A 144,179-nucleotide genomic window follows, 5' to 3' on the forward strand; every position below is an offset into this window, starting at 1 on the left:
CCAACCAAGTTAAATAGAATCTCTGGGGTAAGGCTCTAACATGAGTAGATTTTAAATCTCCCCAGATAGGGACACCTGAGTGGCTCAGTCCGTTAAGCGTCTGCCTTCGGCTTAGGTCATGATCCCAGGGTCCTGAGAGAAAGTCCTGCATTGGGCTCCTTGCTCATCAGGGAGCCTGCTTCTCCATCTCCCTCTACTGCTCCCCCTGCTCATGCGCACTCTCTCTCTGACAAATAAATAAATAAAATCTTTAAAAAAAAAAAAAAGAAGCTTTAATCTTCCCAGATAATTCCAATATAAAACCAGCACTGTAGTCCAGTGGTTCTCAAATTTGAGCAGATGTCAGAATCATCTGGTGAGCTTCTTAAAACACATCCCTTGGCCACCCTGGGTTTCTCAGTAGGTCTCGCTGTAGACTGAGGATCTGTAGTTCTAGCAGATTCCCGGGTGATGCTGATATTGCTGATATCCCGAGATCACACTTTAAGAACTGTTGCCTTAGTCTTTTCCCCCCTTCTTTTCCACCTACGCCATTTCACTTTGTTTTCAAGGTCCAGGTGAAATCCCCTTGTGTATGAAAATGTTACAAAGTTATTCTAGTCACACTGATTTCTGTTACACCTTTTATGTAGTAATTAATTACCTACTGCCTATAGCATCTCCTGAACCGCCTTTATTTATTTATATTTTTTAATGTTCACGTGTTTGTCTTGTCACCCCCACTATACTGTGCATCCTGTGTGCTGGAGAGAGAGATCCACGTTTTCCTGTGTTGCTTCACATTCACTCTGCTCCCAGCTTGGTGCCGTAGACATGGCAGAGACTCACTAACTGGATGGATGGATGGATGGATGGATGGATGGATGGATGGATGGTTGCAGTAGATTAATTGTGGATTAATTTCCTGACAGTTTCCTTTTTTCTGTTTCATGTTTATCAGATCTGAAGTCCCTTTAGAAATCATTGAATCTCTATGTCCTCCTGGGGCTCACCATTTACTTATTTGTAATGTAAGGAGGCTGGGCTAATTCCTATGGTTACAGAAAAATAACATCTTGCAGGGAAAAGAGCATAGGATTTGGAGTCAGGCCTGCATAAAGCCCGCACATTTATACAGAATGGGTGATCAGAAACAAGTTACCCAAACAATTTGAGCTTTGCCGGCCTTATTTCTTTAATATGCATAAGAGTAAAAGTCATCAAAGAAAAGATTTTATAGAAAGCACCTGGCAAAGGTCTTGACATTTGCTAGGCACTCATAATTATGAACTCTCTTGCTTCCATCAAAATTCTAACATCTATTTCCCCAAACCATGCATTTGGTGTTGGCTTACTTCAAACCATCAGGTGGACTTTTAGGAAATACCTTTTAAACTTCAATTATATGATTCTTTATTTAACTCCTTAGTTTCCTACTAGGGATCGGAGCTGGTGTGTTACTGTCCTTTGGAGGCCACAGCTCCACCTGTCAGCCTCCCACCCAGCTACCTTCCAGTCCCAGCCCCTGCTATTCTGGTGTATCCTTCAAATAACTCTGACCTGTCAGTGCGGCCCACTGACAACTCCACCCTGGGCATGATACTTTGCTGTTTTAAGTCTCATGTTCCAGATCTGTGAAATCTGTGCTTGGTGTGGCCATGCTATAGAGGAAGCATGGGCTCTGGACTGGGAGGACCCGACTCTGAACCTGAGTTCTGCCATGAACAAGATGTTGGGCACTTAAGCTCTTTGGATCTCAGTCTTTAGCTATAAAAATGGTACTTGGACCAGAAAATCATAACCAACTGTCTTTAAGTCTTAAAATCCATGCCAAACACTGAGCTGAGTACATATTGATATCTCATTTCAGAACCTGTGAAGAAGAGACTGTGATTCTAGCATACAGATGAGGAAATTGGGCGCAGAGAGGTTAGGTAACTGAGGTCATGTAGCTACTGAGTGGCTAGGATTTGTACCTGAGAACTTAAACTCTTGCCTTCCTTATTATCAGCCATTGCATTATTTCCTAGAATTATGAGAGTGCTCCCAGATTTAAAATATTATCATATGAGAATTGTTTCTTCCAACTAATACATGATAGGCAAGATGTGTATCATTTACCACTAGCATAGAGATCAAGAAATTGAGGCTTCAGTGAGAAAATTGAGGCTAAAGATGACATGAACTATAAAGAATAGATGGTGCTTATTTTCATGGAGTTTATAATCAAGAGATTGCACAAGAACGACAAACTTGTAATCAATATCGTGGGTGTCTTTAACAAGGTTCTTTAACGAAGTTATTTTATGAACTTCTTTGCATCTATGTAAAATCGAACATAGTTCAGCTGTTAAATTTCAGAAGCTCACGTAGACTACTCCACTTTTATGCACTTTTCCAGGTGTGTTTGTAATTTCAGAGATAATAGGGACTGTCAACTGGCTGCATTCTGTGTTCTAATAGAGTGACTGAAACAACAAGCTTACTGCCAAGGAATGATGTAGGTGGTGGGTTGATCAGAAGCATTAAGCATGTGGCTAATAAATGTGCTACCTATCTAATCTCTGCACATTTTTTTTTCAACTGTAGAATAAAGAACTAAAAACCAAGGTGGCGCTTCGGTCTGAAACACCTAGGACAACAGTATCTAAGGCTGTCTCTACAAGGTAAGGTTTTCCTTCCCTCACCGCCATCTGCCTTCACAGCTTCTGTTGGACATTCATTCATGAATGTTGACATTTATCCCACTTGAGAAATATTCCAATCTATTAATACTTATGTAGTAATTATTGGTTTACTGTCTGTTTCCCAGTTCTTGAGAAGAAGACCTGTGTTACTTGTTCATCATTGAATCCTCAAAGCCTAACATAGAAATACTTACTGAATAAATGAGTGAATAAATTTAGATATCTTTTCTTGCTTTGTGCCATAAAATAAGTCTAGTCTTGGCTTCAACACTTTCTCCAAGCAGCACACATCATTTCTTCTCTGTTGTCCTTGTTTCTCTGTTTACTGCTGTGTTCTGTAGCATTGATGAGCGTATTAATTATAAATTGTTTGTATTTATTTAAATGTCCACGTCTGTATCTCAAACCAGGTAGATTGTCAATGTCAAGAAGGCAGGAATACTTCCTTGTATTTCACTTTATTTCCTAAATTGCTAAGGGCAAGTGTCTTCAGTAACTACCTAATAATGACTGAATCAAGCAATGATAATGGCCCATGACAGCAATCAAAATGATGGTTGAAACCATCAAAGTCACTTTCTAATGGTGACAGAATCTGAAATGCCAAGTTGTAAAAAAAAAAAAAACAAAAAACTTCTGGGCTCAAATCTTATTTCCATAATACTCTGTGAAATTATCACTTAAAAGAAAACATAGTCTGTAATTACATGAATCATTTAAAAAGTGATTAAAAACTTCCTGTTCTAGCAGCTTTTGAATTTCCCAGTCTAGTCCCTCTAGGGCAAAAGCCTGTTTTCTGAAACTCACCTCGGCGCAGTGCCTGAGGTAGAAAATCAGGTCTGCTGTGATCAGCCTCAGTCCAGGAAATCAGGTAGATCTATCTTCCTGTTCAGAATTCCCTGCAGCCTTGCTTCACTTTGCTAAGGATGCATGTAATTAGAGACGAGATGAAGCCATTCTGAATCGAGGCTTCTAGAATCCTTGGGCTCCCAGAGGCTAAGTTATCAACTTTTTGGCCACTGGCCCTGCAACTTCCAATAAAGAAAAGAAACCAAGCCCCAGAAAGAGTAAAGGAGGAAGTGAATACCCACGATTCAGAAGCAGTGAGAGAAGAAGTCACTTGAGTGGGGGAAGAAATGAAGAGTCCAGAATAGAAGGGCAAGCATGACTTCCCAAGGGAAAGGAAGGGGATTGCTTTGTTGTTCCCTTACCAGATACCAGTCCCCTTGGGGTGGTAGGGCATGGTGGCCCTCCTCAGCTGTTTTGATCCTGTAGGGAGTGCAGCCAGAGTGGAGTAGAGGAGAGAGAGTCAGGTTGTCTCTAGATTGTAACTACTTCAGTATGGAATGTGGAAACTCTAGCCCGTGCAGAGGGAAGGTGCTGGAGAGAAGGACTTCTACCGCCAATTCTTTAGCTGTAGTAAATTAATTGTTCAGGTCTTTTAGTTTTAAAGATATTTTTTTCTTCCTATCTCATCTTTGTAAGATAAAATATGGCCAATTGGCTGCTTTGAGGATGTAAGCAGTAGTATGGTTTGGGAAGTCTTGGGTTCGCCCATAGGCAATGGAATTATAACTCAAGGGAGAGACTGGAGTAGAAAAGTAGCTGGTAAGGGGGGAAATAATCATGTACACTTAAAGATTAATCCAGGCAAATCTCTTTAATCACCCATAAAATATAGCTCTATATCTCTCAGTAAGTACTACAAAGCAAGGTGTTTCCCTTGAGCATTAGAACAGAGAGATATTTCTTGAACACCAGAAGAAGTGTTTGCTGGAGATTCGGGGTCATGTTCTTAGACAACAACAGAACACACATAGAAGCCTGTGTGTGTGTGCGTGCGTGTGTGTGTACACCCACATATACATACATGTATATTTTAAATACTAGAATCACACACATTGAGGAGAGAAGTTCAGACAGAACTACAGTGTCTTGGCAGAAGGGTTGATTTGCTTCCTGTCTCCAAGTCACTCCAGTGCATGTCTTCACTCTGTGGAATGGCAGACACAGGCTCGCTCTCTCTCTCCCCTCCCCTCACTCTTCCTCACTCTTGTCCTACTACAACTAGCTGAATTGACATAAGGTTGATGCTTCCACATGTGATTCTAGTATGTCTCATGGGGAATTAGAGTCAGCCAATTAACCACCATAGCTCTTAGGTTAAAGCAATTAGTGCAAACTGGGTAGTAGAGCGGTGGTGGAGATGGTAATCATGGCGATACAGCACTTATATCACGAAAATTTAATGTGCTCGATTTCAATAATTGTATGGTCTTTTCTACAGTGAATTGAAGACTGTCAACACTACGCCCTATTTGATGTTGATTAGGCTCCGGAAATGAGCTGACTGGCTGAAGATCTGAATGAGAAAGATTGCTACGTGGGTCTTATTTATTCCTCAAAACACAGCCTAAACTTGCATGCTGAAATGGCTCAATGCCAGCATTCAATGGAATGTACTATACATCAACAGCTTTGCAGGAAGATGACATTCCAGAAAATCAAACAAAATATATATTCAGGGGAAGGAACTCTTTCTTCAAAACTTACGAAATGGGTGAAGAAACCAGGGGCTTTCGATGGAAAATGAATTTTGCTTTAAACTTAAAAAAAGATCTGAATCTTTCTTGCAGATTTTTGCTGAAGGGAGTGGTTTAAGGTTGTTGACAGTGACTTTTTGATAGTGGTTTTTGTGTATGTAAATGGAAGAGTGTATGTGTGTATGTGTAAATGATATATTTTAAAGTTCACTTTGGATAATAAAAAAATATCTTAACATGAATTTATAAATTCACCTCCTGACCCAGTGTTCATGGGAGAGTTACTGTATTATGGGCAGGAGGAGTAGGTTCCGTTTAGCTAATTCCCCAACCCACATAACCCTCCAAAGCTGAGAATCATGGCGTCTCACCACACCTGAGGAAGCCGTTATTCTTCAGTTGGGATTGAAAATTGGTTGCTAGAGACAACCCACAAATAAGCACAAAGAAATGGAGCTTGTGGCTCTCTCTGGCTTCGTGACTAATTTTCTTTTCAAGATTCATTATATTATCTGCGACGATCTTTGGAGGGAAGAATAGAAACACAATGCTATCAGCTCATACCTCCATAAACATGCCGTCTGCAGCCAGGAAGACTCTGAATTCATGAATTGGAATTAAATGTCCAGTGCTTTGGTGAGAGTGTATTTACATTTTGATATGGGCATTCATCACAGGTGGAGTCTGGGATTGCTGTGAGGAAAACCAGACTCTGATTTGCAGAAATGCAAACATGTTGACCCTCCAGAAGAGAACACACTTCAACTAAAGGAATAATGGGCAGCCTTAGCCCCACTGAAGGCTGAATTACTTGTAAGCCTTTTGATGGTCCTCTCGGGTGTAGGACTGTAAACATTTTCTCAGGAAAGATGCTGGAAGTCTTTCAATGTGGAATGTGAAATAGCAGTGTTATCTATGAAATATTTAAAAATACATACAAATGAGATAAAGTAATGTATTTATAAATTCATCAAAGTACTGTAATCCTTGGGGCACCTGGGTGGCTCAGTTAAGCATCTGCTTTTGGCTCGGGTCATGATCTCAGGGTCCTGGGATCAAGTCCTGCATCGGGCTCCCTGCTTAGCAGGGAGCCCGCTTCTTCCTCTGTCCTCTGCCTCCTCCCCACTGCTCATACTCTGTCTCTCCCTCTCTCTCAAATAAATAAAATATTTTTTAAAGTACTGTAATCCTTGAAATGTTGCATAATTGTATGTGTGCATTTCATGCTTCACGTTTTTATTGCTTGCTAGTTTTTCAACTGTAGTTATCGAATAACATTTATGGCACAGCTCCTATACCAAGAACAATTCTAAGTACTTTACCTGTATTAATTACTTTAATCTTCCCAATAGGCCTCAAAAGCAGGTCATATTATTACTCCATCTTCTAGGGGTGGGTACTGTGAGGTCCAGGACTTTTCCCTCCTGCTAATGATGGAGCAAGGATTGGGACCTCTGACTTGGCTATCAATAGTCCTTCTATCTGCTCACTTGGTGGTCTGAGATATTTCCACAATTTAGAAATACCTCTTTTTGCTCTTTTAAAAACACAGCTTCCTTGTTGGCTATGTGCATTATCCCACGAATGACACTCAGAAATAACCCTGACTCATAAAGTAAATATTTTGCTACAATTAAGTTGGTCTTTCACCTGTTGGATTACCCTCATGCAAACTTAATTCAGAAAAACTTCCCTGCTAAAAATCTTCTAATTCTATATTTATTACCATGACCTTATGCCGCATGGAAGATTCTTTGGTAGTATATTTTCAGGCACATTTGTAGGAGATTGGGATCATGAACTCTGTCAAGTATTTGCAGTGTGGTAGGCGAATTTGCCTTTCACCTGGAGACTACTTAGGTTTCGTTTTACACCCCAATCACCATGCAGGATGGTAATAAATGTGAGAGTTTGGAATGGATCCATCTAACTGAGCTAACAACTAGAATGATTCCCATTAGAATAATGTACTCTAGAGTCAAAAATGGGAAGACACTGTTGGATTTAATTTAGGTTTAACTCCGCTCATTTTTGAACATGGAAGTCTACTGGACGTGATACAGCTAGGACCTGGTCATGTGCTCTCCACGTTCACCCTGGAATGGCCTTTGGATTTCCTGAGAGTAAGAACAAGCAGTTTCAGAAGCTTAAAAAGGTCTGGACTCTTCAAATACGAAAGTATGTTTTTAGTAGCATCAGCAATATCATTTATTTGTCATATGTGGATTATGTCCTATATCTTTATTTCAGCTTTTATGATTTGGAATGTTTTTTGAATAAATATTTCTGAGCGATGAAACAAATGATCATAGTGGAGAATAAAAAGCATTAACCTAAAAGTAGTACCACAAGAGAAATACAGGAAAAGAAAAACCAGTTTAGTTGTAGTCTAAATAATTGTCCTTATAATTATACTAATCAATATATCAAATAAGAAGGTCTGAGGTGCATCTTGAAGTGAATACAGGAAGGTGGAAAATAAAAAGAAACTTTGTTTCACTTTGATTACATATTGTTACAAATTATCATTAAGAAACATTTAAGCAACAACAAAATGTTTAAACAATTGGTATAATACATATATCTTTTGAATAATTGCTTATGGTATGCCTTACAATAAAATTTATATCATATTTTGTTTATTTTTTGTTCTCATTTCTTTTTACATGAAAATTATTACACATAAGTGAATTAAGTCATTTTTATTTGATTGTTTATGACAGTATAACCCATAGTAAATGGATTGTTTTTGCCAGTGAACAGATATTTAGATAGCTCCCTGAGTTTTTCTGTTAATTTTCCCTGGATCCAAATTAATGGAAAAAGTAATCTATTAAGTTTTTATTCTGAACTTGAAAAAATAAGAGCATTATTATAAAATTAAGAACAAACACACTTCTCAAACATTTTTTTCTTTATTTTGAAAATATTTACCTCTCCTCTGAGCTGGGAATAATTAGAGAATCCTATCAATATTGAAGTAGGGACCCAATCCATCAGGAGCTGAAAATTCCTCACTAATGTTAGCATTATCATTCCCGCCCCCCACTTCCTCCCTTCTGTACTTCCTTCTTTCTTTTATTTTTTTAGTGGGAAATATTCAAGATGCAATAAAGATTTAAATAATCATATTTAATCGCTTTATTATTAAAGTGTATACTTATAAGTGTTAAAAATTGAACTAGAATTACAGAAAGTTGGGATTTATCCTAAGCATGCAAGGTTGTTTTATCATTTGAAAATCAATGTAATTAACCATATATACATAATAAAGAAAAACCATATAATTGTTTTAGTAAGTGAAGGAAAGTATTTGATAAAATTCAGCACTCATTCATAATAAAAACTCAGCTAAAATAAAGAGACTGGCCTTACTATGTGGAATGACCAAATCATATGCTAAAGGTGAGAATACAAATATGGTAGAAGCACTTCGGGAAACAGGTTGTTTCTTTAAAAGTTAAATATACACCTGCCATATGACCTAGCCACTCCATTCTTCAGTTTGTTGTTGCTATTGTTTTGTTTTTTTACCAAGAGAAACAACAGCTTCTGTCCACATAATAATGTGTATCTGAATTTTCATGGCAATTTTGTTTGTAATAGCCAAAAACTGAAAACAAAACAGATGTCCATTAACAGGTGAACAGGTAAACAAAATGCGGTACATCCATACTTTAGAATATAACTCAATAAAAAGAAACAAAAAGCACAAATATATACAACAATGGATAATCATTATCCGTAGTGAAAGAATCTAGAGGAAAAAGGACATAATGTGTGATTCCAGAGGGTCAGAGAGCAAATCAGTATTTGCCTGGGGACACGAGAGAAGAGTGCAGGGGAGTACAGAGAAACATAGGGAGGGAGTAGAAATGTCCGGTGTGTTGATATTGGTGATGTCATGGATGTGTTCCATGACAAAATCAATACCTTGTACAATTTAAATATTTCCCTCAATAAAGTAGTAAAAAAAAATTTTAAGTTGACACTATGTTATTCTATAGTCACCCAATCAGGTTCTCACATAAGATTCATTCATTTTTTTTCTTTCAACAAATATTTTATTGAGTGCCCTCTATTTGCCAGGCACTGTTCTAAATGCCAGGGGTATGACAGTGGAGAAAGAAAAGGGCATGCGTGTGTCAGGGAAGAAAGAAAAAGGAAAAATCTCTACCTTCACGTAAATATATTCTAGGGACAAAAAACAGATAATAAAGTCAGAGACGTCCCACGGACTGTGAAGAAAAATAAAGCCAAACACAGGGGTCAGGAGTTACCAGGGGGAAGGGTTGTGGTTGCAATTTTAAACTGGGTGATAATTTTAAACGTGGTAACTATGGTTTGGTAATTTAAAGAGGATAGTCACTTTATTTTTTTTAAGATTTTATTTATTTATTTGTCAGAGAGAGAGCACAAGCGGGGGGGGCAGCAGGCAGAGGGAGAAGCAGACTCCCTGCAGAGCAAGGAGCCCAATGTGGGACTCGATCCCAGGACCCCGGGATCATGACCTGAGCCGAAGGCAGATGCTTAACCGACTGAGCCACCCAGGCGTCCCAGGATAGTTATTTTAAATAAGACCTCTCTCTTTCGAGGTAACATTTAAGCACAAACAGAAAGAAGGCTAAGAAAGTGACCAAACGAAGGTGTTGTTATTTGGTGGAGGAGGGGCCCAGGAAGAGGCGGGCACAGGTGCGGAGGCTCCAGAGGACAGGCAGACCAGGTGTGTCCCCGAAGAGCCGGGACATCAGTGCAGCTGGACTGGCAGGTGAAGAATAAGTGCTAATATTGTCTAAATCATTTTCCATGCAACATATTCTTTCACGTTTCCTTTGTATAAATCATTCCTTTTATTTGAATAATAAATTATCCTTCCAGTTCTTTGAATTCTGAGCAGCGGTAAGCTAATGAGTTTTAGGAATCTGTATCTCGGTTCCTGTTTGTCTATGTTTTCCTAACATACTGACAAAGCCCATGTTTTCTGGAAGGTACGGTGAAGGGAAAACTCTTAAAAGGTTCAGCTGAGTGGTCTTATTTTGACTTTATCCTCTTTTTTTTTTTTAAAGATTTTTTTATTTTTATTTATTTGACAGACACAGCGAGAGAGAGGGAACACAAGCAGGGGGAGAGGGAGAGGGAGAAGCAGGCTTCCCGCTGAGCGGGGAGCCCGATGCCGGACTCGATCCCAGGACCCTGGGACCATGACCCTAGCCGAAGGCAGACGCTTAACGACTGAGCCACCCAGGCGCCCCTTGACTTTAAACTCCCTGCCTAGAGGACTTATGAGGAACTGCTCTTGGAAGTCAAGTGAGGAGAGGGTCCAGGAAGTTAGGTAATGTGTATTCATAATCCAATAATTAGCACGATTCCAAATCCTCCTTCTGCTTCATTTTTTTTCATCAGTGAATGAGTCATGATATAAATTTCTCTGGAGAATCAAGCAAACAGATTGAAGTTGTCTGCTATCAACCTCACTGCTGCTTTTTTTTTTTTTAATCTTTTTGGTAAGGAAGAGTCATTTTCTCAGAGACCTAGAAAAATGATTTAAAGCTTTGATAATTTCAACAATCTGATTATTATCACAAAACATTTCTAATACCTATACTATCACCTTAGTCAAATTATAATTTGTGTGTTGGCTTCGTAAAGCATAACGTAAGTCCCCTAAATGAGTTTCTAACAGAAGAGCAATGCTCACGGTCTTAGAATTTTATTTATTTTTTAAAAAGATTTATTTATTTGATAGCGAGAGATAGCATGAGCAGGGGAAGTGGCAGAGGGAAAGGGGAAGCAGACTCCCCACTGAGCACAGAACCTGATGTGGGGCTCCATCCCAGGATGCTGGTCATGACCAGAGCCAAAACCAAGTGTGGGACACTTAACCAAATGAGCCACCCAGGCGCCCCTAGAATTAGAATTTTATATTAGAAATGAAATTGTTCTTGGTATGAGAGAGTGAAAAATCCAAATACCTTAGTTTTTTAAAAGAGCTCTCTTTTCCTCATTAAAAACAATGAATGTCAAGATCGACTTTTTTCCGTCCCTCAGTATGGAGCATGCTAGGACTATTTAAAAATCCTATAAAACCATTAGGAAAAGCAAGTTCTTAACGACTTGTCACAATTTTTTTTAAAAGATTTGATTTAGGGGGGGCGGAGCAAGATGGCGGAGGAGTAGGAGACCTGGATTTCGTCTGGTCTCAGGAATTCAGCTGGATAGGGATCAAACCATTCTGAACACCTACAAACTCAACAGGAGATCGAAGAAAAGAATAGCAACAACTCTCTGAACAGAAAAGCGACCAGTTTCTGGAAGGTAGGACGTGCGGAGAAGTGAATCCGAGGCGATATTCGGGAGGATAGACGGCGGGGGAGGGGCCTCCGTCGGCCGCTTCTGGCAAGTGATAGAGCCGCGGAGCACAAAATCGGAACTTTTAAAAGTCTGCTCCGCTGAGGGACGTCACTCTGGTGGCTGAGCAGGGGGTGAAACCCTCGCAGGACAGTGTGGTCTCAGGACCCTCGGGGTCACAGAAAGACCGGGGGTGCCTGAGTGTGGCAGAGCTCCCAGGTAACGGAGCAGGGAAGCCGGCTGCAGAGGCGGAGCCCAGGCGCGGGCTCTCAGCTCGGGGTTGCCATAAACCGTGATCCGCGGCACAGTCGGGCCCCTGCTCCTCCAGCAGGGACCCAACAAGCGGCAGATCCGGGGAGACTCACCTTCCTCCCCCGGGAGGAGCCGCGCGGGAGTGCACCGCAGGGATCGGCTGGGTTTGGAGACTCCACCCGGGGTCGGGTGCCAGAGATAGAAACGCGCGGTCACAGGCCGGGTGAGCACGGAGTGCGGCTGGAGACCGGGGAGACGGGAGTGACTGACGGCTTTTCTCTGGGGGCTCACTGAGGAGCAGGGCCCCGAGTTCTCGGCTCCTCCGGGGCAGAGATTGGGAGGCCGCCATTTTCACTCTCCGCCTCCAGAGCTGTACGGAAAGCTCGCAGGGAACAAAAGCCCCGGAGAGCAAACCCGAGCAGATTACTTAGCTGGGAGGGGGCAAGGGCAGGGCAATTCTGCCTCCGGCAAAGACATTTGGAAACCACGGCAACAGGCCCCTCCCCAGAAGATCAGCGAGAACAGCCAGCCAAGACCAAGTTTACCCATCAATGAGAACGGCAGAACTCCAGCTCTAGGGGACTACTGCACATAGAATTCATGGCTTTTTTACCATGATTCTGTAGTCTTTCAAACTTAATTTTTTTTAACTGTCTTTTTTTCTTTTTTTTTTCTTTTTGAATTTTTCTTTTTCCCTTTTTCAACCAACATCTTATCAATCCCTTTTTTTTAAAAAAAAAAACATTTTTATTTTTCATTTTTAGAGTCATATTCTATCCCTTCATAGTAGTTACCCGTATTTTTGGCTTATATATATAAGTTGTTCTCTCTTTAAAATTTTGAGATAGTTTCTTCTAACAGATCAAAATATACCCTAAATCTCTAGTATATGGTGTTTTCTATTCCCCTGCCTGATCACATCCTCTCCCTTTTTTTTTTCTTTAAATCCTCTTCTTTCTTTTTTCAAACAACTTCTTATCAATTCCTTTTATAAAATTTTTTATAATTTCCATCTTTACAGTCATATTCCATCCCTTCATCATATCAACCCTTATTTTTGTACATAAATAAGTTTTTCTTTCTTTAAAATTTTGGGAGGCACTTTCTTCTAAAAGACCAAAATACACCCCAAATCTAGTGTGTGGCACTGATCTATATACCAGCCTGATCATATTTGATCACATTCTGGTTTTTTTGTTGTTGTTTTGTTTTGTTTGTTTTTGTTTTTATCTTTATCTTTTTTTTCTTTTTCCTTTTTCTCTCTTTCCCTTTCTTTTCCCACTGCTTCAGGTTTTTTCTGATTTGTTTAGAGTATATTTTCTGGGGACGTTGTTACTCTGCTAGCATTTTGTTCTCTCATTAATCTATTCTCCTCTGCACAAAATGACAAGACAGAAAAATCACCTCAACAAAAAGAACAAGAGGTAGTACCGACTGCCAGGGACCTACTCAATACGGACATTAGTACGATATCAGATCTAGAGTTCAGAATCATCACTTTAAAGATACTAGCTGGGTTTGAAAAAAATATGGAAGTTATCAGAGAAACCCTTTCTGGAGAAGTAAAGGAACTAAAATCCAACCAAGTAGAAATCAAAAAGGCTATTAATGAGGTGCAATCAAAAATGGGGGTGCTAACTGCTAGAATAAATGAGGCAGAAGAGAGAATCAGTAATATAGAAGATGAAATGATGGAAAATAAAGAAGCTGAGAAAAAGAGAGATAAAAAACTACTGGATCACGAGGGCAGAATTCGAGAGATAAGCGATACCATAAGACGAAACAACATTAGAATAATTGGGATCCCAGAAGAAGAAGAAAGAGAGAGAGGGGCAGAAGGTATAATGGAGCAAATTATAGCAGAGAACTTCCCTAATTTGGGGAAGGAAACAGGCATGAAAATCCAGGAAGCACAGAGAACCCCTCTCAAAATCAATAAAAATAGGTCAACACCCCGACATCTAATAGTGAAACTTACGAGTCTCATAGACAAAGAGAAAATCCTGAAAGCAGCTGGGGAGAAGAGATATGTAACCTACAAGGGTAGAAACATTAGATTGGCAACAGACCTATCCACAGAGACCTGGCAGGCCAGAAAGGACTGGCAGGATATATTCAGAGCACTAAATGAGAAAAATATGCAGCCAAGAATACTATATCCAGCTAGGCTGTCACTGAAAATAGAAGGAGAGATAAAAAGCTTCCAGGACAAACAAAAACTAAAGGAATTTGCAAACACAAAACCAGCCCTACAGGAAATCTTGAAAGGGGTCCTCTAAGCAAAGAGAGAGCCTAAAAGCAACATAGACCAGAAAGGAACACAGACAATATACGGTAACAGTCACCTTACAGGCAATACAATGGCACTAAATTCCTATCTTTCAATAGTTACCCTGAATGTAAATGGGCTCAATGCCCCAATCAAAAGACACAGGCTATCAGACTGGATTAAAAAACAAGACCCATCGATATGCTGTCTGCAAGAGACTCATTTTCGACCCAAAGACAGCCCCAGATTGAAAGTGAGGGGGTGGAAAACCATTTACCATGCTAATGGACACCAAAAGAAAGCTGGGGTGGCAATCCTTATATCAGACAAATTAGATTTTAAACCAAAGACTGTAATAAGAGATGAGGAAGGACACTATATCCTACTTAAAGGATCTATCCAACAAGAAGATCTAACAATTGTAAATATCTATGCCCCTAACATGGGAGCAGCCAATTATATAAGCCAATTAATAACAAAAGCAAAGAAACACATCGACAACAATACAATAATACTGGGGGACTTTAACACCCCCCTCACTGAAATGGACAGATCGTCTAAGCAAAAGATCAACAAGGAAATAAAGACTTTAAATGACACACTGGACCAAATGGACTTTACAGACATATTCAGAACATTCCACCCCAAAGCAACGGAATACACATTCTTCTCTAGTGCCCATGGAACACTCTCCAGAATAGATCACATCCTAGGTCATAAATCAGGTCTCAACCGGTACCAAAAGATTGGAATCATTCCCTGCCTATTTTCAGACCACAATGCTTTGAAACTAGAGCTCAATCACAAGACAAAAGTCAGAAAGAACTCAAATACATGGAGGCTAAAGAGCATCCTACTGAAGAACGAATGGGTCAACCAGGAAATTAAAGAAGAATTAAAAAAATACATGGAAACCAATGAAAATGAAAACACAACTATTCAAAATCTTTGGGATGCAGCAAAGGCAGTCCTAAGAGGAAAGTATATAGCAATACAAGCCTTTCTCAAGAAGCAAGAAAGGTCTCAAGTACACAACCTAACCCTACACCTAAAGGAGCTGGAGAAAGAACAGCAAATAAAGCCTAAACCCAGCAGGAGAAGAGAAATAATAAAGATCAGAGCAGAAATCAATGCAATAGAAACTAAAAGAACAGTAGAACAGATCAACGAAACTAGGAGCTGGTTCTTTGAAAGAATTAACAAGATTGATAAACCCCTGGCCAGACTTATCAAAAAGAGAAGAGAAATGACCCAAATCAACAAAATCATGAATGAAAGAGGAGAGATCATAACCAACACCAAAGAAATACAAACAATTATAAGAACATATTATGAGCAACTCTATGCCAGCAAATTAAATAACCTGGAAGAAATGGATGCATTCCTAGAGATGTACCAACTACCAAAACTGAACCAGGATGAAATAGAAAACCTGAACAGACCTATAACCACTAAGGAAATTGAAGCAGTCATCAAAAATCTCCCAAAAAACAAAAGCCCAGGGCCAGATGGCTTCCCAGGGGAATTCTACCAAACATTTCAAGAAGAATTAATACCTATTCTTCTGAAACTGTTCCAAAAAATAGAAATGGAAGGAAAACTTCCAAACTCATTTTATGAGGCCAGCATTACCTTGATCCCAAAACCAGACAAAGACCCCATCAAAAAGGAGAATTACAGACCAATATCCCTGATGAACATGGATGCAAAAATTCTCACCAAAATACTAGCCAATAGGATCCAACAGTACATTAAAAGGATTATTCACCATGACCAAGTGGGATTTATCCCTGGGCTGCAAGGTTGGTTCAACATCCGCAAATCAATCAATGTGATACAATACATTAACAAAAGAAAGAACAAGAATCATATGATCCTCTCAATAGATGCAGAAAAAGCATTTGACAAAGTACAGCATCCTTTCTTGATCAAAACTCTTCAGAGTATAGGGATAGAGGGTACATACCTCAATATCATAAAAGCCATCTATGAAAAACCTACAGCAAATATCATTCTCAATGGGGAAAAACTGAGAGCTTTCCCCCTAAGGTCAGGAATGCGGCAGGGATGTCCACTATCACCACTGCTATTCAACATAGTATTGGAAGTCCTAGCCACAGCAATCAGACAACAAAAAGAAATCAAAGGCATCCAAATTGGCAAGGAAGAAGTCAAACTCTCACTCTTTGCAGATGATATGATACTTTATGTGGAAAACCCAAAAAACTCCACCCCAAAACTGCTAGAACTCATACAGGAATTCAGTCAAGTGGCAGGATATAAAATCAATGCACAGAAGTCAGTGGCATTCCTATACACCAACAACAAGACAGAAGAAAGAGAAATTAAGGAGTCGATCCCATTTACAATTGCACCCAAAACCATAAGATACCTAGGAATAAATCTAACCAAAGAGACAAAGGATCTGTACTCAGAAAACTATAAAATACTCATGAAAGAAATTGAGGAAGACACAAAGAAATGGAAAAACGTTCCGTGCTCATGGATTGGAAGAACAAATATTGTGAAGATGTCAATGCTACCTAGAGCAATCTACACATTCAATGCAATCCCCATCAAAATACCATCCACTTTTTTCAAAGAAATGGAACAAATAATCCTAAAATTTGTATGGAACCAGAAAAGACCCCGACTAGCCAGAGGAATGTTGAAAAAGAAAAGCAGAGCCGGCGGCATCACAATTCCGGACTTCCAGCTCTATTACAAAGCTGTCATCATCAAGACAGCATGGTACTGGCACAAAAACAGACACATAGATCAATGGAACAGAATAGAGAGCCCAGAAATGGACCCTCAACTCTATGGTCAACTCATCTTTGACAAAGCAGGAAAGAATGTCCAATGGAACAAAGACAGTCTCTTCAACAAATGGTGTTGGGAAAATTGGATAGCCACATGCAGAAGAATGAAACTGGACCATTTCCTTACACCACACACAAAAATAGACTCCAAATGGTTGAAAGACCTCAATGTGAGACAGGAGTCCATCAAAATCCTAAAGGAGAACACAGGCAGCAACCTCTTTGACCTCAGCCGAAGCAACTTCTTCCTAGAGACATCGCCAAAGGCAAGGGAGGCAAGGGCAAAAATGAACTATTGGGACTTCATCAAGATAAAAAGCTTTTGCAAAGCAAAGGAAACAGTCAACAAAACCAAAAGACAACCGACAGAATGGGAGAAGATATTTGCAAATGACATATCAGATAAAGGGCTAGTATCCAAAATCTATAAAGAACTCATCAAACTCAACACCCAAAGAACAAAGAATCCAATCAAGAAATGGGCAGAAGACATGAACAGACATTTTTCCAAAGAAGACATCCAAATGGCCAACAGACACATGAAAAAGTGCTCAATATCGCTCGGCATCAGGGAAATCCAAATCAAAACCTCAATGAGATACCACCTCACACCAGTCAGAATGGCTAAAACTAACAAGTCAGGAAATGACAGATGTTGGCAGGGATGCGGAGAAAGGGGAACCCTCCTACACTGTTGGTGGGAATGCAAGCTGGTGCAGCCACTCTGGAAAACTGTATGGAGGTTCCTCAAAAAGTTGAAAATAGAGCTACCATATGATCCAGCAATTGCACTACTGGGTATTTACCCCAAAGATACAAAAGTAGGGATCCAAAGGGGTACGTGCACCCCGATGTTTATAGCAGCAATGTCCACAATAGCCAAACTGTGGAAAGAGCCAAGATGTCCATCAACAGATGAATGGACAAAGAAGATGTGGTATATATATACAATGGAATATTATGCAGCCATCAAAAGGAATGAGATCTTGCCATTTGCAACGACGTGGATGGAACTGGAGGGTATTATGTTGAGTGAAATAAGTCAAACAGAGAAAGACATGTATCATATGATCTCACTGATATGAGGAATTCTTAATCTCAGGAAACAAACTGAGGGTTGCTGGAGTGGGGGGTGGGGTGGGAAGGATGGGGTGACTGGGTGATAGACACTGGGGAGGGTATGTGCTCTGGTAAGCGCTGTGAATTGTGCAAGACTGTTGAATCTCAGATCTGTACCTCTGAAACAAATAATGCAATATATGTTAAGAAAAAAAAAAAGAAGAAGAAGAAGAAGGTAGCGGGAGGGGAAGAATGAAGCGGGGGAAATCGGAGGGGTAGACGAACCATGAGAGACGATGGACTCTGAAAAACAAACTGAGGGTTCTAGAGGGGAGGGGGGTGGGAGGATGGGTTAGCCTGGTGGTGGGTATTGAGGAGGGCACATTCTGCATGGAGCACTGGGTGTTATGCACAAACAATGAATCATGGAACACTTCATCTAAAACTAATGATGTAATGTATGGGGATTAACATAAGAATAAAAAAGTTTATGTATGCAAAAAAAAAAAAAGATTTGATTTATTTATTTGACAGAGAGCAAGACAGTGAGAGAGGTAACACAGCAGGGGGAGTGGGAGAGGGAGAAGCAGGCTTCCTGCAGAGAAGGGAGCCCAATGTGGGACTTGATCCCAAGACTCTGGGATCATGACCTGAGCCGAAGGCAGACGCCCAACAACTGAGCCACCCAGGTGACCCTCTTGTCATAAATTATTTAAGATGAACCCAGGGGGCAAAGGTTCTGCCTATGTAAAACAGCATTATTGCTACCAGGGAGTAAAGTTGAAAGCATGGTGTCAAAGATTTATTTGCTTGCAGTGGGAGGGTTATCTTTAAATTAAAAACTCATCATTATCTTGGCAAAGACTAAGTAACATATGGAATGAGAGCAACTCTGGGAAAAAGGAAGCCTTTGCAAAGGAATATTTAAAAGGAAGCTGTATGGTTGTGGTCTTGAATTGGCCTTGAACATCAGTCCTTTCACCAGTCTGGGACTAAGGAAGTTACCATCACTTGCCTCAGCATTTTATTATGGGGAAGAAAAAGGCTATAATATACCAAGGTGCTTATGTATCATAGAATACTTTAACATGTGAACTGCTAATTCTATACATGTATCCTTCAAAATTATTAGAATATTTTCCTTGCACAGTCCAGTCTTTAAGCCAATAATAAATGAAAAATTTTAGAGAGATGGATAAAAATCACTTGGCTAAATCCAAATCACTTCTTATTTCCTAGTTCCTAAGGGATACCATTTTAAATGTGAAACAAGTTCCGTGTTGAAACCAATTTAACATTCAACTTCAGCACAGAAATACGTTTGCTTTGAGCACACAAAATAATTGATAAAAATGCATTTTTATTCTTGAAAAATGTGCAGAAACAATCACTGAATACAGTTCACCACCATAGTATTCAAACCCAGACACCACAAAATCATTGGATGCTGTGATTTCTGAAGCCACTAGAACTTTGGTACAAAAAAATAATGATCCAACAGTGTTTGTCAGGCACCACAGTCCACTCAGGGGCACATAGAATAAAAACTCCATGTTTAAGGTTTTAATTTACATTCATAGCACTAGACAAAACAGATCTGTGGAGATGACAGACAAAACAATCAAAAGTGCTTAGCCTAAAAATGAGAATAATATCACTTAAAGGTAGACTGTTGGAATACAGTGAAGCACTTCAGTGTCACGTTAGAACATTGTCTATTTTTAACACATTAAGCAAGATAACTTATTTCTCTTAGGTAATTTCAGATGCAGTCAGTATCTTTTACAAGGCAATGGACACAAAAGCCCTATTTGTACAAGGAGGATTTGACCACGTTGTAATATACTATCTAGAATGCAATTGGACTCCTTAGAAGAAATACCAAATGACATACAAAATGAGATAGAACTCATATTTTTCAATAACTTCAGATATATTAAACATTTTCCATCAAATACAATGACCTCAAATTGCTAACCATCGATTGCTTCCAATACCCACTACTAAAATTAGTGTTTTGTCCCTGCTATGTCCTTTCTCCTCATAAGTGGTTTAAATTACTGTAATTTTTTATTATTCTTAGCTTGTGATAATAGTGCCTGTTTAGGAAATGGAACATAATTTACAAACCAATTTCTTAGATTCTCCTTTGAGCCTGACATGAACCCTATGGGGCACACAGGGTTTATATACTCCAAATGAGAAGAAGCCACTAAGATATTTAATAACATACTCGTGGTCCCCAAATTGTTCTTTTTGGCCACTTTCCTTTCTATAATACTAAGCTTCCTCTCAAAGAGCATTTGGAAAAATAACCTGGAGAATAAAAGAGTAACTATAAGAATATGTTAATACTTTACTAAGGACAGACACCATTTTGATGTTCCAGCAGACATATGGACAAGAGCCATTGATTAAATAAGGGATCCATTAGGTTAAAGACAGACATGCTTGCTTCTACAAAATTTGCTAATGATGCTTAAAGACTAAATCACCTGAGGGATATTAGCCATGATTTCCATGACCTGTTGGAAAGAAAAGGAACTGGGAAACAAATTCAAATGACTCAATCCAAAGATGATTCCTTTGTATATTTTTTTCTTCAAAAGCTGACACCCTTTTAAATAACCCCACTATTTTGTTGCTAATGTTTTTGCTTGTTTTTTTTTCTCTGTATATATGAAGCTAGAAAACATCTCAACCACACACTGTTGGTAAAAGGAGATCTGCAGAGAAGCATCTTTGTGACTCTACTCCTTAAAAAATTAGTCAAAGTGCAATTTATGAGAAAATTAAATTCAGATAGAGCAAACAAAATGTTTCAAAGTCTCCCACATTTTGATGACACTAATGAAATATTTGGTGTTTAAATGTTTTTATTAGCTTAGTTCTAAGAGTATAAACTTCCACTTAATAGATAAAAATGATGGATAAAAATTAGCCTTGGATCTAGTTACAAAAACTCTTCTTGATACTAATTCTTCTTCGTTTTCTACCTAAAAATCAACCTCAAAATACATGGTCTTCTCTGTGTTCTGCAATATTTAAGAACACTATTCAGACTACGTTGAACTCTAACCTCTCTTTATAGTTCTTCCTTAACAATGTCATCATGATTGGGTCTCCACCCAAGAATTCTAAGGCAATAAATTCCTAAAATTCCCTAGATTTCTAACAATAATTTTTATCAGTCCTACCTTATGAGACAAATATCTTCATGGATTTATAAAGCATTGAAACAATAGTCATCTCAGATAATACTCTATTTCTACTTGCCATGTTTAAGAGCTCAGCACTCTCCCCAGAAATAAGTTTATATTATATTGGTCAAAGAGCAAGAAGAAAATACAGTTTTTGGTGAATTTTCATATAGTTTTGCAAATATAGACAGCATCTTGGCATCTTTAAAGATCATAAAGCTTTCCTTAAAATATTCACATACACTAGCCTTTTTTTGATGCTTTAGAGCTTGGTGGTACAGGGTGAAAGACAACTTTTCCATCCCTTTGGCTAACATCAGCTCTCAGATCTCTCTTTTAGAGAGTTAAGTATCTTAGGAAACCAAAAACTTCAGTATTATCTCTTTACAGTTTAAGTTTGAGATTATAACTCCAACATTCTTTATGGATGAGAATTTTCCCTCAGTGTTTTAGTACATACTAAAAGCATATGTACCCTTTCTTAAAGTGAACTGAGATACAGAACAGTGAATAATTTTGTGTCATGGACACTGGTTCCAGGTTTCCACTATACCTAGTTATTCACTATTACACATATTGCTTCTCTTTCTAGCTGATGAGTGTATATATGAGCTTCATCAAATTTGTTGATTTCCAGTTGATTCAACTTATAGTTTATAGAATATTTTGGCTGTTATTAATTTATTATTTAATATAGTCACGTACTTCTCTATATTCAAGCTTCTCTTTCTTACAAAGGAGATAAGAAAGTTCTGATTAAAACCCTTGCCCAGGGGTGCCTGAGTGGCTCAGTCGTTTAAGCGTCTGCCTTCGGCTAGGGTCATGGTCCCAGGGGCCTGGGATCAAGCCCCGCATCGGGCTCCCTGCTCGGCGGGAAGCCTGCTTCTCCCTCTCCCTCTCCCCCTGCTTGTGTTCCCTATCTTGCTGTGTCTCTCTCTGTTAAATAAATAAAAAATCTTAAAAAATAAATAAATAAAATAAAACCCTTGCCCAGTTGATTTTACCTGTACAGGTTGGCAGAGAATAACATACGCAGGAAGCATAACAAAGACACCCACTAATACATAGAATGGCCCATCTGGTGAAAAACAACAGATGAAATATTTACTTTAGAAAATGCTGGTTTTGAATTTTTTGCAATGTATACCTGATACTATGGAAATGATAGCAAATCAACTCAAGTGGTGACTTGCAAGAATTCTAAAACTTACGTTGAGACTCACAAGCTCAATTCTTAGCATTTCGCATTTTCTCTGTCAATTCATGACTTGTGACCCTCCTTCATACCAAGACAAACATGTTTTCTCAGCTATTTTTTGATACATTTTCAAAGGACTTTTCTTTTTCTGTATCAAAGAGTAACCTTGTACCTACTCACAGTTGAGTCTCAAGCCATGCCCACTCCCACTCTGTGAGAAGCTTAGGAAACCAAGAGATGGTGGTAATCATCCAATAACATCCTGTCCCCTTGCTGAAGATACCAGAATGCCTTTAGCTCCATTAGTGTCTCTGCGAGGCCTTCCTCAAAGATGATATAATAGGAAATGAGCTATGTGGTTAGAGACAAATTTGGTCATAGAGGTACTTGAGGCACTGTGTTAGAGCAATGTAAACATCAAACTAGTGTAAGCACTCCAGAAATGATTTCTATATCGGAAAGGAATTTCATGCACATTTTAAATATTTCCCCAAAAGACAATATGGTTTACCAAAGCATTTGGGAGATAAGTAACAGGATACATCTTGGCTAAAAATACATGCTGTTTTGGGTTAAAGGAGGTATGCAATTCTTTAAAGCAGTCTGTATACTTCATGTTCCCAAATCAATTTGAAACTTTAAAATGAATTATGTAATAATTAATTCTGAAATAATAAGTGAAGGAATTTCCAGTAATGGTGACATAGAATTTGGGATCAGATGTCAAACTTGACAGAGAAAATATTTTCTTAGATCAAGTATTTATTTATAAGTAGAATACTGTTTTAAATTAGTTTTCTTGTCTTCTTTAAATTTCATTCCTCTTGAGATTGTTGCCCAATAATTGTTATTTTTATAGGCAGAGTTCTATAATTATAGGCATCATCACCCTCTGCTTCATGCTACAGCTATCAAATAATGATCTTAAAATAGACCCTGAAATAAATGCTCGTTGAATAACTTAGCAAGACAGAATCTTGGCAAAAGTCAGTCAAACATATAACTGGAAAGAGAGTAGAAACAAACAAACAAACAAAAATCCAAAACAGAAAACCTTTAGGATTTCATAAAGGCTAAACATTCCCTATCATGGGAATGCCAGAGACATCACAATTTGAATCCAAAGGAGAGTTGATAAAATAACCAGAGAAGTTTACCAAATTTTGCCACAGCAATGATTATATTGTTTCTGCTCACTTTTCTTTCAGTCAAAACATCTTAGGTGTTAGCTAATTTCTATCTTCATGGCTCAGGTACTGAAGTCGTGAAGCACATCATAGATAAAAACAGCATTGGAGGGAATACCCAAGTATGATGGATCCTAGAAGCTGGCATTATGTTTCCGAAGTCAGAGGAACCAAGCAGTTCACAGTGAGAATTTTGCAAGAACATTTTAGACAATCTCTTGGATCTGTGTTCCTAATATGGATTCTATACCAGACGTAGACTATAGAGAGACGTTGGGGGGGGCGGTGGATAGGGGGACTGGGATTTAGGGTTTCTAATGTTTGTAATTTAAAAATATGCCTAGAGTATGGAAGAATGAAGTTTAATTGGCAAAATTTTATAGGAAGAACCATCTTATCATGATAAAAAGAGAAAACTTGAAGCATGATGCCTTTGTTAATGATAAAACTGAAATATTTAAATAATAGTTTAATAGGAGTTGCTTATGCTTATCAAAAACTAAGATAAAAAAAACAATGTAATATCACTTTAGACACAATAATAAGAATAAGCGAATGGAAAATCCTTTTGTAATGATTTTTAAAAAGAAAAGGCAGTTTTATATGAAAAAATAAAGTGATTAACCAAATTTTTAGAGAGAAAAGACACAGCTCCACTCCTGTCCTATCCCCAAATATAGTTCAAATGTGGGTATTCTGCCTTAGGCAAATGAAAACAAATCTGAAATATACTGTAATATGGCATGAGGTATCATCAAATTTTATGTGATGAATGACGTGAAAACTCAAGAGTGACCATAAAATCAATCCATCATCCTGAAGTTGATCTATAAAGTGACACACCTGTATTTTTGCAATTGATGCAAAGTCAGGGGTGGGTGTGGAGAGTAGAAGTGTGATTTAGAGTTTCCAGTGTTTTTGTAAATTAAAAAGAAACCCACAATTATTTGTCACTTTTTGTTTTCATATCACTGACATATTTTATCTAAAAACAATTAACCTAAACAGTTTTTCTTGACTGCATTTTTAAAGACATAGTTAATAAATGACAATCTTTAATTTCCGCTTGTGACCATTTACTAAGAAAAATGAAATGTGAAACTGAACACTGAACCGATGTCCAAAATTTTGTTTGGAAAGGGAAACCTCTGGAGACTCTCTTAATCCCAACTGATAATGTCAACTTCTAATTGGCTTGAGTGAAATTTGGCTAAATGATTCTTCCAGACATCTGTAACAGACACATTTAATTTCATTTGTCCAAATGCCATGTTTTCATACTTTCATTTTTCTCCTAGGGCATTTCTCTTGTACTTTGTTGTTTACAGTCCTGTTCTTGTCTATCTGCCATTTATTAAGAATATAAAAATGACATTAATATACAATCTCCCACATTTTAACAGAAGTCTGATTCACAATCTCATAACCTTACCAGTATTTGAGTCACCCTAGGACAGCTTATTGGGTGTATATAGTAATGTCATTACTAATGATCCATTTAGAATTCTTGATTGTATCCTCAGTTTTAGCTAATATGTTCCCCCAATGCAAAACTAAAAGTACAAATCAAACTCTATATAAGAAGTAAATCCAATCTTAAAAAAAAAAAAATTGTCTTTCTATATTCTCCCTTTAGTGGCCTATTCCTTTTCCCCATGTGACATGGTCATTTTTGTTCTGATTTAAAACTCACTGATATCATCTTGAATACTTTCTTATATACTCATCTTCTTCATAAAAAAAAAAAAACAATAACAACAACAACAAATTGAGCATCCATGACCATGAGGACACATTAGGAAATCTCTGATCTTGTTTGGAGGGCGTCTCAGAGACAACTGGTCAATTCTTTTGAACACTGTTGATATTCTGGTTTCTCAAAATAGATTTTTCTGGAAGAAAAAGAAAAACATGCCATTATGCATGGTCTACTTACAACAATTTTGTGGTTTGTCGCTGTTTTTTGGAAGTAATATTTGGGTGGGGTTTTGGATGATCAGTTCCTACGTAGGGTCTAGCAACCGCATTTCTTCTCTGCTGGTTTTTCCCCATCTAGCTTTCCAGAGTCTCCACCATTGACAGTGTCGGGGACCTGTGTCTTCTCTACACACTGTTCCATTCGCTTCATGATTAAGTCCAGAAGGGTTTCCACAGCTTTCTCCACATTCTGGCCAGTCGCGGCACTCGTTTCAAAATATGGCATGCTTGCATCGAAGAGAGGACACATATTTTTGAGAGGAAGAAATCAGAAAAGACACAACAAGATGTACAAATGAGTAACACAGGCAAAAACACGGCTGGCTGAGAGATGGTGAAATAATCACGGTTTTGCCCACTGAGTTGGAAAGCATCTTGTTTTTTCTCAGTGAGTAAAAATTGATGGCCTGCTTTCTCGTATGGGTATAACCGATTTTATGGACAAGGAAACGGATACAGGAGGTACTTAGGCATTGGAAGCTAAGGCATTATCATCGTTTCACAAAAAAAATTAAGAGGGTAGAAATACCTAAACTAGTGATAAATCTTACCATTAAAATATCACTTCCCTTCTAATCAATTATCTGGAAATTCGACTTAGAAATTAAGCAGGCACTGAATAGGAGATACATGTAAATAAATAGTCTATGGAATCAAAAGTTACACATTTTTAAAGCTCTCAAGGAAAAGTCTTCCAGAAGAAATTGGCAGGTATGATGAAACTGCTTTAAATTTAAAGTCTGTGTTGGCAGTCAACTTATCATTGTAGGGGGGTCATTGTAGGTTTTTTTTTTTTAATCTGCCACTTAGGCTCAGCTAGGATGAGGATTGCAGTATCATGTCCTGGTCAGGTGTTAGTTCTTAGAGTTTTACAGCTCTTAGTGGAAAGGCAGTAAACTATCATGTTGGAGATCATGAGCTCTGATCTCAGACTGCCTGAGTTGAATTCAAGCTCTGCTACTTACTAGCTACATGGCCTCCCATCAGTTACTTAATCCTTCTATGCCTCAACTCTTCGTATATAAAATGGGATGACTCTAGCTCCCCTATGTATAATTATGAGGGGTTAAATGAGTTAAAGTCTGGGACAGTTGTTAGCACATAAGTATTCAGCAAATGTTAGCTGCTATTACTAGTAAGGACTTGATTTAAAAGATCACATACATTCCCCTGGAAGATCTTTTTCATTCATGCGCCATTACTGATTCAAGGGGATTCCTCCCAGTATCAACCTCATGTTCCTGCTCCATTACTAAGCAGCAGTGTGCAAGGTCAGATGACATCTCCGTGTCAATGACTTACCCATATTTGTCAGCCAGGTCCCGCGCTTGCCTTTCATTGACTTCCCTCTGGTCTGGCAGGTCTGCCTTGTTGCCAATTAATACTATATCTGGATTTTCACAATAAGCATTTGCTTGCAGTTGGCCTTAGGAAGAAAGCAGATGGACCGAGCACGTTAGTTATAAACAAGTAATGTCAAATGACTGCTCATACTTTGAGTTCCTTTTCTTTTTTTCATACTTCAAATTCCTAATTTAATTGTTCACCTCCAGCGTGGCTGCTTGCTAGTTATATCATATTGGTCAAGTTACTTCACTTTACTCAACTGCAGCTTCCTCATCTATAAAATGAATGAAGATGATGCCTCAAAAATTGCAGATTGTGAATATGAATAATGATTGATATGAAGCACCTAGATGATCACCTATCAGTACTCTTGAATACCTGGGGACATGTCCTCCAAGATGGACATACTGCTTCAGACTATTTGTTCTTCAAATATATGTAGAGATAATAGAACAGGAATTTTAAGTGTGTAAGTTTGCTCTTTCCTTTAAGAGGCTGCTACATTTTTTTTTTAAGTGGGCTCCACACCCAACATGGAGCCCAATGCAGGGCTTGAACTCATGAACCTGAGATCAAGACCTGAGCTGAGATCAAGGGTCAGATCTTAACTGACTGAGCCAACCAGGTGCCCCACGGCAGCTACATTTCTATCTCCTGAAGTCCAAAGTGAAGACCTATTAGAATAGAATGTTTCCGAACCACCACAAATTTATGCAGAAACAATTTTAAGACAGGTGATTGTTTTTCTTTTTCTTCAGGATACACTGTGCAAAAGAGAGAAGAAAGAGGGAGAGAAGGTGGGAGGGATGGAAGGAAAGAAGGAAGGATGAAGAAGGGTTGGGGGAGGGAGGGAACAAGGAAGGAAGGAAGGAAAGAAGGAAGGAAATGATAAAAAATCTGTCAACCCACATTTTTGAAGTTACGGGGATTACTTTAATTTCTATTTCAAGGCATGCTGTATGCAACTTTGCTGAGGAGGAAGACAAGGCTTACCCTTTAACACTGATTATTTGGGTGTTAAAAATTGAAGTGTTATGAGACATGCCAATTAATTATCTTAAATCCCAATAGTATTCTTCTGGATCTTTTTTTAAATAAGGAAGAATTTTATCTGCTTTGAAAAAGGATGAACAAATCATTCTCTGAAAGAATCTAATAATCTTATTATCTCTTTATCTCCTCAGAATCTAATAATACCACCAAAATTTAGAGAAAGAAATACAATAATAAAAGGAAATAGAGACAAATCCTAGGATAAACACTCAGTTGGAGAACCAACGAGGGAAGTCAGAATTTGTTGGTATTTGTCCCCATGGTAGCAACTGTATTATTGAACTAACTTTTAAAGCAGTTATATGTATTAATTATAAATATATAATAATAAGAAATACATGTTTTTTGAGTATCTATTCTGTGCCAGACACTAATCCCAGCTTTGGGTTATTGCGATGGAACAAAGCCAACAAAGTCTGTACTTTCATAGAGCTCACTTTCTAGTGGCAGAGAGTCAAAAGGACAAGTAAGCAAAGAAATACATATGTCAGGTGGTGGCAGTGATAAAAGGGAATATAAAGTGTACTGAGGAGATACAAAGTAGTGAAGCATACTAGTTTATTTTTTAAAGATTTTATTTATTTGAGAGAAAGTACACATGTGCGCGCGCGCACACTCAAGCGGGGGGGGGGGGGGGGCCAAGGGGGAAGCAGACTCCCCCCTGAGCCCGATGCGGGGCTCGATCCCAGGACCCTGGGATCATGACCTGAGCCGAAGGCAGACGCTTAACTGACACGGAGCCAGCCAGGCGCCCTGAAGCATACTAGTTTAGACAGGTGGTCAGGGAAGGCTTCTTCCAAGAGGTAAAGTTTGAACAAACCCTTGAAGGAAGTGAGAGAACTGTCACACTCCATAAATGGGAGAAGAGAGATCGAGGCAGAGAAAATCAGAATGTACAAAAGCCACAAAGTAGGGAATGTGCCTTTTGTCCTGGGAATAGCAGGAGAGATGTTTGGTGGGAGGCCAGTGAGCTGGGACAGATGAAGAGTAAATTACACAGGAATCTAAGGCCTTATCACCAAGGCCTTACAGGTAAGTGGAGGATTCTGGATTTTATTCCAAGTGAGTTGGGAGGTCCCAGAGGGACTCTGAGCAGGGGAATAACGTGATCCAGTGTTTTTTTTTTTTTAAAGATTTATTTATTTATTTATTTGAGGGAGAGAGAGAAAGAGTGGGGGGAGGGGCAGAAGGAGAGAGAATCTTAAGCAGACCCCCCACGGAGCGAGGAGCCTGACTCGGGGCTCAATCCCATGACCCCAAGATTATGACCTGAGCTGAAATCAAGAGTCGGATGTCCAACCGACTGAGCCACCCCGGTGCCCCAGTACAATCCAATTTTTAAAAAATATCCCCCTGGCCACAGACAGCCCCAACAAATCTAGAAATGGCAAGCCTATCACCAGTCCATAGGACTGCTCGTATATCCCATTAGGATAAAAATTCTTATGTGTAATAAAAATGCAAATCAAGTATTCCCTTTAGTGCTACATCAATTTTTAGAAAAGGAAAATCAACTACTACTTTCCTATCTGACATAGATCAATCTGTCTTCAATAACTGACTGGGCTACTTTTAACTTATGTCTAAATTGTAAGATTTTTCATTTTAAGTCTTCCTTACATTTGAACATTTTTTTCCAAAAAAAGTAAAATTTCAATGTGAGCTGATTGACACACTGACCTTATCTTCATGTGGCTGGTCTGCTCTGGAGCAGTTTCTCACCAAATTAACCATCCGTTAATTGATCCATTAGTTAACCGGTACGCAAGGGCATACATTTTTAGGTGCCCGTGTACCCTCTCAGAAAACACTGCTGCTTTTCTCTCTCTCCTTTCCAGATTAGATGTGGTAGCTCACATATTTGTAAGAAGTCCTTTAAGACTTACTGGATAAGTGGAATTAATAGCCTTTCAACTGTAATAATAAAGACCTTGAATATTATATATTATTATATATATAGGCTGTGAGAGCTATGCAGGCTTCTTCTAAGAGTGTCAAAGGAAGGTATGATCCCAAGCCACCTTCGGTGAGCCACCTATCGCCCATCACTTTGAAGGTGACACAGGAAATGCTAAACTCATGGATTCCCAAGGTTAATCTGGGGAACCCAATCCGGTTTCATGTTGGGAGGCGAAGAAGTAAATAGAGCTGTTGGGGCCCAAAGTGGCCAATGCAAGTGACTTGGTCCCACTTACTCATCCAGTTTCTGACATTTAAGAAGCTCTGTTGACTGGTGAGGTCAAACATTAATAAGAAACCCATGGCATCTCTGAAAAATGCAGTGGTGAGGCTCCGGAATCTGCCAAGAAAGCACAGTGGATAGTTCTGGAAGTTAGCCCATAAACATACGATGACAGTACACACAACACCATTTCCCTTTGAAATGTGAAATCCCCATGGCATCCCTTATGGATTCTCCTACAGAATAAGAGAGTTGGCAGAAAGATTGCTGGAGGATCATGGAAGGGCATCTGGTTGTAGACCTTTCTTAGGACCACATCCTGGCTTTATGGCCTATAGCACTTACGCACACAGAGTTTGTAACATTCAATCACATGATGGCTTACACAGCCCCTTGGACTCTTTCTCTTGTTGGGTCACAGATATCTTGTGGTCACAGTTATGATAGAAGCCACTTTCAAATGGGGACTTTAACTTATATTTTTCAATCTCCCTTGTCTGTGCCTAGAAGAAAGCTTGGCATTTAGTAGCCTAAAAATGAATGCCTGTGATTACGTACAGAAAACCACAACTTGTTAGCAACTGAAACTGGGGTTCTTTTGCAGGGAAAAAACAACGTTGATGAGAAGATTCTTTTATAAGCACTGTGGGGGTAAAGCTGAATTTTAGTCTGGCATCCATGTCTCATGAGGAAGAGGGAAAAACACTGAAGAAAGGAGGAAGAAGAAGATGCTTAGGGGAAGCAAGACAAAGTCAGAGAGATGTAGTAGTTGGAGACAGAAAGCAAGAACGCTCATCTCTACTGGAGGATTTTGAAGAATACACTCTGTCATTTGTTGTGTAAAGACTTCTCTCCTCTGCTCCAACCTCCTCCACCCCGAACTCTTCAGTAAAATTGAAGGTGTGCTGAGATCCACTTCAGTGGCAGGAATGGGCAAAACCAGGGACCACACAGAGGGACCAGAGAAGGTTTGGGTTATACTGATACAGAACTGAATTTGGAAAGGGGTTTTTAGAAAGGCACAGAACTTTGAAATACAGACTATCACTTCCTATCCTAAATGTCCTCCTAATTTTTGGTCTCCTATTTTAGCCTATTTGTGGATTCTTTGGTTTCCTTGGAGTTCTATTCTCAACCCCTTCCCACTATACATACATTCACTGAGTGAGTAATCTCATCTACTTCCCTGGGCTCAATCATCACCTATATGTTGAACCCCAAATGAACAGGCGTAGATTTGTCCTGTCATTCACACTGTGTGCCCAATTACATGTTGTGTGTTTCCGGTTGGAGGAAACTGAGGCACCTCTAACTTCACGAGTCTAAACCCAACCTGGCCCCTCCTCCTGATCTCTTCTCCTATCAATGCATCACCATCTTTGGGGTAAGCATGGCTTCTTTCTCCTTCACCTACTGTATACAATCACCAAGCATCTCCTGACCTTGTCATTTCTGTCCATCTACTCTAGTTTTGAGCCTATCCTCTTTCATCTGAATATTTTCAACCATCTTCTTAACAGGCTTCTTGTCTCCAGTTTTGTTTGGGACCCTCCCCTTCACCGATCCCTTCCTGCTGACAATATAAATCCTCTGCTACAAACATCTAAATGATGCTCTTAAGATAATGGCTGAACTCTCTAATATGCTGTCAGGCTCTGCATGAATTAACCCTTGCTCATCTATCCAGCTTCATCTCCTGACTACCCATAGGCATGCTGATCTTTTAGTTCTTAGAAAGTTCACTCTCCCCCTAAGCTCTCACACATGCTGTTCTTTCTGTGGGTAACCTGGCCTTAACACATCTGGGTTATAGGCTCCTTCTGGTGCACCTGCCCATCACCTGTTGTTTTCCTGGCACTGTCCTAAGGCTGTATTGCAATTGTTTGTTATCTGTTCAAATTCCACTCTAGACTTGTGAGCTCCAACAGGAAAGGAGTTATGTTTCTTTTTTTTTAAAGATTTTATTTATTTATTTGAGAGAGAGAATGAGACAGAGAGAGAGTACATGAGAGGGGGGAGGGTCAGAGGGAGAAGCAGACTCCCCGCTGAACAGGGAGCCCGATGCGGGACTCGATCCAGGGACTCCAGGATCATGACCTGAGCCGAAGGCAGTCGCTTAACCAACTGAGCCACCCAGGCGCCCAGGAGTTATGTTTCTAATTTGCTATCCACTATATCTTCATGGTCTTGAACATATTTGCTCACAAAATGTTTGTCAAATTAAGAGAAAGAAAAAAAGAGAAAGAGAATAGTAAAGGATATTCAAGTATTAAAGATGTCAATGACTTCAGTAGAGAACAATTCTTTTAATACCAAAGCAAAGAGAATAGATATTTTAATGACTATTTCCAAATTTGATTTTTTGGTAAGGCATTAATCATGATAATTATGAAATACCAAAAATTTTACTCAGTTTTTTCTTGTGGAATTGTTCCTACCAGTTGCTGGAAGCTCACAAAGATGCTTTTACTGAAGTTTTCTTTCTCTTTGGGGACTAGCTGCATTCACAAAATTGTCTCCTCCTCAACTACAATAGTGTGGCTAAGACAACTGCTCTCTGTTCTCTCCCAAAAAGAGAGAGAGAGGGAGAAAGAGAGAGAATGTGTCTGTGTATGTCTCATTTAAGGACAAGACTGTGCCATAGCCCCCTCTCATTGCCCATAGCACATGAGAAAGTCATTTTTTTTATGTTAATGGCCTTTTTATTGGGAAAAAAAGGCTAGCATTTACAACTTGAAGTGGATATAAATTCTAATTTCTCGAACAGCATTGCTGATGGTTGTGCTGAAGTCCACACTCACAGCCTACTCTGCTGGCTCCAAGTCATGGCTCAGAAGGTTTTAAAAACAGAGTCCAAAGACGCTCCGCTTGGTAAAGGTTTCATTTTTTTTTAAGATATTTTTTATTTATTTATTTGACAGAGAGATAGAGCACAAGTAGGCATAGCGGCAGGCAGAGGGAAAGGGAGAAGCAGGCTCTCTGCTGAGCAGGGAGTCCAATGCGGGGCTCCATCCCAGGACCCTGGGATCATGACCTGAGCTGAAGGCAGCCGCTTAACCGACTGAGCTACCCAGGGGCCCGGTAAAGGTTTCATTTTTAAAAATTTGTGTTAATGGTGATGGCCTGACACCCATTTCACTGCAGTACGCTGCAGACAATGCTAAATCAACACACGCAGCATGGGATGCGTGTCATTGTCACCATGGGGGGGGAGGGGCACACGGAAGTACAAGAGGGCCATTCTGCTTAGTGGGGCTACATTACTTTTAAAACATGCTTGTCATGTGGATTTCACTGGGGTAAACATTTTTGCATCTACAGCAACATGGATAGGACATTCTTGTTCTAGAACAGGTTATATCCTAGACCATTCTGCCCAGCACCCTTGTTATCCCCTTTCTTCCCAAGGTGACTCCAGGGGAAAGGTAATTGATTTCCAGCTTTATTCACCAATCTCATTCTGTCCAGTGAGTCAGTAGGGTGGGAAAAGCTAGGACCACATTAAAAAAAACAAAAACCAAAAACAGATCCCAGAGTCACATTATTACTTTCTCCCTCACTGGGAACTAAGGCTGTGTCCTGTATCCTTGAGGTTTACATAAGGGGTATGATTTTTTCCTCGTTCCATGATACCACTTTTATCAATAACCATAATCTTATATGGGTTATACTGCCAGATGTTTTTAAGCACAGGGCTGAGGTGTGAGACACTGTTTATCTTGTTGCATAGTTACACCTTAGTTTATACAGAATGCAAAATTCTCGAGGGATGAATCACCTCCGTGGTACTAAGACTGTCCCTAGTTTTCCTCACTTCCGTCAGAGAGCAGCCGTCTTAGGGGGGCAGAGGGGAGAAGCCTACCATCATGTGAGGCTGACATATCATGTGTGAGGACATATGGGAACCACATTTTCTCATATTACTTCTTCAAAAGTGAATTAAATTGGTCTATGAAACATACATCTTTGTGACAACAAAACTGACATATGGACAGAAATTCTTGTGAGGAATGACTTCAGAAGAACTAGCCGTGTTGAAGAATGTGTGTAAATGGAATTCACAGTCAAAAGAGCTAACGGAGAGGGCCCAGCACCTCTCCTGGCGTTTACACTCACTGAAAGCGAGAACACTTTGGACGCATTTCAAAAACTAAAGTGTTTACAAGCATAAACATTCTAAGACATGTGATGCAGAATTTGGAGGTATGTGCCTTCTAAACATCTTCTCTGACAATCTACTGCCAATTTTTATTTAATCTGATATTGAAAAGCTTCACTAGCTTGTGGTCTTTAGCCCTTTGAAACCTTGGATCTCAAAGAAACATCTTTTCCTCCAGCTCTAAGCAAACAACACTCCTGTCTTCTGAGCTTCTCTTGCCTTGGACATCGTACCAGAGAAGATGCTAGAAAACCAAGCATGGTCTCTGCCCCTGGTATGCTGACAATTTTGTTGGGGTAAGAAGGCCACAGGTGAATCGAAGTACCACAGTTACAGACAAAAACCAAAGATTTGCCTTCTTACAAGGTGGTATTTAATTAATCGAGTAGCTTAAGGGATGGTGGGATAGGCGCAGGAGTTCACAGAAAGAGGGAGTTTGTCTCAGACAGGCATTTAGAAAGGCTCCACAGAGGAGGTGGTCCATGAGCCAGGCCTGGTGAAAGGAGAGGATCAGGGAGGGTGGGGAGGGAGGAAAACATTCTAGCCAGAGAGCAATGGTGTGACCCAAATCTTAGAAAACTAAGCCAGTCAAGAGGCACAGGACAGACAGTCTGTGCAAAAGAATGGAAAAACTTGGGAAAGGTCTTACCACCCCTTCTTCAATTCCCTCTCCAGGTTGCACTTGTAATCATGTTAATTTCCCACTTTAATTAAATTCTAGAGAAGGTTGGTTTTTTTTTTTTTTCTATTAGAAAGTACAAAGACAACATATAACAAGGATCTCCAGAGACTGCTAAAGATCTGATTTTTGAAATCTGTACCAAATCCACAATGCTAGTTATCATTAATTAACTATAAATAATTTATTTTCATTTCTTGACATAAATGTCTATTTTAGAACCAGGAGAAGAGTTGTACAACATTTGCTTTTCAAGTCCACGTACAGCATTCACTTTAAAAGAAGTTTTTCTTGGCTGTTTGTGGCTAGAAACAAAGTAATTTACTATTACCTCTCTTGGCCGGCAGTGTCCCAAAGCTGAAGATGCACTTTAAAGGCTTTCCCTGATGATCCATTTGGTCCCTGGGTATTATAAACCTAAAAGATACAATTTTCATCAGTTGATATTACTTTGGATTTTGTAAACATTCAAATTCTCTGGGTTCACTCAGCATGTTTTTTCTCAATTACTATAATCAAAGTTCATAGTGCAGAATAAATATTTGCTCTGTTTTTTCCAGAAGTATCACATATACTCTCACTTTTAAATGTCAAGTACAAGTATGATTTTCAACACAATTTAGGCATACTGCAAACTTAAATTAGACACCTTCTGTCATTTCCTCACGGAGGCAGCAAACATTAGATTTAGGACCCAAGTTCTAGGTTCGAATATCAACCCTTCATTTCACTTCTTTGAATCTTATTTTCAAATAGCAAACTGAGACCCACAATCTCTTCCTACTTTACAGAGTTACTGCAAAAATAAATGACATAACAGATGTGAACGTACTTTTAAAATGCTAAAATGCTTTACTAATACCGGAATATCTTTTGCTATGACTTGGACTTCCAAAGTGACTTACCCATAAAATATACACAGAATTTCTCAATAAGTTTACACAAGATATTTCAAGTCTTCCTTTACTCGCCATTTTTTCCAAAGGCTCTTTTTCTTAATGTTTAAATTTTCAAAATTATGGCCTTTTGGCTTCTTATTTAAGCAAAGCCTAACAACTTTAATACTTCATCGGCTCCCCTAAGTATGGTTTAGTAGAGATGTTTAAAGTGTGGTTTAGCTTAAGCACGGTTTAGTAAAAAATGTTTAAAGGGAAAACTTTGCAAGGACTTATCTTCCTAGGTCAGTGGAGGCATTTGGGAGGGGTGAAGTCACAGGAAAACCCTGGAGGGGTTGGAAGCCAGGTTGCTAAGACCACACTAAAATGTATTGACCTTCAGATAAGGTACAGGATGTATACGGAACCATGATTTAACTTCTCAGCCACGATTTCCTTTTCTCCCCCCACCAAGTCTCAAGCAAAGAGTAGATTTGTGACATCAGCTGGAAGCGTCAGCCATGTTGGCAATCAAGAATACCTTGGGCGGCAGGAAATCTGGCTGAGCTTAAGTGTCTATGCTACACGTCTCACATGTCATAATATCCTTATTCCTGTCATTAGAGTCTAGCATAGGAGAAGAAAGCAGTTGTAATTCTCACTTAAACTCCCTTATCTTGGAAAATAGCATGGACTGGTCTCACATTCTGTTCATAATAAGCTAGTGATTGATAGCTGAGTCTACACATAAATACAAATGCAGCGAGGACTTACAAAGCTCACGTTCCAGCTATTTGCCAATCATTCTCTTAACTTCTCTCTGAAGAGTTGAGAAATGAACACTAGTTCTTATTGAGAAACTTAACTCAGACCAAGAGTTAAGGGCTTTGCAACCCGGATCATTCAAGTTTTGAAAGATTCCTAGAGAATTCATAGAAAACACACTATATAAACCCGTGAATTATTTCTTTGTCCTAAACGCTTTTGTGCCACTCCACATTTTTCTTAGCAAAATGTTATTTATCATTGAGAACATTAAGAATATTCTAAATTGAATCAAAGTGACAGGTTATGAATTTCCTGTGATAAAAGGCAGACACCTTGCAATGCAATAAACATAGCTTCTTAATTCTATTTTATATGGAGGGGGGTAGAAATAAGCAACAAGGTTAACATAACAGAATGGTTAAAAACTCACCACACGTTTTTCCCGAAAGTCTATTCCTACTGTTGTGATAAACTTGGGATTGAATTTATTGTCTGTGTATCGATAAAGAAATGTCGTCTTCCCCACCCCCGAATCTCCAAGGGCCAGGAGTTTGATCAGATAATCATAGTCCCCATCGGTCATAGTGATAGTCTTGGTGGGCCTGTGTAGGAGAGGAAAAACAGTAGGTTATAATAAAAATCAGTTTCCCTCTGCCTTCCTTCAAAACACACCATAAATGTACATTTCAAGGTTAAAATAGTTGAATACTTCTATTCTGTCAATTCTGAATTAACTTATTCAGAGCAGCTCCAGGAGTAAGGGCACCTCTATTATTTCACTCAGTACAAATCTTTTTACATCACATCAGTTAATATGGAACACAAAGCTATCTGGTTCCCACAATAGCCATTGCCACAGTGGTAGTAGAACTTAGCCACAGCTTTTAGTTTTAAAGCCAATGCCCTTTGCGGCCAGGAGGATGGTGCCAGGAAGAGAAGGAGGTCACAGGAAACAGAAAAGCCTGCCCAAGTTGATGCAGGTAGACTAGGGAGAGACTGAGATTACATATGGGTAGTGGAAGAGAAAAGCCCAAGGAAACATTTTGCATCTAATCATGCATAATGAGCCTCCTATTATGTGCATGCAAAATATTCCTTTTTAATTTAAAAAATTTAACAACTGAGATGACAACCTTTAAAAACATTGATTTGAAATCATTTCAAAAGCAGTGTCTAAAAATCTTCTGTTTTGAAATACCAAAGCCTCTGTTCTCCAATGGCAAATCTGCTGTATTTGGCAAACCTGCTGAATATTTTCCAGACCTTGAAAAAGGAGAAAAGCAAGTAAGAGGCATGACTATGGTAATTTTGCTAGTATTTCTCCTGCTTGAAAGAATGCCATTTGCCATTTTTCCCATTGTCCTGACCTCCTTTGCCTCAGTCTTAATTTCTTCTGTTGTTACAATGACTACGGATGAGGCCATGGGCTAATGCCAAGAACACCTGCACTGGTGATACCTTTGAATTACACTATCACCTACTGAATACATAATGAGGTTTCCACTCCAGAGGTCAGCGAAATGATTTGCCATTTGATAAAACTTTCTGATTCATGAGTTGGAGAAACAGGTTTATGATAGCCCCACGTAGAGGAAGGCCTATAAAGAAGTTCCTAGAGAAGTATCTCTCCTATTATATGAACGGGCAGAATATTTTCCCACCTTTACAGATCCAGAAAACATCGTACTCTTCAGTTCTGGGGCGATTAAAATTAAATTTCAACAAGTCATCCCATAGACATATCTAAAAATTGCTAGATAATTCTAATCATTTTCTATCTGTACGAAGATGATGCACATATTCATCACTTCAAATAAAACTTTATTTTATACGTAGTCACTTTAGTTAGTTATCAAAACTAAAAGGTTTCGTGTCTTTGGATAAATAATGATGAAGATGATAATTAGGTACTTAGCAAATCAGTATCATTACATCATTTGGAAGATTGGCAAATTTTTTACATTAGAATTTTCTAAAATTTAAACCATCCTCCTGCTAAATCCTGTTAAATATATTATGGATGTATGTTTCTTTAATTAATGACATGTTTTGCGTTAAAGCGTTCTGAGAGCTGCCAATATGCACTTCTATGCTAAAGCTCTCCTCCCTTATAATATGCTTTCTTCACTGAGTAGGACTCTCACGGTGAATGTTTTCTGACAATGAATGTTCTCTCTTTTATTGTTGTCGCTTTTGTTGAGTATCTATACAAAGTATAATCATTGCTCAGGAAGAAGTGCTTAGCTTCCATCAACAACCAGCCTTCCTCAATAAAAGGATGCAGGTATCTCAAGTATTGACCTGAAATTCTTCTTGGAAAATGTCTTCATTGACTGACTACCTAGCAGTGACTAGTTCTGAGTTCAGATGGTTCTAAATATCTTACCAGGACTTTATAGTTGAAGATGTTGCTGTTCCTAGTCTTTGAACCAAATGGATTGCTAGAGAAGACTGCTGTCAAAATAGTATCATTTCCCCCCCAATTTGGGTCTATCTGGGCCACCATTACTTGACTTTCTTCTCTCTTTGCCTCCCAAACTTGCTCCTGGGCAACTCCTCTGAAGGGTGATAAAGTCTGTCATTTCACTAGCAGAATTGGATGAAACTGCTAATTCTCTTGGGAAAGAAGGATTATATTTATTCTGAGATATAAGTGACCAAAGCTAAATTCTTCCTGTTGGTGGGGAGGAAATTAAAGGTACTGGCTGCCTAAATACAAGACAAAGTTGGAGGATACTGTGGCCCCCTGGTCTGGAAAAATGAAAATAATAGAGTCAAGAAGATAATATCAGCATACTTTCAATTTTTGCTTAAAGTTAACTATGTTTTTTGCAGTAGTTTTTTGTGACAGAGTTAAGAAAAGCTAAACCTTGAGCAAATCTAGTTAAATATCTTCAATATATAATATCAGGTCCAAAAAAATGAAAATTTTAAAAATGTAATTTATAATCTAGTATCTGATAAGGCATGCTTACACTTAAAGATGCAAAAAGAAAAAATACAACATAGTTTCACAAGATAGGGAACATGATTAATTGACAGATGAGTCAAATAGTTGTGCTTTTAGTTCAAACAAAACAGTAACCTTCATGGGCTGCAGTGGTCTGAGAAGATTTTGTAGAGGAAGATGAACTTGTATTTAATCTTATAACAAAGGGAGGAATTACCTATGTGGAAAGAAGATACAGGAGCACTACATGGGATATGACTTCCCACTTGTAGAATGAGATGATCACCACTTGCCAGCTACATGACCTACCAGGTATTCCTGATCTGCAATTTGTTTTCTGTTGTTGGTACATAAACTTGCCAGGGGCAATACTGACTTGCCTCCCAGTCAGGCTCTAATCCAGAGTGAACAACTGGCTAACCATGGATTGATTTCACTGTGACTCACACTGGCTCTTTTCTATAAGTGAATGGTTGTGGATACTTTGTGGCATTGAACAAAAAGCCCACCTGAAATGAATGCAAAGCTTGGCACCATAGAAAACCTTTATTTAGTGTCTCCAGTAGACTCGTTAAAGAAATTGACAAAGTAAACTCAACATGAGATCATTTGCCTTTTAAGTTTCTTTTGAAAATGCATTTTCTCATTTTTATATCACTACGCATGTATAGTTACTTAGTTTGGTTCCGCTTTTATTACCATGCGATTTTCTGAGTCCTAAAATCATATGACCTCAATATTCTATCCTTGGCCCGGCAAATATGACAGCGCAAAGAAAAATAAAAACCTTGGCAAAGTTCCCTTTTCCAAGAACTGAGCTAAAAAAATGATCTGGGAAGGATCAAAAAGCTGACAAGTTTAGCAGTATTTATTCCTGCACAATGATTGATGGTCTTGTCAGCTCTTCCTTCTATGGATCTAAAAGTAAAGAAAAAGCCAGAAGATTGCTGTACTTCAGGAAACATGTCTAACTTTCTCCCATTATCACTGTGTCACAAGCTAAACTACAAGAGCCAGGAGGTCTTTTAGATATAGAAACCGAGGGATCAGCCTCCGAGCCCCTCATGGGAAGGTAAGGGGCTGGGAAGAGTAGGAAAAAGAATCCAAAACACTTGTGAGGCTCTACTTAATGAAGAGTCTCAAAGGTAGAAGGAAATCTAAATAACCCTGTGGTCTAATCCTCAGTTTACAGATGAGAAGTCATGAGCACAGAAGTTATGTGATTTGTGGGTTGAGAGTTTCTAACAACAACAACAAAAAAAAACCCAAGACTATGGTTTGTTATAATTTGAAATGAAAAGTGGATTAGATAGGTAGAAAGTAGAAATATTTTCATTCTATAGGGGAAGGGAATTTTCTCTGATTATTGACAGGGACGTGATTTTCATAGTTAGACTATATCAAATGAGGCTGCCCACAGTTTCTTTCTCTCTTTTTCCCCACTGCTATGCCTCATTCTTGTTCAACATAAATCCCATTTGCTCAGAAATTTAATCTCCTTTGTCCACTGCTGGATCCAGAGTCCAATACAATGGTTGGCATGTATTAGGGGATCAGTACACATGTGTTGAGCGTTGGAGCCATGCAAATGTCACAATTAATGAAATTAATCTTTGACCAGTTGGTGGAAGTGGAGTCCCTCCAAGTTCAGGACTTACATTCTCCTTCCTTCCTCAATTGTGAAGGGACTATTTAGATTAAATGATCACTGTGGGACCTTCCGGGTCTGGCTTCCTGAGCTCATTTTTCTATTTCTATAAAAACCTTCTCAAAATAGAATACTTGTATCTTCAGAGAAGCAGTTTCAAATAACCTAGGAAAAGAGAAAGCACAGAGGGACTGTAATTTTTGGACATGAGATCTGTATTGGCAGAGAGCATATAAACTTGTCAGTTGAATAGGTCAGGGCTCAGAACTGGGCTTCTCCATGAAAGCACCCATTCGCCCATCTAACACATACTCACTGGCACCCCATAATTTGCATGATATTCTGTATGACTCTGAGGATATACTCTGTTTTCTCTAGAGGGAAGCTTAACAAACAAACACTACAGATATGTATGGATGACTACTATACAGGTGGACTTACCCACGCAAATTTAAGACGTTCTTTGCTAGTTCTCCAGCTAATAATCTTAAAAATGCCATGACAAGCTTTATGACCCTGTGGCTTGAACTTATTAAATTAATAAAAACCAAGTTAATATTCTTTTTTTTAAATATTTTATTTATGGGATGCCTGGGGGGCTCAGTCGGTTGGGCATCTGCCTTCGGCTCGGGTCATGATCCCAGGGTGCCGGGATCGAGCCCCGCATCGGGCTCCTTGCTCAGCAGGGAACCTGCTTCTCCCTCTGCCTGCCGCTCCCCCTGCTTGTGCTCTCTCTCTCTCTCCCTCTTTCTCTCTCTCTCTCAAATAAATAAATAAAATCTTTAAACAAAAAATCTTTCTAAAAAAAGAATTTATTTATTTATTTATTTATTTGAGAGAAAGAAAGAGGAGAGAGATGGAGAGAAAGAGCATGAGCGGGGAGAGGGGCAAAGAGACAAGCAGACTCCCTGCTGAGCACAGAGCCCAACACAGGGCTCGATCCCAGGACCTTGAGATCATGATCTGAGCTGAAGTCAGACGCTTAACTGACTGAGCCACCCAAGGGCCCCAAAACAAACTTAATATTCTTAAGGCACTTTGGAAAGCTTAAAATAATAGACAAAGTATCAGTGATATTACTTTGTAGGTACTTTACATAAAATAAAGCTGTCAAGCATAAAACGGACAGATGCTTAATATTTCCTCATTAATCTTTATTCGACTGGTTTGTATTGGGCTCCAGTAGGTATATCTTGAGATCTGGAATTCCCACAGCAAAATGTCATTGAGTGATAGCCTGAGGGTGGTTTTCATTGACTGACCTTAAAATTCTGCTTCCCATAACCACATTCATGTCCTAGAGGTTAGAATTAAATTATGGCTGGAACTGGGGTGCGTTGATGGCACAGTTGGTTAGGTTAAGTGTCCAACTCCTGATTTTGGCTCTGGTCATGATCTCAGAGTCATGAGATTGGGCCCTGCATTGGGCTCCACACTCAGCAGGGAGTCTGCCTGAGATTCTCTCTCCCTCTCATTCTGCCCCTCCCCCCACTCTCTCTCTCTAAAATAAGTAAATCTTTTAAAAAAATAAATTAATTATGGCTGGTACTCAAGGGACCTATAGTCTGTGCTTCAGTAGAACAGAAGACATCTTCTGAAAGGAGAGAAGTGGGGGGGTAATTAAAAAAAAACAAAAAACTTTGTATCCAGTAGCATTTTGTTCTGTTAGGAAGGTTTTAATTTTCATTTTGATTCTTCTTAAAGGCTATTTATAATTAATGGATGTGAGCCTATATAGAAAATTCAAACCCAATTATAAATATTAATCAATATCAACTTAAACAACCTTTACTTAAGCTGACAATGGTCGATGCATCTCTTGCAGCAATCAAATCTATTTTAAAAGATAAAAATATCCATTTTGTTTCATTCTATGATCAAGGGATCTAATGTAACAGAGATAAACCAAGAAGTTATTGAACTCTGAAGTTCAGCTTACTTGCCCTGAAAATAAGGGGTAAAAACTCTAACACAAGTCATCTTTAAATTGATTTATCTCCATTGATATATTATTCCCACATATTTTTTAAATTATTCTCACATATTAAACTCACTTCTAAGCCAATGAATAATTCTGTCTAAATATTTTTTTCTCAAAAGTAACATTTTTTCCATGGGCTTAATTTTGTGGCAACTTTTGAAACTACGTGAGGGTTTTTCCTTTTTTTTCTTTACTTTTTATTACAAGAAACTTCAAACATATACACAATTTGAGGGAATAGTAGTATACTCCCATATATCAATCAACCAGCTTCTAAATGATCAATAGTCCCAGGTCTATACCCAAAAGAAATGCAAACATATATCCACACAAAAACTTGTACACAAATGCTCATAACAGTCCCCAGAAGGAAACAATGCAAATGTCCATTAATGGATGAATGGATAAACAAAATGTGGCATGGCCACGCATCAGAATATTATTCAGCCATAAAAAGGAAAAGGTAGGGACACATGCTACAACGTGGATGAACCTTGACAACATGCTAAGTGGAAGAAGCCAGATGTAAAAGGCCACAGATTTTATGACATTACGGCATTACACATGTAATGTCCAGAATAGGCAAACTCGTGGAGACAGGATATAAGTTAGCATTTGTCAGGGGATGCAGAAAGGAGGAACTGCGGAGTGACTGCTAATGGGGAAGAGGCTTTTTGGGAGGGATGACGAAAATATTCTTGATTTAGATAATAATGGGGGCATATTTTTTTGTGAATGTACTATAAACCCCTGAATTGTATACTTTCAAAGGGTAGATTTTATGGTATATGAATTATACTCATGGAGTTATTTTAAAAGCCCAAGGAAGTAAGAATAACATATTTTATTTAAAAAAAAAATTTTTTTAGCTGAGCTCCACTAGCTGGTGTTAATTAATACTTGTTTACAATGAAGTCAATTAGTCAATTACATAGTTACAAATTAATACTTGTTTACAATGAAGTCAATTAGTAGTATGAATCATGTGTATTCACATACTACTAAAGGACCTGTAGAATATATTCGATTAGCCTTATTTGCACATTTACAGTAATTTTTTTTTATAAAAATATTTCATATGGAGCAACTGGGTGGCTCAGTCAGTTAAGCATCTGACTCTTGATTTTGGCTCAGGTCATGATCTCAGGGTCTGAGATTGAGCCCCACTTCAGCCTCCGTGCTCAGCGCATGGAGTCTGCTTGAGATTCTCTCTCTCTCTCTCCCTCTCCTTCTGGTGCACAACCCCCCCCCCCCAAATAAATAATCTTTAAAAAAAATTCCATATTTGACAGGGTTCTGATAGTCAATCTACTGAGCAAATGTGCTCACAAATCAGGAGTAATTGAAAATCATTAAACAGCAGGACAGATTGGTCATCAGGAGCCTATGAAACAGCACTGGAACAGAACTTGGGTGTACACATCATCCAGTGGGTCCCAACGCTGGCTGATCATCAGTATTCCCTGGGGAGTTTACAAGTACAAACTCTAAGACCTCTCCAGAAGGGCTGAATCAGAATCTCTGCAGGCAGGTCCTGGAACTTAGAGTTTACATATTTCACTAAAGTATGACAGTAGAGTGGCCAGATTCGGGAACTGTTTTTCTCCTTTTTTCACCTTGAGGCACGTCTACAGGAAACCCTTCAGAAGGTTGAGACTCTTAACCCCCTTCAGCAACTCGTTCTAGAGTAGAAAAAACTCAATGGTCAAGAAAAGAGTCAGTTTATCTGATTTGATCTTGTTAGAGTTGAGAGCAATTTCCTCTTGCTGATTGCCATCAGCCAAGCTTGGCACATAGCTACTGGATTCCTTCTTCTGCTGATATGTGCTATTACAATGCCCTGAACGTGCTTTCCCAGCTACATATCATTTTGTTCCCGCACATATTCTAAACTTTGTTTCCCTGAAAATTAGGAGTAATCCTCAAAACATTATTTACTCACTCAAAACACATATACTACATGCACTGAAGACATCGCATAAATGTTTGAATTAAGTAAATTAAGCATTAAGAATTTTTTGAAAGATTTAGTATTTGACTTGGAAAGGTTTTATGCTTGTCTTCATAAGTGAGCCACATGATTTACTTTTCATTAGACAGCCTACTTTAAAAAAATAAATGCTTTTGTAGGTCCTTTCACCCAGGACTTTAACAAGGGAGCAAGAAAAATAAATGTAAATTCCTTGCAATTCAGCAAAACCTTATATGGAAAACCTTTATCTTTTCCAGAATTGAAACAACCTTTGAGGCAATACAACACATTACGAAGCATACACAGAGGTTGACACCTTTCCTGAAGCCAGTCAGCAAGACCAGAAAATGGGTTTTCCTAACTTAGTGGTTCTCAAACTCAGCTGTTTTTTTAAAACGCCCTGATGCGCAGACCACACCCCAAATCACATAAATCTGGCTCCTGGTGGTGAGACAAAAGCATTAATACTACAACCTCCAGTCACGTTTGAGAATGCCACACTGCCCTTTAAAGATTTTATGAGAGAGAGAGAGAGAAAGTGTGTGCACATCGGAGCGCATGAGTAGGGGATGAGGGAAAGAGAGGGAGGGGCAGAGGGAGAAAGAGAAAATCTTAAGCAGACTCCCTGCTGAGTGCAAGCCCAAATGACTCCATCTCCCAACTCTGAGATCACAACCTGAGCGGAAACCAAGAGTGAGACACTTAATCGACTGAGCCACCCAGACGCCCCAAGAACCACCACACTACCTTTTAGCACAGGGACTTCTCACTGCCAGGGAATAACTTCTAATTTCAACAGTGCAAGCCACTCCTAGTTTCATACTACAGCTAACAGGACAGCAGAGAGGACCACATTCAGGAAGACATATCATTTCCTAAGACAGTGGCTGGTTGGGAAGACGGTTCATTTCCCACCATAGGTGCCTGCCTCGTGGGCCCACCGGCACCAGCCAGAGGAGCTGCTTTCCCTCATCGGGACAAGGGCATGCGTCCGCTATGATGGCAGTCAGTCTAGGTCTTTTTTCTGGAGAGTTGTGTGACATTGAGTGTATATATGTAAATTGAAGCTTCAACTCTTAATGTTTCCACGTAGAAGAACGATAGGAGTTTAAGCTAAAGAGATGAGCATTTAATAAGAGGTTTTCCGACATTGGCCTAATAATCCTGCAAAATTGTGATCATTTTCCAGTCAGCTGCTGCTTTGAGGAAGTCTTGCCAAACTTCTACTGCTTTGCTTTTTATCTGAGAAAGGGCATACTAATCAAAATATCTGCCCATAAATTCTGCATCTCTCACATGTGAGGAAACCAAGTTAGAGAGCATCTATGGGTTCACATGTCAATGAAAAAAAAAAAAAGATGAGTTCCATATTATTACAATTTTCTCACTGAAACCTAATTCTAGGTAACTCATAGAGCCGTATAATTCCAAAAATAAAAAAAATAAAAAATCCATGACCTCTTTAGGAAAAGAATGTTGGCTGGTTGTTGTCTTAGCTGATATTTAATAGGAAGCATTTTATGAGCTTAATAAATGCTGAAAAAGAGAGATTATATCTGCAAAGAATGGAATTAGTCCAGAGAAAGTGCTTATTTATCTCAAGGGTTCTTTCTATATTATGTAGATGCTTATGTTAATTGAAATTTCTAGATTAAAATCTTATTTCTGCGATATGTATAAGGCTGAGTGGAGAATACAGAATGCTATTATAAGTGGTTCTTAACCCTTATGTGATTGGAGAGAAAACAAATAAATGTTAAGTTTCTTCATCTGATAAGTTATTTGAGATGAGCTCTGTACCAGAAAATCTATGGCTCTGAATCTAAAAGATATTCAGAGGAGAGTGTAAAACTCATAAAGCCCCAAAAGCAAATAATCCAGTTAAAAAATGGGTAGAAGACATGAATAAACATTTTTCCAAAGAAGACATCCAGATGGCTAACAGACACATGAAAAGATGCTCAACATCACTCATCACCAGGGAAACACAAATCAAAACTACAATGAGATATCACCTCATACCTGTCAGAATGGCTAAAATCCACAACACAGAAAACAACAGGTGTTGGTGAGGATGTGGAGAAAGGGGAACCCTCTTGCACTGTTGGTGGGAATGCAAACTGGTGCAGCCACTCAGGAAAACAATATGCAGTTTCCTCAAAAACTTAAAAATAAAACTACCCTATGATCCAGTAACTGCACTACTAAGTATTTACCTAAAGGATACAAAAATACTGATTCAAAGGGACACAAGCACCTCCATGTTTATAGCAGCATTATCAACAATAGCCAAATTATAGAAAGAGCCCAAATGTCCATCAACTGATGAATGGATAAAGATGTGGTATTCATAAAGATTTTATATATATATAATGGAATATTATTCAGCCATAAAAAAGAATGAAGTCTTGACATTTGCAACAATGTGGATGGCGCTAGAGAGTATTATGCTAAGCGAAATAAGTGAGTCAAAGATAAATACCGTATGATTTCACTCATACGTGGAATTTAACAAGCAAAACAAGTGAACATAGGGGGGAAAAAAGAGAGGCAAGTCAAGAAACAGACTCTTAACTCTAGAGAACAAACTGATGATTACTGGAGGGGAGGTAGACAGGGGGACGGATGAAATAGGTAATGGGGATTAAGAAGGGCACTTGTTGGGATGAGCACTGGGTGTTGTAGGTAAGTGATGAATCACTGAATTCTACACCTGAAACTAATATTACACTGTCCATTAACTAACGAGAATTTAAATAAAAATTTGGAGGGGAAAAAAAAAAAGAAAAACTCATAAAGTGAATCAGGAGTAGGGACAAAAATAATCAGGAGGGCTTTATAGAGGAGGTGACATGAGAGCTGGAGTTTGATGTGGGAAGAGCAAAGGACTGGTGGTGAGCAGAGCACTCACGTCCTGGAGGCAGCATATATACCCTGTGCCATCGGCTACAGCAAATATGGCTTAGGTGGAAGCAGAAGCAGCATTCTGGGGGGCCTTGGTTGGTGAAGTTGGATCTGCAGGGCTGTGGTGTGACGTAAGAGGCAGCTGTTGGAGTCCACAGCCCTGGGTTTAGCAGTTCAATTTCAGCCCTTTAGCCAGCATCTGACCATGGGCAAATGACTTAACCCTAGATTCTAATGTCTTTACCTGCAGTTGTATGTAAAGTACCTGGCTCAATGCATTCAATCATCATGGATTCACCTTTCACACTTAACTCGCCAAGAAATAGGGAACCATAAAATTTTTTTTTGATCAGTGACACAATGTAACAAAACCACAAAATAACGAATCAATTCCTACAGGTTACTTTGTAACTTAAAGTGAAGTCAGCAAATTTCTCAGAAAGAAGGTGGTGTAGAAATGCCAAGAAACTGCATAGCTGCATTTTAGAAAGCTCGTTTTCCTTCCACTTGACAAAGCACTAGATGATTTCAGCTACTTTATCCCCTGCTGGAGCTCTGATTAAAAGTACAGTATGTCCACAATGCCTAATTACAGCTTTAATAAGCCTATTGTTTACTTCTTGGCAGTAACCTAATCAACTGACCGTGTCTTAAACTCACCTACCATTTTCCAATATAAAACATTTATAATTTTGTCTTCGACAACATCTACCCCCAGCCGTTACTGGTGAGAAAAGAAAAATCCTCATTAGCACAAAGATATTTACAGCTATACACTCCCATCCCTGCTGTTTGGTGCATTTCCAAGTCTAATCAGAGCAGAGCAGAAGGCAGCTAGGTGCCTCGCTCAGTGCCCTAACTGGCCAGGGTAGTGCTCCATTCTATAATACTCATTAACTTTAGATTTGGTGAACATTTTTTGGTTAATAACAATTTGGGGTGGAGAAAAATCATGAAATATTCAAAAATGTGAGTGGTTTACTAAAATTAAACTTCATAAAAAGGTTGCTACTCAGAATTTTGCATTATGCTTTTGTCCAATTTTTTTTTTAACTGAGAAAGGGACCTTCCTGTGGGAACATCCTCTCTTGACTGTTCATATCCGTAGTGACTGTTCTCACTGATAAAGAATCATGACCTCAGCAAAGAAATGCCAAAGAGTTGGAGCTTTTCTAAACTAGGATTTGTTATAAGACAGTTCTTATGAAATTAGCTTTGCCTCTATTTGCCAGATGGGTTCTAAGATGAGAGGAAACTCTGTAGCATGCTGCAGGAACACAGATTGGGTCATGTTCTATCTCATCTCTGCAAAATCACCACCCTCAAGTCCCCTCCTGCCCAAGGAAAAACATGATCACATTTTCCATTAAAGATTTACATTTTACTTTCTGGTATTTTTTTTTAACAAAAGGAGAAATATCATAATTTACTATATTAAATCAAAACATTGAAAGGAAAAGGTTAACATTTTAGTGGGAAAAATAATCACAGTAAGCTATCTGTCACAAATAATATATTTGTTATATCTGACACTTTCCAGTTCATGGAAAGTCTGTGTCTCAAAGAAATTTTGGGGAATCAATCTATTTCTCCAGCATCAAAGAATGCTCTTTCTATGTCATTTTCACTGCTTTTTAATTTTTTTAAATTTTTAAAAGATTTTATTTATTTATTTGAGAGAGAGAGTGAAGGAGAGAGCACAAGCAGGGGGAACTGCAGAGGAAGAGGGAGAAGCAGGCTCTCTGCTGAGCAGGGAGCCCAGTGCGGGGCTTGATCCCAGGACCCTGAGATCATGACCTGAGCCGAAGACAGATGCTTAACTGACTGAGCCACCTAGGCGCCCCTCTGCTGCTTTTTTAAAAAGGAAAATCCAAATATCTTCCTTTACTGTCTTGTTTCCTAAAGTTCCAGTAATAAGCAAAGGGTTTCTTTTAGCAAGCTATATTATTATATCTAAAGTAAAGGTTTTCCTGCTGAAATCGGAGCCTATTTGGTTAGGTATTATTACAATAAGAGGAAAAAATATGAAAGCTAAATGCTTGTGTACTAAATTTCAGAAGTAAAACTTCTAGTTATATTTAATAGCAAAATAGAGAAGTTTCAGATTTGTTCTATCTATATATTTCTGTTGAATACATTAAGGTGAATATACCATTGTATGTGACTGTGAGGGGGTTTATATTTCAGAATAAAGCTGGCTCTGCTCTTCCCTGATAATGTGACTCAGCAGCTAATCTTCTTGTTCATATTTACACAATGACAAATGCAGACTCATGTCCCCCCCCCCTCACCCCCCGTTGTCTTTCCCCTAATTAAGTTAAGGGTGGGACTATAATATTATTCACCTTAAAATCCTTCAACAGCATGTGAAAGAGTAGACTTTTCCTAGGATCTAAAACAGAAACTAGTTTTATAAACCCAGCTATAGGTGAGGTTTACTTACTGAATAATCACAAATGTTAGCAAATGATATACTATATCTCGTGGCAGATAGGTTTACTTTGTCTTAAGCAAAACAAGTGAGTAGGACAAAATACGAGGAAGAAGTATGAGAATGCAAGCTGGAACATTTTTCTCCAGCCCAACATTGACTGGGTTCCATTAGCTCTTGACTATAAGGGATCAGCAGGGTCATAATGAGCACGTATGCACACGTGCACACACTTGTACACACACAGGCTCAGGCTCATCAAGCATGAAAAGATCATGAGGCGTGGGGCGCCTGGGTGGCTCAGTCGTTAAGCGTCTGCCTTCGGCTCAGGTCATGATCCCAGGGTCCTGGAATCGAGTCCCACATCAGGCTCCCTGCTCGGCGGGAAGCCTGCTTCTCCCTCTGCCACTCCCCCTGCTTGTGTTCCCTCTCTCGCTGTGTCTCTCTCTTCAAATAAATAAATAAAATCTCAAAAAAAAAAAAAAAAAAAGAAAAGACCATGAGGCCTGTGCACACCACTCCCTAAAAGCCAGTCCTCTATTGAACCTGATCTTGTCAGAAGATAAGTCTGCTTTGAATGTTTATGGAGTAAGCCAGAAATATCTACAATTTACAATACAAATTATATAAAATATACAAATTTGAACTTTCTTCTAGGCCTATAATTCAAAGTAGGAGAGTGAGATCATCTTTTTCGTTGTTGTTGAGAATTCGGTGCCATCTATCCAACAGGCAGAAGCTACTCTGCCTAGAAAGAGTGTGCTGGGTCCTTTTGAAAGGATTCCTAGGTCTCCTCGCCTGGAAATAAGGTGATACCAATTTGCTGGATGAGCAGAAGAGGACAGAGGAGGGAGTTCTTTGTATAAGGGGCGAGTGGAACACTAAGGCATGCCCATCATCAGCCTGTTTAATCAACCCTGACATATTGCCCAGGTGGAGGCCTCAGGGCACTTCAAAGGAAAGATCAGAAAGTTGCCTGGGGACCTGACACTGTCAATGGCCAGTCCAATTCCTGCCTTTGATAAAAACTGGTATAGCAAACACATTTACAGAACCTCTGTATGTAGAACACTAACCCCAGGAGCGAGGAGGAAATGAAGGAGGAAAATGGAAATACGTGTGAGACGATATAGAAACACTTAAAAAGCAACAAGAATGAGGCCTTCGGTAAGAAATTGAGGAAAGAGGATGGGTTTTAGAGTCAAAATTAGGCTTACAATATACTTGTAACACAGCTCCATTTATAAAGCAAGGATACTAATCTCCCCCAGATTCGCTCATTCGCTCACCCAACAAACATTTATTGGGCACCTATCATGTGCCTGGCACACTGAGTTTATTGCAGGGATTAAATGAAACTGCATAAAGGCTCCACTACGTTACCAAGGCAACCGTGACAGCTCAAGCAACGGCGTGTTCCCCCCATAGACCCACCTGCCACTCCTACTCGGTTCACAGCGGCCCCTTTCACTCTCAGAAGGGTCTCATTTGAACAAAGGGCATGGTCCCTGCAGCTAGTAAGCCTCCTAACTTGTCTTCATGCCTCTGGCTTTGCCTTTTCCCCCATCTTTCCCCACATAACAAGCAGATTTTCCCTCAAAATTATACTCAGGCAACATCACTGTCCTGCTTCATATTTTCCAATGGCATTCATCAAACTGAAAATAAAACCCAGAGTCCCTTTTTCCTGCCTTACAAAGTGCTGTAGGACCTGGCTGATTGTTCTCTACTAATCCTCTACTCCTTCAAGGAGCCACGTTTCACCCTGTGTTAGACCCTTTGCAAGGGCGGTTTCCTCTGCCTATACCCTATCCCTCCCCTGTCTCACAAACGGCCTTCTTACTATCATTCACTTCTCAATCTAAATGTTTCTTCATCAGACGGATCTTGTAGGGCCCCCAAATCTAATGAAGGCTCCCATTCACTTTCTATGGCATCAGTCTAGTTTTTGTGTGGCCCTTCTTCCCAGCTGATAATCTGCCTTCTTGTTTATTATCACTTGCTTTCCCATCTAGATTGCAAGCTCTGAGTGGGTTGCATCCTCGCACACTTTGTTCACTTCGGAGCCTCGCTAAAAATAGGTGTTCAACAAATATTTGCTGGAGACACTAATATATGCTCTGTTAGATCCAATTTGTGTGGTTCTGTAATGCAGACAGCTGGTCTTGGAGAACTCCAGCCTGCGCACTAAAAACTCTGAACGTTCTGCGTAAGAAACAGTGTCTTTACCATCAAAGTTACCTTACATGTTGAATTGAAGAAGAAACTAATCTGAAACTCACAAGTTCAGGATAAAGCTATAAAATTAAAGAACCCCTGGTGGTTGAGTGTACAATTTCCAACTCTACTAATAGCTGATTTTAATACCTACCTCTACTTCTTTGGTGTTCAGAACCATGTCCAGTTAAAATACAGAAAATTTTGATGAGATGCTAGAAAGGGTTTTATTTAAGTGTGTGTGTGTAGGCTTCCCCACACCAACAAGCAATTCTCTGATAGAGTGTCTGAGATTTCAGCTCAATGCTGACCTAACACCCGGATTCCACAGGTAAAGAGCTCAGTTCCACAAGATGGCCCTCTACTCCAGACATCAACTGGAAGCCTAGGTTATCTGTGCTCCTACCCGACCAGCTGCAAATTGGAGATTCCAACAACCCCCTCCAATACAGATGCCAACTGTAAGTCAGAAGTTACCTGTAGTTCTGACCAACGGGCTGTAAACCAGAGGTTCCCACAACCCCCTCCTTTAAGTCCTATTAATTTGCTTGCAGAACTCAGGAAACCTGTTTACTCCCTAGATTATGGATATATTACAAAGACTTTTTTTTTAATTTTTTTTATTTATTTATTCATGAAAGAGAGAGAGGCAGAGGCAGAGGCAGAGGGAGAGAAGCAGGCTCCCCGCCTAGCAGGGAGCCGGATGCGGGACTCGATCCCAGGACCCTGGGATCATGACCTGAGCCGAAGGCAGACGCTTAACCATCTGAGCCACCCAGGCGCCCCTATTACAAAGACTATTAAAGGTTACAAATCAACAGTCAGATGAAGAGATACATAGGGCAAGACAGCAAACAAAGGAGCTTCTGTCCTCATGGAGTTTGGGGTCTGGCATGGTCACATGTAGAAATGTTCTGGTTCCCCAACCTGGAAACTCTCTGAACCCCCTCCTTTTTGGGTTTTTTATGGAAGCATCATTACTTAGGCATATTGATCAACTCATTGGCCATTGGTGATTGATTCAACCTCCAGCTCCTCTCCCCTATCCTGAAATCAGCAGGTGGGACTGCAAGTTCTAACCCTCTCTTCCTGGTTGGTTCCCTCATCCCTTGGCCTTTTCTCAAAAGTCATTTCATTAACATAAACCTGGTTGTAATGGAAAGGAATTTGTTATGAATACCAAGACACCCATGTCACCCTGATGTCTCTGAAGCTATGTCAGGAACTGAGAAGGGGAGACCAAATATTATGACAAAAGATGCTCCACTGTGCTTATCACTCAGGAAATTCCAAGGGTTTCCAGAGCTATGAGCCAAGAACTGCAGATAAAGACCAAATATATTTGAGAAATACGTTTTGGTCATCTGAATGTTCAAATATATATGTATATATATTTCTTATAAATCACAATATCACAGAATCTCACACAAGAAAATCATGGGCTCAAATCCTCATTTCTACAATCTCCTATGTAAAGTTCTTAATGAAGCAACACATTATCTTAGACCTGAAACTTTGAGGATACAAAATAAAAATAATCTGAACTTCAAGAGAAAGCAAGAATCCTGTTTTAAATGTATAAAAATGGCTAGTGTTGCAAGAAAATTGAAGAAAACAAGATCACTACAGAATGCAAATAACTCACATTATATGTAACCTGAAGGAATAAGTTTGCTATTGAGCTACTGTTTGTGACTATTTTACTCTGGACTGGATCCTTGGACAGGAGATACATTAACTGCTCAGTAAGGAACTGAACTCTTAAGGCAGGTCTGCCTGTGAACAAATTTCAGCTGTCTTGAATTTTCAGAACCTATATTATGAAGATTTTACAGAGGATTGCAAACTTTTTTACTTAATTCACTTGCTTTATTTCAGCCTCTACATCTTTTTTAAAATAAAGGTTATGGCTGATCTCCCCTTGTGTGGTACAAAGGCAAACTGGCAGAAAACCTCCTGTGTTTTCCCATATATACATTTTGGTAGCTGTTCTCTAACCATGGCCTCTGCAGCCTAGTGTTTTTGAGGTGTACTGAAAGGCCTCCCTGAACCAGCATCTGCCCAGCCACCGTGCCTAAAGCCCTCATGAAATTCTTATGAAACAGATACCCCTGGGGCACCTGGGTGGCTCAGTCGATAAGCATCTGCCTTCGGCTCGGGTCCTGAACCCAGAGTCCTGGGATTGAGCCCCGCATTGGGCTCCCTGCTTCATGGAAAGCCTGCTTCTCTCTCTCCCACTCTCCCTGCTTGTGTTCCCTCTCTCGCTGTCTCTCTCTCTCTCTCTCTGTCAAATAAATAAATAAATAATTTTTAAAAATCAAAAAAAAAAAAAAGAAGAAAGAAAGAAACAGATACTCCTAAGATCTAGTGGAAGGGTATTAACTGTATTAGAGCAAGAGGTCACCAAGGAGGTGATATATTAACTAGTTCACTCATTAGTCTTGATTAGGTTGACTCATTAAACTTACTACCTCCCATAGTCACCTAAACTATGTCTTCCAAGGCAAATTTTCATTAGCAGAGTACCTGGTAAAAAGGGACACAACATATTTTGTTGAATGAATAATGAAACCGAGGCAAAGGTAGACTAAGGCATATTTGTATCAGTGAAATTCCTGAATGGGAAAATAGGGAAGAAATTTAGTAAAATAAAGTCAATGGGCTGATGGAGGGACACTAAAAAAAAGATATGGGGGGCATATAGAATCATGCCCCTCTCTCCCCTCCCTCACAATTTTGTTCCTAGCTGGCCCCAAAATGTCAAACCCATTCTAAATATCTGTATTATAATTGGTTGAGGTCCTCAGACTCTAAAAGCTATTGTAAATAATTAACTTAAGAAAACCACTTTGCCCTTTACCAGCGGCATTTAATTGAATCTATAATAATCTGTACTTTTGCTAATACATTAAGTCTGCAGCTAGTGTTGAAAAAAGACACAATAAAATGGTGAGGAGGAAAGGGGAAATTCCAAATTGTTGAGCCATAATTTATAAAGACATATTTGCACTCCTGGATTCCAGATGTGAAAGAAGCCACAAGGCAAAAGGCTACCAAAAAATTCAAATGAGTGGTCTGAAGAACAAAGATGAACGGAGGTGAAAACATTAGAAGCAGGATAATAAAGGGCCTGGGCTGGACAAAGGGAAATTTTAGAAACTCCCAACAAGAGCTATACATCATTCTGAGCTTATAAAGGTTAGTCCTTCTACCTGGAGAAGGAGCACTAACAGTAATGCATAGTAAGGAGCCCACTATGTGGCAAGGCACACATGATCGTCATACTTCCAAAAAAGACAAAATCAAGAAACTTCAGACGAATTCATAAAATTAACAAAACACTAAGAGAATTAATAAGATATTAAGAAGTTGACCTGGTTTCCATTTTTCTCCCCCTTCTTCCATAGTCCTTAGAGAAAACTTTACTTACAATTTCTTTGCTGCTGTCACAGTATTATTCTTTGGATGCTGGGTCAAAACCCAATTCCAAACTACTGGAATCACTCAAATGCTGGTTTCATGGATTTCTTCTTCTTCTTCTTCCTTTTTTTTTTTTTTTTTTAGCATCCAAATTTGCTCTGCACTGTTAGGCATCACGCACTCTCCAAAATTCACTGGACCTTAAGGAATTCTTTCTCAACTACTTTTTGCTGAATGTTAAGATTTCAAGGTCAGTTGATCTTCTAAAGATGCTTCTAGGTGAGTTGAAATGATCAAAATTCAGAGAACTTAAGACCACAGTGCAAATCTGCAGTTTCTGAGTCCATGATAACGGTGCTTGGATTCAGCCCCACTCATGTCCCTGCATTGCCAAACTACCCAGAACACAGTCTATTCTCAGTTTTAAAAGAGAATGTCAAGAGAGCTCAACAAACATTTACTGAACATCAACTATATGCAAGAGACTTTCGGAAGTGCTGTAAATATAGAGACAGATGAAAGGAGCAAAGCCAGGAATAGGATTCGGTTTCATCTCTCCTCCCTGAATCTGTGCCTCAAAATCACCAGAAGATATCATTACCAGGAAATGACCTTGAAACAGATACTCACATTGTGTCCTCTGCTACAAAAACCAGAATGGTTTTGCGGTCTGTCTCTACATCATGCATCTCATAAAACATGTCCACAAAGGATGAGAAAGAACATATTTGGCATGTGCAGGAATAAGATATCCACCCCTCGTTTTAATCCAGTTCCTTCATTTAGTTACACATCAAGACATGGGTATGATATGCACACAATCTGAGCAGAACGATCAAGTTCCTGACTAAAAGACACGGCTTCCTTTCCCCCTAAGTCACAGCTCATCATTATGTCCGTCAACTCTTTTTTCATAAGCCCTTCATGCTCAGGTGACTCAAGGCAGGTGAACCAACAAACACAAAATCCAGAACTACCTCGCAAAAGATTGACAGAGATGAAAGAAACTTGAACCCCAAGGAATTTTACCTGTTTGGTTTCTCTCGGCTTGGTTCTCTCTAGAAGGCATTTTAACTGAGATAGTCGTCCGCTGAGAAAGAGAAACAGCTGTTCTGAATTGTTTTCCAAATTAAAAATTGGAGTTTCGGAATAGCGTTAATAAAAGTGGAATCTCAGAATTAGGTCAGATCGGGATGTGACCCCAACAAGACTTTGGGGCCAGACATGGCTCTAATTTCCTTTTCCTCGAATTACTAGCTGTGTGGCATGAACAATTAGTTAACCTGGCTCTGAAATCCCTCCTGTGTAGACAGGGTCATAACAGTATTCATAAAGCACCTGGTTTGCCACTTAGCCAATGGGGAGACCCTGAGTAGGTGAAAATGATCTCGGTACAAAGCACTATCGGCAACAATTTCTTTGTAATCTTTTCATTTCTTTGTAATTAGTGTTGCAATTGCAAACACTTATTAATAACATTTCTCATTTTGTGACTGCAATAAAGGACTCTTGCTCAAAGACCATCACTGGGAGAAAAAAAAAGGTACTGCTGCCCAAGTTCAACCCTGAATGATTCTGATGCAACTGGTCTGCTGTGTGTGATTCGGGGATAGAGAAGTCTGAAACCAGCTCAGATGATTCTAACGTGAAAAAAAATAACAAATCAAAAGCAGACAAATAAGATGCTAAACAGCATGACTAGTAATTTACAGATGCCAGAGTTAGCAAATAAAATTCAGGACACTCAGTTAAACTGGAAGTTTGAATAAAAAGACCAATTAATTTTTTAGGGTAATCGTGTCACAAATACTGCACATTTAACTGGATGTCATGTATTTCATCTGGCAATCCTAACCAGTATGATAACTATTGTGCAAAAAAGGGAGAAAAAAGAGTATGTGTATCCAACTGTTTAATTATACATGGATGAAATGGATTTTGAAGCTTTGCTTCTGGGAGGGGAACTAGATAGGAGGCACTCCTTGGGCCTTTTAAATTTTGAACCACATGAAAGTATTATAAAAATTAAAAATAAATAATTTATAATGGGAGGAAGGAATCAATATAGAGCGGACATAACTAATACATATGATACACTTAGAAAACAAAACTGAGAGGAATCTGTCAAAACATTCTATCACCCTCCTGTTTTTCAGTGTAGACATAAATCGAATTAATATTAACAATCACTTGTTGAGCTGCCAGATTATAATTGGAATTAATATCAACAGCCTCCTGTTGAGTTGTTATTACGCTAAGCACTTTACATCCTTTAGTTAATTTAATCCTCACAATAACCCTTCGGGGTTTTGCAAACGAAAAGACTGAAACTCGGAAAGGTTAATTAATTTGCCCAAATCACAAAACTAATGATTGGCAGGCCTGGGGTTTAAATCTAGGTCAGTCAGAATCCACAGCTTGTTGCTTTTAAACACAAGACAATACTGTACTGTCTTCTAGCATGTTGATCCCCAAAGTCAGGAAATTTGTATTTGAGCATGAAAAGCAATGCAAAAAGGAAGAACAATGAATGCACACTTTCATTTTATGCCAGCATCAGTCCCCAAGCTATGAAACATGACACCCCCCCTAAGTATTTTCTTGTTAAGTAAATATACAGCTACACCTCGCTTTATGCAATGCCTATGTTCCAGGACAGTTGTTTGTAAATGACACTTATGCAAATGTAATCATATTTAGAGTAAAACTGGGAGTCTGCTTTTTAAACAAGGTGTGTTAAATTTGGAAGATAAATATGACTGAGCTCAATTCCACTGTTTTGGGGCAGGGCATAAAATGAGATCATCTAGGAATTTGCTAATTGTCCTTCAGAGTTGGGGGTCTTAATATAAAACATGACTGATAGTTTATGTGTGGAGAGGATACTTTGCTAAACTGCAAAGGATTTAATCAGTTAAATTTCTAACTTGAGCCTACCTTTAGCTAATTTATTGTTTAAAAAGCACGAGTAAATATTTGTTATAGAGAAGCAGAATGTCACTTAACTTACCAAACCAATACTATTTTCATAGCTTATCAGAGACAGGAATATGTTAGAGGACTCCTTAGTTTTCTATTGTGAATGGTTTTTAAAAGATTTCTCCAAAATCTATTTTGGGCTACACATCTTACACATCCCCAGTGAGCTGCCTTCTTTAGATGGCAACATGTGGGGAATGGGAGGGAGGGGTTTATCTGTTGGAATTGATGATCAAAGGCTAATAATATTTCAAGAGTCTTTAAAATTAGTAATTTTATAAACAGTTGACCAAAACCTATCATCCCATTGAGAAGAGAGCCACAGACTCTCTTCTGCCAGGATTTCTGTCAGGGGTTGGGATAGGAGTGGCTGAAGGTAGGTAATTGTCCCCTGCAGCCCAAGGGCAACGAGAACAGCAGGCTGAGGTTAAGGCAAGACTTGACTTCCCCATGTTCAAACTGTGTGCTTTCTACGCTACATTAACTCTTCTGAGCAGCCAGTATTACCATGAATTTCCTGAATTCAGGAAAAATCAACTCAGGAATTTAAAACCATGCCCAGAGATGCTGTTGGCCAGGCAATGGCTCCATTTGTCAAAGGTGGCTGCCATCTTGGTAGAGCAGTTATTTGTACCATCAACTAAATATTCTATTTATTTTCCTCTTTATTCCTTATAAAAGGAAGCATTTTCTTTGAAAGTACCATATTAAAGAATATATATAAAATGCTAAATCAACGCTATCAAAGATTTTATCTAAATAGCCAAGAGTAACTGAGGATTTTATATTACTTTTAGCTCCCTGGAAACAGACAGCCCTCCACCTCCCCACCCCTTACCACCCCATACCACACCATGACATGTATTTATTTTTTATATTTACACATATTTGATTCAGTAGATATTTTCCAGAATGCACTACATTCTGGTAAGGTACTGCCAAAGGTAAATCTGCATAAAACTCATATTGCTTCCAATAAATCAAATTGTATCTCCATTTAATTGTATTTATCATATGTAATTGAATCAAGTTTTTTTGTTTACTCTTCTTCATTTTAAAAATAGGGAAATTGAATTGCTTATATCATTTATAAACTATGATGGTTAAAAAAAAAATGTTTTCCTTCAGTTTTCTGAAGCTCTTGTTTTTTTATCCCCTGTAGCTCAACAGCCTATTCTTACTTAAATGTCTTCTTATCTAGAGTCTGGGAAAATATATGTACATTTATTTATGAATAACTATTTTTATCTTAACATTTCTTTACTCACTATTTGAGCCTATATTTCATGACTCCAAATTATATCAGAAAATTCTTAGCACCAGTGGTAAGATGAATTCATAAAAAAAAAAATGAGCACAGATATTTAAAAGAGACAGGCTTGGTGGAGTCAGTTTCAGGTATATCTCATCTCACAATCAACACAATATTTCTAATTAACATAGTGTTCTTAACTGGAGTAGTTTGGTGTGGGTTGGAGGCCATAGCTTTCCTCATTTTTCTGGCATGTTCCATGTTGACTCTCCAATCCACAGGCAAATTCACATGTCCTCTCTCGACAGTGATTTTAGCCAAAAGAGTAGCCTGCTCAAATATATTCCCCCTCCCATTTACCAGAAAACTGGATAATTCCACCATTATAATAATTCCATCTGAAACTCTTTAAAAATGTAAATGTCAGCATAACATGTGTTAAATAGTACCACATTTCACTCCAGCATCCCGGAAACATACAGAAAACTTTAGATCCCCATGGAAATCCTTCACAGAACAATGAGATAGGATTGGTGTCTTAGGCTTTCTTATTGTCAATATAAAAGCAATCATATAAAGTCCATTTCTACATTATTTATAAAACTACAATTAAAAACATTATCCATAATGGGCTTTGTGCCATAAAGTTACTATTAAAAAGTAACAACAGAAAAAGAAAGTGTCTCTCCCAATAAATTGATATACTTTCTTTAATCTGATAAGAAAAGCTATGGTACTCATTATTTTTGTTTGTTTCTGTTGTCTGGAAGATCAGAATTCAGTTTTTTCCTTAATGTTTCCCTGGTTAAACTACTTTACCTTTGTCTACCTCTGGACTACATAACTCTGTTTTTGCTTGTTTGTTCTTGTTCCTTTAGCTACTTGACTGCATTTTCGTCTCTAAACTATCGTAAACGCTTCTGTGGGAGGAAGTAAACACAGTTGATTCTTGTTAATCACGGTAGTTTTGTTCTATAAAGTCACTGCAAATACTGAATTAGTGAATACTGAGCCATTGTTCCCAGGAGAAATACAGGATAAAGTTCCTGTGAGCCTCTGCTCACCAACCGATCAATATAAACCCCGTTTTATGTGTATTTCTGTTAAGGGCACCTTATTTAATATTATCGTTGATTCATAAACATTGAACTCCTGGCCAATGGTACCATAACTCATGCCTCAATGAAGCTTATCTGACACATGTATTTTTTTCATAAGGCACGTCACAGCCTTCCTGCACTTAAGAACACTAATCAGTTCAGCAATATGCTTGGGGGGCATTTTAAACAGAAAAACTACCACCTAAAAAGCACAAAAATGGGAAACATGTGGCATTAAATAAACCATGAAAAGGACACTTGTTTACAGCATGAGACACTGAAAGGTAAGAAACTGAAACAAGACAGCGTCAACTTGTTTGACCTCAGCTGGGAACAGGCCCATCAGGAGACTCAAAATTTTCCCCACGTCTATGCATGTTTGTGAATGACCACAAAGATAACAAGAGTATTGATCTTGGAGTTACAAATAAAGTTTAGCTAGTAGGCAAATGCATAAATCTACAACTGGCAAATTATGCAGATTGGTTGTATGACTTCCCCAAACTAACACTATTATATTGTGGCCAATTAGCCCGTTAGCCACAATTAGAACATCAGATTATGGGGTGGAAAGGGGGGGCCTGAGGGCAAGGGGCCAGGGACAGGTACGCTCTGATTCTCTGGTGGAAATGAGAGAAAGGTTAGAGCAAAGGCAAAAGGAGCAGGTCCCAGGGGAGTAGCCAGGGAGTCCGACGAGGGACTCAGGTGGAGAAGTAAGGTGAGCCTAAAATGGACAGCATTAACCGATTTCACAACTGTACTTTTTCCCTCTTGCAGTGACCCTTTTATTATACTCATTATTGCTTCACTACGGGAATTCGGGGGGGCTTTTTTTCTTCCCCAGTAGATTCCTACCCTAAACTTAAAAAAATATGTCAGGCTAGGGTGCCTGGGTGGCTCAGTTGGTTAAGCGACTGCCTTCGGCTCAGGTCATGATCCTGGAGTCCCTGGATCGAGTCCCACGTCGGGCTCCCTGCTCGGCAGGGAGTCTGCTTCTCCCTCTGACCCTCCTGACCCTCCCCCCTCTCATGTGCTCTCTCTCATTCTCTCTCTCTCAAATAAATAAATAAAATCTTTAAAAAAAAATATGTCGGGCTATATGACCGGGTATTGTCATGCTAATACGTCTCGGAAAAGAAGCCTGATACATAACGTGTTGATTTTGGCCAAACTGTTAGTAAAAGTTGTAACAACTGGTTCTCAAGGGAGACTCTTCTTTCTAGTTGATGATGAGAAATGTTATTAAACCTGGAAAAGCCACTCCCATTACCCCCACACCTCTATTTTCACAGTGACACCAACACAAAACACACACTAGGCAAAAACTGGTAGAAAGGCAGGTTGAGAAAGACACATGTGACATTTGTAGGACTAGTAACAAAGCAGATCAGTCTCTTCAGTTAGGATGCTGCACACAGTAGGTCCTCCAGGGATCAACTATGTTCGCAGTAGTTCGACATCAAAACTAATTAGCTCATGAAATAAGTCAAACAGAGAAAGACATGTATCATATGACCCCACTGATATGAGGAATTCTTAATCGCAGGAAACAAACTGAGGGTTGCTGGAGTGGGGGGTGGGGTGGGAGGGATGGGGTGGCTGGGTGATAGACATTGGGGAGGGTATGTGCTATGGTGAGCGCTGTGAATTGTGCAAGACTGTTGAATCTCAGATCTGTACCTCTGAAACAAATAAGGCAATATATGTTAAGAAAAAAAAGAAGAAGAAGAAGATAGCAGGAGGGGAAGAATGAAGGGGGGGAAATCGGAGGGGGAGACGAACCATGAGAGACTATGGACTCTGAAAAACAAACTGAGGGTTCTAGAGGGGAGGGGGGTGGGAGGATGGGTTAGCCTGGTGGTGGGTATTGAGGAGGGCACATTCTGCATGGAGCACTGGGTATTATGCACAAACGATGAATCATGGAACACTACATCTAAAACTAATGATGTAATGTATGGGGATTAACATAAGAATAAAAAAATTTAAAAAAAACTAATTAGCTCATGAAGTAAAAATTCGGTCTGTTTTCCCTCTCTATTTGGCTTATCACCAACACTAATAAACCCTCCTGGATCTTTCCCTCAGCAAAAATTACTGGGAATATTAGCACCAGCGAGCTCTGTAGATATTTCAACTCACGGCTATCTGTCATGGTTCATGGTTAATTCAATGTCTTTTTCCACAAGGTTATTTCTCATGGAAGATACTGATATATAGAAAAACCATAATTGTACCTGTGTTTTATGCATGAATTTGGCTGGTTCTTAAAGTCACACCCTTGTTATTTCCGACCCCACCCCGATTACTATGACACTGAAGCCATCTCATGGTTATGGAATGGCTTTCCCTCTAGTTCTGTGGTACTTGCACTCCCTGGGCTTTATTTGGACTGTGATCCTAAACCTATTTGAAGGAGCAATTGACATACAGATTCTAGCACATGAGGGATGGTTGCTCTAATATTCATGGCTTTAAAAATTATTTTAATCTTGATTACCTAAAATGGAAGAAAAATGTATAGCTCCAGTTTGGTCAAAGTTTATAAAATTGGAAGAAATTTTTCAAGGAAGTCTTCATCATTTCCATTTATACTTCAGAAGAAGAGAAATAATCCCCCTGTTACCATATGACATTCTAACATGTTGGAATCAAGTAGACTGAGCTGAAGGTTAGGATATGTCTGATTTCCAAACAAGCCAGTTTGCTCTGCTTTATTGTGTAATCGTTTAATACTGGTCCCCTGGCCCAGCTGATAATAAAGCAGGCAGACACCAGTGTGGCTTAAATGTTCCTTTATTCTTACTGGTCAGCAGGGGCCATGCTAATTGTTCAACATTTTCAATATTACCCCTAGTCCCTGGGGAACCAGGAGCGGAAACAGGAGAGATGAGTTTGAATACACCCCCGATGCTGTTTTGAAAACCACTTCAAGTGCAAGTTCTCCTGTCAGAAGCACCTTCTTAATATAGGGTAGCTTAGCACTACTAGAACAAAAAAATAAATTTTATTAAAAATCTAAAATTATAGGTATACTATTACCACAAAACTTTAATACATATTAAATATAAAATGTTTAAATATATTAAATAGAAGTATTAAATAAATGTATTAAATACTAAATAGGAAAATTAAATATTAAAATATAAAATATTTCAGAAATATTTAAACGTGGCACAAGGTGCTAATTTATTTTAATGCCCTTCTGAACCTCAATCATCGGAAAAAGTTGTAGCACAAACCCCAGTCAGATTATCTACTCTCTGACACAATATCCAGTGACAAATGGTATATGTAAATTTGAAGGGCAGTGATAGACTTTAAAGAGTTTTAGAGTCTCTGTTCATTAAAAAATAATACAAATGCAAAAAAACTACAAAGGCATGAATTGAAGATATTTACAACACATATTTTTGTCCGAAACTAGCAAATCTAAGGTAAAATGGTTGCAGCACCCCCAGACTAAGAATATTTTTTAAAAAGGCATTTGCTTTTTTAAAAGTAAAAGATAAAACCTAACAACAGCCATAAATATCTTAAACTACATTGTAACCAATGTTTTGATTTCTGCTTTGACCCATGCCATAGTAAAAAGGATTTCTTTTTTTTAAAGATTTTATTTATTCACTTGAGAGAGAGAATGAGATAGAGAGAGAGAGCATGAGAGGGGGGAGGGTCAGAGGGAGAAGCAGGCTCCCCGCTGAGCAGGGAGCCCGATGCAGGACTCGATCCCGGGACTCTGGGATCATGACCTGAGCCAAAGGCAGTGGCTTAACCAACTGAGCCACCCAGGCGCCCCAAAAGGATTTCTCCCTAAGCTCTTTATATGCTCCTAATGGTTATTTTATTTATTTATTTATTTTTTGTCTTTCTTGATATTATCATCTAAGCTTTGATGGACTTCAGATTGCCTGGATAAATCACATTATACTTAAAAATTAGTTGAAAATATCTGACTAAATTTCTGTTCAAACATAAAGCTTTATAGAAATCTTTTTCTGAAAAATAGTTCAAAACCTCATGTCTTTGAAAAGAGACTGGAAATGAATTCAGTGCATTTGATTAAGTATTCTAGTAGTTCTGCAAAAAAAAATTAAAATTAAAATAAAAAATCCCATAAAACCCTTCTAAAAATTCCTATAGTTATCTGACCTAGGTTTTTCTTATGGTGGAATAAATAGAAGACTGCTTACACAACCCTTCTTACAAATAAGTGGGTCAACTATTTCCATGTCAGTTTTCTAAATTTCACTGACTTGAAACTATTATTTGGAGATAAGCCAAGTACGGATAGAAAACCAGGTCCAAATTTTCCCATGATGAACTAATTAGTTTACTTTGGGCTATTTCTTACATAGCAGCCTTCGGCTATCAGACACTTGACCTACCTTGTTGCTTGACAACACTTCCAAATATGTTAATGTGGCAAATGCGGGACTCTGTTTTACTTACTATAATCAATAAGGTATATTTTTATCTCTAAGGAAAGTCAAACTGTTACCTTTGTGATTTCTGTGAATTAAGTCCTCAATTCTGAACCATTTTATTTTATGTAGTAAGTCGGTTTTTCTAGACCGACAGGTTAGAAATTGGACTGAATAGTATACTGGTGTCTATTTCTGAAGGTAACAACTCAGAGGGCAGTAATGGTTTTAAAGATTACTCTGAAGTTACCCAGATGCAATCAACCAAGAGATCTTTGGTGTCATGTATCTAAAAATTTGGCCATTTAGTTTGCAATTCTGGGCCTGGACCTGTTTAGAGATCATGCAGCCGTTTATAAGCCTATCTCTTATGCTAGCAATTGGCTGAGGTTGGCTCAGAAAAATGCTACCATTCCTGATGGAAAAAATGCTTCGGCTAGTTAATCAATTACAATTACTTCAGTCTGCAGACTAACCACAGTATCTGCCACCTTACCACCTGAGTCTACTTACATATATTTGTAATGTTTATCCATGAGACAGGAAACAGAGAACGTACTGTCAAGAATATATAGTCAAGTGTTACGGACAGTAATGGTGAGCAAGTCTCCAACTCTATCACAGGCCAAGTGCCTTCCTGAGGATTGACTTAAGAGACTCTACAGAAGGACACCAATGACCCTTTCTGCAAAGGGATGTGACTATATTTTCACAACTAGGGATTTGAACATTTATCTAACCCAGGATTTGCCCTTAATAATGGAAGATTTTATATGGTAGCTGCTCCAGAATTTTCAGGCCATAGTATTACCAACAACATGGACCACATTAGCTTCTATTTATAAAGTTCTTTCTTGTCCCAAATTGTTCCCCTACAATTCTATTCGTACGCCTACAACTTCTAATGTTATGCATGCCTTTGGATTTTTGCTACATAAAGTAAATATGCTCACTGAGAAGAGTAATTCATTAGCTGTTTTCAGTCATAGCTACTTTAGCAGAATTTAACTCATCAGAAAGACTGGTCAACAAGCCACTAATTTGCCGTCTTAGAAGCAACAAAATATCCAAAGAGAGAAAAATGGGCTCTGAGATAAAGTTCTGAAAAAGAACAATTTTCCCTTGCCAAGTACTAAAAAGGAAGTTCTTTGCTCCACTTTCAATGAATGTCAAAGAAAAAAAGACTCAAGGAGACAATTTTACCTCCGTGACAATATGGACTATGTAATAAAATTTTTTGTCCAGGCAGGAGTTTAGGGGCATAGGGAATGCTTGGCCTCATAAGAAGCTAACTTACTTCCAATTATGTAGGAGAAGCTAAGGATATATCATTTCTCTAAAATGTCTGCAAAAAAGAATCTTTTATTTCTTTCTTCATAAAGCTTCAGGACAAAAGCAACTACTCTTAAGAATGTTATGGATTTACTTATAGACACCATTGCTAGAGTGTAAATGTACTTCTGGAAACTCAACACTGGAATGATTATCATAAAAATATTTATTCTCCTCTTTAGTTCTAGTCTCAATTCATTTCAGATCCAGTTAAGTAGGGTAATTTCAAAGTAATGGGAATAAAGTGATATTTGCTGCTTAAAAAAAAAATATGGAAGCAACCTAGTGTTCATCATAGATGAATGGATAAAGAAGATGCAGTATATATACACAACAGAATATTATTCAGCCATTAAAAAGAATGAAATCTTGCCATTTGAGACAACATGGATGGACCTCGAGGTTATAGTGCTAACTGAAATCAGTCAGAGAAAGATAAATACCATATGACTTAACTCATGTGTGGAATTTAAGGGGAAAAAAAACCCCCACTAATGAACAAAGAAAAAAAGAGACAAACAACAACAACAACAACAAACCAGAGTCTGAAATTCAGAGACCAAACTGATGGTTGCCAGAGGGGAGGTCGGTGGGGGAATGGGTGAAATAAAGGGGATTAAGAGTACACTTATCTTGATGAGCACTAAGAAATGTGTAGAATTGAATCATTATATTGTACACCTGAAACTAATATAACACTGTATATTAAATATACTTAAATAAAAATAAAATTAAAAATTAAAAAAAAAGATATTCACGATCTAGTCTACTCCTTAGACTTTTCCTTTTTTTTTTTTTTTTTAAGATATTATTTATTTATTTGACAGAGAGAGACACAGCGAGAGAGGGAACACAAGCAGGGGGAGTGAGAGAGGGAGAGGCAGGCTCTCCCCTGAGCAGGGAGCCCGATGCGGGGCTCGATCCCAGGACCCTGGGATCATGACCTGAGCCGAAGGCAGACGCTTAATGACTGAGCCACCCAGGCGCCCCTAGGCTTTTCTTAATTAGTGCTGGATTTGGTATATGTTCTCAGTATCTGGGAGTACTAGAGAGCATATCAGGCCAAGAGAAAAACCTTAAATAGATGAAAATTTTTACTCCTGTCCTTATATGCCCTTTTCCTCAAGACCCTGTGGTTTGGAGAAGACCTTACTGTCACCCACATCATCCAGTTCAATTTTGCCTTTAAATCATTCCTTGGGCTGATTTTGGCAATTGTGTTAAAAGAAACTAGACTCATAAAGATCATGGCTAGAAGACACGTGAGATATGTTTGTTTACTTTAACCTTCTTTCATCTTTTTCATATCTTGACAAATAAACTGCATAAATGTCTGAAACCTCAACAAGATACATGTAAAAAAAATTATCCCAAACAGAAAGTGGTAGTAAGAAAAAGTAGAATTTGTAAAACTGTGCCCATTAAAATGAAAATGACCAAACTTTTGATGTTCTTACACAGTGATCGAGATTTGAAAACTGGTGCATTAAGTGAATGCATTCTTTCAGTGGTATATTTCAAAGCTGAAAATGATGGTGGTGGTTGTCAGTCTTTAATCAAGGACTTGTTATCAATGCAAATTTTCATCCTTGACAACGATATCAAAGAGTTATAACTGATAGTGATCTACAAAGGTTCATCATAAGTTACAGATTTTATGAAAAACACACTTGTGCAGAACGAGATGTTGTAAATGATGTATCCATAACAAAGAATGCTTCACACACCTGGAATCCAGAAGGGAAAGAGAGAACACCTCAATTGGACAAGTGGGCATGCAGAATATTCTAATACTAGTTACTTAATAATCAGAAATACTTGAAATGGAGGGTGAGAGGCAGTCATATGGTTGTATAAAGAATGTTTTTAAATGTAATAAACTATTCCCAGGAGTTTTTCAAACAGTGAACTAGAAAGCATATTATCATGGGGATAGAAATGGGATGGGAAAGAGGGGGTAGGAGAGAGAGAGAATGTCTCCCTAAACTTGTCAGCCACTTGACATATTTGACAATATTTTACATATTGTTGGAAATTGTAAAAGTAATCATTATTAGAGAATTATTCTTTAACTCCTAGAATGTCAAGATACTTATTACATTTTGGTAAGTAGATCTTGGGATTAAAAGTGACATAAAGTCAGTCATAGCAGAGCTAGAACAAAGCTCCTGAATAAAATGAAGAAAATAATTGGTTTTTCAAATGATACTGGCTGGGTGTGAGTTATTACAGCATGATATTAATAAGACCAAATCAACAGATTCAATCCCTCTGGGAATCTGTTAGGTTTTTCCATTCCATGGCACTAGAACACATTCCTAACTGAGATACTTGCCATTTTTCACAAGTGGGTGCTGAGAGAGAGTACAGACCAGAATTCTAGAGAAAGGAGGTGTTACTCGAAGTGACCACTCCACAGAAAGGGATAAATGATGTCATATTCATAAACTAAGAGCTAAAGGCATCTTTAATATACTCTTCCAATTTAACAATAATGATAATAAGAATGACAATAAATATATATAATTAGATATAACCTTACACTTCCCCTCTTCTCAGAACTTAAATGTCTTCATTAGCTAAAGCAGATCAGTGCTTACAGAAAAAGAAGAAAATCACAAGTCTGATGGTATGACTACTATTTCTCCCTGAGAGATGGCACTTGGTCTTATGGATTTAGTCAGCATATCTCAGTTGCTGTCACCAGCCTGACCTCTTCTGGGAGGTTCAGATTCCAGAAGCCATTTCCCTGCACATATCCAATTGAATGAGCACAGGTATTCATGTGCAATGTATCTTTCTCCCCCAACTAGCTTCACCTTTTTTATACCTAATTTCAATTTGGGGGACCACTTTTCGTTCATCAACTGCCTCCCTAAGACCAGCAATTGAGACTTTATAAAAATTTCTTCTTTCTCCCAGTAGATGGTCAGTGCCATTCTTGTTCATTATTTCTCTAATCTGACTTCTCTTCTCCAAGCTTACAATCACTGAGCTAACTTCAGATGTTACTTCCCACTCCTAACTTATCTCTCTATAGTCTTAACCCCCTTAAATTTATCTTCCTGTTTATTATCACAATACTGCATTGAAAGCACTAAGTTAAACCTTAGCTGGTGACACTAAAATTATCTGTTCACAGATCTCTCTAACATACCAGATTCTCAGTTCTCCAAGAGCAGGAATTGTCTTATTCAGCCTTTTACAACCAAAATACCAAATATGCTGCTGACATATCAGAAGCACTTCGTGACTTTTTTCAATGAAAAATTCAGATATACAAAAATTATGCCAGAGGTTAAATTGCTATTATCAGTTTTAATATAATGAGCAGAGGTTTTATTGCAATAAATACCACTGTCAACTTTGACATAACTAGTGCCATTTTCTCTAAAGTTTATGCTTTCCAGGTAGAATCTGTGCTCTCCAAAGGGTGTCAATAATTCTTTGAGTTCTTATTTTCATCTTCTGGATCAAGTTATCATGCACAATAACATGTTTACTGTAAAAAAGACTAATTCAAAAGCAGTTTTGAACTATTTCTTTAATCCTATTCCAATTTCTACACACTTTTAAAAAACATAGTTCCTGAAAAATAAGACAAATAAAACTGCTTCTACTGTTTACAAAATACCAAGATGCAAACACGGATTCTTTCTTTAAGTATAGAGTCACCATTTACGAATTTGAATTCTTTTCTCTTGAAATAATTCTCTGTTCTCAAGCTGCCAAGACTCTCCTTGCATGTGGATATTTACTATATTGATTTTAAGAATCCACATTACTGCTTTAGACCGATTGCACCAGACTTCAAGACTTTATTCACAAAAATCACCCTGATTCAACACTTTCCAGGAACTGATAGGAAGCTAACTTCTGGTTTCCTGGGCCTCACGCATGGGTTTATTTTGAACGTCAAAGTGTACTTTGAGAGAGTGACAAACTGTAAGGAGTCAGAACCATGCAGACCACACTTGATTAGAAACACTGCTGGGAATGAGAAAGAAGAACATTTGTGATTCAAGGGAAATCCATCTTCGCAATAACTCAGTTATTATCACACAGTCGTTTTACAGAGAAAACCACAGCACAGAATTCAAAGACTTCCTCCCAGTTTGTACCGGAAACAGATGCACACCAGACCTTCTCCAGGTCTGCAGAGGAGACCAAGTCCGGGGCTCGATGCAGCTTTCTCCATCAGACGACAGCACACACAGGTCCTTACTCTACACTTTTCATCTCGCCCTCACATTTCTCTAGAGATGCCCTTATCCCCAGATACCAGGGATTAGATGAAGGGTAAGATAGTAGGGATAATAAAGGTCCTTTGGTGCAACCTCCCGGCACAGGCCATCTCCACAACAAAGAATTCTTGGAGTGGTGCATTCCTTGGTCTTCTTTGGTTTTACCCAGTTCCTGCAATGACTTCCTGAGTGGTCTTTCCAGCCTCACCTGACGCCCCTCTCTCCACCCCCTACCTTCCACTTAAACCCCCTGTCAGCTCACTGAATGCACCAAGCTCTGTCCCAGGTGGAGATCTCGGCAGGGGCCTTGGCTCTGTCTGGATTGTTCTGTCCTAACTCCCCACCCACCTGGCACCCAGACATCTTTCAGTCTCAACTGAAACATAAGTTTCCTCAGACAGGTCTTCTTGACCAATCCCAGCATTATTCTTTCCCATTTAAAGAAGTTACTTGCGGTCACAATAACTTCTCAACTTCCTTTGACTTTAATTTTCTTTTAGTGTTATCAATTCCTTCCCATTTTGGAACACTATTTTCTTTTTTGTAGAAAGAAGAGGGAAGCACAATAGAAACTGAGTAATTCTACTTTCACTCACATCCATCAACTTCCTTATTCACCGCTTTGCTTTAAACAATGCTAGAAGAATGGCTCTCCTCAGCATTTTTTCCAGGCTTCAGCCCACTCTGGGTTTTACTCTTCTTCATACTATCTTGACAGCTCACAACACCTTTGTAAGTATTTCTAATTATGTGTCCCTTTGTTCATCTGTTCTACAAGCCAGTTTTTTTTAAATGGATTTTCCTAGAGCCTCTATGTAGCCTCATGAATTTCTCTAGTGGTCTCTCTTTGAGGATTTTGCAAAATGCTCTTTCCAGCATTTGTTAAAGTTAGTTTATCTGAATTCCTTATTTTAAGAACTCTGTCTTCTGTCAAAGTTGCCCGTGATTCCAAGATGCCACAGGCAATTATCACTTCCTGGTCCTCATTTCACTCTGCATCTTTGCAACATCTGACCCAAGTGACCATTCCCTTTTTTGGGAAACACTTCCTGGCTTGGGTTCCATGATGACACTCTTTCTGGGGGGAAAGGGGAGTTTTTTACTGGCTCCTCTGCAAGATCCCTCGATGTTAGAATAAGCCAGAGCGTGGTCCTTCAGTGACAGCCTCAAGACCAGGGGTCTAAATAGCATCCATAGACTCTTTATTCCCAAATTTCTATGTGCAGCTATGACTTCTTCCAAGTGCTCCAATTTCTATATCCAAAAATCTCCAGTGGATACCTAAACATACCTCAAAAGACTGAAAATGAATTCTGCATTTCCCTTCCAACTTTGTTTTTTCTCTTAGCTTTATCCACCTTAGGAAATAGCCTCACCATCTGTGTTGTATCTCCATACAAAACCTGGTGATCGTTTTGATTCTTGCTTTTCTTCAGCCCACCCCTTATCTGATTTGTCAGCAAGTCCTGTCAGCTCTGTCTTCGAACAGGTCCTGAATCTCTTTCTTTCTCTCTAGGACCACTGTTCCAACCTCGATTTATGCCACTGCCATCTGCTGGCATAGCCCCTACCTGGTCTCTCTTCCCCGCTCGCCCTGTGCTACATTCTCTTCAAGAAAGCCAGGGTGATCTTTTAGAAAGATGGCCTTCTCCGAGGCTATTCCTTTGAATCATACAGCATGCTCCTTCCCCTCCCAGGTCACTCTCATTATTTCATATTACATTTTTCTAAATAGCACTGAAACTTGTATAATTACTAATTTGTATATTGACTTAGGTGTCTATCTTTCTAAGCTAGAATGTAATTTCCATGATATTAACCTCTATTATCCACTGGCTTAGAAGAATACCAAGGCTCAGAGTATGCCTAGTCTCTTGAATGAGTTTTCAATAGACAATATCTAAATCATAGTGTCTTCTCACTTCATTCAGAATAAAAATCAAAAGTCAACATGTTTTTCGGGACTTTCAAAGCCCTCTGTGATGTGGCCCCATTATCACCCCTCCCCCATTTCTTGTTACCCCAGCCCCCCCTCCAGGTGTTGCAGGCTGCTTTGCTTCCTGGAAGATGCCAGGCAAACCCCTGCTTGTTACCCTTTCTGTCTGGAAAACTCTTCCCCCTCACAACCACGTGGCTCACTCTCTGACTTCCTTCAGACCAATATTCAAAGATCATCTTCACAGTAAGTCTTTCCCTGGGCACCTGATCTAAAATTTCAACACCCGTGGGGCCATGCCACTGACACATTCTGCATTCTTGTATAAGTATAGTATATACTTACATATATACTTATATATAGTATAGATTCAGCTTGCATGTGTCTTGTTTATTCTCTATCTCCCCAGTAAAAGGCAAGCTCTATGGGGCCAGGGATGTTAGTCTGTTGTCTGTTTTGCCCAGTTCTGTCCACAGAGCCCAGAATAGTGCTTGGTACTAATAAATATTTGTTGAATAAATAAACAAGAAACTTAAATTATTTTTCTTAATACAAGGAGCAGTTGTTTACTTAAAAAGACAACTTATTAAAGATATTTTTGATTATGTGTTAAACAGAGTTTTAGTCTCATTATTGGTAATCTAGATAAGTTTCCTTCATTCAAGGAGGACCTATGAGAGAAGGTTAATATTTTTAGAACATGAATAATGACTATGTGAAACTAATTAAGTAATACTCTCAACTCCATGTATGGGGTTTACAATAGGCTTTATTATGCTTAGTGATGTTGCTACATCCTACTACTATATCATAAACTTTAGCTCTAGGTAACCTAATAATGAGTAAAAAAATCATTCTCCTTTAGACAGCAACTCTAGAAAGTGACATACTCTTCATGGGAAATACCTGGTTTGTCCTATCTATTTTTACTGTAATTGTTTTCCTGCATCTCGACATTACAATTACTTGCTTAAGAGCTCAACTATTGGTTAAGCTACCTTGATGAATCAGCTTGAGAAACTAGATTAATTGTGAGCTGAGCTTTATGTGAATAGTTGGTCTATGTTTCATGCTCTACTGATCTAAAAGACCAAAAACCTAACCTGAAACTTCTCAGAGTGAGGGTGGGAAAAGAGCAGATTTCCCCACCTGGGGTTTTGGCTGACTTCCACTTTTCCAGAAAAAATAAATAAATTAATTAAACAGTTAACTAAATGAAAAGCAACTCAGAAACCAGTAAGTAATGTTAGAATAAGCCGGTGTGCCAAGGAGCTGGGAAGACCCATGTATTGGGGCTACCTTCGCTATCAGGTCAAATATCCCTATTCCAGAAATGGCCTGTGAGAGTTGTCATTTGCTTACATTTGACAGATTCCCTTTATTCTTTCTTGGCAACTATGAGAACAGGCTCATCCAGTTTCATCTGAAATGTTTTGTTTTCCTTTCGAAAGCAATGATGGTAACATTTTATGAGAGGCCCATAATCCTTAAGCAGAAAAGCCTCATTAATACGAAACTATCTGTCAAGATGACCCTTTTTTGGTCATCCATAAAAATTCCCTCTTGCCTTCAAGAAGGGCTGATCCCATATGGGTAGAGGCTCATGCTAGGAAACTATGAAAAATAACTCTTTAGGGAGAATGGCACAAGGGAAGTATGGCTCTCAATACTACAATGTGGACTTTATAGTAACTTGAAAAGTCAACAAACTTAAATGCCTAAGGCTATAAGGCCAAAGTCCATCTTTTCTATTAACTTCTCAAATTTAGAACTATACAATCATGCATATAAATATATATATTCATTTATAATATCACTGAATATGCGTGACTGTAACTAAATATTAAGAATAGTACACATTTTTGGGGCGCCTGGGTGGCTCAGTTGTTAAGCGGCTGCCTTCGGCTCAGGTCATGATCCCAGAGTCCTGGGATCGAGCCCCGCATCGGGCTCCCTGCTCAGCGGAGAGTCTGCTTCTCCCTCTCCCTCTGCTGCTCTGTGTCTCTCTCTCTCTCTCTGTCAAATAAATAAATAAAAATCTTAAAAAAAAAAAAAAAAGAATAGTACACATTTTAAAAAATAGAACCAAATTAAAATTCATAGCTCCTGTTATGTTAAATGATAATTTTGTTGCTAGTAACCCTGGAACCACATTTATTAATTTGGGCTTAATTTAATAATGTATCAGTTAATCAGCTGGAACCTTATACCCTTAATTTTAAATCTTGAAATAAAAAGCCAGTAAACATGTTACAGGGGTGGTGACTTTAACCAAACATGGCTTTTCCCTAGTAATACAGCCTCCAGCTTTCGCTAGTCACCTGCCTCAGCATTTTTCAAATAATTAAATTATGTTGCATTGGGTGGGAAACTCTTGGAAGCTAAGGCACTGTGGCCACTTGAACAAGCACACATGCATACACCCTAATAGCTGCCATGCGTGGATCAGAATTTGGAAACAACTGAGCGAAAAAAAACCTGGAAGACAGAAATTACTTTTGATTTGTCTGCTGCTACCACACCTGAGGAAGTGCAAAGAAATGTCTATCACTTAGCTGGCTAGGCTCACTAAAATACTTCCCCTTCTCTAAACATATTATTATTATTATTATTATTATTATTATTATTATTATTATTATTAATCATTTTGGCCGGCTGGGCATACAGATGGAAGGAAACTGGCATTGCTGTGACCGGTTTTTGGGCGGGAGGGGGTGGTGTTTGTTTAATCCTAACCAGCTGTTTGCTGCGGAAATAGCCGAACAGACACGGCCGGCTCGGGTTCCCGGGGGCTCCCGGGGCGGCTTCACGGCGCCCCGGGGGGCGGGGGGGGCTGCCGATCCGCGCGCTCACGCCCCGCACCTGCTCGCGCCGGGCACACGCTCCGCTCCGCTCGCCCTTCTCCCGGCCTGCAGCTCCCCATCCACGTCTCACTTCCTTCTGGCAGGCCGGCCGCTGAGAACCCCCGGAGTGGGTGGGAACGCATTCCAGCAATAACAGCCCGGCTTCCCCAACTCACCAGCCTGCGAAGTTTCCTCTGCGAGAGGGCTGGGTGTCAGGTTTCAGAGGTCTCCTTCCTCTCTCCCAAGCCCTTGAACTCCGGGGCTCCCACGCCAGCGACCACACGCGATCTGCTCTACAGGGCGACGCTCAGGGGGACAGCTCCTTATTTTCCAACCTGCGGCTCGGGATCGGTCCCCAGCCCCTGCCCGTCGGAACTGCCAATGGCAGGACGTGTAGCACCACCCCTGAGTTGGCCGAGCCGCCGGGATCTGGAAGGTTTGTGTGAGAAGGCGTGTCTCCCCGTCCTAACGCGACGTGCCGAGCTCACCTCGGACAAATCTTGCTGGTGACTCAAGGGCGCTGGGCTCCTGGTTGTATTCTCCACACTGTAAGCCCGAGCAGCGAGCTCATTTTTATTCCTCTATTTTCCCATGTCTTCTTTGATATCTCTTATTCAAAGAGCCCAGGGCACTGTGCGAACTTCTTCCAAGGCAGTGCATTCTCTCCTCCCAGGGGATGTCTCATTAACAACGGGGAGAGCAAGGAACTGCCAGTGGAGAACAGAGAAGTGCCCCGGGAAATAAAAGGGGACCTAACGAAATTAGTGCTTTAAAAGTTGGGACCTGTTAATGTGAATACATTAATCAGTATACACCATCCTAATTGTTTGCCTCCTACCGTCACTCGAGACCGGTAGGATAGTAAATAGAGGTCATGTCTATGAGATCAAAGGAAATCAAGAGCGTCCACATTCACTGAATAAATAATTATGAAGTCCCTACTATGTGGCACGTTGTTCTAGACACGTTGGCTCCTTCTGTCCACAAGAAAGATCCTGGCTGGCTCTCTTGAGGTCACAGTTTAGACTGAATCTGGCATCCCTAGTTTATGGACTGACAGTAAAGGGGAGAATCCAAGGTTGCATACATATAATAACACTTGAATTATTCCTCCGTGAAGAAAATTTAAATGTTCCAAACCATTGTTGGGAAACAATGAGATGCTATTTAAATTTTAATTGTTTGACCCAGTTCCGACAGGGGGCTTTCGGGACCATCTGGGAGGTACTGCCGTTTCCAGCTAGGGAGCATCTCCCTGAGAAGTGCTGTGGGTGGAGGAGGTGAAGGAAGAGCCCCAAACCAAAACCCAATGTGAACACCCAGTACCAAAATAGAGAAGAGGGCAATGGGCGAAAGTATTTGGTCCCACAAGACTCTATTCTATTAGAAAATATGGAAGTTCTGTTTCCTCTGCCTCAATCTTCTTGTCTTGAAAATGGGGATGATAAAATGCCTTCATAGGGTTATTGCAAGCAAATGAGTTCACATCAGCAAAGTGCATAGAATAGTGCCCGGGCACAGTGAATTTTATATACATATGTGTTGTCTATACATGTTATTTTAGTAGCTCTTATCTACTTCATTATCCTAAAGTAAGGTCCAATTAATAAAAATTATTCTGAACTACCAGGAGAAAGCATAGGAGGTTTGGGCTGTAGATTTTCAAAATATATATACTGGGAATCTATATTTATGGGAATCTATACATACTGGGAATCGATATTTATAAATCTATATTTATGCAAATCTGTTTTGCATCCCTCAACAATATCTGGGTATATAACAAGCATATGTCCGTGGGTCTAGAGAGAGATAAAAGAAAGAACATAACTCTGAATTTATTCTATTGTATGCAGCAAATTAATTTAAAATGAGTCTCAAAAAATTTTTTTAAAAATTATTTTCTGTGCTAATCAGTGATAATCTGTATTCTTCACCTAGTTTATGTGTTCACTTACATTAATCCAAATAGCTATTATTCAAGCCATCATCTCATTTGATGTTCACCACACTGCTTTGAAATAGGCAAGGAATCTATTATTTTTACTGTCCCCACTTTAAGAAAGAAGAAATGGAGACTGAGAAAGTCCCAACAAGGTGCCCAGAATTATGAAGATCATAAAGGGAGAACTCAGGTTTGCTGATCCCAGAGGCAGGGCTCAGGGTGGTCACTACACTGTGCTGCCACCTTTTTCTAGAAAAAGTCCCTGCCGTGAGAAAGTCTAACACAGACATTTCTCATCTGCTCTCCTCATCACCCTTCCCCAGATAAGCGGCCAACTGCCTCATAGGGCCCACTTCTGCTGGGACGGCCCTTCTGGTGTCACCTGCCATGTAAGTCCCATCTTTGGGTTCTGAGGCTCAGAGTCACTAACGTTACACAGTAATGCTATTCAGCTACTTGAAAGTGGTGGAACTTTTCCTTCCCTGTGGGAAGAGGGATTCCAAGGAGAATGGTGGGAGAACAGGAGAGAAGTGATTCTGGGCCACCTCATGAAGGCCACATTGACCAGAGGTAGAGCAGAATAAAAGATGCTGCAAAACCAGTGAAAACAGGGGGGCAGCATCATGAGTCATAATCAAAAATAAATGCCTTCCTGTACCTGGAGTTTCTTTGACAAAAATTAAATAGACACAATTTGTCAATGGGTTTATCAATCAATAAATAAGGAACTGAAGTAAACAGATACATGTACATACATGGGAGCCTTCTAGTTAAAAATGACAAATTGATCACATGTGTTTCATCCTCCCCTTCCCCAAACTCCTCTAACGTGAGAATAAGTGGATTTTTAAATGTTATTAAATAATAGAGACAAATAGAAAGGAAAAGAGACCTCAAAAGATAAAATAAACAGCAAGAGATGGTTGGAAGAATGTAAATCAGATGGAGGCTTGTAACTGACTTGGAAGAGAAGAGTTTACACTCTGCGTGCTATAGAGGGGTTATGGATAAGAAGCAAGATGATTCTCTGTGCATTTGCCTGGGAGGCAGAAATACCAGCAGAGAAGGAGGCCAGGTGGTAGGGTGAACACAGGGGCTTGGTTAGACGTCTGTATACAGAATGCTTGGACCCAAAGCTTCCTTCCCCACTGCCGTGCAATCAACCAACCATAAGTACCTCCATCTGCTCAACCCAGCCTCCAGGAGACTAGACGTTTATTTTCTGGAGAAAGTAAACTAGAGTAATTTGTGGTTTAACAAGATGAACACATATTTTTACCCTGCTCCTATAGAAAATGAATTAAAAAGAAATTTATATGCAAGACAGGAAAAAAACTCTCAAAGTTGAAAATTTACTCAAAATTTTTAAAATTTGACAGATGGGTTGTTAAGATTATGATGAAAAAAATCTTCAGGAAAATAGAACAAAAAGCTAGGGAAATAAAAAAAATTAGAAAACGGGGAAAATTTTCTGACTAAAGGGAATCCCAGAAAGTTCCAGAAGAAGAGTTCTTTTTACCCAGAAAGGGATGAAAAAATTTAATAAAGAAGTAGTGTAACAACGATTCCAGAAATGAAGGCTTTGAAACTTTGGGATCAAAACTTCGACTAAAAGTCCAAAAGAAGAATTTTTAAAATCAATTAATTAATTAAATACACCAAAATACATCATTCTGAAATATTATAAGCCCAGGAATAAAAAGAAGAACATAAAACATCTTCCAGAAACATAAGGCAGATCACATAAAAGGAAAAGAATAAGAACTGCATTGGATCTCTCAAGAGCAATAATGGATCCAGAAGATTCTTTAAATGTCTTCACATTTAAAAATGAAATTATTTTGAACCTAGAATTGTATACCCCAACAAAATGTCAGTGAAGTGTGATTAAGGATATTTTCAGATCTGCCAGGATTAAAAAATGGACTTCTTGTACTGTTTTTAAAGAAGGATCTCCAAAACAAGCTCATAAATCAAGAAAGAGAAAGAGATGGAACCCAAGAAATGCAGGTCCAACATAGGAGACATAAAAGTGAATTCTGCAGAACAATTGTGAAGCAGGCCTAGAGAGAAAGCAGAAGGATGAATTATAGTAGGAAAGTCTCCAAGAAGAAAGAAAGAAAAGAAAGAAAAAAATTAGAATTATTTGATGTACATATACATTTGACAAATTATTGATAAATGTGTGTGTGGTGAGACTGGAAATGCTTATCTGAGTCCATGTCCTCTTTTTCCTGAGCACCCCATTAGATTTCATTTCTTAGCCCTCTGCAGGTAGAGAGACATGTAATTGAGTTCTAGCCAATGGTATGTGGGCACTACTTCCAGGGCATTCCCATAAAGTAACTTAGGAGATCCTCCATGCTTTCCCTTTTCCTTATTAGTAGGCAGACGCAATGCTCAGTAAAGAGTTCTGAGGCTTTAGAAGACATGAGAGCCCCAACATGAAAGAAACGTGTGGCTCTGAATGATCATTTGGCACAGAACGCCTAGCTGCCACACACTGGGCCATGACATAAGCAAGAAATAAATGTATACCATATAAAGCCACTGAGATTTGGGGGCCTATTTATTATAGCGGTTAGACTATTCTGACTGTCACTGTTTGAAAGATCATTTGGGGGGCGCCTGGGTGGCTCAGATGGTTAAGCGTCTGCCTTCGGCTCAGGTCATGATCCCGGGTTCCTGGGATCGAGTCCCGCATCGGGCTCCCTGCTAGGCGGGGAGCCTGCTTCTCCCACTGCCTCTGCCTCTCTCTCTCTCTCTCTGACTCTCATGAATAAATAAATAAATAAATAAATAAAAAGAAAGAAAGATCATTTGGGGGCATTTGTGAGTAACTTACAGTAGATACAAAGTTTACTAAACAAATTTGAAAAAGGATATGACTAACTCCAGGGGGTGAAAAGGCTATGAGAGAAAAGAAACATAATGATAATATACCACTCTGTTAGATGTGGATATAATCAGAATAATGGGAACACTGACAAGAGAGTAACCATAAACTATGATGCGAGCAATAATTAAATAATTATTAATAATTAAATCTATTAAATCTAATAATTAAATAATTATTCACAATTAAATCTGTTAATAATTAACAAATCTTTCTTACGAATAAAATTAATATTGAACATTTATTGCCTTTTAATCAATTATCAGGTAATTTTCCAAGCATCCAAACTAACACTGATTGATGTAATTTCAGGAAAATATGTCTTTCCTCCCAAAATATATATAGAGGGTGGAGGTAAGGAAAGACAGTCTATGTACATGTATAAGACAACTAAGTCTTCAACCATTATAACAGACAGTCAATAAACAATGTGTAAAATTGCTAAGTCAAGAAATAGCAGAATAAGCAAACCATTTAGAAATATGCAAGTACAATGAAAAACATGACTCAAATGTTTTACTGTGGGGATTGAGATTGGGGTTAGGAGGAGATCTGTGCTAGTTTATAAAGAGTTATCACCATTTTTTAAAAACTATGAGATGTATTACCTCAATCAAAATAAAATTAATATTGAAGTAGTCTTAAACAGAGAAACAAAATATTTTAATAAACAGAACATTACAATTTATTAAGGTATGTGTATATATTTTTGCATAATAACCTGTTAGCAGTGGAGAAAGTGAATTTGGGGTGCAGCCTGATGATAGAGTTAAGAGGGTTGCACAGTCATTTATTCACTCAACAAACATTTATTAAGGTGTGCCTGATACTCTGCTAGGCATGGGGGATAAAGTGAAGAACACGAAAGAAAACTATAAGGTGCTCTAAGAGAAAATGAAAATTTTAAAGCTTTAAACAACAAATATCTTTGGTTTCTTCTCTCTTATCCTTGGTGACATGAGCCACTGATTTAACTTTTTGGGCAAGATACTGCCTTTCATTCCTTCCCAATATTCTTAAAAATTGCCATCTTGTCTAGCCACTTGAACCTCACACTGATGAGATCAGAGGTTACCCAACTCACCCTTCTCCTGGGGTGGCAGGGAAGGCTTTGCCAAGTAGTCATGCACGGGTTTGCCTCCACCCTCTGCTGATTTTCAGTTCATATATAGTCTGTCTAATCACAAATGAAAATCAACCCCTCCCCAGTTTGAGGAAATCCTGCAGCATGACTAAAAGTCACAAGACTGGACACCCAGGTCGTGCTAGTTTTGCTAACTACTTTTAAAGATGCAAGTTCAAGAAATATATATGCTTAAGTGAATTTCTACTATCAAATTACTCTACATACACAACACACAAAGACCTATTTTAGACATCAAAGTACACTTGTTCACATAATTATAGGTAGAGTATCTACTCTCTATGGTGTGTTCTTAACCTCCCACTTCTAACTTCATTTTGCTTCAGTTTCTTAGGATGTGAAATGAACATACACTGGGACCTTATGTGGAAATTACTGTAACTCAGTCTAATTCTTTCTATGTTAAAGGACTATTGAATGGGAAAAGACCAAATGGTTTCATGAGTAATGTTTTCATATAGCCTTTATGCAAGTCTTAACTTGCAAAGAAGCCACAGTAGAGTGGGTAAGCCATATTCCAGTGGACCCCTTTATTAACAAAAAATGCTGTAAGTATAATTATGAACATAATTATAATTACAAAATTATTTAATTTATGTATCAAATTGATTAAGGACAAATAAATCCATTTTAATAAAACTAAGCAGATAGGAAAGAAACACATATGTCACATAAATATAGTCATATAGCAACATATGTAATTATATGTATAAACATAAGTATAGTCTTATACATGCACATGTATAGACATATATTTGCTTAATGCTAGCTTTATAGTGAGCTACAAAATAAAAGGTTTTATGTGCCTACTATGTAAGTATAAGCAAATATATGGTGATTTCTTCATTTTCCCCAAACATGTGACCAAAATAGTGTTTTTGTTCCCAACTTTTGCCATTTTTTTATCAGCAAACAGTTCAAATTATGATGTCATATGCTCAGGAATAACTGAATCTTTCTTAAATTTTTTTGCCAGCCTCTTAACCAATTATCAGGTAATTTTTCCAAGCATCCAGACTAACATTGATTGATGTAATTTCAGGCAAAAATTTTCTTCCTCCCAAAATACTTTTTTGATCAAATTAAAGTCCTTTCATGAATGTTCCATTATAAGAGATTTATAATGACACCAGTCGAAGATAAACATCTCTTTTTTAAGGTATAATTTGAGAAATGATGTTGCCTTATACTTGATCATATATGATATTAAAAGATAATTTGCAAAAATAACAACTAGTACATGAAGATTCAGTCACAGCAAAGAATCCCATGCTAAGTGATTACTTTTTAAAACTATATTTTCAAGAAATAGTAAGACTGTCTTAATAAATAATTTTACATTATAACTAAATGAAATATGATTTCTTTTTATCATCAGTATGGTAAAACTTTCTAAGACCATAATAAATTTTTATTATATTTCTAAGATATATTGGAATGTTCTATTTCCAAACTGACTTGAAAATTCTCAGTACCATAGCCCTCAGTATCTCCCAAAATACACATCGCTGCCATAACCACTAAGTTGTTCCTGTTCCGTGAAATTGTTAGCTACAGATTTCATTACTACTACAGATTGTGAGAATGGAGGAAAATCCCTGCATACTTCATATAAAATACAGGCTTTTGTTAGAACTACTCAGCCCATCTTAAATAAATTAGACCAATTTATTTTTATAGTCATATATTAGGTGAGAGTCTTGAGAGAGAAGACATTTTAAAGGAACTGATAAAAGCACAAATGATCAGAATGAAGATACAAAGTTATTAAGAACTTCTCATTTTCTTGCATTTCTCCACCTATAAAATGTGGTAAATATTAGTCATCTTCTTGGTATAAGGCATTCGATCTAATGCACGTCTGGGTGGGAGTCTCCTATATTATGTCAAAGGGGTCAGATACTCATGACAACGGTGGCAGTATATAGGGTCTGGATGCAGTAGTAATGAGTGGTTCCAAGGGTAGTGTTCTAATCACGTAACGGAAGGCAGTTAGGTCTGTAGCTCTGGACCTAAGCCAGCTTGCCCTAGAGTGGGGGCAACACAATTTCAAACCTGGGAAAAGCAATCTTACAACTAAAAGAAATATGGAACTTGCTAACGATATAAGCGAAAAAGAGAGAGAGAGAAACATGTATGGGAATGGATTCTAAGGAAGAAGGACAACAATTTTAGAACAGGATGAACTGATTAATATGGATGCCCAGGATAAAATGTAGTAATTTGATTGAGAGTGCTAATAATTGTTCTCTCAGTTTGATGAAATTCAAACCTAGAGTAAGCCCTATCTTTTTTTTTTTTTTTAAAGATTTTATTTATTTATTTGAGAGAGAGAGAATGAGAGAGAGCACATGAGAGGGGTTAGGGTGGAGGGAGAAGCAGACTCCCTGCCGAGCAGGGAGCCCAATGCGGGGCTCGATCCAGGGACTCGAGGATCATGACCTGAGCCGAAGGCAGTCGCTTAACCAACTGAGCCAACCAGGCACCCCGAGTAAGCCCTATCTTAATTCAAAGAACCACCCTTGATCTCTAGGAAGGACACTGCAACATTACAAATACATTGAGAATATTTTCTTTCTACATTTTCACAAAGAGCATGCAAATATTTTCCAAGATAATTGGCACTGGGGAACAGGAACCTTTCCAGAATAGAACATTGATCCTGAGGTGTCACTAATGATTGAATAAGAGGAAAGTCACTGCAATTCAAAGATTAGAGTCAGAACTTAGGGCTTAATCAAATTTTACTTCACAGGAGGCTCAGCAGGAGTCTCAAATCCATTCCATGTCTGCCATTTTCCCCCTTAACCTATAGGTTAAGGGTCATTGTGATCAAAAGGTCAATTTCTGAGTCTCTGATACTGAAACTATGCAACACAAACCTAGAGAATATATCCAAAGGGACAGTTATTCTTGGAACTAATTGCAGATATCAGTGTCACTTCGCTGTTAAGAACTTGAATGATGTAAAGAAAGTAATTCCTATCACATTTCCACCTGTTTTTCTACATTGACCTGTGTAGAAGGTGAATGGGTCTTTAAGAATGACAATGAATACCTAAAAGCCTAATTAGATGATGACTTCAACTGCCACTAATGTAACTAATCAAATGGATACAGATTCTAATATCCTTGGTAAATTTGGCAGGTGGCGCTAAGTCATTTATATACTGAATTACCTGCATTTGATCCAGGTTTCAGACAAAGCACTTTTGCTTCTTGTACTCTATGGCCAGGGGATTTATGATACAAGGTTTATCTGTAGTAGAATAGGGTGCTCCATAGAGACTTTGGCATTTCCAAGTAGCAGGATCATTTTGGAAGCCTCTATGTATAAAATTATAGAAGCAGGGGTTTTCCCAGGTTCTGGATAGAGTAAGATGAGCAAGAATTCTAAATCAAAGGCTTAGGTTTTACTTCAAGCTCTGCCAGAAGCTATTTGTAATGATTTCATCTTTGATCTTACATGTTAAATGCACAGGGTTTTTAAATAATTTGCTTATAAAAATTTCACGTGTCTGACATGACTATAGGTGTCCAAAGAGTGAATGTTTGCTGAATGAGTCAATAAATAGAGGAATCTGTTCACTGTCTTGACATCCTTAGCAAGGAAGTTTTCAAGGAAATGGACAGGAGTCTCTTGTCCATTCTGTGCTTTATATTTCAGCAGATCTCTTTTTTTCATAATTGAAATATTAAAAGTTGGAAGAAATAATTGTGAAAATGATTCAAAGCAGAAATACTGCACTCTTAAAGTAAATGTGATTTACAATAGAATTGCCAGTAACGAATTAAGGAAACTCCTTGAGGCATAATGGTACAAATGTGTATGTTTTTTCTCAATGAAAATTGCAATGAGAAACTTTGACTCCCTCACCATAGTTACTATAATCTTACGTCGCAATTAAAGGTAAATATATTGGCAACTCTCTCTCCTACTAGTTAAGGAGATAAATAAGTCACAGAAATGCCTTGTCTATTGCTGGGCACCTTCAGCCTTGTCTCAACTCATTAGTGGCAAAACCGGATTTGTAACAACCAGAAAATACACGGCCCAAACTTGCACTTAAGGACCTAAGATCCTTTAATAAGAAGCAGACGGAATATAGACAGGAGCACAGCAAACCCTTTTAAGGACATTCTCGCCACAGCGACAGACAAGGACCACAGAGCCCTAGAGGAAGGAGCCACAACTGACAGCAAAATAAGAACAAGGTATTAGCATTTTCTAAGCCATGACATCGTGTTTCTTCTCTGAATTATGCCAATTAAGGCCATAATTGCAGAGAATGACAGAGGACCTAGTCTTTATTCATTCTATTCCCCACACTGAGACTTAAAATTCTCATTTGCATCAAGAAGATGGTAAGTATGTCATAAGTGATTAGTTTTATGTGCCATTATTCCATATGTGTTTATTGTATGTACATATACATATGTGTGTGTATATTTTGTATGTATGTATATATACATATATGTATATGTACTTTTTTCCTTACACCAAAGGTTAAATTCTTCTTCATTTTATCTTTAAACCACTAGAAATAAGAAAGTTATTAACAAAGTAATTCCTAAAATGTCTTTGTTACTTACTTTGGAATCACAGAAACTCAGATTTTAAAAGCCATCATTTAGGTCAAGTTCTCTTCTAAGGAACAGTACATCTAGAGATATTAATAATTGTGTGTGCATAAGAAGGGTTCTGTAGTCAGACTACTTTAATACTGCTTCTGCTACCACCTCTTAAAATTCATAATGAGTAGGGTGCCTGGCTAGCTCAGTCGGTAAAGCGTGTGACTCTTGATTTCAGGGTCACAAGTGTGGAGCCTACTTAAAAAAAAAATCCATGGGGCAGCTGGGTGGCTCAGTCAGTTGGGTATTTAGTGAGCACCTACACACTTTATGAAGTCCTATGTTTAAAATTCAGAACCAGTTCCATCACTTCTCTCCAATCCCTTATTTCCTCTTTTATATAAAAAGGCTAATAATAACGATAATCGTGTCATAGAGTTGCACGCCTGAAAAACACTTTGATAGATATTTCTGGTGAATATATATGTAAGAAAGCACAGTATTCCCTAGAATTAAGTGTTGTTCAACCAAATTTATTGGGAGCCTGCTAAGTGAGAGACCTGATAATTTACAATGGAACTTGAAAGTTTCATTTTACCAAGAGAATGGGGTATGTGGAAGGGATTACATATGAGCAGGAGGAAGCCTTAGATATGACAGATGTGGTCATTGTCTTGACTATGGGGATGGTTTCATCGGTATATCCACATGTCAAAATGTATCATATTATGGACTATAATTAGTGCAGTTTATATGTCAATTAAAGTTCAATAAAGCCATCTAAAAAAAGGAACATAAACTTAACACTAGGCTTATTTTTCAACCATTTAAAGAAATGCAGTCAATTAAAGTTCAATAAAGCCATCTAAAAAAAAGGAACATAAACAACACTAGGCTTACTTTTCAACCATTTAAAAAATGCAGTCAGTGCCTTATTTAACTCCTCCCCTTTCAGCTTAAACCCCTCAATGTGGGGTACACTGTGAGCATGTGATCTTCTACTGTATATTTTGAAGATGTTTACTTGTTTTCAACAATATTTTCAGATCAATATTCTCAATACTTCAATTTATACAAATGCTGAAAAACTGGAGTTAGAAGAATAAAATTATGATTATTTAGATTCTTAACTAACAGTAAAACCTGGGGCACCTGGGTGGCTCAGTCACTTGGGTGTCTGACTTTTGATTTAGGCTCAGGTCATGATCTCAGGGTCCTGAGATCAAGCCCTGTGTCAGGCCTCCACACTGGGCATGGAGCCTGCTTGGGATTCTTTCTCTCCTTCTCTGCTTGTCCCTCCCCCTCTCTCCCTCTCCAAAAAAAAAAAAAAATTAAAATCTAACTTTTTAAGCTTTCTAAAAACCAGTTAAATAGGTGATGGGGATTAAGGAGTGCACTTGTGATGAGCACCAGGTGATGTATGGAAGTGTTGAATCACTATATTGTACACCTGAAACTAATATCACACTGTACATTAACTAGAATTTCAAAAAAAAACTTTTTAAAAATCAGTATAATACAAAATATTATTATCTGCACATGAATGGGCATGAATGTACTTTTACAAAGCATTAAAGAAAAATAGCCCAATTTTTTAAGAAATTAATGTAGGATCTGTTTAATAATGTTCATACTTAATTTTTGAATAGTGAATAGTATCTTACATGGCATGTAGGTAGATGGTCAATAGATGTATTGAGGTAAGTAATTATTTTATAATCAACTATTATCTACTTAACTAAAGCATGTTTAGCATGTTTGCTCTGAACAATTGGCTTTGACTCTCCTACTAGTTAAGCTTTTATGCAATAATGTACTACAATAAATTACTCCAAACTTCAGTGGCTTCAATGAATGTTATTTTCTAATTGGGAAAACTTCACTCAAAAGATTTTATCATGTACTAATTGCTCTAATAACTATCTTTCCTTAGGAAAAGTTCCCAGTGGGCCCTGGGTTGTATCTTTTCATTGAGGCCTCATTTTGACATCATTGCTTCCCTTTCACTTTCTCTTGGCAATTTTTCAGAGTTCCTGGTCCAGTAAGGACTTCTCATTGTTGAGTACAGCTAGATATTTAATGACTACTTTTTTTTTTTGCTATTCTAATTATTTTATCATATTAATTCTGTTATTTTAGTAAGGTGGGGGTATTTAGCTCTGTATTCCAGTTGAAAATTGGAAACTTTTCGGGGCGCCTGGGTGGCTCAGTCGGTTAAGCATCTGCCTTTGGCTCAGGTCATGATCCCAGGGTCCTGAGATCGAGCCCCACATTGGGCTCCCTGCTCATCAGGGAGCCTGCTTCTCCCTCTCCCCCTCCCCCTGCTTGTGTTCCTGTTCTTGCTGTGTCTCTCTCTGTCAAATAAATAAATAAAATCTTTAAAAAAAAAACAAAGAAAGTTGGAAGCTTTTCAAGGTATGCATATGTGTTTGGATGTGTACAACATGATGACTGTTTTACATTTTTTACTACAGATTGGAAAGAATAAGTTGATTCAGTGTGGGTAGTCAAGAACTGCATGATCAATCATAAATTAATATATCGAAAAAACATAATCCACTAGTATATTGGCTTTGTTTGAACAGGGTGACATGTGGCATTACTTGTGGATGACCGGTGGAGATTCCTAATGTTCCCAAGTTTCCAGTTCTTCTCTACTTCTGTGTCAATGAATGTTTGCACTCTCTTGTCCTCTGAAGTTTGCTTTGGTTATGTGACTGGCTTTGGCAAATGAAATATGAACAGAAGTGATATGTGTCACTTCCAGAAGGAAACGTTTCTTTTTTTTTCATTTTTTCATTTTTTAAATTTATTTAAATTACATTAGCCAACATATAGTACATCATTAGTTTCAGATGTAGTATTCAATCGTTTATCAATTTGCGTATAACGTTATACCAGTGCTAATTGGGCAGAAAAGAAACATTTCTGAGCTGGTGCATTGCTCACCTCAGTGATTACGGAATCACAGGTCAAAATGGAGATGTCTGAGAACTTCAGGAGCCTCGAATGCTGGGCCACTGTGCAGACAAAAACTGCTCTGATGGGTCACCTAGACTATATGTGACCAAGACATAAGCTACTTAGGTGTGTAGCTTGTCACCACAGCATTATTGAGTTCATCCAGATGAATACAGAAGACGAACAGTATCTTATGTAGTAAACAATGAACAAAATGTAAACACTTATAATGGCATAATATGTAACCAATTTTGTTTGTTCTTACAGGATACAATTTTAATTATGACAGAAACTTCTCTGGCTTCTGGCTAGTGCTTTTTTAAATCAATGCTTAGCATGTAACTAATGCAAAATTAACTCTATTTTGAAAGATACAAAAGACTGGGGCAAGAAAAAGATCTGAAAGACCAAGACCCAGTACCATGTATATTCCTGTATTCAGAGATAGATGATACCCCCTGAGGTGAGAAAGTAATAAGGTGAATTTAAAGGTCTCATTTATTTTCTGAACTTTTTTCCGCCTGGGTGAGACATGGGTGGTTTTTCACAGTGTATCCTTTGCCAACATGGAGGTTTCCCATTTTCAGAACTCACCTGTGAGTTCAGGTGTAGATGCACTTGGTCAGTTCTCCACTGAGTGTTCAAGAACAAAACTATTAAAACATCACTAACAAACATTGTGGGTGGTGCCTAAACCATATAAAGGTATCATAAGTGATACACACTCACCATTAATAAGACAGGCTTTTTTCCATAGTGCTGTCAAACAATATGGGTATTGATGGAGTTAGCTTATCTTGTCAAAGGTGAGGGGCTTGGCGGGGGGGTGAGTCAAGTTGTTGCAGCCACCCCTATAAAGCTCCAAGTTCCTGATGGGGTTATGTTCTTAGGGCAAAAGTGGCACACAAAACCTGGCCAACAACCCTGCCTCTTGCTGACCTCTACAAGAAAACTCTAACCCTCAGGAAAGACTTATCCTCAAATTCAGGACCCATCAAAACATTCAGAGACTTTTTTTCTGCATACTGACATTGCACATGATGGGTGATTTCTCAAAGCAGGAAAAGAAAAGTTAAATTAAACTAAATGCCAGTTAATTTTATTAAACCTCATAAAGTGCTTCAACATTTCAGAATGAGCTCAATATCTTCTAATCAATGCAATTGGCTCAAACCTACCCATGTTTGCTTTTAAGAGATTTAGAATACTTCTGATATTGAGCAGGTTGGTTTTGATGTAATTCTTTACTTTTTTGAGTGTTATTTTTGCTAGTTGTTAGTAGTTTAAACATGGTGTTAATGACTCGTGTTTCCAATCTACCTAACCATCCCAGCTTGATAGTAACTAACAAAACATCCTGAAAGCTAATCTAACTAGGCCATTGTACTTCTCAAAGACATTGTAAAGTTACACATATATATCCTCAGACATGTATTTATATTCCACATATTATCTCCTTTGATAGGTCTGAAAATTTCAAACTTTTTTATTAATATATTGGAGCAATAAATTTTAACAATTCTTCCTTCTATTTGTTCCTGTCAACATTCATCCCCATTTTAACCCATATTTGTCCTTAAATAAGATTTTTTTTTCTATATTTGAAGAGCATATTGTAGAGACAGCAAAATTCATATTTTTAGTGTGTGATTTTGCAAGTTTGGTAAATGTATAAAGTCATTTAGTCTGCATGACAATCAAGATAGAGAATAGTTCCATCATTTCAAAAAATTCCTCCATGCCCCTGGAGCCCAACCTCCCAGCAATTACTGATCTGTTTTCTCTCCCTATAGCTTTGCCTTTTCAAGAATGTCAAATAAATGGAATCATACAGTATATGACATTTTCAGTATTGTTTCTTTCAGTTAGTTTAGTATAGAAGTATGGGTTTTTTAACATGTCTTGCCATTTCTCAAAATTTGGTTTATTAATTCCTATAGCACCAAATATGTATTTCTCCCTCACTTCCATAATCTGACATTTCATATTTAGTAATTTCTAATGTAAGTCCTTCACACCAATCAGATCAATTTCCTCCAAGTCTGTTAGAGCAAATTCCTTTCCACTTCACTATCTTTGTTCAGGTTGCTTTCCCCTCCTGGAGTACTGAAACCCATCACTTTGACTAATTTAAATCCTTCACATATTCCTATAGCCTCAAATCAGTCCTGCCTTCTCAAATAGTTTTCTCTGGAAAAAAAAAAAAAAAAAAGCTAATAACATACCTGAATTGATCTCATTGAATTGATTGATTATGTAACACTTGAATTGTTTCAGGTTTATTTTTGTTTTCTCATCTACCATATTGTAAGGATGCTGACAGCAAGATAAGGTCCTAGCATGATAAGGGTTACATACAGATGCTCAAAGAGGTAACTTGAGAATTCCTACAAAGAGGTGTTGAGAGGAGAGTAGTAGATTTGTATGCCTTTGTAAACTTGATTACTGGTGTGCAGGTAGAGTGAGATATTAAACCAACTCCTTGATGAGTTGCAAAATAAGGATGCTAGGTGGTTTTGTTGTTTTTTTAATAGATAGTATGTTTAATTGGCATGGCTTTGGGGAATTGATAGAGATTGGTATTACCAGTGTTCGTGGATTCATTGATTGCATGAACAATCTTGGTGACTTCTTGTTTTCCCTAGATTTAGCAAGTAGAGGGAGTGCCTAAGTTCCCAACTGAGGAGCAGGTGACTGCAAAAAAGTTGTTAAATGAATACTATTTCTTGATGTAAAGACTGCAAAATGGAAGGTGAAATTTCCTTTGAGACTCATGAGATGCCAGAGCCCGATCTAGCTAACCCAAGAAAAAGTCCCAGGTCAGTATTGGTTGTCAATGGCTCCCTCAGATTCCAGGGAAATTCATATTTGCTTCATAGTGGCTAAGAACCAAGGGTATCCAAAATGAAGTACATTGGCACAGCTATTTGAGAGTCAAGCATTTCTTATTTTAAGAATTTTCAATTTGCCGACACTTTGCATTAGTATTAGCAGTCATATGAATCCATCATTAAAGAGCCACAGAGTCTTAAAATAAATATTTTAATGCCTTTATTTCAGTTGAAAATAGTAACAACCAGTGGTTCTTTATACTATTTTATTAAGTAAGCAGTTTTAGAAACATTTAGTTTGAACAGACTTTGAATATTTTTCAAAATACATTGAATAAGCAGAGACTGTCAGGGAGTAATAAATGTACCCCATCAGCCACTGCTTTGGTCCCTCATAACTTCTCCCCTGTTCAACAGAAGTCTTAGAGACGTGTTTGTTTTCCCCCAGGTCCCCACAGGTGAATGCAACCTACTCCCTAACACATTCTCCATGCCTAGGTCATGTTGGAAGTGAGAAACAGTTCAAGTGACTGAGGAAAAGAAAGTTTGCTTTCTTAACACCTGAGTTACTTAAACCTAACACAAAAGAAAGAGCTTAAAGTAAAGAATCATTATTATGATAATTTTCATCATGATAATTCCTGTAATAATAACTTCTGAATTAGGCATACATTCAACCTCTTAAAAATATGCACGGGGACAGAAAACAGTGTTTGAGAGTGTTGCGAATGCTGTATTTTTTCATTTTTCCTTTGGATACTTATGCTTGTATACACTTGATATCAAAGTGAATAGCAAAGCAAGGAGATAAAAAGAGATACTGCTCCTCTAATCAAAGATTTGCCCCCCACCATGTAACACACAATAGCTTCCATGCTACACCCAGCTCCATCTCCCTAAGAGGTGGGTTCTGAGTGAAGCAGGTGATTCAGATACCAGTACATTTTCCAGTCCTTGATCTAAGGCTCAGGACATTGCTTATGCATGAGGGCTGTCAACATATTTCAAAAACGGACTCTCCACAGAGCACAGAGTGTGGGCGTCAGAAACAAAAAAGGAAGCTGTAGTAAAGTGTCTCATATCTCTCAAGGAAATCCCATAGCTTGGGAACAAATCAAGTGGACTCAGTGCATCATTCACTTTTACCACAATGGGTCACGATTAAGCGGCTAAATCAGGTGTTCTACAGTAGAACAATTTTGGGGAAATGAGCACATGATTTCCTATGACATGGGTTTGTACCAACTTACAAGTAATAAATGCATGATTTTGATGGAGCTGTATTTACTTATTCAATCTGTGCATCTGAGGACCTATTTTCCAATGGAGAAAAAAATAAACACTTTTCTAAAGCATTCTTCCTACTCAACATGAAATCCAGTCTCTTGAAACCTGATCTTTGATGTAGGAACTGAAGTTTCAAACAACAATTAAAGATACCTGCTTGGTGAATGCTGAGTTAACCTTGAGATTCGTTCAACTCTATTAATATTTTCTGAGAATTCTCTGCCCTTCATTTTCAGGGCATGATAGCACCTCATCTCTAAACCTATAAATTACCTGTGCTATACAATCCTCAAGTCAACACTACTGGATTAAGGTCTTTTCAGTGAGGGAAGTCTTCAACCACATTGGGATAAAGACAAACCTGCTCATGGATTCTCCAACACATAGAGCATATCATTACCATTTATGGTCGTGAAAATTGTATTTGTGCTTCGAAGATACAACTAGCATAGTACCTTGACAGTTTTAAAGAAAAAGACAAATTTCTACAAGAACAGGAGGAGACAAGTTACAGTTTTTAACATTATACCATCATCGATGGAAAAAATCAACCAGAAGGAAAAGGGATCCAGAGTTACAAATGTTTCTAGGGTGTTTTCTTTTCTTTTTTTTTTTTTTAGATTTTATTTATTTATTTGCAAGAGAGCACGAGAGGGAGGAGGGTCAGAGGGAGAAGCAGACTCCCCGCTGAGCAGGGAGCCCGATGCGGGACTTGATCCCAGGACTCCAGGATCATGACCTGAGCCGAAGGCAGTCGCTTAACCAACTGAGCCACCCAGGCGCCCTCTATGGTGTTTTCTTATAGTCTTTTCAGGACTGAATGCCATGGTGATCTCCATGTTTACCCAAGTTTTTTCTCTGGGTACCTTTCAGAGACTTGATGAGACTTCCCTTTCTCAGCCTGTGATACCACTCAGAGTAAAACATGTGCAAGGCCTGCAGAGCACCTTATGCACCTGGTGAGATTTCGCCCCCTCCCCCCACTAGCTGAGATTTCAAGGAAGGCATTGTTGGATTGAAGTGAGGCTGCCAGAAACCAGCCCCCACCACCACCAACAGCAAGCTCCATCACATTCTATCTGCAGCAAATGGCCCGTACCAGTCAAAATTACAAACAAAGCAGAACAAAACAAAAAACCAAAACCTTCAAACATACACAAAAAAGGTAGCCACCATTTTAAGTAAGAAACTCCTATATACCCTTCACCCAGAAGCCCCATTCAAACTTGGTCAGCTATCCTAAGAATATCTTTTAAAGCAAAAGAATCCAACTCCAATCCAGGATCACGTGTTCCACTTAATTATCACATCTATTTTTCTTTAATCTTGAACAGCTCCAGCTCTTTGACATTCATGACCTTGATTTTTTAAGGATTACGGACAAGTTGTTTTGTAAAATGTCCCTCAGTTTGGATTTGTCTGATGTTTTCTCATGATTAGATTCAGTTACTTCTTCCTAACACACGTGAATGTGCATAGGAATCTCATGGAGATCTTGTTAAAATGCAGATTCTGATTAATAGGACTATAGGGAGATCCATGTACATTTCCTATAAGGCTGAGGCCATTGATGGTACTGACCACACTTTGATTTAAAAAGACACCGGTCAAGAAGAGGAAGATATAATTAGTCCTACATCAGGACTAATCCCTCCATCCTTCATGGCTCTTTAACGTAGTCCCATCCAGAAGTCTAACAAAATTATTGATTTCGCCACCAGAAATTCCAAACTTGTGGAACTACTGATTTCCCCCATCCCTAAATGAACCCAAACCTGACCGCCATCTTAGTAAATAGCTCTATCATCCACACAGTTGAACTCCAAACCCCAGGAGACACCGTTGATTCTTCTCTCTTGCTCAGCTTCCACAGCTAGCCTGGCAACACAGTCTAATTCCAGCATGGCCCAAATCTATTCACTTCTACTTCTCTCTTCTCCTCCCCACATATCACCTCTTCCTTGCACCACTAACGTTGTTTCCTAACTGGTCTCACTGCTGCCATTCTTCTCCTCTTACACACAGCCTCCAGGGACATTTTTTCAAAATAATGTAAGCAGATTCCTCAGCTTGAAAACCTCTAATGGCTACTTATTACAGTAGAGGAATAAAATCCAAACTCCTTTCTATGTTTACAAGGACTTCCCACTCTTGCTTGCAAGCTTGTTTTTTCTCTCACCAGCCAAGCTCCATGGTCCTTCTCTCTGGATATGCTTCTTTCTGAACTTTGCATAGCTTGCTACTTCATATCATTTAGACCTCTGCTCAAAAGCCATCCATCCTGAGGACCTCCAATTGCCCTATCTGAAAGCCCCCATCCCCAGTTTCTGTACTTCTCTACCCTCTTTCTTTATTTTTCGTGATAAGCATCATCACTATGTAAAATTGTTATCTAATTATTTTCTTGCTAGCTTTGTGTTTCTTTCCCCTTCTAGATATAAGTTCATAGAAGGAACATTGTATTTTTTATTGATATATTTCAGCTACAGTGTCAGGCATAACATAAACACTCAATAAATATGAATTGAATAAATGAAAAGGTGAATAAATGAGTCCTACCCTACCTAAATCAAAATGTTTACATAAGCTAAGAACTGCCAATGAAGAATTATTTAAGCTACCACTTCTCACATGATTGCTCACCACCAACATCTCCTTTCCAAATCTTCAAATGCTCAATCAACATAGGCTTTAGACTGGAATGACATTGAATGATGTGTAGCCCTTGGACTATTCCTCTTCCTACATTTAGGATCTTAATAAAAGTTTTGTAGAATGATACTAGTCCAGCTAGACTTTATAATCTTCAGAGAAGACATCTCAATGTCCCCCATTCCAGTCAGGGAATTTCTCCTGGCAAATTGAGCCTACACATTGAAACTTCTTTTGCCCCATATTCCATTGAAATGACTAAAGAATTTAAAAATAAGTATCTGTAGCCATTTAGAAAAATAGAAAAGGGTAAAATCCCTCAGCAAGAAACTTGAAAAATGTTAAGAGGATATTAAAATAATGGACTTGGCCCAAAAGAAAATCTGATCCATGCCAACCAGTTTATACATCCAGTCAAGAAAAGAAAGGACACACCTTGAACATACATGAAGAGGTTTCCTTGAATCACCACATACCAGATGTAAGAGTGCGTACTGAGACCGTGGAGGAAGGCCAAACAAAAGACTAAAGGAACAATGACAGCGCCCCCAGCACCCGCTCACTTCAGTCTGCCAAAGCAAAGAAACAAAGGGAGAAATTCAGCTCAGTCCAGGGGTCAAACCTGAGTCTTCTCCCTCTCTGGGAAATTCTTCCTTACCTCCTACTGGTAAGTATTGCTGAAGGGAAAGCATACACCCCAGTGATACTGCTGGAAAAGGCCTGAGCAACAGTAAGGCTGCTGTGAACTGGGGTAGGACCTGGCTTCCCTGCACCTTCAGTAACTGACCCCTGGCTTTACTCTTTCTGGTCATCCCACTGACAGAAATGGCAGCTTTGCTGTTTGGGAAATCCCGTGGTCAGTATCTTACTCAATGGGAAGGGAAAGGGGCTGGGAGACCCAATTGTGGACTGCTCTTGGCCTCTGTATTCTGAAGGACAGTCCAACACGTTCCATCTCCTTGTACTCACAGGTCCCAGATTCAAGCTTACTCTCCATTCTCTGCAGTCATCCTCCACACTCAACAAATAGGGGGACAGTTTCTACAGGGAAAGTGACCTGCACACTTGCTGACCAAGCCCGTATCTTCTACACATTTTTTGAAGATTTTATTTATTTATTTGACAGAGAGAGACACAGCGAGAGAGGGAACACAAGCAGGGGGAGTGGGAGAGGGAGAAGCAGGCTTCCCGAGGAGCAGGGAGCCTGACGCGGGGCTCAATCCCAGGACCCTGGGATCATGACCTGAGCCGAAGGCAGATGCTTAATGACTGAGCCACCCAGGTACCCCCTCTTCTACACATTTTAAACAATCTAGATCTTCTAAACTCAGGCGGTGGTTCTCACAGAGAGGCTATGTTTGATCTTTCTTTATGCAAGTGATCCCGGAGTGACTGAATGAAACTGAAAAACTGTGCAATTTGATCTTTGCCTTCATCCCCATTCCTCTGGATGAGGGTAATTTTTTTTTTAAATTTACAAGACTTGGAGGTACATTACACTAATACTGAATACCATGAGTGAAAACAATAGTCATAAATAATACTATTTAGTATTCAAACAACTAGTAACTCTTGGATATTAAGTTTGGATCATGAAATATGATCTAACATATAACTGAATGTTAGCAACTTAGAAGTTTCAAAACTTACAAGGCCTATCCTTTTCAAAGTAGTACTTTGAAATGTTGGGCAACATTTGTCCTATTTTCTTTGAAGGCCTAACACATAGAGAAACTTCACACCTGGTAGGTTTGACTTAGGATGTGACTTTCCTCTGCCTTGATGCTTATCTGGAGGGACTCATTACTCTCCTATAACAGGGATGACATCAGGATGGAGCAGAGACTGAGCGAGCCTAGATGCCCCATCATATCTGGTTCTCATCTGAGCTCTGCTGTCACTAGTTCTTTGATTCCTACATCTTCACACTTCTGTTTCATCATCTGCAAAATGGAACTTTCTGTAACACAGTAGCTAAGGTCCCTTCAAACCTTAACCCTCCATGATTCTTTTTTTTTTTAAAGATTTTATTTATTTATTTGAGAGAGAGAGTGAGAGAGAGAAAGAGCACAAGAGGGGGGAGCGGGAGAGGGAGAAGCAGACTCCCCGCCGAGCAGGGAGCCCGATGCGGGACTCGATCCCGGGACTCCAGGATCATGACCTGAGCCGAAGGCAGTCGCTTAACCAACTGAGCCACCCAGGCGCCCAACCCTCCATGATTCTATGAGCAGATCCAGGAATATGCTTTAATCCTGGATTCCTGAGGGTTTTTTCTCAGCATCTGTCAGCCTTTGAGGAGGGGTATCCATAGGTTCAACCTGCTCAGAGGTTCCCAGGTGACCGATTGCTAAACAATAGGGAGGGGAAATGAGCTCTCAGTATGAAACATTAAAGGGAAAGAGAAGTCATTTAGGTGACAGAATAAACCAGTGGTTTTCACATTAGAGCCACCTACAGAGTTTTGAACAAAATACTCAGCTTCATTGTAATCAATTAAATCAGAATCTTTAGAGTAGGGCTAATACCGATATTTAAACAAGATCTAAAATAATAAAACTCCTGGTACTTCTCTTGCACGGTCAGAATTGAGAATCACAAGACAAGATGGTGGTGAGAGTATCATTTGAAAAAGAGAGGGAATAAATCAGAAATATCCTTATGCAAATGGAAATTATTTTTTTAATCTACAAACCTAAAAATGTTAACTGTTCTTGGTTTATAAAGATACCACAAATCACTCCTTTTCATGAGTCTGTTGGGCAGCCAGAGTGGAAAGCCCCAGAGCATATTTTAATATTTGCTCCTTATTAGATCATTGGAAAGTTAGGTCATTGGGAAACAGAGATGGAGAGTTGTTATTTAATCTGTCACCATAAATGAGAAAGGCTATAATTTAGATTCAACTATTCTGAATAAAGAAGGAATGAACAGTTTTGCATTTTTAAAAAAGCCATGGGTCCCTATAACTAATTACAAATTATTAAAGGCCTTCACATTTGCACACTCAAATGCCCGCTTGCCTTTTTTGTATACGTAATTCATCCGCACATACTTGGATAGGGTTGAAAATAATATTTTCTTGATGTCAACAGAGTTAGAAATCAGCCACATCAGAAATGAACAGGAGAGGTAAAACTCTGCCTCCCTATTTCCGACATGGAGCAAAGACTGCAATGATTCCTCTTAAACTCTGATGTTTTAGAATAGTATCTGTCTCTATGTGTGCTCAGAACTAACCGCCTTGTGACACAGCTCTTAACACAACTATCCCACGGTCAACTCTGTCTTTCAGATCTACTAAAATGAGTGGTTCCTTCCTGAGTACAATTGGTCTAAACTGTAGGTCTAAACTGGAAGAGTCGATGAAGAGAAAGTATCCTCACAGAGCTCTAATCTCCGATTATTTAAAACAACTGGGAAAAAAGATTAGACCTCAAACTTACTATATTTCATCTATCAATTGATCCATCAATTTCCATATGTTCCTCTTTGAAGTTGGGATGGCCAGATTTGGATGCTGACGATGATATAAACAGTAATAAAGGCAACAATTTAATTAATAATTTTGAACTGAGGACCAGATTTTGAAGCATTAGTCTCAGAGCTAGGGATCTTGAAGCTGTACTTCAATATTACTGACTCAGGCATGTTACCAGCAAATGACAGCATGACAGCACCACACATTCTGTAACATTAACTTGAAGTGGAAAATCAAAATTCTTTTAAAAATCACTCTAGGGGCGCCTGGGTGGCTCAGTCGGTTAAGCGTCTGCCTTCGGCTCAGGTCATGATCCCAGGGTCCTGGGATCAAGTCCCACATCGGGCTCCCTGCTCGGCGGGAAGCCTGCTTCTCCCTCTCCCTCTCCCACTCCCCCTGCTTGTGTTCCCTCTCTCGCTGTGTCTCTCTCTGTCAAATAAAATCTTTTAAAAAAAAAAATCACTCTAAAGCTTAACTTCCACTCTGATGGATGGATGTAAGGATGAGAAATTTGGGAAGCTCATGACACGATCAGCCTGCCATGCTGCCACTAGGGAAGCAAGGGCCTCATTTTGAAATATTAATGCCTATAGTCTCTGCAGTAGATAGAACAGCCAAAAAAAGCAACAAACATATATAATAACTAGCCATATCATTCAGAGGAAATCACCATTTATGTATCACGTAACAGGATTGCTCCTCACTTGTTTTTATTTGCACTGTTCATGATTTCCTACTAAAAGAAGGAACCATGAACACAAACATATTTGGGGGAAACACTAGTCCAAACGCTAGATGTAAAGTGATAGGGAACGCTAAGGACTGTGGCATTCTGGCCATTGCTTCTCCACTCTCAAGGAGGGTACCTCTGCTCCACACGAGCTGATCGCTGTACATAGGACATATTGTCAGGTCTTCCCTTTTTTCAAAAGAAGTAGGAATTTAAGATATTTATGTGAACTCCCATTTAAAAAATAGTAACCATTAGTCCAGTAATTTTTCAACAGTGTATGGATCAACATTTGTATGTATGTGACTTCTGTCATAAAACTATTTAAATATTCCCAGCCAGAGAATTATCCTACATGGAAGGCTCAAATCTCATTTTTTGGAAAAAATGTAAAGATTTTTTTACTCAATCAGAGCTCATGCCAGAGTTGGATGGCATTTCCCTAGTCCTGCTTAACTAAGTGCAAAAGCCATCCCTCTAGATGAGATAGTGGAGCCCATTTTGATTATTTTCAACTCTTTATTTAATGAAAACAAAATCTTATTTAAATGTCAGTGATAAAAGCACTCAGAAAAATATGCCTAGAGTATGCAATGATGATGAACACTTAGAGCATGTTTTCTGGGTCCCAGGTTCTAAGTACTTTACATCTATATGTATAAATTCATTTTATTCTCACAACCACCACCCGATACAGGTAGTACTTGGTTTTCTCAACCAAGTGGAGTTTGGACCAGATGACTTCTATGATCTGTCCCTTCTAATTTTCCTTCCTTAGCATATTATAAAATATTTGAAATGCCAAGTGAGCAAATCAAATGGAAAACCAAGTAAGAATTAGACATCTCTCTTTCCACTGATCACCAAAACTGAATCAGGATACATGGGAATCCTTTTCCTTCATCACTAATCTATGCTCTTTTCTCTATTTCTACTGCAAACCACATGAAAGAGGACGCCCTTTCCTGAGAGAGGAGAATTCTCAGGGAAGGAAAATGAGGAGGAGTCAGATCAAATGACTTTTTCCAAAGTAGGTTAAGTAGTGAAGTTGAATATTTTAAATCCAAAGGATTCTCCTTCTATTTTAATTCTGAGTTTTTATTCAAAGACCCAGGATATTTCAACTGTCCATTAATTTACCAAACACACCCACTGCATTTACATCAGGAACTGTGATAGTCTCGATTTTTACATAATAATATCAAAAGTTGGTTGTTATGTTGCTGTCAATAAAAAAGACAACCATTATACTATTGACCCTGGTGATGGTTTTACAAACCCTTTATGTCAAAATATTTTTCCTTTTATGACTACTGCTTTAGAATACCTCCTGTTTGTTAGAAATTTGTAAAGCAAATTTTCTCCTGGCAATAATCTAGTGGAGGACTTCATGAGTTCCTTATTACAGAGAGTGTGTTGTGTATTGGAGCACTGAAGAAAAGTTATTTTTTTGCTTTGAATGTAAATTAATATAGTAGTGTCAATTACAGTAATAACTAGCAGAAACAAATGAAAGGATTATTTAGAAAACCAGGGTCTATCCCATTTATCCATTGTCTTATGTGTGTAAATATATTTATTTTTGCTCATTAACACAAGTGTTCTTCTAACATCCTACCTCTTACCTTTAGTCCTCTGTGCAATGCAATAAAGGGGTTTAGACGGTTATTTATTTGGCCTCACTTTTGCATCTGTGATGACATAAATAGCCATGTAGAGAAACGAATTAGTAGGGAGCATGACCAAAACTAGTTTGTGAGTCTGATGTTCTTTGTCCAAATGAAGTTAAGGTTTCTTTTTTTGTTTTGATGATTTATATCTCCCTTTATTATGTTGTAAGGCTATAAAGTAATGAGAGGGATTTAAACACTTACATCAAATTCTAATATCTAAATGACAAATGATTAGTCACCTAAGGCCACATTCTTATGACAATGTTCCTGTTCAAGATGTTTCTCAAAATTCTACTTGTAAAATTGCTTTCAGTGTCTTTGAAATACATCTTAGCAGTAAAAAGCTTGGTACTTTAGTGCTGAATTTGATATTTGGAAAGAGCTAAAACTCATTCTGAATCAGGTGTGGTAACAGAGGAGCTGGAGTTGAGTCATGCCATTCTCTGTGTGGGTCAACAGTAAGGTTTGAAAATATTCTACAAGTGTTAGAATGTTTTACAGAAATTTGGCATTATTAAAAAGTGGCATAACTTTCCAGGACAACTCTTTAGGGACAACACTTATATGCCTCCTTAAAAAATTTAAAAATTGCTACAAATAGCTATTCTGCAATAATAAATGTTACAGTCATCTCTAGATAGTGTTTCAAGACTCCGGGCACATTACACAAAACATCTCCAAGAAAAGTTGAATTTTTTTCTTTGTTGAAAAATATGCCTATAAGAATATATGCTAATTACCTGACTCTTTGATAATCTAGCTGTTCAGTGAATTTTTCATTTTTCCCCTGTATGTGTTAACATGAAAGACAATCTTAATGTGTTTGTCTTCTAGCATCCTGCAAGATTAAATCACTGATGGTCTTGGGGTGCCTGGGTGGCTCAGTCAATTAAGTGTCTGCCTTCGGCTCAGGTCATGATCCCAGGTCCTGGGATTGAGCCCCGCATTGGGCTCCCTGCTCCGCGGGAAGCCTGCTTCTCCCTCTCCCACTCCCCCTGCTTGTGTTCCCTCTCTCGCTGTGTCTCTCTCTGTCAAATGAATAAATAAAATCTTTAAAAAATAATCAATCAATCAATCACTGATGGCCTTTACATAGTCAATATCCAAAATAAATTCAGGTATGGTGATGGCAGTGGCCAGTCAAGATCATTCAGAGTAATTGGGAAGGAATAATTTGTCACAAATGTACTCACTTTTTTAGAAAAATGTTTCACATGTTTCTTGGATACTGTCTTTAAACACTGTAACTAAGTTTCACTCTGGTTTATATACCTACCTGTCTTTTAATTTTTTTTTCTTTGAAATAAGCCATACTTCATACTTAGTTTCATACAGTTCTTCTATGGAGATGAGCTTACATAATATCAACAAACAGTGTGTGTATTTCTTTAATAAAGTGACGATGTCTTTAAATACTATCTTTCCTTTCCTGACAAACACAAGTGACCAGATGTCAATGGTTCATTTCTCTACTTCATTAATTTTCCTTCCATAAGTTGATTTTGTGGTAAGCTATGTCTAAAAAGAGCTATGAAATCCATCACTTTGAATGAATTGATGGATCAAATAAAACAACTAGACAATTTAGTCAAAAAAACAACTTACAGCAATAGATCTCAAATTTAATCAAAATAGTCCACGGCTCAAAGGTAAAAGCAAGTCTTAGTAAATGTAGAATAGACTGGGGTGGGATTGGAATGTCAACATGAAAAAAAATTCTAGTAACAGATTGTTTCCTTGTATTTAATTTCAATTCTGCTAATGAAATAGGAAGCAAGCAGAAGGTAATTTGAATTTAAACATGGCCAGTCCTTCTGATATGCTAATTACATTACAGAAAGTATTTGATCAAAAAATCCATGTGAAAGATATGAAAAACCACTTGTAGTGTGTTTTTTCTAACAGAAGACATCTGCAACATCATGTTAAGTTCAAATGTAAAACTTTACTATAGCATCCTACTAAATTCAAATCTAAAACATAATTCCCTAGTGGAAAACAGAAAAAAAAGAGTTTTGAGACAGGATATCTGAAAACTATACCTGGGCAATAATATAATCAGAGGAATATGTATATATAGCACAATGGAATTTTTATGACTTTTCAAATATCCATCATTTATAAATTATTGGGACAATAATATCTAAACAACTTTCTGCATTCTATTGACTTAATAATTTAAAAAGAAATAATTGTTGGGGCGCCTGGGTGGCTCAGTTGGTTAAGCGACTGCCTTCAGCTCAGGTCACGATCCTGGAGTCCCGGGATGGAGTCCCGCATCGGGCTCCCTGCTCAGCAGGGAGTCTGCTTCTCCCTCTGGCCCTCCCCCCTCTCATGCTCTCTCTATCTCATTCTCTCTCTCAAATAAATAAATAAAATCTTTAAAAAAAAAAATAAAAAGAAATAATTGTTATTTAAACAGTATTTATATACCAATTTAGAAAAATATTGATCCGTTTGACTGAAAGCATACCATAAAATGCCCAAATTAATGATATTGATATGTTAACACAACATAAATTAAAGTCATTGGTATGAATATAAACACAAAATGTTTCATGGTTGATGTGCTTTTAGTCCATAATAGTATTTGAAAGATGCTATGGATAGCACCATAGACAGGAACTGAACGTTTTCTTATAGTTCTAGTCCAGATGGTCTATATTTCTTCAACCTCAAAGTTGGAATTAAAGTTAACCTTTTTTTGCCAAGTGGCTAAAATCTCTCTATCGGCAAGATAATCAGGTCCAATATCTAGAATAAAAATTGTTAGGACAAATGTCACAATTACTTAAACCATGAATTAAACAGCAGTTGTAGATTTCATAGTCTGCAGTTTCAATGACTTCTTGTATGTACTGTGAAAAACCAGCACACACTCTTCAGGGGACCTTTCCTGTGCTACTAAGTTCCTTGGGATGTAGGCCTCAAGCAAAGGGCAAGATGCTGACCAACTTTATGTTTTATTCCTTGATACACAGTTAGGGGATAAAACAGAGGTCCCTACTGAAAAATGGCTCCTTTCCATATGATACCACTGGGAGATATCTTTGAGTTACTGAACTCTTAAATGCAAATTCCCTTGTGAAGTTTATTCCTTTTGCTTAGTTCCCATTTGCTGTTAATTTTAAGGGGGGGGGGGGACACTAGTTGGGATAGGGTTTTGCTTTGAATAATGAAGATACTAAAGGGTAGAGCTGGAAAAAGAAGAAACTGTGGACAGCCCCTTGAGTAGGAAGAAACACCTAAGAGTCAGGGTAGGAAACCAGAAGAAAAAAATATGTTGTGTTTTCTTTTGTGTGTTTTTTTTTTCTTCCTAATTTTGTCTTAAGGTTGAGAAAGATAGCCTGAGGTAAAATTATCAGATTTCCAAGGGTCATGGTTGTAATCTCAGCGCTCTTAAAAATCAGCTGAACCACCATATTTTAGCACCATGAGCAATCAGCAGTGATGCATGCAAATATTGAAATATTTGGAGAGATTAGGGGGTCTCTCTAAATCTGCATTTCTTCCAATTAACCCAGGAAGAGATATACTGAAAATACAGATGTGCACAACTAAGATGAGATACTCAAAGTTGGTCTCTTCATGAATTCCAGAAAAGTGACTTCTGGGTGATAATTGGGGACCATCTAGATTTAGATCTTTTTGGTTTAACATTGCTTGAATGGAATCTTTTACTGAAATTTTAGACCAATTAAATTGATTTTTAAAGAATCAGTGTGAGTAGATTATATGGCACAAGTTAAAAAGACTTAACTGAGGTATGTACTTATAGGGGTAAAGCCATTACTTAGCTATGAACCTGGTTTTCATCAACTAGTGAGGGAGTGGCAAGTTTTTACTGGTTTTATAGCCAGTTAATATTTTCTTCTGGAATCTTACAGTGATCCTTATTGATTTTCTCTACATTTTATGGTATTTCCTGAAATTTGACTCAGCTACTACTATTCTTAAATTTTACCTTCTTTTATCTTATCTCTGCCTCAGGGTGTGTGTGTGTGTGTGTGTGTGTGTGTGTGTGCGCACTGAGACGTCAACATTTCTGTCTGCTAAGCAAGAGCTAATGCTTTCTTCCTGAGCAGGAGGCAATGTGATCCCCTCCATCTCTTCCCATCAAAGAGTTGCTTAGAAGCCCCCATATGGTGGTAAGGTGAATGTTATTTTTGTTTATTCAGAGCTCCCTCTCCTTTTGAAAATAACAACCCTGCAGTTACACTTGGAGAATCACTCTTAGACCACGTACTTCTTGTGGGAAGAGAACCTTCCCCAGAATCAGGAATGGGCACGTGACCCAGTGCCAAAGGCTCAAAGGTAATGAGACACAATTCCAGAATAATTTTGTGTTAGTAGGTGAAAAATCTGAAACAGCTGGTAACCACCTTGCCCCCACAAGCCAGGAAACTGCCCATCAACAGAGCAACCTAGAAGAACCAAGCCGAGATACGGAGAGAGATTGAGTGGGCCCTAATGACAATATCCGTTGGTGAATCCATCCCTCTTTGCAATTCACTCTGCTCCTAAACCTTTCAGGGCTCTTGCTTTTGTGAGAAACGCTAGACTATTAAGGCAATATTTTGATGCTATCTAATGAAGGCAACTCTTGTTTTCACTTACAGAGTGTAAAATTAAAGGGAAGATTTTTTCTGAGGTGTTCCAACACAGGGCTAGAGATAAACTTTTAACTCTTTTCTGCTCACCCTTCTTCTATTAGGTATTTATTTTACATACCTCCTACCTCATTTTCAATATTGGGACCAAGTTCTTGGGCTTCTCTACTCAACATATGCACTGTATCTTGAAATATTAAATTGCCTTGGACATGATAAATTAAGCTAAGTAAATAAATTTGAATCAATTTCTAATTAATCAATGCATATGAGCACAACAGAACTTTATTAGTCTCTGTTGATGCAGAGAGATGTGTTTAAATATTGTTATTCAGCATTTATTCCTTGCAATAAATCATACCACTTTGTCATGGCTGAATAACCTTATTTAATTTAATTTACTTATGAACACACATCCTCCAGTTGTAGTTGTCAAACTTCAACTACTTCATTTCTAGATAAATATATTTCAGGAATGTTAAAAATGTTAATTGAAAAATTCAGTTTCATAATGACTTTGAATCTCTCAAGCTTTTACTATATTAACATTTCAAATGGCATTGGTCTGTAAAATAATTTAAAAACTATTCTCACACATTCATTGCATATGTTACAGATGTACTATGTGTGTCTAGATGTTTTTTAATCAAGTATTGAAAGATATTATCTAATATAACCTGGTATCTCAATGGTGTTTCAGATGAGATATTCTTCAGACAGATATATCCTATTGCTGATTTGTATATGAAATGGAGCAATGTGTTAGAGCATCACCAGGGATTCATGCAGAAATGAAGGTTGGGTCCTGGCTGCTCTCAGTGGACCTCCATCCTCACTAGACTGAGCACACAGAAAGACAAGTGAGAACAAGTCTGGGAGGCAGAAGTGTTGTCAAAGGCATGTTGCTGTTGATATTATTTTTTTTCAAGAACTTTGAATTGGTTAGAGTAATCCTGAAAAGACTCAAGGAAAGGAATTTTGTCTTTTTTGTAAAGTTGAGAGAAAAGATCATGTTATCCAAGGAAGGGGGAACTATTTTGCAGAAGACAAAAATGATGAAAAAGTGAAGGAAGAAGAGAAGTAGAAAATTTTTAAAGGAGAAGAGAAAGTAAAAAAAGAAAAGAAGGAAGAGGCAGATGAGCCACAGAAAAAATGTGGAAAGAGAATGTGTTTTGGAAAATGTCAGTCCAATTGGCATAGGTTTACACCAGTACCCTGGTTTCTAGGAACTGGTTCCCCCACTCCTTTCTTTCTCATATTTTCTTATCTTTTTTTTTTTAATTTATTTGACAGAGAGAGACACAGCGAGAGAGGGAACACAAGCAGGGGGAGTGGGAGAGGGAGAAGCAGGCTTCCCTCTGAGCAGGGAGCCCGATGCGGGGCTCGATCCCAGGACCCTGGGATCATGACCTGAGCCGAAGGCAGACGCTTAACGGCTGAGCCACTCAGGCACCCCTCTTGCTCATATTTTCATAAGCAAGCATATTTGGATAATGTGACCTGCCTTTGGTCACAACTGATTGGTTCAGTGCTGGACACAAGATCAAGCTGGACCAATAAGCTGCTACCTAAGGGTATGTATAATTCGGAGAGTTTAAACAGAGTCTGGCTGTTCTTTTGAGGAGTTGAGGTGTAAGCTTGGAATGTGTTGTTGGCATCCATTTTCCACCATGGAGACTGAAGTGGAAGAATTTGGTTTCAAGAAAAAAGGAAGAAGAAAGCCCATGCCCAGAGGGAAGCAAAGAGATGAGAGACAGAGAGAGCAGTCATATTGCTTCCAGGACATTTCTGTGGTCCAGCTTTCTGTGGTTTCCATGAGACACCATCCTATCCTCACAATAAATTGCCTTCTACTTACTGTGAGCTAGAGTTAGTTATAACTATATGTAATCAACAATTTTTAATCTAAGAACGTGGGGTAACAACTAGAGATCTAAATAAAAGTACAATAATCACTGTGTGTATATGCATATATAAATATGTAAATATATATTTATATATCTCCACAGGCTCCACAATTAACATTTTAAAACTTAAAGCAAAATATTTACTAATTCAGCCACTACATTCAAAATACTTTTTAAAAATGGGTACCAGAGTTGCAAAATCACAGTAGGGGAGGTGATAAAACACATTTTTCAAACTCGGAAAGAACTGCGATAATGATAATTATCAGCTTGGTGTGTTCCCAAAAGCAGTTTAAAATGTTATCATAAGAATCTTGTCAATGTTATCCTAAGAAATCCAACAATGACCCTGTCATTGTGTCAGCTGCACATTTAGTTCTGGTTTTCTTTTTTTTTTTTTTTTTAAAGATTTTATTTATTTATTTGAGAGAGGGAGAATGAGAGAGAGAGAACACATGAGAGAGGATAGGGTCAGAGGACGAAGCAGACCCCCCGCCGAGCAGGGAGCCCGATGCGGGACTCGATCCCGGGACTCCAGGATCATGACCTGAGCCGAAGGCAGTCGCTTAACCAACTGAGCCACCCAGGCGCCCCAGTTCTGGTTTTCATACAGGATTCTGATACTTTATCTCATCACTGGAACCACGTTAAGTACTGCATGGCATATTTCCAGTTTTGTTTTGTTTTTTAAGATTTTATTTATTTGACAGAGAGAGAGACACAGTGAGAGAGGGAACACAAGCAGGGGGAGTGGGAGAGGGAGAAGCAGGCTCCGCACTGAGCAGGGAGCCCAATGCAGGGCTCGATCCCAGGACCCTGGATCATGACCTGAGCCGAAGGCAGATGCTTAAGGACTGAGCCACCCAGACACCCCCATATTTCCAGTTTTAAAAAATATGTTGCCCTAGCTATTATTTACTGATTTGTTTCTATGGTTTTCTGAAGTAGCACAAGGGTCAACATCACTACTGTTCAGAAAATGGGGCGTGTCTGACCAGTCTATGCTTTACAATCAAATTTGAAGAATCATTAGAGATTTAATAATAATTTTGAAAATTACAGTAGAGGTTTCCTTGGAATTTATATGACCATCAATGACAAATACATGTCAGAACAGCCATAAAGTTATGCCTTAGAGTTGTTTTATACAAGAGAAATAGGAAGGGATAAGGATAAGAAGAGAAGTTTATTAGAGTATTTAAAACACACTAAAGTGTTGCAAAAAAGCATCTTCTTGTATCTCTTAGATGGAGGACGAAGAAAGGCTGTACACTGTGGCTCATGAGTCAGCACACTTAGACTAAATTTATATTTGCATTGTCGGTATGGCAAATGAGTGAAAAAAATGTTAATATACAAGTGGATTTTTTCTTTCTTTCAAGTTAGTGTGTATCAGGGCTGAAAACCTCCATCTATGTTCATTACAGCGAAGATTTTTTTAATGTCTACAATCCTAAAGAAGATGTTGAAGAAAGATGTTGAAAGACTTTCAAAAAAATAAGAGAAATGCAGTGAGCGTTCAGTTGTGATGCAGCAGGAAATGGGAAAACTGAGGATCCTAAGCAGTGGCAACTGGGGTTCAGGCTAAGTAGCCATTTTGGAGAAAGGTGATAAATATGGCTTTGAGAGTGTTCGCGGTGATAGGTGGTGGCAGGACACCCAAGCGCAAACTCGAGAAGCCCCTAGGGAAAGCAATGGGAGTAATGGCATTGTGAGGGATTTAGCAAGAGAGCATATGACTTACTGGCCAGAGGGAAGCTGCCAGGCCTTTCAACATTGCACAGAAAGTTTTTGAGAGAAAATCTACACATAAGTTTATGATTCTGAAAAGTTGTAAATTGTTACAGCAAATGAGCAGGGGAGGGACTTACTCATTTGTACATTGACTTCTGTCGTAAGTTGACTTCTTAAAAGTTTTCCTTGTCTGACACAGTCTTGTTATTTTATATTTTTACCAGACTTGATAAGTGAAAGTGAGAGCTAGTCTGGGAGCAAAAGAGAAAGGGGGGAGAGGGGGAGTAGGAGGGAACAAATGTCCCCCTATTATATCCAAAGAAGTACATAAAAACCAAATAGTCAATGCTTAATTAAATTTGTGAGGACTCTTGTTTTTTTATTATATCATGAAGGAAATCAGGAAATAGAGTTTGCAATTTAAATCTATCTTTAAGAAGGTAAAAGGGAAAATTAAGACAAATAACAAACGAAAGGTAATACTTCATGTTAAATATAGTCACCCTAAAGAACTATAGCTAAGAGCACAAAGGATATACTTCTTGAGTACACAAACTACATCTGTATTTCTTTTCTCTCATTACTGAAACAAAAGGTAAGTTGTCTCCATGTTGCTTCCTACATTTCTCCTATATCCTTCCAGAGTTTATCTGAGGACTTTTCACTGAATTGAAGTGCAGCTGAAGGATGAGCAGCCTGTGCAGGCATGCTGGGCTGCAGAAATACTGCCCTCATTTCTAACTTTGTAGAAATCGGTCTTCACATCAGTGCAATTCTAGAACATTTTTCTCATTCACTGCCAGCTCCCAGCCCCACACCCAACTGATCTGTGAGTATTTTGAACGTGATCTCTCTTCTTTCTCATGATTCACCGTCTACCGTTCTTGACTCCTTTACCTTTGCTGGCCCAAGCTCAAATTCTTCCACGCTGGAGCAGTACTTCATCATATAAAAGTTAGTGCAAGTTGAAGTATTTCTCTCACTTCTCCAAAAATGTATGGATAAAGATCTCCCCAAAACACTTCTCCCCCCAAAATGAGTAAGGAAGGCTTCTAAGCACCCTACTTTTATATATAAATCTATGTGATTGTGATCAGTTTCATTCATTCACCAAACAGTCCATGTGTGACTGATTGGGAGCTGGGGTTATTCTAGGCACTGTGGACACAACGATGAATAGGACTCCAGAGGCTTTCACAGTCCACAAGACAGGCACATAAACCAACAATTGCAGCCCGATGCTGAAGAGGCCTACATAGAAATCAGCTCAGGGCGTCATGGCAACACCCACAGAATCTATCCTCCGGGACGGTAAGGAAGTCATCTGTTTTGCTCACTGCTGGTCTTACAGTCTCCAAAAGGAATGATGACACCTCTCTTCTGGGTTGTCCTTGCTGTGATTCATTCAACCACAGGAGATGGAAGCTTCAGGAAGCAAAGGGACAGAGAGCAGCCACTTGAGTTTTATCAAACCCTACTGCCTAAAAATTACAGGGCCCAGTAATACTCATAGAGGACCCCAGCTGCCCCTGCTCTCTGAAGGTGGGGGGCCTGATCTTTTTTTCTTTCAGCAGGGGGCCTGATTTTATGAATGGTTGAAGCCATGGAGAAAGGCCAGTTCACTTGTTCTTTGGAGTGAAATACAAAGGTGTGTGGGGAGTGGGGGGTGATAGTTGTCTGAGCAGGCAACTATTCCGAGATGGAAAGGTGTCCTAACCCCCTTCTTCCCTCAAAGCTGAGATTATGAGCAACTTTCTTTCCTCACTGGAAACACTGAAGGGCCAGCTTCTGTCTGTTTTCTAAAAACACTGCAGTCAGGTAATTTCAACATGCAAACAAAGAGGATTTCTACCAAGAGGTTTTTTTTTTTTTTTTTTTAAAGATTTTATTTATTTATTTGAGACAGAGAGAATGAGAGACAGAGAGCATGAGAGGGAGGAGGGTCAGAGGGAGAAGCAGACTCCCTGCCGAGCAGGGAGCCCGATGCGGGACTCGATCCCGGGACTCCAGGATCATGACCTGAGCCAAAGGCAGTCGCTTAACCAACTGAGCCACCCAGGCGCCCTTAAGAGGTTTGCAAATACTACACGTTCTGTCTTTGTGTCACATACAGCCTATTTTCTGATTCAGCGGCACATAAATCTTGGAGTAATTTGCTTAAAGGCTATGATCACAGTATATTAACTCTAGTACTGTTTCCATGAGAAATCATTTGGGGAGATGCCAGAGGGTCATACCATTTTCTGACAGTTACCTCAGAGCATCACCGCACTCCTTAGTATCTGGCACTCTGCAAGGGTGTGATGGTGAGTGACAGCCCTGCTCATACCGGGGCGGGGGAGGGGGGGGGGTGTTGGGGAGGAAGCGGGGAGAGCGTGAGCAAACACGGAGTGGTAGCAGCATGGCTGACATGAAGCAGCTTCATCAGGAGGTAGTAGGACATGAAGCTGAAGAAATAGACAAGGGCTAGATTTCAGGAGACACTATGTCTGATTCAATTCACCGGAACAATTATTCCGGGGTCAGACTCCATGCGTTCCACATATATTCGTGGCATCCCGAAGGCCAGGATGCAAAAGCTGGCAGTTGAAAGAGATGGGGAGTTTCTGGATGTTGAAAGGACCACATCATTGCTTGGGGCTGTTGGAGACAAATCCCTAGACACTTTTTCCTTGACAATACGATGCCAGGACGACAAACATTAGGCCAAGAAATTCAGCCTGTTCTCTGGAAGAGTTATGGATGGAATACTGTTAATTTGGCATCAATGCCAGACTCAAGGAGAAGGTCTAAAGTGCATCTGCTACGTCCCATCATTTAGCTAATGGGAACTTGAGGATTTGCCAGACGTCATTTCTGGACTTTACATGATTTCAGAGCTGCTTTTTGTTGATACTGTGGTCATTGCCTCCTCTGGGTCAGGGCCATGTAAAAGGGGAATGGTAGACACACTCCCAAGTCAGGGCTGGGTGAAAAGCTCAACTGCCTGCTCCAAGGTCAGGCCCTTGGAAGAAGCAGTGGGAAGGACAGAGACCAAGTTCCTCCCAGGATGCAAGAACAGCAACTGACAGCCCCCAAAGCACACAGGCCCCTTTTGTGTTGTATTCTTCAACCACTGGGCAGATACTTGTCATGTGGCTAGTATCTCTAAGGCACGGTTCTGGGCTCTGGGGACGCAGCAGTGAACAAAACATAAGGAGCCGCTGACGGAGAGAGGAGAGACTGACAATATACAAATCAATATAAAACTGTCAGATGGAAGTAGGTTCCATTAAAAAAAAAATTGTGGGGCGCCTGGGTGGCTCAGTCGTTAAGCGTCTGCCTTCGGCTCAGGTCATGGTCCCAGGGTCCTGGGATCGAGCCCTGCGTCAGGCTCCCTGCTCCGCGGGAAGCCTGCTTCTCCCTCTCCCACTCCCCCTGCTTGTGTTCCCTCTCTCGCTGTGTCTCTCTCTGTCAAATAAATAAAATCTTCAAAAAAAAAATAGTAAAGCAGGATAGGGAGATAAAGAATGACAGGAAAAGATGCTAATTTCAGGTCTTGAGCAATTATTGAAAAGAGTTTCTTCGTTGTAAATTAGAATTGAATAGTCTCAGCCTCTCCGGGTTGTAACAAGAATGAAATGCAATGTGGTTATGAAAAACTTTGTCGTCTCTCTGGAATATAGCAAGTAGCCAGCAATCAGTACCTTCTATTAAGACTGAGGGTAAGACCACTATAATAATTAAGTTCTCTTAGAACTTAGAATGTCATCGACCTTCCTGTGTTCAATTTTCATTTCATTCTTCAAAATCCACATAGGCTTTGCCAGTTACTTTCTCTCTCTAGGTCTCTGTTTTCTTGTCTGTAAAATAGGATAGTAATATATAATAATATATTCTTCTTGTTAGGTTGTTGGAAGGGTTAATGAGATAATACATGCCAAGTGTTTAGCTCTGAGACAGTCACATAAAATAGATGTTCAATATAAGTTATCTATTACTATGGTAACCTCTTCAGGAAAGTTTTTTCCAGCTTGAAAATTAGCCTTCCAAGGTTACAATTATTTCTGAATGGTAATACATGATTGTTTTTTTCTTATAGCATTCACCTTTTTGAGGGGGGGTAGTAAAGTGCTGGTTGAAAGCACAAATAAGTGGAAATACCATATGTGTTTTAGCGATTTACATACAGTTTCTTAAAGACATTTCTGGTTAGCATTTGAAGGCAATGATATATTAGGGAAAAATAGAAGATTTCCTACCATTCAAAAGTTAAATTAATTGATGCTTTCTGGCCTTAGGAAGTGGCATCTATCCTGCTTCATGTGTCTGTATCCCCTACTAGAATGTACATTCTCATGTAAGGAAATCGTCCTTATTGATTCTTCCTTATTCACCTAAGCCAGTACTTGGCAGAGTTAAGTGCTTGGAAGATAAGGTTAAATTGACCTGAGCAGCACAATGGAGAGGAATACGTAAACAATAATCACAGTGACAGCAGTGGCCATCAAACTAGGCCACACTTGTATGGAATGGAACTGGGGCTCACTGTCATGGCAATACCCCCTTCCCTTTCCTCTACCGAGCCTGCATGGTCTGTTTCCTTTGAGGAAAATCAGGCCAAAGTCATCTCTACCCTGGGTGTGCTCACCTCCTCTGCCTCTTCAGCCACTGCCCCAGGGCAGCATGCCATGGGAGCTGCGCTTCAATTTAGAAGGTCCATCCAGGAGCATCAAAGAGGATGGACATTGCTACATTAACTCATGGCCTTAGGAACAGGAAAGTATTGATCCCTCTGTTTGCTTGACTCATAAAAACATTCCTTTTCTTTTGTGGTTTAGAGAATGAAATTTCAAAGCCAATGTCTACTCAATCCAATTAAATTCAGGACAAAATATGACATGATCTTTGCCAAATGAACCAAATATGATTGGTGAAGATAAAGAAGGAAATACTGGCATGACTATCAGTCTACGGCTTTTTTTTTTTTATTCTGAAAATACATTGGATTACAAAATGCATGAAAAGAGCATGGAATTAAATTATGAAGAAAACTAGTATTATTCTGCCAGACAGCGAAGGGGAAGTTTTATGAAGAAATGAGCAAACAAATGAAAGCAGTAAGAAGCAAATATAAGAAAGTGTATACAGTGGGACAGCATCTAGCCCGGTGATTGTATATAGAATATCTATAATATGAGTTTGGTTAATAGGTTAATGAGTGAGAAGCATGATTCATTAAATATGAAATAAAATGATTATAAAATATGTCATGAGTATTACTTTGCAATAACTAATAAAGGGACTGGGTTTCAAGTAAGAATTTTAACTGTCCTAATTCAGTGTAATTAGCTCAAAGCAAAACATCTCCTGTTCTCATACTGAAGGTCTATTTCAAATTTGGATGCATACAACTTTTAAAATGAAAGATCTCACATTTTGATTCAAATGGCTGCATGGAAAATGTGGGAACAATCAATATGGATAAGCCTAGAGGCCAATGCAGAATTAAGGATGAGCCACAAAAACATTCTCTTTTCTCCAGCAGAGGAAGAAGAGCTCTGATTCCCAGGCTTCATTTGCACATGCTGTTATTCACAGATGAATAAAGCGTGCCACTTTGTTAGGCACCCCCTGGGTCCATAGCACGTAAGCACAGAGAGGAAATAGTCCAAGAACCATTGGCATCCAACCCATGATACATTATGCTACTAAATATCTGGCATGGCAATTGGCTAAACCTCATCAGCCACCTGCCAAATGTCATTTAACAAAGCAGTCCCCATCCAGGACCTCTATGTGACTATACTGATAATATTATCATTGGAGGTGAAGAGACACATTCCCTAAAGAAATTCATCATTAGAAATAAACATGGTAGCTTATCAAAAGCAAAAGCAACATGAAGAAATTGAAGAGGAGCTTTTACATAAACCAGTGGGTTTATGTGGGTTTCCATGTGTGTTAAGTGAATGTGTGCAAATGCAAGCCTTTATTTCACCGAGTAATATAGATGATATATTTTTCTCTTAATTGCCTAAATTCGTGACTAGACTTCCCCAACACCATAAATAAAACAAATATTTATTCCTGCCAGCAGTCTTCAGATCGCAGTGTCCAAAACTGCTTGGGTTTTCATGCTTCCTTCTAACTATTTTGGGAAAACTGAGTGAAGATTTCTCCTCAGTCTGGCTTCTTTACAAGTAGAAATATCCTTTGTAACTTTGCCAAGCATGAAGTCAAATGTGATGTTTCAAATTGAGAGTGGAAGAGTTCCTTTAGTGAACTTTTATCTTCTTATTTTGCATGGTCTTTTGGGGCAATATCACCCCTAAACACACACACATGCACGTGCGCACATGCGACCACATGCGTACGCACACACACATGTACACATACTCTCAACTATCAGTTATGATACTCCTCTTATACTTCTAACCCAGATTTCTCACTTCAGTTCCAAATTCATATCTATTATTAAGCACTTCTAAATGAAATGTGTCCAAGATTGAGCTCATTGTCTCTCCACTCTTAGAAATGTTTCCCTGACTCTGACTTCTCTTTATGAATGGCGCACGCATGAATCCAGGCACAATCCAGTCAAGGTCCTGAGCCATTAAATACTCCTTTGTCTCCTTCAATTTCTGAATCAGTTCCATTAAAATTTAATGTTGAGTTTTACCTGCTGAATAACTTTTTTCAATACCCTCTTGACCCACCTGTCACTGCCTTAGCCTGGACTCAGCATTTTCTGGATGGTGGCAACCACCACACATTGGTCTCCCTATCCAGTCTTACTGCAGTCTGATCTGTCCTCCATTCTGCACTGAACCTTTAAACTATCTATCTGATCATGTCCAGCCACAGCTGAAGAGCCTTCCGTTTAACAGAAAAGGGACAGAACCTAAGTGAGGAAAACTCTGCTCCCAAAATTAACATATAAATTATAATGCAACTCTAATTAGAACCCCAATAAGATTTTTTCAATTGGATCAAATAATGCTAATATTTATATGGAATAATAAGTGCTGGGAAAAATTTGGGAAAGAGTGTTAAAGAAAGGATAAGCCTCACCAAATAACAGAAAGTACTGTGTGGCTACTATGAAAACGAAAACCCAGGTACTATGTGGCTACTATGAAAACTGTACTATTGATACAGGATAGAAAAGTGTATCAAGGAAACAGAATTGAAAATCCAGAAATAGATCCCAGAATATAGAAGAACTTAGTGTATGGTAAAGGTATTATATTTCAGTGCAGTGAGGGAAAAGGTAGTTTATTTAATACACAGTGTTGGCCCAATGGGCTATTAACTGAGAGGAAATGAAAATTGGACCACTGACATACGTTGTATACAAAAATAAATACCACATGGGTTAGACACTTAACTGTAATACATAAAACCACAAAATTGTCAAAGAATATCCCAGTAAATGCGTGTGCAATGTTGGAGAAAGGAAGACCCTCTTAACCACAACTAGAAATCCAATGCTGTAAATTAAAGATACCATACAAAAGTTAAATCTTTTGCTGGCAAAATAGACTACTCACAAAGGCGCTAGACAAGCAATAGATTTTCAATAAATATTGCTACTGCAGAGGATAGACAAAGACCTCTCAAAAATTAACCAAAAAAAAATTAGAAAAAGAGTGGAAAGAAGGTAAGTTCAAAAAAGCAAATCCAAATGGTAAAGAAATATAACAAAAGGTGCTCTCTTGTAATAATGTGATGGAGTTTGACATACAATAGACTGTCAAAGCAAAAAAGAACTCTACGGCGCAGTGCTGGAAAAGTTGTGGAATAAAGTACTCTCATATGCTGCTGGCAGAAATGTGTATTGTTACAGTCTTTAGGGAAATAATCTGGTAACTTAATTAAAATTAGGTCTTTACCCTAGAAAAATAAACACCAGTTTGTAAGGATATATATGTATATGTATGGGAGTATATATACTGGAAACAAAGAAAAACATACAAATAGATGGATAGGTGAATAATTATATAACATGGAGATTTAAAAATGGAGGCTTATTTGAAGGAATTTCAAAGAGGCATTAAGTAAGAAAGGCAAGATGCAGAAAAATATATACAATATGAGCAAACTTTTATAAAAGAGTGGCAGCCCCATTTATGTATGTCTGTGTGTTTTTACATATTTGAATATGATTGTATGAACCATGAGAAAAACCATGAAGGTTATATTAGATTGTCGACACTGATTGCCCCAAGTGGACAATGTGGTAATGAGACTATAAGAGGAAAAGGCAAAATCAAATATAGAAAGACTGTATGTGTTCACTTTTAGTATATATGATAATTATGTATATTTTGAGTATAGGAAAGAGAATTTAAAAGTTCTCAATGGCTCTTTATTGGCTTCAGGCAATTTTTTAAAAAAACATTTATTGGGGCTCCTGGGTGGCTCAGTCATGAAGTGTCTGCTTTTGGCTCAGGTCATGATCCTGGGATCGAGCCCCACATCGGGCTCCCTGCTCAGTGGGAAGCCTGTTTCTCCCTCTCCCACTCCCCTTGCTTGTGTTCCCTCTCTCACTGTGTCTCTCATTGTCAAATAAATAAATAAATAATCTAAAAAATAAAAAATAAATTTAAAAAATCTTTTTTTTTTTAAGATTTTATTTGTTTATTTGAGAGAGAGAGAGAGCACAGGAGGGAGAGGGAGAGAGAATCTGAAGCAGACTGTGCTGAATACAGAGCCCAACGCAGGGCTCATCCCACAACCAGGAGATCATGACCTGAGTTGAAACCAAGAGTCAGACGCCTAACTGACTGAGCCACCCAGGTGCCCCTTTTTTAAAAACATTTAAAAAACTGTTTGCTACTCAAGCCTCTTCACTATTTCACCATTGTCTATTATTCCAGCCCCACATCTCTACATTTTCACAAACACCTTCATGCTTTCTCCATAGGGGAACATTTTTCCGTTCCCATACATGCTCCATTCTCTAATTTTATCAGGATTTTTTTTGGGGGGGGGGGTGTTATTAAAAGGATTTCCTCTTTAATTCCCCCAGTGAATTTCTACTTTCAGTATGAGCTCATTTCACCTCCTCTGGGTCCATCCACTCCCTCTATACCTTCCTTGTCTTTACTCTGCCATGACTCCTACTCAATAGTATTGTGGGGGCACTTGGGTGGCTCAGTCATTAAGCATCTGCCTTCGGCTCAGGTCATGATCCCGGGGTCCTGGGATGGAGCCCCACATTGGGCTCCCTGCTCTGTGGGAAGCCTGCTTCTCCCTCTCCCACTCCCCCTGCTTGTGTTCCCTCTCTCGCTGTGTCTCTCTCTGTCAAATAAATAAATAAAATCTTTAAAAAAAAAGTTTTCTGCTGATAAATCAAATTATCTGCTTCTCAATGTGCCCTTTATGAACTTTGATTAAACTAGAATTTGCAGCAATAAAACTTTCAACAATCTGTAGTTACTTAGGATGACAAAAAAATAGATCTTTTCAAACTCCCAAAATATCTTAAAATGAAGTATGACTGATACTTAAAATATATTTTAAAAATCTTGTAGGGATGCCTCGGTGGCTCAGTCAGTTAAGCTCTGCCTTCGGCTAGGTCATGATCCCAGGGTCCTGGGATCGAGCCCCGCATCGGACTCCCTGCTCTGTGGGAAGCCTGCTTCTCCCTCTCCCACTCCCCCTGCTTGTGTTCCCTCTCTCGCTGTGTCTCTCTCTGTCAAATAAATAAATAAAATCTTTTTTAAAAAAATATGATTGTAATTACTATTTACCTGTCTTCTCCACGTCTCTATTAGCCTGGGGATTCTCAGAAGAAAGAATGATCTCTTATTTATCATTATATTCCTGATCATCATTTAATCTTCCCATTAGGTCCTTCAACACAGGCATTCCCTGAAATGATTCTAGGTTACTTTTATGGAGCAAAACATTTCTTTACAATCTAATTACTTTATTGGAGATAAAACTTGCTGTGTCCACACAATGGGTAAAGTTCAATCATATAATAATAACAACATTCCACGTGCAGAGGGTGGTATTTGTTGTTATTTTGTGTGTTATTACGTTAATTGTGGGAAACAGGCAAAAGAGCCAAGAAAGGTCTGACGTCAGCTGGTTGAGGACTGGCCACATGAAATAAAAAGAAATGTATATTAAATAAGATAAAAATGGAAGATAAACCATATTCATGGACTTTGTCGTATTTGGGGTCATTATCTAAAATACACAAGCAAAGTGATTGCCTCATTGTGTTTGTGAACTCCTTGAGACAAAGAGTTCCTATCTATATTACTTTTAATTGTATCTTGCTTTGAAGAAAGACCATTAATCAGTCACCATCTTCTGGTGGTTCTTTCAGAAATACAGAGAGCTAAATACCTATCGCAATTAAATGCCCTACAGCCATTATCTTTCCAGGGCACCTTGCTATGAATGCTAACCATGTAGCTGTTAGAACAGCTGGGCAACTCCTGAAAAATCAATACAGCGTACTGCACATCAAGGTGAGCCACGGACTAAACCCTTGTTCTATGCAGAGTTATTTACCTTCCAGGCTATTTACCTACGTGAAAACCTGCTTGGGGAGTATTAGAGCAAACATTTCCGAGAGGGAATGGAGAAAGTAGTTCAGTGTTTCATTTCCTTTAAGCAATATGTTGAAAGTGCAGGACAAAAGAAAAGAAAATCTTTGGTTTTCAGGGTGGGGAAAACCTTTGCCATAGACCAAAGTTTTCGCACCTTCTCTGAGTTGAGAGTCCAACTTTGTAATCATTCACAAATTAAGTGAGTTGGATGTGTGCCAACTGTGGCCAAATGCCTACACATTCTTGTCATTTGGCACAATTAAAGGAAGAGCCAAAAATGAACCACTAACAACCTTCTAAAGAAGCCATTAGAAAAGTCACATTACAATGCATTAGTGATGATTTAGCTCCGTGATTTACATTGAAAATTCCCCAGGTGTTCATTGCTTCTTCACTTCAGAATGCATAACTGAAATGACATTTCAAAACTAACACACTGAGTATTTTATCTCTGGGAAACCAGCACAGAAACCACCAGAGAGGATGTGAAACATAAGCCAGTCACCTGCGCATGTCTTACATAGATTTCTAATATTTTATGCACTAGGTATATGCCTTTAGGCACATCTCATGGATTTCTATGTACAGGTAAGACACAACTGAAATATAGGGCACCTGGGTGGCTCAGATGGTTAAGCGTCTGCCTTCGGCTCAGGTCATGATCCCGGGGTCCTGGGATCGAGTCCCGCATCGGGCTCCCTGCTAGGCGGGGAGCCTGCTTCTCCCTCTGCCTCTGCCTCTCTCTCTCTCTCTCTGACTCTCATGAATAAATAAATAAAACATTAAAAAAAAAAGACACAACTGAAATATAAAGAACTTGCCTTACACAAACATAGACATTTTGGCCTGGGAGGTATTTTAGCACTTACTTAACTTAAACCGCTCATTTTATAGATGGAACCCAAAAAATGGGACCTGAACAGATTAAATGACCTGTACAAATAATAAGGCAGTTGAGGGTAAAGCTAGAAATGGAACCCAAGTGTTCTAAATCCTAATCTTGTGCTTCTACTCATCCCACTAAACAACCTCTCTGAGCTAAATATATAGGGTCATTGCTACCCTTTTACTCATCAGTAATGACCCCATTTATAATGTTCCATGCTTGCTTTGCTGTATAATTGTTTTTATTATTTGCTGCTTTGGATAATCCCTGCAAGGTATACAATGTAGATAATAAAATGGTGCAATGGAATGAAGCCATGTGTTACTTCATGCAGCTATTACAAACCAAGAACTGAACTGCAGTCATTCTTAGGTGTACTGAGATCTAAAACTGGCAATTCCAGAGGTATGATTGTTGAGCGCTAATTCTACGGATGTGCTCCCAACAAAAACATTTGAGTTTTTTAGCGAAATACCTTGGAGAAAGTACAGTCCCCACTAGAAGAACTCAGTGTCTATTAGCATATTAAAGGATCTGAGAAGTCCTACTGTAAATAAACTAGTTTAACTTAACGCATTATTATCAAACATATTTGACTCTGGAAGTTCTTTCTGTGCATGTGTGTGCCTAACACCAGTTTTGGGCAGAACTCATCTTCTGCAGAACAAACATCAGTAAGTTGCCTTATGGCAGTGAGCAATGGGGTGTAGGGCAGTATCTCACCCTTCAGTACGTCATTTTATTGAAAAGTATACAAATGTTCCTGCAGGCAGTTCATTGTATGGTGGAGGTGGGTAAAGGGAGAGGGGAGGGAGAAGAGGATACAGGAAGTTAACAACGACTCTAGACTCTGGAGTCTATCACCTCATTGTGTATAGGCAAGGCAAACACAAAGTAAGCAAAATTATAAGGCTGTGAATAATTCAGCATCCGGTATCTGCATAAAGTACAGATGAAGGCACTAGAATTTTAGACTTGAGCACAACTGGGACAAAGTACATTTTAAATTAGACCCTGAAATACATATACATGCAGAAAGGAGAGCGCCTTGCACAAAGGCGCCTTGCTTAACAGATGAAGAATGTTCTGGGCTGGGGAGCAGCATGAGCAATATCTTGACGTCAAATTGAATGTAAAATGTTCGTCAAGAAGTAAAGAATCTAGGTTGCCCAGAGTGGGCCGGGGTGGGCATTGTGCAGAAGCAAAAAGGAAGTTAAGATTGGGCTGGCAGGATATATGCAGAATTGAAAAATCTTTATTCTGATGAGAATTCAAGAGTCTTCCTGGAGTTCGGTTCTTTACTTATTCATCTTTAGCATCTAGCACACAGCCTGGGCATGAAATATGCATTTAAAAGATGTTGGGGGTGGGCAGGGAATAAGATGTTAGTTAATTAAAAGAACAGATGAATGAGCATGAATGAAAGAAGTACAATAGGTAACAGCTGAAGGATCTCTCGGAAAGTAAGATGATGTAAGCAGTTGTTTTTGGAAATAAATCTGGTTGGTGATGTGTGAGGCAAGTTGTGGTAGTGAGATACCACAGATAGTTGGTATCAGTTAGAGGACAAAGGTGGGAGTTTAGGACAAATTTCTACCCTGGAATGGACAGATTTGAAATACATTTGGAAAGAAGAATCAATAAGCCTGAAGAGCAACTAAATAAAGAAAACAAAGAACAAGGACAGGAGAAAACGGCAAGCAACTTTAAACCTAAGAGATTGACAGTGTCATTAATAGACAAAGGAAGATTCCGAAGAATAGCCTTTGTAGAGGAATTAAGGGTTGAGGCATGACGACAAAAGTCCAGGAGGAGATGTCCCATCACCAGGACAGTGACCTAGGGGAGCAAAACTGCTCGCAACACACTCACTCATCTTAGCTCATTTTCCAGGGAGGTATGGATATGATGCTTATCACCCCTATTCTGCAGACGAGAAAAGTGAGTAGCCGAAATACCAGATTTTGCTCTAAATATGCAGTCTCAGCAGGGAGCATAGCCAAGACTTTAATCCCTATATCCTGATTTTATATTCAATGTTCTTTTACAATATTACATTTCAGGAGACACAGGATTGAAAGAAAATGTCCAGAGATAAAGATTTGAAATTTACTCACATAGATATGAGAGTTGGAGTGACGAAGTAGCATTTATTCTTCAAGAGTTCAGTTTGATGAACTTTAACTGGGTGCCTGGTATGTGCCCAGCTCTGTGACCTCCAAGAGGGAATGGAAAGACAATAAGCACAGGGTCAAGAACTTACATCTAGGGAAGGCTAAGAGGAAGAGAGAGGAATCAATAAACAAGACAAATTAAGTAAAAATTGTTACCTACTGTTTCGTGAGTACCTACTACATGCAAGACAGGGCATGGTTAGAAGAAGAACGTGCAAATGAAAAAGAGCAGTGTTCCAGATGTCAGGACTGGCAAAGAAGATGGTTTAATTAGAGATGACAAATGCCATGACCAGGGAGTGAGAACTTAGAAAACGTTCCCTTCTCAATACTTCTTCCCTTCGGGCAATCCAAGAATGAAAAACAGGCTCAATTAATAACTCTCATTCATCTGACTTCCCAGTTTCTACTAGGACCAGACTCTTCCTGGAGTGCTGGGTTGAGTATGGGGCTTTAGCACTTAAAATGGATGGGTCAAGGGAGAAGAAACAAATTATACATAGGGATTTAAAGGCAAAAGACTGAGTCCTAAAGTGTTTCAAATATATTTAAATGGCAGGCTCCTCCTATCCCTGTTTCTCCCTCTCCCAAACACAATTAGAGGAATCAAATAAAAATAGTATGATGTGCAAAATATTCCAGTCTATCGCCTGCCTCTCCAGCATTCTCTCCCCGCAAAGCCCGATGAACACACTGCAGATTTGCCAGATTGGTGTATTATTACACAATGTATTACAGCATTATTTGCTATTTTTACAGTACATTCTGATAATCTCCATCAACCAAAATCACACATACCCTCATAGTTTTGTTCAAATACTACCTTTCCCAGGACACCTTCCCTGAACACCTTTGTCTAAAATGATCTCTGCCTCTCTGGGCTCTTCTTGGGGTTTGGAAAAAACCTGAAACTCACTGATCTGTATTGTGACTTTTCAAAAAAACATCATCGATAAAAAATATGAATTAAGCATTTTAAATGCCCCCAAATAATAGTAGACACAATGTCTGAACCATGGTACTTTCACTTCAGAGCCTTTCCTTTACCCTCATTTATCTTTATCTGTATAAAATATAGATAATATAGGGGCGCCTGGGTGGCTCAGTCATTAAGCGTCTGCCTTTGGCTCAGGTCATGACCCCAGGGTCCCGGGATCGAGCCCCACATCGGGCTCCCTGCTCGGCTGGGAAGCCTGCTTCTCCCCCTCCCACTCCCCCTGCTTGTGTTCCCTCTCTCGCTGAGTCTCTGTCAGGTAAATAAATAAAATCTTTAAAAATATACATACAGATAATATAATATAATATAATATAATATAATATATATTATTCACCTTTTTAAGTTTTAAGTTCTCTGATGGCAAGGACCAAGTTTGATGAATCATAACAGTCATCAAAGCATTGAGCTTAGAGACTCAATAAATATTTGACAGATGAATTAATTAATTAGAAAAATAAATGTGAAGTAAAACATCCTTTAAGTTAAGCTTTCATTCGTCTATGCCTGGGCATGCTGTGACACACTATGACAGGTGTTGGGGACACGGGTGTGAGAGAAACAGTAAAAACTCCCACCCACAGAGCCTACAGAGGAAAGAAGGAGCCATAAAATATGCAAATAAAGTAGTAAAATATTTGCCAAAGAGTGGTAAGTGCTAGGAAGACTAATAAAGCAAGGAAGGATAAGCAGTGGGCACAGGGGAGAGGAAGATACACAACTTTAACTTTTTTTTTTTTAACATTTTCTTTGTGCTCTAGGTCTTTATGTCTTTCCATTTTAATTCCAGTAGAGTTCACATGCAGTGTTATATTGGTTTCAGGCGTACAATATAGTGATTCGACAATTCTATGCATGACCCAGTGCTCATCATCAGTGAACTCTTAATCCCCTTCACCTACTTCACCCATCTCCCCACTGATCTCCCGTCTGGTAACTATCTATTTGTTCTCCACAGTTAAGAGTCTGTTTTTTGTTTTGTCTCTTTTTTTTTCCCTTTGCTTGTTTGTTTTGTCTCTTCAGTTCCACATATGAGTGAAATCATATGGTATTTGTCTTTTTCTGACTGACTTATTTCACTTAGTATTATACTCTCTAGATCTACCCATGTTGTTGCAAATGTTTCATTCTTTCTGATGGCTGAGTAATTTTCCATTGTGTATATATACCACCTCTTCTTCATTCATCTATCAGTGGACACTTGGGCTGCTACCATAGTTTGGCTTTTGTAAATAATGCTGCAATAAACATAGGGGTGGAGAGATCTTTTCAAATAAGTGTTTTTGTATTCATTGAGTAAATACCCAGTAATGGAATTACTGGATCATATGATAATTCTATTTTTAATTTTTTGAGAAATCTGAATACTGTTTTCCAGAGTGGCTGCACTGGTTTGCATTCCCACCAACAGTGGATGAGTGTTTCTCTTTCTCCACATCCTCGACAACACTTGTTATTCATTGTGTTTTTGATTTTTAGCTATTCTGACAGTAATAGCTCATTGTGGTTTTGATTTACATTTCCTTGTTGATGAATGATGTTGAGCATCTTTTCATGTGTCTGTTGGCCATCTGTACACCTTCTTTGGAGAAATGTCTGTTCATGTCTTCTGCTCATTTTTAATTGGATTATTTGGGGGTTTTTTGGTGTTCAGTTGTACAAGTTCTTTATATTTTTTAGATACCAATCCTTTATTGGATGGATATGTCTCCCATTCAGTAGTTTGTCTTTTAGTTTTGTTGATAGTTTCCTTTGCTGTACAGAAGCTTTTTATTTTGATGTAGTCTCAGTAGTTTATTCTTGCTTTTGTTTCCCTTGTCTAAGGATACATATCTAGAAAAGTGTTGCTACAGCCGATGTCAGAGAGATTACTGCCTATGTTCTCTTCCAGGATTTTTATGGTTTCAGCTCTCACACATAGGTCCTTCAGAGATGAGCAATTTTAATAAGATGATCAAGGAAGACCTCAAGGATAAAGTAATCTTTGACCAAAGCACTTAAGGAAATGACTGGACAAGCCATGCACACATCTGAGGGAATACTATTCCCAAGAAAGAGACTAGCAAGTATAAAGGCTCAAGACATAACTGTATCTTGGTTGTTAAAGGATGAGCAAAGAGGCCAATGGGCTGAAGCTGAGTGAGCAAGAAAAGAGTAGAAGGAAATAAGGTCAGACTGTTAGGGAGTCTGTTAGTTTCCTAGGGTAGCCATAATCAATTATCACAATCTGGGTAGCTTAAAACAACAGATTTATCACAAGTCTAAAATCAAGGTGTCACCATCCTGTGGCTCTCTCCTAACTTCTAGTGATGGTGGCAATCCTTGGCATTCCTTGGCTTGTAGATACATGGCTCCAATATCTACCTCCAACTTCACATTTCCTTCTTCTTTGTATTTCTGTGTCTTCTCCTTTTCTCTTTCTCATAAGGACATACTCATTGGATTTAGGACCCACCCTAATCCAGTAGAGTCTCATCTCAATCCTCACCTTAACTAATTCTGTGAAAATATTAGTCCAAATAAGGTCACATTCTGAGGTTCTGGGTGGGCATAAATTTGGGGCAGACAATAATTAAACCCATTGCAGGGAGCAAAGGAGAAGCACCAAGATCAGTTGGGAGACTATTCAGATAATCCATTTGTGGGATCATGTGCCTTGAGTTGGTAACATGGAGGTGGTGAGAAGTGGTCCTATGAGATTTTTTTTTTAATATTTTTATTTATTTATTTGACAGAGAGAGAGACCGCAAGAGAGAGAACACAAGCAGGGGGAGTGGTAGAGGGAGAAGCAGGCTTCCCGCGGAACAGGAAGCCCGATGCAGGGCTTGATCCCAGGACCCTGGGATCATGACCTGAGCCGAAGGCAGACGCTTAACAACTGAGCCACCCAGGCACCCTGAGATATATTTTTAATAGAACCAATGGGATTTATTGACATGTAGGATTATTAATTCATTGGGTTTTTCTTCTTCACTGATATATATATAAGAGAAGCATTGATGTTTGGAATAGAAAGAGTCATGTGGCAGCTCAGTAGTTGTTCTTGCCTAAATAGAGACATAAACCCAAACTATGATTTACAAATAATTGTATCCAGGCAGAGGAAGTAGGAGCCTTTTTCCAGTTTTTAATATTTGGTTGTTCTTATTTGATGTTTTTTATTAAGTATGCCTATGGTAATATATTTTGTTGCAATTCAAATAAAGCAAAATTCTAAAAATAAACACAGTTGACTCTTGAACAACACAGGGGTTAAGGGCACTGACTACATTCAGTTGAAAATCCAGGTATAACTTTTGACTCCCCCAAAACTTAATTATTAATAGTCTACTGTTGACGAAGCTTAACATAAACAGTCAACATGTATTTTGTATGTTATATCTATTATATACTATGTTCTTACATAAAGAAAACTAGAGGGGAAAAAAATGTCCTTTAGAAAATCATAAGGAAGAGATAATGCATCTAAAATACCATAATGTATTTATCGAAAAAAGATCCGTGTAAAAGTGGACCATGTAGTTCAAACCCGTGTTGTTGTTTTTTAAGATTTTATTTATTTATTTGACAGAGAGAGAGTTAGTGAGAGCAGGCACACAAGCAGGGGGAGTGGGAGAAGGAGAAGAAGACTCCTCGCCGAGCAGGGAGCCCGATGTGGGGCTCGATCCCAGGACCCTGGGATAATGACCTGAGCCGAAGGCAGACACTTAATGGCTGAGCCACCCAGGTGCCCCAAACCCATGTTGTTTAAACTGACAAAGGTCAAAAGTAAATTGTTCTGAGAACAGGAAATACAGTCACATGACAGGGAAGGATAAATGTATTACATTTCTTATGCAAACCCTAGAACCAAAACAACTCTGTATTCTGATTTACTGCATCTATTTGCATGGAAATATTTCTCTTTAGGGAAGAAAACTGACCTCACCCATCTAAGAAGAAAGCAGACTTAACAACTTAAAGAGCCTTAGGAGTTGGGCTTAGCTGGAAAAATAATAATGAGAAATAATATGAACTTCTAAGTGTTTTGGTAACAGTTTCAGCTGAAATCTTGATTTAGTTCCCAAGCTATAACCTCAGGGAGCAGGACAGGCAGGGAAAATAAAGGAAATGAAATACTATAAATTATTCCCATTGCAGTATCAGATCCTCAAGCAAATTTCTCAGTATTCAGTACAAAATCAAGACCTAGTAAGCCCCTTATTTAACAATTGCCTGTCTATGGACCTTTCTTATTGATCCGACAATGGTCTCTTGTTATTTATTACCTAAAGAATATTCTTCCATATTCTGAGATTGGCATCCAAAGACCTCTCATCTAACTCTCAAACTTCATCCTCCTTTCATAAGAGAACTCAGGGCTCCAGTTAAAGATATTCAATGTCCCTCCAAACATGGCACCCTCCTAATACTTCATGAAAGGCATTATAGTATGGATATCACTTCCTTCCACTGAAAAAAACACTGATCTGACAGCAGCTTGTGAGTAGCTAATTAGAAATATCTTTATTATGTCTTTTTTTTTAATTGAAGTACAATTGACATAATAAGATATTAATTTCAGGCATATAACATAATGATTCAATATTTGCATACACTATGAAGCAATCACCATAATAAAGTCTAGTTACCATCCATTACCATATATACAAAATTTTTTTTCTTGTGATGAGAACTTTTAAGATTTACTCTCTTGGCAACTTTTAAATATGCACTACAATATTATTAACTATTGTCACCATCTTGTACAATACATCCACATGACTTATTAATTTTATAACTTGAAGTTTTATAACTCTTGCCCCATTCACCCATTTTTTCCCAGATCCCCATTCCATCCACTCTGGCAACCACCATTCTTTTCTCTTTATCTATGGGTTTTGTTTTGTTTCTTCATTTGTTTTGTTTTTTAGATTCCACATATAAGTGAAATCCTATGGTATTTGTCTTCTCTGTATGATTTATTTCACTTAGCATAATACCCTCAAGGTCCATCCATGTAAATGTCAAGATTTTGTTCTTTTTTATAGCTGAGTAGTATTCCTGTGTGTGTGTGTGTGTGTGTGTGTGTGTATTACATCCTCTTTCTCCATTCAACCTTCAACGGGCTCAGGCTGTTTCCATATTTTGGCTATTATAAATAATGCTGCGATGAACATAGGGGTATATATATCTTTTTTGAATTAGTGTTTTCACTTTTCCTCAGATAAATAGAATTTCTAGATCATATGGTAGCTCTCTTTTTAATTTTGTGGGAAACTTCCATGTTGTTTTCCATAGTGGCTGCACCAATTTACATTTCTACCAATAGTACATAAGGGTTCCTTTTCTCTGAGGCCTTGCCAATACTTACTATTTCTTTTTCTTTTTTTTTTTTTTTAAGATTTTATTTATTTATTTGAGACAGAGAGAATGAGAGAGAGAGAGCACATGAGTGGGGGGAGGGTCAGAGGGAGAGGCAGGCTTCCCGCCAAGCAGGGAGCCCCATGCGGGACTCGATCCAGGGACTCCAGGATCATGACCTGAGCCGAAGGCAGTCGCTTAACCAACTGAGCCACCCAGGCGCCCCCCAATACTTACTATTTCTTGTCTTTTTGATAATAGCCATTCTAACAGGTATGAGGTGATATCTCATTGTGGTTTTTCATTTGCATTTCCCTGCTGATGGTGATGTTGAACATCTTTTCATGTGCTCACTGGCCACCTGTATGTCCTTTTTGGAAAAATGTCTATTCAGATCCTCTGTCCATTTTTAAATCAGATTGGCATTTTTTTTTAATTTTTATTTGTTTATTTATTTTTGCTCTTGAATTGTATGAGTTCTTTATATATTTTGGATATTAACCCCTTATCAGATATATGATTTGCAAATATTTTCTCCCATGCAATACGTTACCCTTCCATTTCATCAATGGTTTTCTTTGCTGTGCAGTAGCTTTTTTTTTTTTAAATATTTTATTTATTTATTTGAAAGAGAGAAAGAGAGAAAGGGGGAGAGAGCACAGAGGGAGAGGGAGAAGCAGACTCCCTGCTGAGCAGGGAGCCTGACATGGGGCCCGATCCCAGGAGCCTGAGATCATGATCAGAGCTGAAGGCAGCTGCTTAACTGACTGAGCCACCCAGATGCCCCTGTGCAGAAGCTTTTTAGTTTGATGTACTCCTACTTGTTTATGTTTGCTTTTGTTGTCTTTGATTTTGGAGTCAGATCCAAAAATTCATCACCAATACCAATCAATGTCAAAGAGCTCACTTTCTATGTTTTCTTCTAGGATTTTTATGTTTCAGGTCTTACATTCACGTCTTTAATCCATTTTGAGTTTATTTTTGTGTGTGGTGTAATAAAGTGGTCCAGTTTCATTCTTTTGCATGTGGCTGTCCCATTTTCCCAACAACATTTATTCAAGAGACTGTCTTTTGTATGTTTCTAGGAATTTATCCATTTCTTCTATGTTGTCCAATTTATTGGTGTATAATTGTTTATAGTAGTCTCTTATGATCCTTTCTATTTCTGTGATATTAGTTGTAACTTCTTTTTTTTAAAGATTTTATTTATTTATTTGACAGAGAGAGACACAGTGAGAGAGGGAACACAAGCAGAGGGAGCGAGTGGGAGAGGGAGAAGCAGGCTTCCCACGGAGCAGGGAGCCCAGTGTGGGGCTCGATCCAGGACCCTGGGGACCATGACCTGAGCCGAAGGCAGATGCTTAACGACTGAGCCACCCAGGCACCCCTGTAACTTCTCTTTTAACTACAGTTTTACTTATCTGAGCCCTCTATTTCTTGGCAAGTCTAGCTAAAGATTTATCAATTTTGTCTATTTTTTCAAAGAACCAACTCTTAGTTTCATTGATCTTTTTTATTGTCTGTTTAGTCTCTATTACATTTATTTCCACTCTGATCTTTGTTATTTCCTTTCTTCTACTAAGTATGAACTTCATTTGTTATTCTTTTTCTAGTTCCTTTAGGTTAAAGTTAGATTGTTTACTTGAGATTTTTCTTATTTCTTGGTGTAGGACTGTATCTTCCCTATTAGAACTGCTTTTGCTGCATCCTACAGATTTTGATATATTTCCGTTTTCATTTGTCTCAAGATGTTTTTGTTTCTCCTTTGATTTTTGTTGTTGTTGTTGTTGTGGACCCACTGGTTGTTCAGTAGCATGTTGTTTAATCTCAACATACTTGTTCCTAAGGGGCATCTCCAGACCAGGTGGTTTACAGTTCAGCAAGATCAGCAGGGTTTACAATGATAGTTCCATAGGACTGTACATATTTGCACATTGTTACAATGATAGTTCCATTGGACTGTACAATTTGCACATAGTTGTCAGTTCCTCAACACAAAAGTTGCTGTCTGAGGATCTAGCTTCCAATCAGCCTAAAACTAGGTGCTAAATGAGATCCCTCCTTTTAGAACACTGACAGGTCTTGGCACACCCTCAGCAACTATGATCTATCAAGAATAAATCAAGCCACTTTGATAATCACAAAGGTTCGAGAGACAACCAAGAACTAGGACCAGGTTGAACTATAAGTTTCATCTCCTACACAAGGCCACTCCTTCAAGACTGAGAGAGGTAACTATTTTGCCTAATACAGACAAATAAACACAAAGAGTCAAGCAAAATGAGGAAACAGAGGAATATGTTTCAAATGAATGCCAAAGATACAAACCTTGGGGGAAAAACCTTAATAATAAGTAATTTATCTGATAAAGAGCTTATTGACCAACTACTATGTGCAAAGGTCAGTGCTACTCACTGATGGAATACACAATAAAAAAATGAAAAGGAAATGTTTGCTTGCCTCTGGTCAGAATACAATAATAGAAACTGGTGCTGGGTTTGTATTTAATTATACAATTCCAGAGCTATAGAGAGAATTTTGAAGTCTTCTGACCACCCCCCCCCCCACAAACTCACTTCAAAATGAGGCATCAAGACCTGAGCAGGTTAAGTGACACAAAGCTAATTAGTGACCCCTCACTAACTCCTGTTTGCTGCTTTGATATTTGTCCCTACTTCAGCACACTATAGAGCATATTAGAACCATCAGTCCAATACCTTCATTTTAGGGACAAGATAAATGAGAATAATTTGTTTGTCCAGAGTGACACAGAATGAACTTAGGAGAAAAAATTAGTATTAGAATGCAACAGGGTCCCTGGGCTATATTGTTTTTCTCTGTTTTATATTTGTTTTTGGTCATTTGCAAGCTCAAGAGAGGTTACTTGGTCTACTAATCTCCCAACCTTTGAGGCCCATCTCAGATAATCCTTCATTCATGAAGTCTTTCCTGATTCTTCCCAAACTTGACATATATTTTCCCTCTTACTTGTTTTTTTTAAAGATTTTATTTATTTATTTCACAGAGAGAGGCACAGCAATAGAGGGAATACAAGCAGGGGGAGCGGGAGGGGGAGAAGCAGGCTTCCTGCCTGAGCAGGGATCCCAATGCAGGACTTGATCCCAGGACCCTGGGATCATGACCTGAGCCGAAGGCAGACGCTTAATGACTGAACCACTCAGGCTCCCCTCTTATTTGTTTATAGCACATTTTAGTTATTTCTCTTATTGAATTGTGTACTATATTTATTTGGATGCTTATTTAATTTCCTTTACTGAGTTGTCAGTTCCTCAAAGGTAAAACTTTTATCTGTTCTATTTTCATATCATCCACAGTTACTAACACAATACCATACACATAATGGTTTTCATAAGTATTTGGTAAATTGAATGGAATTCTTTAGAAATTATCCACATAAGTACCTGTTCTATAAATTACAGTGAAGGCAGTTTCTGAATCAAATGACCAGGGAATTGACAACAATTTTAATTGTCATGTCTCCAACTAGAAACTGGATTTAAGAATACTTGGTTATTATCTAATAGAGGGCAAAGAATTGCCTGGAAAACACAAGAAAAAAACTTAGGTTATAAGACATCCATTAATCTTACACTTAACATTCATCAGATTCTTCAAAAATAGTTCTTTTGTTCTAACCAAAATCCTTTCCCCTTCCCCAGAGAAAGGGAAGATTCCACACTCACTGAGTCACAACTGATTTCGCAGAAGGATTTCTCCCTGTTCCAAAGGAAGACAAGATTAGTGACAGAAAAGTACAATTCTTGATTTGTGTTGGGTTTCCTACAGTATGCCATCCTTTCTGAAGAAGGTGGCTTTGTTATTTCTTTGTAGGGGGTAGAGGAGGGCTGAAGAAAATTTGATAAATAATCAGATGAACACTTTGAGGAGAGCATTCAAGAAAGCCAACTTGATGTTAGGGAAAGACATAAATCAAAAGTATAAAGGAAATTTTGAAAGGATCATATATGTTTAAAATAATAACAAGAGTTTTTAGGCACTAAATTTTATTTTGGATCAAATCATTCAAACAGGTGAGCTACATACATCAGAGCCTTTGCATTTACCAGTGGAACAAAATCTGAGTTAACACAAAATTTAAATTTATTTTTGGCAAGCACAATAATTTGATTTAAATGTCCAACAGCTTTTAATCTACTGAACATTATGAAAAAGAATCATTTCTTGGTTCAGATGTGCTTTATGTTTTATTCTTGGCTCAGGTGTACATTTTAGATGATATTAATAACCACCTTCATTGATTTTACATAACTTGGAGCAATGCTGTTTAGTTGGAAAAAATGGAAAAAGAGCAAGGCCAGAATTGAGAGCTTAGTGATAGGAGTCAAGTTTATGTACACAAGCTTTGGGCAAACTGATATTAGAGGAGTCAGATTACTAAACAATGACACACTGGCTGCACTTAACAATACATAATAGGGGCGCCTGGGGGTGCAGTCGGTTAAGCATCTGCCTTCAGCTCAGGTCATGATCCCAGGGTTCTGGGATTGAGCCCCGCATTGGACTCCCTGCTCAGCTGGGAGCCTACTTCTCCCTCTCCCTCTGCCACTCCCCCTGCTCGTGCTCTCTCACTGTCAAATAAATAAATAATCTAAAAAAAATAGATAATAGTACCTGAAAAAAGTATCTATTCAGTAAAAATCAGCCAATGTTTATTGAGATTCTGCTCTGTTTAAGGTATAATCTGGATAGCTATTTGTCAGGGATAGAGCCCATACATTCTTCCTGATTCATAGTCCAAATTAGAGTGGATTTTCCTAGGTATAATATGGTAAGCATGCATGGCAAGGTTTAGAGAAATGCCAGATCTGGGGTTTAGAACCATCAAATTATGGTTGGCTGGTATTTTTCATATCTCAAAGCAGGTCACATTAGTGGTAGTTTAAACCAGTTCCGTGTCACTCTGTGTATATGTGTGTGAGATATATATAGCTTGTATTTCATTGTTCTCCAAGTAGCTGTTTTTCTCCCCTACTTCTTGTATCAATGTATTTTATAAATACTTAGGCAGATATAATTGCTTGTAAAAAAAAAAACTTTACAGGATCACTTCTTTTTCAATGGGAAATCATGATTTTTTGTGTGTGCATTACCTAGTGCCATCCAGATTATTAAATAATTGGGTCATATCTCATACTTTCATATGCAGACAAATTGCATATGTGATATGTTAAGGGTCATCCATAAGAAGATTTGTCACAAATGCAATGGAGCATAAATTTCAGGCCCCCTTACTTGCCTGGGGTAATCAAAACATTGTATTTTTTTGCTAAATGTACAAAAATGTGATATTTTCACTGCCACTGGTTAAGAACACTGTCAATTTCCATTATGACTTTTCCTCTGTCACGTTTCCTCTTCTATCAGACATATATAAGTGGCCAGGAGTATTTGGAACATATGACAAGGGAATGTGGAGTTGAAAATTGGCCATTTTACATGGCCTGAGTATTTACAAAGTCCTGATTTCATACACATGAAAAGCAGTTGCTTTAATCTCCTTAACAGGAGAGATATGAGAGAATATTCACATAAAAAATAACTGAAAATTAAATAAAAGTGATCATGACCATGATGAAATCAATCAAGTGTCAAGAAGAGGACTGTAACAAAACATCATATTAAAAAAATTATCTGCCAAAAGCAATAATTTATTGAGAGGATATACCTTTTTAAAGAGATGTAATGAATCAACGCTCTTCATAGTTGGATAATTTAATTAATGAAGAGGTACAAATCCATGAACACTGGAAAAAGATTTAAATTTCTTTTTCAGATTTCACACAAAATATGGATGGCAACAAGTATAACACAAAACTCAGAATATGTCATTACGACAAGGACATCAATGACAAACTGGTAAATGAATATCATCAATTTTTTTTTAGATTTTATTTATTTATTTGACACAGAGAGAGAGAGCACAAGCAGGGGGAGCAGACGGAGAGGGAGAAGCAGGCTTCCCGCTGAGCAAGGAGCCTGAAGTGGGGCTCGATCCCAGGACTCTGGGATCATGACCTGAGCCGAAGGCAGACACTTAACCAACTGAGACACCCAGGTGCCCCAAATATCATCAATTGAAACAGCATTTAAGATTAGATACTGCACGAGAAAACCTAAAATACCTTAAAAACCATAGCTCATAAATGAGGAAACCTAGTTTGTTTACAATTCTATAAATTTGTATCATGCGACCAAAAAAAAAGGTGTGAAGCTGAAAAAAATCTTTTCTACATAACCAATCAGTTACATGCATGTGTATATACAGGCCGGCCTGTGCATACTCACAGATTCTGATCAATTATGCTAATTGAGATCGAATTATCTTTCTATTCTTTCCACAAAAAAACTTACAAATCTTTATCATATAAAGAACATAAAGCGAAAAAAAAAATAGGAAAACAAAGTTATTATATAAGTGTCAATTTATTAATAAAAATATATCTAGATTTTGTTTGTTTCTTGTATTTTTCAGATTTTAGAAGACAAAATTTCTTGTGATTTTTTGTCATTTCAGATAATTATTTGCTTCCATATCTAATTTTGTATTCATAATTAATTAACTTATAATCAAATCAAAGAGGCTTCCCCCAGAATTATAAGCTTCAGGCCCCATAAAACCTATTATTTTCCTTTATTACAAGGATGATTTCAACTAGCACTATCTTGTTCTTAAATATTTACAAAGAAAAATAAATATGTAACCCTTTTCAGTCTCTATGCCATCAAAACACTCTTCCTCAGAAATAGATTACATTGCCCACGCTACATTTATACAATGTGTTCATATCCCATTTTAGTGGACATACACAAAAAAAAAGATATTGGAATTGATAAAAGTATATAACTCACAGCTTTCTCAGGAAAGGGTGGATTGAATTTCATGCTATCTTTTTTATCATTACACTATCCATCACTCTTTCAAATTAAGATGAAGAATTTATGGTCAAAAGGTATGACTAACTGCAAATGTTATAAGGAAATAGTCCTTTAATTAATAACCAACAGACAAGTTGTAGGGAGTTAGAACTCACTCAGATGTTGCAGAGCAATACCTCCTCTCCTGTCCCCACAAAGTTCTGATTTTACCTGCAAATTTTGGTTCCAACTTACCCTGATATTAGCTCGGGTATCCATGGGATTCCAGGATCTCTATTTTGTTCTGACTCTGGTGTCCTTTGAATACTTGTGACAGGTCTGCTTTCCTACTCTGCTCATGCTTCATGTGTTGATTTTTGTGTACAGCTCTTAATTGAGATTTTGCCTGTTCCTGCTCTGAGACCAGGACTCCTCCTGGGTGTGGGCTCCCCCTAAGCTAGCCTAGGAGCCTCATGGCCCTCCGCCCATCTGATTCTTGGCTCTATCCTGACCCCTAGCGCCCACTGCAGAAACCACCCTATTTGAAGCCCTTATCGCTGGTGGGCCATATCGGATGGATCTGATTGGACTGTCTCAATGAGGATTACCCTAGTAATTTTTTACTTATACGAAGTATGAAACATTAGTTAGAAATAAAGAAATTTCTGAAAATTAAGGTAATAGAGACAGGAAATTCATCCTCTTTTAACCAAAATGAAGTTTCTCAACTGACCTTGGTAATTTATTCCCGTATCTTTCACCTTCCTTCTTCATCCATTCATTTAACATGAGTATCTGACAAAGTCCTAAGGTAAACTGGACACATTTACATCACAGTGTGGCCTGCAGCTCGCCCTGCCCAGACTCATAAATATATTCAGCCCAGAATGCGGCAGAGTAGATATCTGTCCAGCAACACAGTTCTGGAGTGAAGAGCTGTTCCCTTACTTGCCACATTGAACAGGTAGTTCTGAATAACAAAGTGGTTGATTCCCATGCTAAAAAATAAAAAACCCAACATTTTAGGGTCTGGAAAAACTGAACCAGCATTTGGTGCTCTGAATGACTATATGATGTAGGGTCACTTGAAATAAGCTGGGAGACCTCATTAGTTAGGTGCAATGTGGAATAGAAAGAAAAAACTTTCAGCTGAAAGAGGACCAGATGGTAGACATAAAAAAAGGGCAGAAATAGTGTCAATGATTGCAAGGAAATACAAAATGGTGCTTTCATGTTGTATTTCTGTTACTTTAAAAAATATATATATCATTGGAGGTTGGTAACTTCTTGATCGTTCTTGTCGAATTTTGTATGGTAGAGGTCATGTTAATTACTTAGACAACAGACCAATTATCATTCTCACATTTTTTTTCAATAGATTGATAACACTACTCAGTTATCATTCTTACTCCTCAGTGAGAGATGTTCTCACTTTCATGTAGAAACAAATAAACTGGGGCGCCTGGGTGGCTCATTCGTTAAGCATCTGCCTTCGGCTCAGGTCATGATCCCAGAGTCCTGGGATCAAGCCCCGCATCGGGTTCCCAGGGAGCCTGCTTCTCCCTCTCCCATTCCCCCTGCTTGTGTTCCCTCTCTCACTGTGTCTCTCTCTGTCAAATAAATAAAATCTTAAAAAAAAAAGAAAGAAAGAAAGAAAGAAAAAGAAACAAACTGCACATAGCCAATACTACGAAATCTGTCTTGAAATGGCCAATGAAAACAAAGTCACTATTAATGGATTGAGGTCTCCGTGAGTTCATTGTTTTTGATTTCATGCAGGGCTCTGGACAAAGGACAGATTGTGGTGACACTGTTATTTGCTTTCCACATACTATTCAGTGTCCTCTTGTATAATATTTTTCCATGACCATTATCCATTGACATCTAGATTGCTTGTTCACACTCATTTGGCTTAGGGAACTCTGATGGCTATGCTGGAATAGGGGTATTCGCTATTATTGGCTTTCCCTACCAGGAACTCGCACTGAATGTTCATAAAGATGGGGATGTGGGGTCAGACCAGGCACCTGCACAATAAAACTACTGCTGAGTGATCATCCCGTGCTGCCCATACTGTTGACCGATTTTGCTGGGGCTCTCCTTAGCTCCAAAGAAGGTAAATGCCAACGTGCTTAGAAGGATGAAGACACCTGAGAAAGTCTACAGAAATGCTTCTGTTTTAGAGAAAAACCTAGGGGAGGATATGACAAAGAGATAAACAATAAAATATTTTACAAATACTGTATAGAACTGCAGTGTGGCTTTACCCATTTTTTCCAGAGCTGACAATCTGTCTAGCACTGTGCTAAGCACTTCAGATGTATTACCTCCTCCAACGTCCACAACCAACTTGGGTACAGATGAAGAAACAGTTGCCAGAGGAATTAAAATGCCCAAAGTCAAATGGATATTAAAATAGCCAAGCCTAGAAGTCAGAATAAGAGTCCTGAAATGTGCTGCCTGTATGTAGATATGTAGATATATAGAGAAAGTGGAGAGGCAAGTGGATAGTTTAGAACTAAACAGGAAAAGAGCACAAAAATGGCAAGTAAGTGATTATAACTACACATCTAGCGTAGCCATTCCATCCACACGGGTGCAGTGAGTAACATGTCGGCTACAGCAGGCCTCTCTCTTCTGCTCTGACAGGAAGGTTTTCATAGAATCTGGCTGCTTGAAGGAGCATAGAAAGGTCTCGATTTCTATGCCTGAGTCCATTCCCCACCCCAGCACAGGTACCTTTAAAGGTTAAAAACAACAAATGGGGATGCCTGGGTGGCTCAGTCATTGAGAGTCTGCCTTTGGCTCAGGTCATGATCCCAGGGTCCTGGGATCGAGCCCCACATCGGGCTCCCTGCTAGGCGGGAGCCTGCTTCTCCCTCTCCCACTCCCCCTGCTTGTGTTCCCTCTCTTGCTGTGTCTCTCTCTGTCAGATAAATAAATAAAATCTTTTTTTTTTTTTTTTTTTTAAAGATTTTATTTATTTATTTGAGAGAGAGAGAATGAGAGACAGAGAGCACGAGAGGGAAGAGGGCAGAGGGAGAAGCAGACCCCCTGGAGCAGGGAGCCCGATGTGGGACTCGATCCCGGAACGCCAGGATCATGACCTGAGCCGAAAGCAGTTGCTTAACCAACTGAGCCACCCAGGCGCCCTAAATAAAATCTTTAAAAAAACAAACAAACAAAACAAAAACCTATTTCGTGCTGCTTTCTTAGGACCTTGCTAGTTCATTCCTCAACAGCCACTTACAATGTGATTATACGTTCATATACATGATTTTTGTACATATACAGTGGGTTTCTTCCCCACGACTCTGATTTGGCTAAGCAGGTGTTCCCTTACTTGCCAGCAGTGATTCTCAATGTTGCCTGCACCTTAGAATCGCCCGGGGGGGATTTTTAAAACATACGAATGCCTGGGCGCTACCCCACCACAATTAAACCGCCATCTCCGAGGGAGTGGGTCAGCGCATCTTGCTTCATGAAAGTTCCCCAGATGATTCCAGTGGGCAGCCAGGGCTGAGAGTTGCCCTGAAGCCTGAATGAAGGCAGATTCATGGCTTAGGTTTACAGAATTATTCCGAAGTGGGCCAACCACTCACTGGGCTCTCCTGCCTCGATTTACTTGTGAATTGAGCACAGAAAAATTTACCATGGTGTGTTATGAAGTACTAAGTGAATGCTTGCAAGCAATAATAACTTCTTTGCCTAGAAGAACCATGTCCTCATCCTCACCTCACATTGTAGGTCCTAGACTGTAAGCCAGATGGGGCCACTGAGGATGACTAAAAACTCCTGGTTAGTATGAACTCTTACTTCGAAGCCCCAGAAATGTTAACTTCAGGAAGGATCTTCCCAGCTCAGCATTTTCTCTAGTTACTCTGACTTTTCCCCAGGTGCCTTCTCACAAACCTGATAGATGTGATGCTCAATTTTTATGGATTTTCTTTATTCTGTGCTTTGTTAATTTCATCTTTTACATCTTCCCTTCAGCATTTGGGGAGACTTAACCACCTCATTAATCGTATTTTGTGTGATCAGAGAGAAATATAATCCACACATTTGCTGCTGGTTTCAAAGTATAGGGCTCACTCAATCTCACTTCTGAATTTTTAGACTTGCATTGCCACATTCCAATGGATCCCTGAATTCATTGTGCCCAAAACCTGAACTCCGATTTTTTTCAACTGTCCCTATAGTCTTGTGAGTGCCAAACCTATATCCCTTGCCTAGATTCCTTTCACATTCAAATATCTCATCACCTGTGGTGGCTCCTCCAGGGTGATCCAGGCACCTCAAAAGCAAGGTATCCAAAACCAAATTGATCATCTTTCTCTTCATGCCTATTTCTTCCCCAAAATTCTTAGTTAGTGTCATAACCATCCATCTTGTTAGCCGAGCTAGAACTCTGGGCACCATTCTTGATTTTCCCCTTTAGCACTACGTCTCCTATCAAGCGATCACTAAGTGTTACTGATCTCATCTCCTCTGTATTTCTCCTACCATCCTCTTCAACTCTCCCACCTCAGGCCTAATTAAAGCTCTTATCTCTTGCAAACAGTATTACTGCAAAGCCCAAAGCTTCTAGTACTGTCTTTCTCAGATGCATCAGCCATGAAACAGCCAGAAAATGTAAACTTTATACTGTTCCATTGCCCCCTTAACCCACAGTGTCTCCCCAGGACAGGATAAAGTCCTGTGTCTTCAGCTGGCCTTGGATCTTTCTGTGGACGGGCACCTGTCTCCCCCTCCACTCACAGCTTCTGTCAGCCTCTGTCTAGGACTCGAGTCTCCAGAAATAATAAATCATCTGCAGTCCCCTCCAACTTGTTTTGTAACCTGTCCTTTGGCCCTCTACCTTCTGTTTGGCTAACTCCCACCTAACATGTAAGACTCTCACATATGTTACATCCTCTTCCAGGAAACTGTACCTTGTCCCCATTGCCTCCCAGTCTCTTCTTTGCTTTCATAATAGTCCATGCAATTCTCTATCATTAAAATTAATCCTCCTCCTCCTCTTCGTCTACAATGTAACTCCTTGAATTCAGCAACTATACTCCGTATCCTCAGCAGCTAGACAGAATCTGGCACTGAAAGAAACAGTGTGAATTATGAATACCTCCACGGTACTCAGTATTTGCTGCTTTCACAGTCCTTATTGCCTTGTCTAGTATTTACTGTGTTCTTTCTCTCCCTTTTCAACCAGACTGTTACCTCCAGGAGAGCTACCAAGGACAGTTTTGGATTCACCTTTGTTCCTTTGGTCTTAACCATATGGCCTGAACATGAATAGGTGCTATGACAACTGAAAGAAAGGAAGAAACAAGGAAGGGAAAGGAAGGTCCTATCTCCATCTGATGGTTCAGAACCATTTGAAAACGTTAAACATGAAAAATCTAAGTAAAATGTGTGATATTATCCTTCACTTCTCTACTCAAACAAATGAAACAAACATTCCTGGAGCTTTGAGAGAGAGTTCCTATCTTCTCATATCTGACAGGAAATAGAATATTTGTCTTATAATATTCCAGAGTTGAATTATGATTAAGATCCTGAAAGGGATCATCAATTTCATTGGTAGAAAACTGAAGGAAGTAGTTCCCTTAACATGTATGAACGGTCAGAGACGTACTTGAAAGAATGGCTACTAAGGAAAAATGGAACTTCCACTGTATTTAAATACAGTGTGAGTCATTTGTCTTTCTAGCTCAAGCACCATGTTGTGGAAAGCATGACACTAACTGATACAAAATCTCAAACATTAATGATTAGGGATTCAAGAATAGTAGGTATTTTTAAGAAGCTTGTCAATAGGTATCTTAAAACAGTAGATATTTTTTAAAAGCTCAAAGCAAAGAGCATCATTAATAAGTATTAATCGGTAATAAAAATATAGCCAACATTGTTATAGCTTGCAGGAAAAAAAAAAAACAACCCTCTAATATTGTTTGTGGTGTTGCTGGGGAATGCTACGAATACTTAGAAAAATCTTGTTCTTTTCTTCCTTCCCTGTCATCTCTCTTCACGTCCAGATCGGTCACTCATAATTTTAGCGTTTTTGGACTCTCTTATGTCACCCATTTAGTGGCTTTTTTTTCATATTAATATGTGCTTTTTAGAAGTGAAAAAAAATTGTTTTTCAGTTTTTTGTGCTATTATTTGTAGGTAGAAGCAAACTACAATTTACAGAATCCCTTTACAATCTCTGTTAGCGCATCTGAGGAGGAGGGTGACTCATACCAGGAAATGGTAGCTGTCAACACCTGTCATAGGAAGTTAGGGTCTGTGAGCCAAAACTCTGGGGACTGAGAACATACCACTGAGTGTTAGACTGGGAGCTAGGACAAGGCATTCAAGCTGGAAGGAAGGCATGAGATCTGTTTGAGACTGGCTGCCCTTGGTGAAGTCCAGTCACTGTTTGTGAAAATGGGATCTCTACGTCAGAGTCACCTGGGTTGCTCATTAAAGATGCAAGGTTGTGCCTCAACCCAGACCTAGGACACCAGATTCCTTGGAAGTAGGGCCCAGGAATCTGAATTTAACCAGTCTCCCCCGAGGATGCAATGGCCTGCTAGAGTTTGGGAACATCTGTTTTAAACAATATACAAAATGTCTATACCTACAGCCCCTTTCCCTCCCACTCAAAGGAATCACATTATTTTAGGAAGAGCCTTGAATCTGCTTACATGAGGATATGC

At 38.7% G+C, this 144,179-nt stretch overlaps 2 protein-coding genes across 2 annotated transcripts in view; one reads left to right on the top strand and one right to left on the bottom strand.

Moving 5' to 3' along the window:
- Positions 1-5,390, top strand: part of CCDC68 (coiled-coil domain containing 68) — a 34,812-nt gene extending 29,422 nt beyond the window's left edge. The window contains exons 9-10 of the mRNA XM_021686374.1: positions 2,569-2,645; positions 4,954-5,390. Of these exons, the coding sequence (XP_021542049.1) occupies positions 2,569-2,645; positions 4,954-5,011 (135 nt within the window). The 3' untranslated portion in view covers positions 5,012-5,390. The remainder of the gene's footprint in view (positions 1-2,568; positions 2,646-4,953) is intronic.
- A 19,545-nt stretch (positions 5,391-24,935) lies between these two features.
- On the bottom strand, positions 24,936-76,587 carry RAB27B (RAB27B, member RAS oncogene family). Its single transcript, XM_021686136.2, has 6 exons — positions 76,394-76,587; positions 37,015-37,186; positions 35,273-35,358; positions 30,117-30,220; positions 26,824-26,947; positions 24,936-25,748 (listed from the first exon to the last, which is right to left on the bottom strand). The coding sequence occupies exons 2-6, from the start codon at positions 37,165-37,167 to the stop codon at positions 25,559-25,561; spliced, it is 657 nt and encodes a 218-aa protein (XP_021541811.1). The 5' UTR covers positions 37,168-37,186; positions 76,394-76,587; the 3' UTR covers positions 24,936-25,558.
- Positions 76,588-144,179: the final 67,592 nt, after the last annotated feature.

The sequence above is a fragment of the Neomonachus schauinslandi genome, chromosome 14, assembly GCF_002201575.2.
Source record: "Neomonachus schauinslandi chromosome 14, ASM220157v2, whole genome shotgun sequence".
Taxonomy (NCBI): domain Eukaryota; kingdom Metazoa; phylum Chordata; class Mammalia; order Carnivora; family Phocidae; genus Neomonachus; species Neomonachus schauinslandi.

Bases quoted from the DNA above. Each gene is read 5' to 3' on its own strand.
- RAB27B (XM_021686136.2), bottom strand. From the start codon at position 37,167: ATGACCGATGGGGACTATGATTATCTGATCAAACTCCTGGCCCTTGGA. The intron at 35,359-37,014 runs GTGAGTTTTTAA...TGTATCTTTTAG, and splicing joins ACTTTCGGGAAAAACGTGTG to GTTTATAATACCCAGGGACC. The intron at 26,948-30,116 runs GTAAGTGGGACC...TTTCTTCCTAAG, and splicing joins AAATGTCAGAAACTGGATGA to GCCAACTGCAAGCAAATGCT.